This window comes from Mobula birostris, chromosome 3, assembly GCF_030028105.1.
Source record: "Mobula birostris isolate sMobBir1 chromosome 3, sMobBir1.hap1, whole genome shotgun sequence".
Taxonomy (NCBI): Eukaryota; Metazoa; Chordata; class Chondrichthyes; order Myliobatiformes; family Myliobatidae; genus Mobula; species Mobula birostris.
The window spans coordinates 115,556,939-115,699,752 of NC_092372.1; the positions used below are offsets into that span (position 1 = coordinate 115,556,939).

A 142,814-nucleotide genomic window follows, 5' to 3' on the forward strand; every position below is an offset into this window, starting at 1 on the left:
TCGCTCTGCTACAGAGGGGGGAAATTGCCTTTTTATCCCCACTGACATCGTTCTGCCACGGAGAGGGAAGACCTCCTTTTTATCCCTGGTTAAATCGCTCTGTTACGGAGAGAGAGTCTCCTTCTTTATCCCTAGAGAGATCGCTCTGCTACGGACACGGGAGACTGCCTTTTTATCCCTGGTGAGATCACTCGGCAACAGTGGGGGGAGACCTCCTTTTTATCCCCGGTGGGAAAGCTCTGCTATGGACAGGGGAGAGTGCCTTTCTATCCCAGGTGAGATTGCTCTGCTGCGGAGAAGAAGACTACCTTTTTGTGTCTGGACAAATGACTCTGCTATGGACAGGTGACAAAGCCATTTTATCCCTGGTGAGATCACTCTACTGTGGACAGCGGAGACTGCCTTTTTATCCCTGATGAGATCGCTCTCCGACAGAGAGGGAGACTGCCATTTTATCCCTGGTGAGATTGCTCTGCTATGGACAGGGGAAGCTGCCTTTTCATCCCTGATGAGATCACTCTGCTATGGATGGGGAAATTACCATTTTATCTCAGGTCAGATCACTCTGCTTCAGCGAGGGAGGCTGCCTTTTTACCCCTGGTGACATTGCTCTTCCACAGTGGGAGAGACTGCCTTTTTATTCCCTCTGACATTGCTCGGCTACTGAGAGAGAAGACCTCCTTTTTATCCCTGGTTAAATCGCTCTGCTACGGAAAGGGAGTCTCCTTCCTTATCCCAAAAGAGATTGCGCTGCTACGGACACGGGAAACTGCCTTTTTATCCCTGGTGGGATCGCTTTACAACAGAGAGGGGAGACTGCCTTTTTACCCCTGGTGAGCTCCCTCTGCTACAGAGAGGGGAAACTGCCCTTTTACCCCTGGTGAGATCGCTCTGCTACAGCGGGAATGACGGCCTTTTTATGTCTAGTGGGATCGCTCTGCTGTGGACAGCTGAGAATGGCTTTTTATCCCTGGTGTGATCGCTCTGCCAGAAAGAGAGACTGCCTTTCTATCCCAGGTGAGATCGCTGTGTTGCGGGGAGGGGAGACTGCCTTTTTACCCCAGGTGAGATCGCTCTGCCAGAGAGGGAGACTGCCTTATTACCCCTCGTGATATTGCGCTGCAATGGACAGGGGTGACTGTCTTTTTATCCATGGTGAGATCACTATACGCTGGATAGGGGAGATTGCCTTTTTATCCCTGATCAGATCGCTCTACTACAGAGAGGGAGACTGCCATTTTATCAAAGGTGAGATCACTCTGCTATGGATAGTGGAGATTGCCTTTTTATCCTGTTACCTACCCCGTAGCTGGGTTGCCAAACCAGCAGAAATGGATCACTCAGTTGGAGTCTGAATTACTAGAACTAAGAAAGTTTTATTAAAGAAACAAGCAACACAGTCATCGAAAGGATAATAAATGCAACAGTTCAGCAATGATAAACACACATGTGCACAGAATTAAGATAACAACATCAATCAAGCTCTATCGTTGTCCAGGGGTAAATGACCAGTTTCAAAGTGACACACGAAGTCCAGTTCAATTTAGTTCAGTTCGCAGTAATCGTTGCCATGGCGATGGACAACGTGGGGGGAGGGAGAGAGAGAACGGGAACGACTGATCATTCAGACACGGCTTCCACACACACACCTGCGATATTGCTCACAAGCAGCTTTCGGGCGGGTCCTTCGTGATGTCACCTGAGGTCACCGACTGTGACCCCTCCTCCAGATGTGGTCGATCCTCTGCAGTGAACCCGGCACCCAAGCGAGGGTGGACACACACCGGGTTCCCGCTGATCGTACCTGTCCACCCTGTGCGTTTGTGGCCCGGTACTGCCCACCGACTCGTGAGAGGCGCACCGCTTCCAGGGTCTCGTTACCTCGGGTGTCGTGTGTGTGTCTTGCCTTAGCGAACCTGTCCCTTTTTATCCCCCTGCTGGGGTATCGCCTGTCCATCACTTCAAACAGTTCAGGGTTCAAAGGGGGAGCCGCTCTAGACAATACCCAGACTGATGGCTCCTTCATTAACATCTCCAAATGCTGCTTCATTGTTCCTTATCTCTCCCTCCCCTGAGGACAGGTGACAGACCAACTGCTGATGCCACTGGTGCTAGCCCAGGCCAGCAAACATCTTAATTTATGTGTATTCTCGTCACAATCCCTGATCAGATCACTCTGCTGCAGAGAGGGAGACTGCCTTTTTACTCCTGGTGACATTGCTCTGCCACAGAGGGGGAGACTGCCTTTTTATCCCCACTGACATCGCTCTGCTACGGAGAGGGGAGACCTCCTTTTTATCCCTGGTTAAATCGCTCTGCTACGGAGAGAGAGTCTCCCTCTTTATCCCTAGAGAGATCGCTCTGCTACGGACACGGGAAACTGCCTTTTTATCCCTGGTGAGCTTGCTCTCCTATGGACAGCGGAGACTGCCTTTTCATCTCTGGAGCGATCACTCTGTTACCCACAGCAGACTGCATTTTTACCCCTGGTTAGATCGCTCTGCTATGTACAGGGGAGACTGCCTTTTTTCCCTGGTGAGCTCGCTCTGCTAGGGACAGGTGACACTGCCTTTGTATCCCTGCTTGGATCACTCTGCCTGGGACAGGGGAGAGTGCCTTTTTATCCCTGATGAGATCGCTCTGCTGCAGAGAGTGAGGGGCCAGGTGAGGGGGAAGGTGGGTGGTTGGGTGGGGGAGCGTGAGGGGGGATGAAGTGAGACAGTGGGAGGTGATAGGTGAGACCAGGTGAGGGGTAAGTTGGGTGGATGGAGGAGAGGGGGGGATGAAGTGAGACACTGGTAAGTGATAGGTGAGACCAGATGAGGAGGAAGGTGGATGGGTGGGGGACAGTGTATGGTGAGACACTGGGAGGTGATAGGTGAGACCAGGTGAGGGGGAAGGTGGGTGGGGGAGAGGGGGGATGAAGTGAGACACTGGGAAGTGATAGGTGAGACCAGGTGAGGGGGGAGGTGGGTGGGGGAGAGGGGGGATGAAGTGAGACACTGGTAAGTGATAGGTGAGACCAGGTGAGGGGGAAGGTGGGTGGGGGAGAGGGGGGAATGAAGTGAGACACTCGGAAGTGACAGGTGAGACCAGGTGAGGGAGAAGTTGGGTGGTTGGGGGATGAAGTGAGACACTGGGAGGTGATAGGTGAGACGAGGTGAAGGGGAAGGTGGGTGGGGGACGGTAGAGTTGAAGTCAGAAACTGGGAAGTGATAAGTGGAAAAATTAAATGTTTGCAGAAGAAAGAATCTGTTGGAGGAAGGGAACCAGAGAGAGGTGATGAGCAGGTGAGGAGAAGAGAAAGGGTAGGACAGGAGCCAAAATAGGGAAATAAAAAAGAAAAAAGGAGGGAGTAGGAAACATTACCAGAAGTCAGAGAAATTGATGTTCCTGCCATCAGGTTGGAGGCTACTCAGACAGAATATAAGGCGTTGCTCCTCCAACCTGAGTGAGGCTTCATTGTGACTGCAGAGGAGGCCATGGACTGACATGTCGGAATGCCAATGGGAAGTCATTTCAAAGGGAAATCCCGCTTTCTGTGGCAGACAGAGTAAAGGTGCTTCACAAAGCAATTGCCTAATCTATGTCAGGCCTTGCCAATTTAGAGGAAGCCTGTACTGTAAGTAACCCTGACAGACTGAGAGGTGAAGTATCGCTTCAGCGGGAAGGTGCCAGTTTGAACCAGTCTGTCAATTCTTCTCTGACCTCTGTCCTTAACAGAGAACCACTGCTCACTGAATTCTTACTGTTTTTCACTCCATTCTCTGTGAACTCTAGACACTGTTGTGCATGAAAATCCCAGAAGATTAACAGTTTCTGAGATACTTAATATCCCATCTGGCACCAACAATCAACATGGTCAAAATCACTTAGACATTGCTTCCTCATTCTGATGTTTGGTCTGAACAACACCTGAACCTCTTGACCATGTCTGCATGCTTTTATACATTGAGTTGCTGCCACATGATTGGCTGATTAGATATTTGCATTAACGAGCAGGTGCACAGGTGTACCTACTAAAGTGCGTACCAAGTATGTATTGGAACATAGACATTAAGGACAGGATAGTAACTGGGCAAGTGCAGGGCCACTAGGGACCAATGTGACAATCAGTGTAGAGCCACAGTATGTGGCTGAAGTCTTAAATGAATACTCCTCATCTGTGTTCCCTAAGGAGACGCACATTGTAGCTGGAGATTAAGGAGGGGGAGCTGGAATTCCAGAGCGTTCTTAGCCTTCAATAGAAGGAGGTATTGGATGTCTGAGCAGGCTTAAAGATGGAGAAATCCCAAGAGCCTGATGAAATATATCCCAGGTTGCTATGGGAGATACGGTGGGGAGGGGTGTTGGTGATTGCTGGGGAATCAACAGGTTTATAAAACTTTGTTGGCTAAAAGTGAGGTACTAGATAACTGTGGATTTTACCCAAGGAATGCAGGAGGGATAAACAGCATGTTTAACATCAGTCGGGGGGGGGGGGCGCGGTGTTGGGGAAAATCCCAAAGAACGGGATTAATCTATACTTAGAAAAGTCAGAGATTAATCTGAGTAGGAACAGAATCAGGTTTAATACTGACATATGTCAGGAAATTGTTGTTTTGCAGCAGCAGGGCGTAGCAATACATTGTTAAAAAGTTACGATAATTATGTTTTTAATAAATAAATAGTGCAAAAAGAGAGCAAAAGAGATTTTGGGGTAGTGTACATAGGTTCATTGTCCATTTAAAAATCTGATGAAGGAGAGGAAGCATTGAGCGTGTCTCTTCAGGCTCCATGTCATTGATGGTAGCAATGAGAAGCGGGCACGTCCTGGGTGGTGGGGGTCCTTAATCATGGGCATTTTTGAAGCATCACCTTTTGAAGATGTCCTGGATGCTGAGGAGACTTGTGCTCATGATGGAGCTGGCTGAGTTTGCAACCCTCTGCAGCTTTTTCGGATCCTGCTCAGTGGCTTCTCCATACCAGTCAGTGATGCAACAGTTAAAATGATCTCCATGGTACAAATGCAGAAAGTTGCATATGTCTTTGGTGATCATGAATAAGCAGCACAGCTTTGTCAGGGAAAAGTCCCATATTATCAATTTAATTAAAAATTTTGAACAAGATGTATTGATGAGGGCAGTGTGGTTGATGCAATGTGCATGGTCGGTAGTGTTGAACTGACAAGGTCCCATGCAGGAAACTGATCCAAAAGTTTAGAGCCCATGGAATCCAGGACAAGTTTGTGTAGCCCCTGGCCACCCTCAGGGTCACTCGGCTCGCTGTGGTCTAGGGGAACAGCCCTCGGCCCTGCCAAACTGGGTAATTAGTTTGTGTGGATGCTATGTGATGAACCCCACCCTGCCCAAATAACAGACAATACACCAGATACAAATAAATGATTTACAGTTTATAGATATTACTGGAACTATATAAGTAATAGAGAATAAAACATAAAAGGAAAATAAAAGGCGTCACACTTATCAAAGTTCAATCTCTTCGTGCACAGTTGGAGCTCGGGACCCTTCTTCTTCACCCTGCGACCCCTCGGACCACCTCAACTGGCCGCCTAGGACTAACAAAGGTGGTCGACCAGACACTCCACACAAGTTTGTCTCTGCCTCCTTGTCGAACGCCCTCCTCGGGGTCCCACCCCGATAGCGGACATCACAGCACCTGGTTCATCCTCTGTCCCTCTCTCCCGCCTTCTCCCCCAAAACCCCGCGCATACAGTATCTTCAAATACACCAAAAACATGACAACTATCCCAATTGGTTCATAACATCTTCTTATCAGTAACGTGATTCAACAAACTGCTAGCGGAAAGGATTTTCTCAGCATTTAACATAACAAAGAAGCATTCCCAAGTATAACATAACAAAGAAGCCATTTTAATTAGCCTACACTGTAACATAAGAGACAAAACCCCCTTACACTCTCCCCCCACCAAATAAAGTTATGCCCTCATGACTTCTAAATAACTCACAAACCAGTCCTACAGATACACAACACACACATACACATATACACACAGTGACAGTGCTCCCCAACCAATGGACCTTACGCCCCTCCCACGGGCACTACATAGGCCAACCTATCTGGGAGCTTCTTAACCCTCCAAGACCTCTGTACCCCTCACCTAAACCCAAAAGGCTCAGACACTACTGGGGATACCTCGGGCCTGCTTGCCAGCTCCTCTCTCACTCAGGCCACCACTACAGCTCTGAGCACCCTGTCCCGTGTCCGGGGCCCTGCCTCTCCTCCTTCCTGATCCTGCCTTAACTCAGACTGCCCACAGCTAGCCCTCCCCACTACACCTGACTCAGTGGGAGAAGGGCCAAAGGTCTCTTCCTCAATTACAGGAAAGTTAGCGAAAGGCAGCATGTACCACATGTCCAGCTCATCATCCTTCGAATCCGTATTCTTCCTCATTCCCTCGATCGGTAGATGCTGTTCGAGTTTCTCCAAACTGAAACATTTAGCCAGGGCTACCCCTTCAGCCTCCTGCAGTCGAGACGTCAGCTTCTTCTGGGACTCCTTCAACTCTCGCCACAGCTTCAGCAGTTCTGACTCAGGGTGCTTGGCCATCTCCATCTGGGACGCAGTTACCCCACCAGCTTCTTCCACCCTGACCTGAAAAGCAGCTGTTAAAGGATGTTCAGCCTCCAGTTTTTTCTTCCTGATGACGTCTTCCAGGTCAACTTTCAGTTTTTCCACTTCATTTAAACTCGCGATAGACCTTTCAAGCGTCCGCCTCCCTTTTCGGAGACTTGTCCTCCATTTCTTCACCTCCTCGGGAGTGTAGTCAAACTCTCCTCCCTGGGCTCTCGGTTTTCTGTTGGCCTTAGTCAGAACACTTCCTTGATCTTTCCCAACTTGTAAGTCTTACAATTTTTTCTGAATCGACGTCTTGAGTTTCTGCTGATCCCTTCGAAGGTGGGTCATTGTTTCTTCTCGCAGGATTAATTCCTCGGTACATAACCGCAGTGTCGGCTCAGAATTCCGTTGCTCCTTCTCCACGTTGACGAGCATGAATTCCAAGTCTGCAATGGTCGTCCCACAAGCGCGGCACTCAGTCTCCGGCCGGCATTTCTGAGCACTCAGTTCAGCAGTGCAAATCCCCTCTCTCCCCTGTGTCTCATTCAGATTGATGACCTGGGTTTCCATTCGCAGGTCCACCACCGTCTGTTCCAACACCAGGAAGGTCAACTGGTATGTCAGGTCATTTTTCTCACATTGCACCAAACTCCTCCGGGCAAAAACTCCTCCACATTTGACACTTCGCTTCTGTTGCCCGGGCTCAGCCACTCGCCTCGCCTCATAGTCCCCCCAGGCAAATCCAAGCTCTAGGCAGTCATCCACATACGTCAAAACTCCACACACCTTCACTTCCCCCATGGCCTTCCTCATGCCATGCAGGGGCTCCGGATATGCCCTTGGGCATTTTTCGGATTGGAAGAATCCCAGGGAACTAGTAACGGCCGCCTTCGGCTCGACAGCCGCACTCCTCGGGATCTGGCAACATCCACTCCTCAGATCCAGCACATTAAGCCATGTCGCATAATCAGCATATGCGCTGCCTCCATCTTCCACGGTGCCAGGGTCCAGTTGCCGCGACCTCTCTCTCACTGAGGTGTCTTCAGCGGTCAACTCCCCTCCCTCGTGGTAGTTCGGAGCATCTACTAAGAGGGTCTCACCCTCAGCTACCTTCCCCAGGCCGTACCACCGCTGGGTTTTGCTTAAATTCGGTACCGGCTCAAGGCTGCTACACACGTCCTCAGAAGCAACTCAACACACTGGGTGCCCAGACAATGCCCCCATGAACTCCAGGGTCATTAACCAATCATCGTCTTCTGGATAATTACTGGCACTGATAACCAAAGTCTCCGGTGCCCTTGCGGTTGTCAAGGGTAAGTGCTTCAGACACCAGTTGTAAAACGAACTGTACAACAACTTGATCTGTGTGCCGGGGTGGAGGATAGCATTAGCATCGCTTCCCTCTATCCATAGCGACACCCTGGGGCGTGGCCCCTCCAAGCCTTCAGGAAGAGGGTTTTTTCCTTTCGGAAGTTCATTGGTACATTACTGGGAATGTGCTTCCCCAGAGACCCCAAGCTGTTCCCCCACTGGGCCTCCACTAAGTTTCCCGACACCTCTCTGATCAGCTGAACAACTGATCCCCTGAAATGATCCCCCTGGCACTGCAAGCAATTTAGCCACCCTCCTAACCAGAGAAGACCCACTGAAAACTTTCCCCTCTCTTTCAAATAACTGACAGCTGTCACTACGGTGTAAGTGAACCTGACAGCTCTAATACCGTCACCAGCCCGCATACTTAAACTTTCAACCAATCCCTGTCGCTCTCCCTCAACCGAGCACTGCCACTCATCTAACAACTGAGAGATCCGCTCCGCCCACATCTCGCACGCCTCCACCCCCTTAGGGTGGACACTATCCCAAGCGCCAGGCAGAGCCTGCCAGAGCTAGAACATTTATTTGCAGACACTACCTCCAAATCAGACCACTCTTTCCTCTCTCTGCCAACAGCATGGACAGCCCCAAGTGCCACGTCCAACTCGTCAATGCCAGCCTGAACTCGAACAAAGACCGCACCCACTATGCATCCAGCAATAACCAGCAAATAACCCACAGAGACACACATTACAGATTTAAACAGGGCACCCACACAGCATACCAGTTGACCCAATCCCGGATGAGCCCCCAAAATGTAGCCCCCTGGCCACCCTCAGGGTCGCTCAGCTTGTCTAGGGATTAAATTAAAGGAACCCTTTGGAAGTAGTGATCATAATATGATTGAGTTCAGTTTCAAATTTGAAAAGGAGAAGCTGGTATCAGGTGTATCGATATTTCAGTGGAACAGGGGAATGGAGGGACGGCAGAGCAGAATTAGATGAAATTCCTACAAGAGATAAGGAAAATGCAGGAAAAATATATTCCAAGAAAAGAGAAAATCATGAATGGAAAAATGGCACAAATGTGGCGAACGGGAGAGGTTAAGGCAAAAATAAAAGCAAAAGAAACGGCGTACAAGGAAGCAAAAATTAGTGGGATAAATGAGGACTGGAAGACTTTTAAAAACTTACAGAAGGAAACTAAGAAAGTCATTAGGAAAGAAAAGATGAATTATGAAAGGAAGTTGGTAATTAGCATAAAAAAGGATACTAAGAGTTTTTTTAAATACATGAAGAGTAAAAGAGTGACAAGGGTAGATACGGGACCGATTGAAAATGATGCTGGAGAAATTATAAAGGATAACAAAGAGATGGCAGAGGAACTGAATGAGTATTTTGCATCAATTTTCACAGTGGAAGACATGAGCAATATAGCTGATAGCCAGAGGTATCAGGGAATAGAATTAGGTACAGTCAAGATTACTAGAGAGAAAGCGCGTGGGAAGCTAAGTGGACTAAGAATAGATAAGTCTCCCGGTCCGGATGAGGTGCACCAAAGGGTTCTGAAGGAACACACATCAAAGTTGCTGGTGAATGCAGCAGGCCAGGCAGCATCTCTAGGAAGAGGTACAGTCGACGTTTCAGGCCGAGACCTTACGTCAGGACTAACTGAAGGAAGAGTTAGTAAGAGATTTGAAAGTGGGAGGGGGAGGGGAGATCCAAAATGATAGGAGAAGACAGGAGGGGGAGGAATGGAGCCAAGAGCTGGACAGGTGATTGGCAAAGGGGATATGAGAGGATCATGGGACAGGAGGTCCGGGGAGAAAGACAAGGGCGGGGGGAAACCCAGAGGATGGGCAAGGGGTATAGTCAGAGGGACAGAGGGAGAAAAAGGAGAGAGAGAGAGAAAGAATGTATGTACATAAATAAATAACGGATGGGGTATGAGGGGGAGGTGGGGCATTAGCGGAAGTTAGAGAAGTCAATGTTCATGCCATCAGGTTGGAGGCTACCCAGACAGAATATAAGGTGTTGTTCCTCCAACCTGAGTGTGGCTTCATCTTTACAATAGAGGAGGCCGTGGATAGGCATGTCAGAATGGGAATGGGATGTGGAATTAAAATGTGTGTCCACTGGGAGATCCTGCTTTCTCTGGCGGACAGAGCGTAGGTGTTCAGCAAAGCAGTCTCCCAGTCTGCGTCGGGTCTCGCCAATATATAGAAGGCCACATCGGGAGCACTGGACACAGTATATCACCCCAGCCGACTCACAGGTAAAGTGTCGCCTCACCTGGAAGGACTGTCTGGGGCCCTGAATGGTGGTAAGGGAGGAAGTGTAAGGGCATGTGTAGCACTTGTTCCACTTACAAGGATAAGTGCCAGGAGGAAGATCAGTGGGGAGGGATGGGAGGGACGAATGGACAAGGGAGTCATGTAGATCCCTGTAGAAAGCAGAGAGAGAGGGGGGAGGGAAAGATGTGCTTAGTGGTGGGATCCTGTTGGAGGTGGCAGAAGTTACGGAGAATAATATGTTGGACTCGGAGGCTGGTGGGGTGATAGGTGAGGGTCAGGGGAACCCTATTCCTAGTGGGGTGGCGGGAGGATGGAGTGAGAGCAGATGTGCGTGAAATGGGGCAGATGCGTTTGAGAGCAGAGTTGATGGTGGAGGAAGGGAAGCCCCTTTCTTTAAAAAAGGAGGACATCTCCCTCGTCCTGGAATGAAAAGCCTCATCCTGAGAGCAGATGCGGCAGAGATGGAGGAATTGCGAGAAGGGGATGGCATTTTTGCGAGAGACAGGGTGAGAAGAGGAATAGTCTAGACAGCTGTGAGAGTCAGTAGGCTTATAGTAGACATCAGTGGATAAACTGTCTCCAGAGATGGAGACAGAAAGATCTAGAAAGTGGAGGGAGGTGTCGGAAATGGACCAGGTAAACTTGAGGGCAGGGTGAAAGTTGGAGGCAAAGTTAATAAAGTCAACGAGCTCTGCCTGCTTGCAGGAAGCAGCGCCAATGCAGTCGTCGATGGAGCAAAGGAAAAGTGGGGGACAGATACCAGAATAGGTACGGAACATAGACTGTTCCACAAAGCCAACAAAAAGGCAGGCATAGCTAGGACCCATACGGGTGCCCATAGCTACACCTTTAGTTTGGAGGAAGTGGGAGGAGCCAAAGGAGAAATTATTAAGAGTAAGGACTAATTCCGCTAGACGGAGCAGAGTGGTGGTAGAGGGGAACTGGTTAGGTCTGGAATCCAAAAAGAAGCGGAGAGCTTTGAGACCTTCCTGATGAGGGATGGAAGTATATAGGGACTGGATATCCATGGTGAAAATAAAGCGTTGGGGGCCAGGGAACTTAAAATCATCGAAAAGTTTAAGAGCGTGAGAAGTGTCACGAACATAGGTAGGAAGAGATTGAACAAGGGGGGATAAAACCGTGTTGAAGTATGCAGAAACGAATTCGGTGGGGCAGGAGCAAGCTGAGACAATAGGTCTGCCAGGACAGGCAGGTTTGTGGATCTTGGGTTTGTGGTTCTGAAGGAGGTGGCTTTGGAGATTGTGGAAGCATTGGAAATGATCTTCCAGGAATCAATAGACTCTGGCATGCTTCCAGAGGACTGGAAGGTCACAAATGTAGTTCTGTTATTTAAGAAAGGAAGGAGGCAGCAAAAAGAAAATTACAGACTGATTAGTCTGACATTGGTAGTTGGAAAGATATTGGAGTCAATCCTCAGGGATGAGGTTATGAAATACCTCGAGGTGCATGACAGGATAGGCTGAAGCCGGCATGGTTTCATGAAGGGAAGATCCTGTCTCACCAAACTATTGGAATTTTTTGAGGTAATCTCGAATAAGATTGAAAAGGGAGAGGCTGTGGATGTTGTGTATTTGGATTTTCAAAAGGCCCTCGATAAGGTGCCGCATATAAGGCTGCTTAATAAGATGAGAGCCCATGGAATTATAGGAAAGATATTGAAATGGGTGGAGCATTGGCTGATAGGCAGAAAACAAAGGGTGGGAATAAAGGGATCCTATTCTGATTGGTTGCCGGTTACTAGTGGTGTTCCGCAGGGGTCGGTGTTGGGGCCACTTCTTTTTATGATGTATATCGATGATTTGGATTATGGATTAAATGGTTTTGTGGCTAAGTTTGCGGATGACACCAAGATAGGTGGAGGAGCAGGAAGTGTTGAAGAAACGGAAAGATTGCAGAGAGACTTAGTCAGTTTAGGAGAATGGGCAAAGAAATGACAGATGAGATACAACATTGACAAATGTACGGTTGTACATTTCGGAAGAAGAAATAATCGGGCAGATTGTTATTTAGATGGGGAGAAAATTCAAAAATCAGAAGTGCAAAGGAATTTGGGGGTCCTCGTGCAGGATACCCTAAAGGCCAACCACCAAGTTGGATCGGCGGTAAGGAAAGCGAATGCTATGTTGGTATTCATTTCAAGAGGAATAGTGTATAAGAGTAAGGAGGTGTTGATGAGGCTCTATGGGGCATTAGTGAGAGCTCATTTGGAATACTATGTGCAGTTTTGGGCCCCCTATCTTAGAAAGGATGTACTGATGTTGGAGAGAGTTCAGAGAAAATTTATGAGGATGATTCCTGGAATGCAGGGGCTAACATATGAGGAGCGTTTGTCGGTTCTTGGATTGTATTCATTAGAGTATAGAAGAATGAGAGGGGATCTCATAGAAACATTTCGAATGTTGAAAGGGCTGGACAGAATAGATGTGGAAAGGATGTTTCCCTTGGTGGGTGAGTCCAGGACAAGAGGCCATAGTCTTAGAATTAGAGGGTACCCAGTTAAAACAGAGATGAGGAGAATTTTTTTTAGCCAGAGGGTCGTGGATTTGTGGAATTCGTTGCCACATACAGCTGTGGAGGCCCAATCATTGAGGGTGTTTAAGGAGGAGATTGACAGGTATCTAATTAGACAGGGTATCAAGGGATATGGGGAAAAAGCCAGAAATTGGAACTAGATGGGTGAATAGTTTAGCTCATGGGGGAGCTGCGGAGGAGACTCGATGGGCCAAATGGCCTACTTCTGCTCCTTTGTCTTGTGATCTTGTGAAATATAATTGCAAAGGAAGCATGACAAAACCTCAGGAGTCTGTGAAGATTTGATATGTCTTCAAAAGCCTTGGCAAACTTCTATAGGTGTGTGGTGGAAAGTGTGCTGACTGGCTGTATCACAGCCTGGTATGGGAACACCAATGTCTTTGAGTGGAAAATCCTACAAAAGGCAGCATCCATCATCAAAGGTCCTCACCACCCAGGCCATGCTCTTTTCTTGCTGCCATCGGGTAGAAGGTACAGGAGCCTCAGAACTTGCACAACTAGGTTCAAGAATAGTCACTATCCCTTAGCTATCAGGCTCTTGAACAAAAGGGGGTAACTAGACACATTTAAATACTCTTTTATCTTGTTATTTCATGCTTGATATTTATTGCTATTTATTTACTATCTGTATTTGCACAGTTTATTTACAGTTTACAGTTCCTAATGTTCACAGTTTACAATTACTCTTCTATAGATTTGCTAAGTATGCCCACAGAAAAAGAATCTCAGGGTTGTATGTGGTGGCATGTATGTACCCTGATAATAAATTTTACTTAGAACTTTAAATTTTGAACTTCAGTGAAATTGTTTCATTTCTGGCATCTTCAAGCTTGAATGTTTGAAACCATAGTGAGTGAAACAGCTTGGAATTATCGTACTGCTTATTTTTTGCCAACAATCGATGACAAAAATCACTGCTTTTTGAACACAAACATGTGAAATTGGCATGTGCCATAGTCGTCTGGCAGACGAACCTCTACCTCACTGAGGCCAAACGGCAGCTCTCTGACTCCTCCTCTTACTTACCCCTGGAACAGGACCCCACCAAAAAACATCAAACCATTGTCTCCTGTACCATCACCACCCTTATCAACTCCGGAGATGCTAAACTCATAATTCCCACACCCCATACCGTTCGGTTTTACCTCCTCCCCAAGATCCACAAGCCTGACTGTCCCGATAGACCCATAGTTTCTGCCTGCTCCTGTCCCACCGAACTTGTATCTGCCTACCTGGACTCCATTTTGTCACCCATAGTTCAGTCCCTCCCCACCTACATCCAGGATACATCCCATGCCCTCCACCTCTTCAATAACTGCCAGTTCCCCGGTCCCGACTGCTTCATTTTCACTATGGCTGTCCAATCCCTATACACCTCCATTCCCCATCAAGAAGGCCTCAAAGCCCTCCGCTATTTTCTGAACTATAGACCTCACCAGTTCACTACCACCACTACCCTCCTCCGGTTGGCAGAACTGGTACTCACACTGAATAACTTCTCTTTTGGCTCTTCCCACTTTCTTCAGACTAAGGGTGTAGCTATGGGAACTCGCATGGGCCCCAGCTATGCCTGGCTCTTCATTGGTTATGTGGAACAGTCTGTGCTCCAAACCTATTCTGGTACTGCTCCCTAACTTTTCCTTCAGTACATTGATGACTACATTGGTGCTGCTTCCTGCACCCATGCTGAGCTCATCAATTTCATCGACTTTACTTCAAACTTCTACCCAGCCTCCAAATTCACTTGGTCTATCTCGGACACTTCTCTCCCCTTTCTCGACCTCTCGGTCTCCATCTCTGGAGAGAGACTGTCCACTGACATCTTCTACAAGCCCACTGACTCTCATAACTACCTCAACTATACCTCTTCCCAACCAGCCACATGCAAAAATGCCATTCCCTATTCCCACTTCCTCCGTCTCCGCCGCATCTGCTCCCAGGATGAGGCTTTCCATTCCAGGACATCTCAGATGTCCTCTTTCTTTAAGGATCGTGGTTTCCCTTCTGCTGTCATCAATGATGCTCTCACCCACATCTCCTCCATTTCCCGCACTTCTGCCCTCACCCCATCCTCCTGCCACCACAACAGGGACAGAGTTCCCCTTGTCCTCACCTATCACCCCACCAGCCTCCGGATCCAGCCCATTATCCTCCGCAAATTCTGCCACCTTCAACAGGACCCCATCACGAAGCACATCTTTCTCTCTCCATCCCTCTCCGCCTTCCACAGCGATCGGTCCCTCCGCGACTCCCTTATCCACAAGTCCCTCCCCACAGATCTCCCACCTGGCACTTATCCCTGTAAGCGTAAGTGCTACACCTGTCCCTATACCTCCTCTCTTGCCACCAATCAGGGCCCCAAACAGTCCTTCCAAGTGAGGCAACACGTCACTTGTGAGTCTGTTGGGGTCATCTATTGCATCCGGTGCTCCTGGTGTGGCCTCCTCTACATTGGTGAAACCCGACGCAGATTGGGGGACAGCTTCGTCGAGCACCTCTGCTCCATTGGCCATAACAGACAGGATCTCCTGGTAGCCACCGAATTCAACTCTGCTTCACATTCCCATTCGGATATGTCCATACATGGCCTCCTCTACTGCCATGATGAGGCTAAACTCAGGTTGGAGCAACACCTCATATACCGTCTAGGTAGTCTCCAGCCCCTTGGTATGAACATAGAATTCTCCGACTTCTGGTAATTCCCTCCCCCTCCCTTCCTCTATCCCTATCTCACTCTGCCCCCTCCCCCAGCTGCCTATCACCTCCCTCATGTTTCCGCCTCCTTCTGCTACCCATTGTGTTTTCCCCTATTCCTTCTTCACCTTTCCTGCCTGTCACCTCTCTGCTTCCCCTCCCCCACCCCTTTATCTTTCCCCTTGCTGGTTTTTCACCTGGCACCTACCAGCCTTCTCTTTCCCACCCTCACCCCATCTTCTTTATAGGGCCTCTGCCCCTTCCCTCTACAGTCCTGACGAAGCGTTCTGGCCGGAAACGTCAACTGATCATTTCCACGGATGCTGCCCAACCCGCCGAGTTCCTCCAGTGTGTTGTGAGTGTTGCTTTGACCCCAGCATCTGCAGATTATTTTGTGTGGCGCTATTTTAAACTGTTCACTCGAAGCACATGCACGTGACTGAAGTTAATTAGAAGCTGTTTGGCAACAATCTCCTGTCCCAGTTGAGTGGAATAGTGTCCATTATAAACAAAAGGAATCCCTGCAATTTTATTGATTCATTTTTGTTCTTTAAGAGTTATCCCAACTAAATCGATGCCCTGTTTAACCAATGGCTCAATTAACTCGAATGCACTGTATAGCCTGATTAGAAATAGTCAACATGGCTTTGTATGGGACAGGTCTTGCCCAACAAACGTGATTGAATTCTTTGAGGAAGTTCAAAACATATTGATGAAGGAAGAGCAGAGGATGTAGTGTCCATGGATTCTAGAAAGTCAGGTGGCATGGAATCTATGAAAACTTGGCAGCTTAATAGGCTCTTGAACCAGAAGGGATAACTTCACTAAACTTCACTTGTCCCCTTCACTGAACTGCTCCTACAACCTATGGACTCACTTTCAAGGACTCTTCATCTCATGTTTTCAATATTTATTGCTTATTTATTTTTTTATCTTTCTATTGTATTCACAGTTTGTTGTCTTTTCCGCACTGGTTGTTTGCCTGTCCTTTTGCATGTGGTCTTGCATTGATTCTATTGTGCTTCTTGAATTTACCTACCTCACAGCAAGGAAATGAATCTCAGGGTTGTATATGATGCCATATGTGTACTTTGATAATAAATTTACTTTGAACTTTGAATTGGCTTGCCCACAGGAGGCAGAGAGTGGTAGTAGATGCAACGTATAGTGGAGGTCGGTGACCAGTGGCGCTTCGCAGAGTTCCAGTGGTGTTCTGGGACTCCTGCTATTTATGACTTTTGTGAGCAACTTTGATGAGGAAGTGGAAGGGTGCATTAGTAAATCTGCAGATGATATGAAGGTTGGATAGTGTAGAACATCGTCATAAGTTATGTACAATGGGATATTGATAAAGTGCAGAGGTGGGTGGAGAAATGACAGGTGGAGTTCAATCTGCAAATGTGTAAAGTGATTCACTTTGGAAGGTAGAATTTGAAGGCAGTATGCAGGGTTAATATCAGGAATCCTAGCAGTGTGGAGGAACAGAGGGATCTTGGGGTCTACATCCATAGATCTCTTAAAGTTTCCACATGTTGATAGGGTGATTAAGAAGGCATATGGAATCTTGCCCATCATTAGTCAGGGCTTTCAATTCAGGAGCCACTAGGAACTGTTACAGCTGTATAAAACTCTTGTTAGACAACACCTAACAAGAGATTCTGCAGATACTGGAAATCCAGAGCATCACACACAGAATGCCGGAGGAATTCGACAGGTCAGGCAGCAATTCTGCTGAGGCGCTTCACCAGGATGCACTTGAAGTGCTGCGTGGAGTTCTGGTTGCCTTGTTATAAGGTGAATGTGCAAGCTTCAGAGAGGGTGCAGAGGAGCTTGACAAGGTTGCTACCTGGATTAGAGAACATGTCTTATGAGGAAAGGCTGAGCAAGTTAGGGTTTTTTCTCTTTAGAGTGAAGGAGAATGAGAAGTGATGTGATAGAGAAGTACAAGTTTATGAAAGGCGTAGATTGCATGGATAGCCAGCTACTATGTTTCCCCCAAGTCAGCACTGGCCAATACTTGAGGGTATTGTCACGCAGGTGAGAAACTGCTAGAAAGTTCAGCAGTCTAATGAACAAGGAGGGAATTAAAAGAGAGAGCGAGTACGGCGTGAGCTGAGACATGAGCTAGGAAGTCACCATGGTAGCAGCTCAGAGCAGTTGAGCTAACGGACACTGGAATTTTGGATGGATTATAAAAGTTGATCCTTCAGCCTGGTAACGGCAGAGGAGAAACGACACGAGAGAACTGCGGAAGCTACCCAAGAAACCACTGGTGGAGTTTAAGGCCACCACGAGGGTGGAGGCGATGGACCCATTAATTTCAACCCATGATTACCAGTGCGGGTAAGATCTTGCTTGTGGGGGTCTGCTGTTGGTGAACCCGTGCCATGGGTTAGCAGACCGTTCCCTAGAAGGGGCTCTGTCCATCTGTGTCTGTATGGGAGTCACACCAAGCGACTCTGAAGACTTCGGAAGCAAGAACAACTAAAGCTGCCAACTTGAACATCAACTCAATTAACTCTCTCTCTCTCCATCAATTCAACTCGACACAACACAAAGTAAACTGAACCGCTTAAACTTACCTGACACCGTAAGACTGATATCTACCTCCTGGACTATTATTTTGTTGTATCCACACACACATTTATAATAGTTTATCATCTGTATTGTATTATTCGGTTTAATGATATTAATTTGTAGTAGTAATAAATATAATCTTAATTTATAGTAAACCAGACTCCAGGTGTGTTCCATTTCTGCTGGTCCTTTTCAACCCGTCACAGGGTTCTTAACAAAATTGGGGCCTACGTCCGGGATTTGAACAAATTTGGTTGGAGCCAATTTTTGAAATTGTGTGGGGGCTTGTCTTGATTGGGGAAATCCCTTGCAATTAATCTGTGTGTGGAAAACAGCAGAAATGGAGGCTAGTGAATTTATAGAGAACCCTACTCCTCTGTTTTTGAGGAGTGCCAGAAAGGACATTGCTAAGAAATGGAAACTTTCCGGAATACAGAAGAGTACAACGAAGGCAGGAATTCGGAGGAAAACAGCTGAATATTGTGTTGGGAAAGAGTTATTTGAGGAGGAGTCGCTACAGGACTTTCCGATAAGTGATGAGGAGACCCTGTTATGACTAAAACAATTAAGAATAGAGAGACTTAAGTTCGAGAGGGAGATGCGGCGTCAAGAGGGTCAAGTGTCAGGCCGTGGTGACGAGAAGGTTGTATCAATTAATGTCAGTCAGGAAATTAAGTTGGTACCTCCGTTTGCTGAAGAAGATGTTGTAGGTACTTCCCACATTTTGAGAAAGTGGCTCAGAACAGGAAGTGGCCGAGGGAGGACCGGGCAGTATTGCTGCAAAGTGTGTTAAAAGGGAAGGCTCAGCAAGTATATTCTGCCTTATCTGTGACTGAGTCGACTAATTATGATACTGTGAAGGAGGCTTTGCTTAAGGTCTATGAAATGGTGCCAGAAGTGTACCGACAGAAATTTTGGGGTTTGAGGAAGTCTGGGAACCAGACATATATAGAGTTTGCCTGTGAGAAGGAGAGGTACTTTGATCGGTGGTGTGCCTCGAAAGAGGTAGACGAGAACTACCACAAAGTACTGATCGAGGAATTTAAAGAGTATGGCCCTAGTGAGATACGGACATACGTGGAAGAGAAAGAGTTTGAGACTCTTTCCACGGCCGCTAGGTTAGCAGATGAGTTTGCCCTGACTCACAAGGTTAAGTTTTTCCTGAGCAAGAGTTATCAGAAGAGTTACCGGGATAATCCACCGAGTAAAACAGAAAACAAGGCACGGGCTAGTGACAGAGGTAAAGAGGAGGGGAAACTGACCAAAAATAAGTTTTCCAGTTTTACCTGTTACTACTGCAGGAAGCCTGGCCATGTGGCATCTAACTGTCTTAATCGGAAGAAAAAAGTGGAAAAGGGGAAAACCCCCGACGCATGAGCGCCGGCGGCTGAGACCACACGAAGGAAGGTAGGGTCTGGCTGAGTTCAGAAAGGGATTGAGTGGTTTATTATCAAGGGTTTTGTGTCTGTGAAGGAAGGGTCACCCCTAGTTCCAGTGAGAATCTGGCGCAATACTGGAGCCTTTTAGTCACTGATATTAAATGATGTCTCAGAATTTGGTGACAAGACAAAAACGGACCAAGTGAATATTCTGGAAGGTGTTGCCAAGGGAACAGAGGTCGTGACTTTCCAAAAAATAATTTTGAAATGTGACTTAGTGTCTAGATCAGCTGAGATAGTGATACGACCTAAATTAGTGATAGCTAACGTGGACGTCTTGTTGGGAAATAACCTGGCAGGAAAAGATGTATACCCAGGTTACAGCTAACAAGCCGGCCTGCTGTTAGTGAGACAAGTGCAGACAGTGAACTTTATCCGGCATGCGCGGTCACAAGAAGTATGACAAGGAAGGCTGCAGAAGTGAAGCGATCTGGACGGGAGGGATCAGGTACCCGCGATAGCAAAGATAGGGGTACGGATCCTACTGACTTACCTGAAGCGTTTCTACCATCTGTGTTCGACCAGGCCCCAGGTAGTGAGGCGGATAAGAGGGGTTTGTCATTGTCTAGGCAGAATCTGTCCCTCGCTCTCAGAGCATATCTGTACACTGACTGATGTCTCTCAGTCCCTTTCTCCCAGGGAGATATCTGTACACTGACCAGTGTCTCTCAGTCCCTCTCTCTCGGGGGGTATCTGTACACTGACCGGTGTCTCTCAGTCCTTCTCTCTCAGGTTGATATCTGTACACTGACTGGTGCCGCTCAGTCCCTCGCTCTCAGGGGGATATTTGTACACTGAACGGTGTCACTCACTACCTCTCTGTTGGCAGGAGAGCTGTACACAGATCATGTCTCTCAGTCCCTCTCTCTCCGGGGGATATCTGTACACTGAAAAGAGTCTCTCTGTCCCTCTCTCTCAGGGGGATATTTGTACACTGTCCAGTGTCTCAGTCCCTCTCTCTCAGGGGGATATTTGTACAATGACTGCTATCCCTCAGTCCCTCTCTCTCAGGGGACGTCTGTACGCTGACCAGTGTCGCTCGGTCCCTCTCTCTTAGGGGATATCTGTACACTGACCGGAGTCTCTCAGTCCCTCACTCTCAGGGGATACATGTACACTGACCGGTGTCTCTCAGTCCTTCTCTCTCAGGGGGATATTTATACACAGAACAGGGTCTCTCAGTCCATCTCTGTGGCAGGATATATATACCCTGAACGGTGTCTCCCAGTCCATCTCTCTCAGGGGTATATCGGCACACTGACCGGTGTTTCTCAGTCCCTCTCTCTGGGTGATATCTGTACACAGACCGATGTCTCTCAATCCCTCTCTCTCAGGGGGATTTTTGTACACTGACCAGTGTCTCAGTCCCTCTCTCTGGATGATATCCGTACACTGACCGGTGTCTCTCAGTTCCTCTCTCTCAGGGGGATATCTGAACACTGCCCAGTGTCACTCTTTCCTCTCTCCCAGGGGATATCTGTACACAGTCTGGTGTCTCTCAGTCCCACTCTCTCAGTGGTATATCGGTGCACTGCTGGTGTTTCTCAGTCGCTCTCTGTCAGGGCAATGTCTGTACAATCACCAGCGTTTCTCAGACCATCTCTCTGGGTGATATCTGTACACTGACCGGTGTCCCTCAGTCCGTTCCTCTCAGGGGGACATCAGTACACTGACCGATGTTTCTTATTCGCCTCTCTCTGGGTGATATCTATACACTGACCGGTGTTACTCAGTCCCTCTCTCTCCTGGAGATATCTGAACACAGACCAGTGTCACTCAGTCCCTCTCTCTCCTGGGGATATCTGAACACAGACCAGTGTCTCTCAGTCCCTCTCTCTCTGGGGGATATATATACACTGAACAGTGTCTCTCCGTCCCTCTCTGTGGCAGGATATATATACACTGACCGGTGTCTCTCAGTCCCTCTCTCTCAGGGGTAAATTTGTACACTGACTGGTTTCTCTCAGTTCCCATCTCTCAGGGGGACATCTGTACATGGACTGGTGCTTCTCTGTCCCTCTCTCTCAGGGCGATATCTGAACACTGACTAGTGTCGCTCTGTTCCTCTATCTATAGGGGTATCTGTACACTGACTGGTGCGTCTCAGTCCCTCTCTCTCAGGGGGACATCAGTTCACTGACGGTTGTTTCTCTTTCGCCCCTCTCTGTGTGATAACTATACACTGACCGGTGTATCTCAGTTCCTCTCTCTCAGGGGGATATTTGTACACTGACTCGTGTCTCTCAGTCCTTCTCTCTCAGGGGGATATTTGTACACTGACTGGTCTCCCTCAGTCCCACCCTCTCAGGGGATATCAGTACACTGACCAGTGTCGCTCGGTCCCTCTCTCTCAGGGGATATCTGTACACTGACCGGAGTCTCTCAGTCACTCACTGTCAGGAGGATATTTGTGCACTGAACATTGTCTATCAGTCCCTCTCTGTTGGCAGGATATCTGTACACTGACCTGTGTCTCTCAGTCCCTCTCTCTCAGGGATATCTGTACACTGCCCAGAGTCTCTCAGTCCTTCTCTCTCAGGGGATATCTGTACACTGACTGGTGTCTCTCAGTCCCTCTCTCTCGGGGGACATCAGTACAGTGACCAGTGTTTCTCATTCCCCTCTCTCTGGGTGATATCTGTACACTGGATGGTGTCTCTCAATCCCGCTCTGTCCGGGCGATATCTGTACACTGACCGGTGTCTCTCAGTCCTTCTCCCTCAGCGGGATATCTGTACACTGACTGGTGCCTCTCAGTCCTTCTCTCTCTGGGGACATCAGTACAGTGACCGGTGTCTCCCATTCCCCTCTCTCTGGGGGATATCTGTACACTGACCAGTGTTTCTCATTCCTCTCTCTCTGGAGGATATCCGTACACTGGATGGTGTCTCTCAATCCCGCTCTGTCCGGGCAATAACTGTACACTGACCGGAGTCTCTCAGTCCTTCTCTTTCAGGGGGTATCTGTACACTGACCGGTGTCTCTCAGTCCTTCTCTCTCAGCGGGATATCTGTACACTGACTGGTGCCTCTCAGTCCTTCTCCCTCAGCGGGATATCTGTACACTGACTGGTGCCTCTCAGTCCTTCTCTCTCTGGGGACATCAGTACAGTGACCGGTGTCTCCCATTCCTCTCTCTCTGGAGGATATCCGTACACTGGATGGTGTCTCTCAATCCCGCTCTGTCCGGGCAATAACTGTGCACTGACCGGAGTCTCTCAGTCCTTCTCTTTCAGGGGATATCTGTACACTGACCGGTGTCTCTCAGTCCTTCTCTCTCAGCGGGATATCTGTACACTGACTGGTGCCTCTCAGTCCTTCTCTCTCTGGGGACATCAGTACAGTGACCGGTGTCTCCCATTCCCCTCTCTCTGGGGGATATCTGTACACTGACCAGTGTTTCTCATTCCCCTCTCTGTTCGGGCGATATCTGTATACTTCCCAGAGTCTCTCAGTCCCTCTCTTTCAGGGGGATATCTGTACACTGACTGGTATCACTCAGTCCCTCTCTCTCAGGGGACATCAGTTCAGTGACCAGTGTTTCTCATTCCCCTCTCTCTGGGTGATATCTGTACACTCACCAGTGTCTCTCAGTCCGTCTCTGTCCGGGGGATATCTGTACACTGACCGGTGTCTCTCAGTCCCTTTCAGTCAGGGGGATAGCTGTACACTGACCGTTGTTTCTTAGTTGCCTCTCTCTAGGTGATATCTGTACACTGACTGATGTCTCAGTCCCTCTCTCTCAGGGAATATCTGTACACTGATCGGTGTTTCTGAGTCCCTCTCTCTCAGGGGGATATCTGTACACTGACTGGTGTCTCAGTCCCTCTCTCTCAGGGGACATCTGTACACTGACCAGTGTCGCTCGGTCCCTCTCTCTCAGGGGATATCTGTACACTGAGCGGAGTCACTCAGTCCGTTTATCTCAGCGTGATTTCTGTATATTAAACGATATCTCTCGGTCCTTCTCTCTCAGGGGGATATCTGTACACTGACCGTTGTCTGTCAATCCCTCTCTCTCAGGGGGATATTTGTACACTGACCGGAGTCTCTCAGTCACTCTCTGTCAGGGGGATATTTGTACACTGAACGTTGTCTCTCAGTCCCTCTCTGTTGGCAGGATATCTGCACACTGACCTGTGTCTCTCAGTCCCTCTCTCTCAGGGGATATCTGTACACTGACCGGTGTTTCTCATTCCCATCTCTCTGGGTGATATCTATAAACTGACCGGTGTCTCACAGTCCCTCTCTCTCCGGTTGATATCTGTACACTGAACCGTGTCTCTCCGTCCCTATCACTCAGGGAATATCTATACACTGGATGGTGTCTCTCAGCCCCTCTCTCTCTGGGGGATATCTGTACACAGACTGGCATCTCTCAATCCCTCTCTCTCAGTAGGTTATCTGTACACTAACCGGTGTTTCATAGTCCCTCTCTCTCAGGGTGATATTTATACGCTGACCAGTGTCTCTCAGTCCCTCTCTCTCAGGGGGACGTCTGTACACTGACCAGTGTCGCTCTGCCCCTCTCTCTCAGGGGATGTCTGTATTCAGCCAGTGTCTCTCAGTCCCTCTCTCTCAGGGGGATATCTGTTCACTGACCAGTGTCTCTCAGTCCCTCTATCTCAGGGGATATCTGTACACAGACCGGTTTCTCTCAGTCCCTCACTCTCTGGGGAATATTTGTACACTGACCAGTGCTTCTCAGTCCCTCACCCTCAGGGGGACGTCTGTACACTGACCAGTGTTTTTCAGTCCTTCTCTCTCAGGAGTATATTTGTACACTGACCGGTGTCTCTCAGACCTTCTCTCTCAGTGGGATATCTGTATTCAGCCAATGTCTCTCAGTTCGTCTCTCTCATAGGGATATTTCTACACAGACCCGTGTCTCTCGGTCCCTCTCTCTCTGGGGGATATCTGTACACTGACCGGCATCTCTCAATCCCTATCTCTCAGTGGGATATCTGTACACTGACCAGTGACTCTTAGTCCCTCTCTCTCAGGGGATATCTGTACACTGACAGGTGTCTCTCAGTCCCTCTCTATCAGGGGACATCTGTACACTGACCTGTGCATCTCAGTCCCTATATCTCAGGGGATATCTGTACACAGACCGGTTTCTCTCAGTCCCTCACTCTCAGGGGGATATTTGTACACTGACCAGTGTTTTTCAGTCCCTCTCTCTCAGGGGGATATCTGTACAGTAATCAATGTTTCTCAGTCCTCCACTCTCAGGGAGATATTTCTACACTGACCGGTTTCTCTCAGACCCTCTCTCTCAGCGGGATATCTGTATTCAACCAGTGTCTCTCAGTTCGTCTCTCTCAGGGGGATATTTCTACACTGACCAGTGTCTCTCAGACCATCTCTCTCAGGAGGATGTTTGTACACTGACCTTTGTTTCTCAGTCCCTCTCTCTCAGGGAGATTTTTGTACACAGAGCAGTATCTCAGTCTCCTTCTCTCTGGGTGATATCTGTACACTGACTGGTGTCTCTCAGTCCCTAACTCTCAGGGGATATCTGTAAACTGGCTGGTGTCTCTCAGTCCCTCTCTCTCAGGGGGATATCTGTACACTGACCGGTGTCTCTCAGTCCCTCTCTCTCAAGGGGGATATCTGTAAACTGACCAGTGTTTCTCTGTCACTCTCTCTCAGGGGGGTATCTATACACTGAGCAGTGTTTCTCTGTCCTTCTCTCTCAGGGGGACGTATGTACATTGACCAGTCTTTTTCAGTGCCTCTCTCTCAGGGGGATATCTGTACACTGACCGGTGTCTCTCAGTCCCTCTTTCTCAAGGGGATATTTGTACACTGACCGGTGTCTCTCATTCCCTCTCTCTCAGCAGGATATCTGTATTCAGCCAGTGTCTCTCAGTTCGTCTCTCTCAGCGGGATATTTCTACACTGACCAGTGTCTCTCAGACCCTCTCTCTCAGAGGTTATCTGTACACTGGGTGGTGTCTCTCAGTCCCTCTCTCTCTGGGGGATATCTGTAAACTGACCGGCATCTCTCAATCCCTCTCTCTCAGTGGGTTATCTGTACACTGAGTGGTGTCTCTTAGTCCCTCTCTCTCAGGGGGACGTCTGTACACTGACCAGTGTTTTTCAGTCCCTCCCTCTGGGTGATATCTGTCCACTGACCAGTGTCTCTCAGTCCCTGTCTCTCAGCGGGATAACTGTATTCAGCCAGTGTCTCTCAGTTCGTCTCTCTCAGGGGGATATTTCTACACTGACCTTTGTCTCTCAGTTCCTCTCTCTCATGGGGATATCTGTACACTGACCGATGTTTCTCAGTCCATCTCTCTGGGTGATATCTGGACACTGTCTGGTGTCTCTCAGTCCCTCTCTCTCAGGGAGATTTTTGTACACAGACCAGTGTCTCAGTCTCCTTCTCTCAGGGGGATATTTGTACACTGACCAGTGTCTCTCAATCCCTCTCTCTCAGGGGATATCAGTACACCGACTGGTGTCTCTCAGTTCCTCTCTCTCAGGGGATATCTCTATTCAGCCAGTGTCTCTCAGTTTGTCTCTCTCAGGGGGACGTCTGTACACTGATCGTTGTCTCTCAGTCCCTCTCTGTCGGCAGGATATCTGTACACAGATCGGAGTCATTCTCTCCCCTCTCTCAGGGGATATCTGTACACTGACTGGTGTCTCTCAGTCTCTCTGTCTCAGGGGATATCTGTACACTGACCAGTGTCTCTCAATCCCTCTCTCTCAGGGGATATCTAAACACTGACCAGTGTCGCTCTGTCCCTCTCTCTCAGGGGATATCTGTATTCAGACATTGTCTTTCAGTTCGTCTCTCTCAGGGGTATATCTGTCCACAGACCGGAGTTGGACAGTCCCCCTCTCTCAGGGGGACGTCTGTACACTGATCATTGTCTCTCAGTCCCTCTCTGTCGGCAGGATATCTGTACACAGCTCGGTGTCTCTCAGTCCGTCTCTCTCAGGGTGAGATCTGTTCACGGACTGGAGTCTCTCAGTCCCTCTCTCTCAGGGGATATCAGTACGCTGTCTGGTGTCTCTCAGTCCTTCTATCTCAGGGGATATCTGTATACAGACCGGTTTCTGTCAGTCCCTCTCTCTCAGGGTGATATCTGTAAACTGACCAGTGTTTCTCTGTCCCTCTCTCTCAGGGGGATATCTATACACTGAGCAGTGTTTCTCTGTCCCTCTCTCTCAGGGGGATATCTATACACTGAGCAGTGTTTCTCTGTCCCTCTCTCTCAGTGGGACGTATGTACACTGAGCAGTCTTTTTCAGTGCCTCTCTCTAAGGGGGATATCTGTACACTGACCGGTGTCTCTCATTCCCTCTCTCTCAGCAGGATATCTGTATTCAGCCAGTGCCTCTCAGTTCGTCTCTCTCAGCGGGATATTTCTACACTGACCAGTGTCTCTCAGACCCTCTCTCTCAGAGGTTATCTGTACACTGGGTGGTGTCTCTCAGTCCCTCTCTCTCTGGGGGACATCTGTACAGTGCTCAATGTTTCTCAGTCCTCCTCTCTCTGGGTGATATCTGTACAGTAATCAATGTTTCTCAGTCCCCCTCTCTCAGGGGGATATTTGTACACTGACCCTTTTCTCTCAGACCCTCGCTCTCAGCGGGATATCTGTATTCAGCCATTGTCTCTCAGTTCATCTCTCTCAGGGGTATATCTGTCCACAGACCGGTGTTGCTCAGTCCCTCTCTCTCAGGGGGACGTCTGTACACTGATCGTTGTCTCTCAGTCCCTCTCTGTCGGCAGGATATCTGTACACAGATCGGTGTCTCTCAGTCCATCTCTCTGATGGAGATATCTGTACACGGACCAGAGTCTCTCAATCCCTCTTTCTCAGGGGATATCAGTACGCTGCCCGGTGTCTCTCAGTCCCTCTATCTCAGGGGATATCTGTACACAGACCGGTTTCTCTCAGACCCTCACACTCGGGGGATATTTGTACACTGACCCGTGTTTCTCAGTTCCTCTCTCTCAGGGGATATCTGTAAACTGGCTGGTGTCTCTCAGTCCCTCTCTCTCAGGGGGATATTTGTAAACTGACCAGTGTTTCTCTGTCCCTCTCTCTCAGGGGGATATCTATACACTGAGCAGTATTTCTCTGTCCCTCTTTCTCAGGGGGACGTATGTACACTGACCAGTCTTTTTCAGTGCCTCTCTCTCAGGGGTTATCTGTACACTGGGTGGTGTCTCTCAGTCCCTCTCTCTCTGGGGGATATCTGTACACTGACCGGCATCTCTCAATCCCTCTCTCTCAGTGGGATATCTGTACACTGACTGGTGTCTCTTAGTCCCTCTCTGTCAGGGGGACATCTGTACAGTGATCAATGTTTCTCTGTCTTCCTCTCTCTGGGTGATATCTGTACACTGACCAGTGTCTCTCAGACCCTCTCTCTCAGGGGGATGTTTGTACACTGACCTTTGTCTCTCTGTCCCTCTCTCACATGGGGATATCTGTACACTGACCGGTGTTTCTCAATTCCTCTCTCTTAGAGGGACGTCTGTACACTGACCAGTGTTTCTCAGTCCCTCTCTCTCAGGGGGACATCTGTGCACTGACCGCTGTTTCTCAGTCCCTCTAGCTCAAGGGATATCTGTACACAGACTGGTTTCTCTCAGTCTCTCACTCTCAGGGGGATATCTGTACACTGACCGGTGTCTTTCAGTCCCTCTCTCTCAGGGAGATATCTGTACACTGACCAGTGTCTCTCAGTCCCTCTCTGTCGGCAGGATATCTGTACTAACTGGCATCTGTGTGTGTGTGTGTGCGTGTGTGTGTGTGCGCGCGTGTGTGTGTGTGTGTGTGTGTGTGTGTGTGTGTGTGTCTGTCTGTCTCTCTCTCTCTCTCTTTCTCTTTCTCTTACTTTGTCTCTCTGTCTATCTGTCTTTCTCTCCCCCCCCCCCCCCCACTTAGGTTTTCCTTCCTCTTTTCTTCAGTGACCTTCAAATGTCCTCTGCAACCCATCTAGTTTCTGGGCTCTCTGCCAGTTACTTGTGCTTGTGTGAACTCTCTTAAGCCTGTTGTTCACACACTCCAGAATGAAGGAGTCCTTTCAGAGCTGCACACATCATGTCCAAGTGTTCCTCCAGAGTCTGAAAAATAAATTTTGCAATTGTGAAGAGACAGAGAGGCAGTAGGTGTGGAGGTGGGGCTGGTAGAAGGGGTATTGGGGGAAGAGAAAGCAAGAGTATAGAATGTGAAGGGAGAGAGAGAGTGGGAGGGAAGAGAGAGAGGGTAAAAAAGTAAAAGAATGGAAGAAAGAGAAAGTTAAGTGAGTGAGAGAGTGCGAAGGGAAAAAAGGAGAAGAAAGATAAGAGAGAGGAACAGAAGGAGAGAAGGGTGGGAGAAGTTTGTGTAAAGAGTAGGGGAGGTAAAAGAGGGGGCAGAGAGGGTGTGGTTGGGAAAGGGGAGTGAGATGTGGGAGTGAGTGGGATGGAGCGGGGTGAAGGTGCAAAGAGAAGGAATAGGGAAATGGAGAAGCAGAGTGAGGAAGTGCAAGGAATGAAGAGGTTTGTGGAGATTGGGAGAAGTGATGGAGAGATAAAATGCAGGAGAGTGCAGAGAAGGAGACTGTGAGAGAAGAAAGGGAGCATGGAGAGTAAATGAAAGAGGGATCGGATTGGCAAACTGGTGTGAGAAAGGAAGGGACATAGACAAAGTGTGCAAGTAGCATAAAGGGAGACAAGAGAGAGAGTTGGAGGAAAGAGAAAGAAAGATTCAGAGAGCAGGAGAGGGAACAATGCAGAAGGACAGAGATAAGGAGACAAAAGGCTGGGCAGAGAGAGAGATAGAATGAAAGAAATAGCTTCAGGGAAAGAGATGAAGAGGGAGTGAGGGAGACTGAGGAAATAGAAAAAAAGATGTTTATTTAGATTGTAAGAGCATTATTTGCAAGTCAGTGAGAGAGAGAGAAAGAGGGGAGAGAGAAAGCATGAGAGGGAGAAAGAGAGAGAGTGAGAAAATTAGGAACAGCAAAATACTATCAAATTTTCCTCTGTCTTTTCCACTTTTGAGGATGTCATCATCCTCTTCAGATTAGAAGAAGAAGAAAGCACTTAATTCCCAGTGGAGTCATCGGGATTCCGTCATGACGGCGTTTTTTTTAGCAGGCTTTCTTATTTTTACAAGGCTGAGTTGCTAGCTTGACGCTCAACCCAGCATGGATGGAAAGCGTGCAAGGGAGCTGGCTGGATTCAAACTCGGGAGCCTTCGCTCCGAAGTCCAGCGCTGATGCCACTACACCACCAGCCTCCTGACATTTGGGACACGTTTATAATTCAGACCAGGTGAGAGAGAGGTTGTGTCACACAGGGGCAAGGTCCACACACTTTATCAAATATTTGCTCTCCTTATCTCTGTCTCCCTGAAATATTTGCAACAAACTTCACTCCAGTGATTTTTTTTCTCCGTACCTATTATCTCTCTGTCTCTCATTCCTTCTCCCTCAGGCCTCCTCCTCTCCTTTCCTCTCTTCCTTCACCGATTTTCTTCCTCCTCTTTCCCACTCTCATCTCTTTTGTCTCTGTCTCACATCTCTGCCTCCCTCTCCTTCCCTTCCCCATTTTGTTCATTATTTGTTAATGGATTTGTGGTGATAAGACCATCAGCCTATAAGATATAGGAGCAGATTCAGGCCATTTGGCCCATCGAGTTAGCCCATTTCATTATGGCTAATCCAATTTTCCTCTCAGTCTCAGTCTCTTCCCTTTTCTCTGTATCCCTTCATACCCTGACTAATCAAGAATCTATCAACCTCTACCTTAGATATAGATAAAGACTTGGCCTCCACAGCAGCCAAAGAATTCCACAGATTCACCACTCTCTGGATAAAGAAATTCCTCAACATTTTTGTTCTAAAAGGACACCCCTCTATTCTCAGGGTGTGTCCTGGTTTTACACTCTCCCATCATAGGAAACATCCTGTCCACATCTACTCCATCAAAGGTTTCAATTAGGTCACCCCTGATTCTTCTGAATTCTAGTAAGTACGGGCCCAGAGTCATCAAATGCTCTTCATACAAAAAGCCATTCAATCCTGGAACCATTCTCATGAACTTCCTTTGAACCCTCTCCAGTTTCAGCACATCCTTTCAAAGATAAGGGACCCAAAACTGCTTACAATACTCTAAGTGAGGCCTCAACAGTACTTTAGAAAGTTTCAACATTACATCCTGGCTTTTATATTCTAATCCTCTTGAATTGAATGCTAACATTGCATTTGCCTTCCTCACCATAGAGTCAACCTGCAAATTAACCTTTAGGGAATCCTGCACAAGGTCTCTGAAGTCCCTTTGCACCTCAGTATTTTGTAGTTTCTCCTATTTAGAAAATAGTCAACTCTCTCATTTCTTCTACCAAAGCACATGACCATACATTTCCTGACACTGTATTCCATCTGCTATTTCTTTGCCCATTCACCTAATCTGCCTAAGTCCTTCTGTAGCCCCTCTCTTTCCTCAAAAATACCTGCCCTCCACCTATCTTCATATCATCTACAAACTTTTCAACAAAGCCATCAATTCCATCATCATTGACATATAACGTAAAAAGAAATCGTCCCAACACAGACCCTTGTGGAACACCACTAGTCATCGGCAACAAAGCAGAAAAGGTTCCCTTTACTCCTACTCTTTGCCTCTTGCCATTCAGCCACTGCCTTATCCATGCTAGAATCTTTCCTGTAATACCATGAGCTCATAAGGGGTAGTTAAGAAAGCTTATGGGGTGTTAGCTTTCATCAGTCGAGGGATGGAGTTTAGGAGTCACGGGGTAATGATGCAGCTCTATAAAACTCTGTTTAGGCCACACTTGGAGTACTGTGTCCAGTTCTGGTTGCCTCACTATAGGAAGGATGTGGAAGCATTGGAAAGGGTACAGAGGAGATTTACCAGGATGCTGCCTGGTTTAGAGAGTACGCATTATGATCAGAGATTAAGGGAGCTAGGGCTTTACTCTTTGGAGAGAAGGAGGATGAGAGGAGACATGATAGAGGTATACAAGATATTGAGAGGAATAGATGGAGTGGACAGCCAGCACCTCTTCCCCAGGGCACCACTGCTCAATACAACTGGACGTGGCTTTAAGGTAAGGAGTGGAAAGTTCAAGGGGGATATTAGAGGAAGGTTTTTTACTCAGGGAGTGGTTGGTGCATGGAATGCACTGCCTGAGTCAGTGGTGGAGGCAGATACTCTAGTGAAATTTAAGAGACTGCGAGACAGGTATATGGAGGAATTTAAGGTGGGGGGTTATATGGGATGCAGGGTTTAAGGGTTGGCACAACATTGTGGGCCGAAGGGCCTGGACTGTGCTGTACTAGTCTATGTTCTATCTATGTTCTATACCTTGTTAAGCAGCCTCATGATGGCAACTTGTCAAAGGCCTTCTGAAAATCCAAGTACACAACATCAACTGATTCTCCTTTGTCTATCCTGCTTGCTGTTTCTTCAAAGAATTCCAACAGATTTGTCAGACAAGATTTAACCCTGAGGAAACCATGTTGACTACAACCTATTTTATCATGTGTCTCCAAGTACCCTGAAACATCATCCTTGATAATCAACTCCAGCATCTTTCCAACCACAGAGGTCAGACTAACTGGCCTATAGTTCCTTTCTTCTGCCTCTCTCCCTTCTTGAAGAGTAGAGTGACATTCTTCCGGAACCATTCCAGAATCTGGTGATTCTTGAAAGATTACTAATGCTGGCATGATCTCCTGTTTCAGAACTCTGGTGTACACCATCTGGTCCAAGTGACTTATTTACTTAATTGTTACTTTATATGCTGTGGGTATGAGTTATATGTCCCGTCTTGTGCACCTTGGTTCAGAGATATGTTTAGTTTAGCAGTACACATGGAAATGGTTGAATGAGAATAAACTTGAATTTGAACTCTTTTCTCCCCCACTCACTCTCTCTCCCTCTCTCTCTCTCTCCCTCTCCCTCTCTCTCTCTCTCTCTCTCTCTCTCTCTCTCTCTCTCTCTCTCTCTCTCTCTCTCTCTCTATCTCTCTCTGTCTCTCTCTCTGTCTCTCTCCATACACTGGAAGGAGGATCACTAACAAAGAAGGCTGGGGTTGTTGTAACCAGTTGCTCTCCAGACTGGCAAGGCAGGGCTCTGTAGTTCGGAATTTCAACATGACATCCCCAGAAAAATGAAACCTGAATTTGATTTGGAGAGCACCTGGAGAAGATTGACAAGAATGAAAGAATTAACACGTGAGGAGTGTTTGATGCCTCTGGCTCTGTACTCACGGGAGTTCAGAAGAATGAGGGGGGATCTATTTGAAACCTATCGAATATTGAAAGGCCTAGATATAGTGCATATGGAGAGGATGTTTCCTGTAGTGGGGGAGTCTAGGACCAGAGGACACAGATAGAGTGGATATGGAGAGGATGTTTCCTATAGTGAGGGAGTCTAGGACCAGAAGGCACAGCCTCAGAATAGAGAAATATCAACTTAAAACAGAGATGAGCAAGAATTTCTTTAGCCAGAAGGTCATGAATTTGTGGAATTTATTGCCACAGACAGCTGTGCAGGCCAAGATATTGGGTATATTTAAAGCAGATAGGTTCTTGATTAGTCAGGGCATCAAAGGTTATGTGGAGAAGGCAGGAGAATGGGGTTTGAGACGGAAAGTAAATCAGCCATGATGAAATGGTGGAGCAAACAATGGGCTGAATGGCCTAATTCTGCTCCTGTGTCGTGGGGTTTATGAATTTGAATTGCTGTGAAAGACGATGGGGAAGATAGAGAGAGAGAGAGAGAGAGAGAGAAAGAGAGGAAGGGGAGAGAGAGGGGGAAGGGGAGAGAGAGAAGGAAGATGGATTGACTAAAGGAGAGACAGAGACAGTCAGATGAAAAGAAATACAGAGAAAGAGTGATCAAGACACAGAGAGAGGGATAATGAACAAGATAGAGGCAGGTGGCATGAGTGTGACAGAGAAAGGGACAGACAGGATAAAGAGATAAAGGAGAGGGAGAGACAGAGAGGGGACTGAGGGAGCAAAGGTGCTGAAGTGTGGAGTACTCTCACCACACACACTCTCTCTCTCTCTCTCAATACACACACACACTCACACAGGCACTCTCTCTCTGTCTCACACCACACACACACACACTCTCTCTCTCTCTCAACACACACACACACACACACACACACACACACACACACACACACACCACCCCTGGTTCCTCCCAATGAGGACGGGCGGTAGGATTCCCGACTCTGTGACTGGCTGAGTGTATCCGCCCTATCCGCCCCGCATGTAGAGGTGATTGGTCAGGCCGAGGAAACCCGTTCCCTTAAATGAACAGAGAGGAGCGAGAGGGAGCGCAGTGTATAGGGAGGGGGCTGTAGTCTGACAGAGACAGAGACCAAGGGGTCCGATTCAGCACACTTTACCTTTACCCAGGTCATCGCCACACCTCCACCACCGCTTCGAATCGGGACACAATGGCGAAGGGGGTGAGTTTTTACAGTGAGGGGTGCGGGCATGGCGGTGGAGATGGGGAGTGCATGACACCCGGCTTTTGGTGGATGGATGTCTCAAATCCGGAGCATGCGACTACATGAGTTCTGATCCTGCGTTCAGAAAGTTTCTGGAGTTTGGCAACGCTGGGGGTGGTTGTGGGGCCGCTGAGAGAGGGGGGAGAGATGGCAAGAAACCCTTCGCTGACGACAACAGTGAGGGCGACACAATAAGAGAAGGGGTATCCAACAGCCGATATTTCGACTCTCCTCTCCCCCTGCCCCCGTCTGTCTCTATTTCTATCCTTCTCTCTGCTATTTATGTCTCTCAATGAAGGTTGGTGCGGAGACGGGGAGAAAGATAACTCGATAGAAATAAACGGTAGGGAAGGCAATTGGAGGAGATGTGGGAGAGAATAGAGGGGGATGGTGTGTGTGGAGGGGGGTAAAGATAGATGGGGAGGAGGAGAGCGAATGGGAAAGAAAGAGGAAAAGGAGAGAGAGGAGAAGAGTGCAACATAGAGCAACAGTGAACAGAGAGCGAGTGTGAAGGGGTAAAGAGAGAGAAGGAGAAAGAAAGAATGTGCTGGGGAGTGTTACTTCGAGACTAAGATCACTTCAGAACAGAGATGAGGAGGAATTTCTTTAGCGAGAGGCACTGATCCTTGTAAGTTGCGCGGGTGCGCGGCCGCGCAGTAACTAAAATGCTCAAATGCACATAGCCTTTGTTGCCGAGCAGTTATTCGTTCTAAATATTCATGGTATACATACTATGAAAGAAAATTTAAAGTGCCGCGCAAAATTCCTGCTCAGAACAATGGTTGTAAAATAAAATTAGAGAGAACGTTGAGGCTGATGAATCTGTGGAATGCATTGCCTCTGACGGCTGTGAAGGCTTAGTCATTGGATATATTTAACGTAGGGGTTGACATGTTCTTAATTAGTCAGGGCATCAAAGGTTACGAGAAGGTAGGGGGATGAGGTTGCGAGTGACAATAAATCAGCCATGATAGAATGGCAGAGTAGGCTCGATGGGCCGAATGGCCTAATTCTGCTCCAATGTCTTTTGATGTTATGGTCTAGATCTGCGACTCCCAGTAAGCGAGCTTTCAGTGAAAATGCAGGAATTAGTGACAATCGCCGGGCAATTTCAGACGGCAGCTCTCCGCGCATTAATCCGCAAGTGTGGGCCGAACTTTCCCTGAGCAAGCTCGGGCTATCTATAGGGGGGGGGGGAGGAATCGAGGGCGAAATGGGATCTGTGCAGAATTAGTGAGAGTCTGTGTGGGTGGCGGAGCTTGGGAGTGTGACAGAGAGACAGAGCGTGTGTGTATGTGACAGAGAGAGAAGCAGAGAGAGAATGTATGTGTATGTGACAGAGAGAGTGTGTGTGTGGCGGGAGCAGGAAAGGGTGAGAGAGACGCGCAAAATGCTGGAGGAACTCAGCAGCCCAGGTAGCATCTATGGAAAAGAATACAGTCGATGTTTCGGGCCAAGTGGCGGGGGGGGGGGGGCGGGGAATGCAGTGTGTGTGTGTGTGTGTGTATGTGAGAGAGAGAGAGAGAGAGAGAGGGCGAGAGCACCACATACAAAAGCACGGACGGACACACACACACACAGTCACATACAGACAGACAGATAAACGCATACACACACAAGCATAGTCACATAAAGACAACACACAGTGTGGATACGGGAATACACACACACAGCTCGGAAAGACAGGTACACGTACACGCGCACAAACGCACAAAAACGGACAGGCAGGACCGAGGCAGAGAGACTGACGCAACGCACATGTAACTGACGGGAGGATTGGAGGCGAGGAGGGAGTTACTCTCATCAACTCCATGTCCAGCGCTGGGAACCGCAATCAGTTCTGGTCCTTCTAGTCGTCTCTGTGTCCCTTTTTCAGAGGAAAAAGGAGGACAATTACATGAGGGGAGAGGTAATGGGAGAGGGAGAGAACAGGAGGTGGAGGAGACAGAGATGAAGAGAGATGTGTGAGGAGGCTCCCTCCTCTGTCCTTCTGGTGGGATTTGCTGCACTTCTCTCCCCCCTCCTGTCACCCACACTCCCCCCACCTGTCTCCTCGCCTGTCTCATTCCCCCACCTGTCAGCCCCCTTTTTCCCTTCCTCACCTGTCACCCTTTCTCCCTTCCTCATCTGTCACCCTTTCCCCTCCTCAACTGTCACCCTTTCCCCTCCTCACCTGTCACCCTTTCTCCCCTCCTCACCTGTCACCCTTTCTCCCCTCCTCACCTATCACCCTTTCTCCCCTCCTCACCTATCACCCTTTCTCCCCTCCTCACCTATCAGCCCTCCCACATGGCCTGTCATCCCCCCCTTCGCTTGTCACCCCTCCCCCTCTCCTCACCTGTCAACCGCCCCACTCCTCACCTGTTGCTCCCTCTCCTCTCCTGTCGACACCTCTCTTCACCTATCACCCACCCTCTCTCTCTCCGTCTCTCTGTTTCTCTCCTTACCTGTCAGCCCCCTTCTCTCTCTCTCTCTCTTTTTACCCTACCCCCCACCCTCAGCTGTTAGCTCCGCTCCCTCCCTCCACCATCTCTCCATCTGCGATCAGGCGGAGAGAAGATGTGTGCAGAAGGTCTTGCTCTATCCCAGGGACAAGGACACTGCCATTTCGGGAAGGAATTTACATCCCAAACGCCGGGCTCCTGTCGTTTACGTGCCCCACACCACAGCTGTCTCCTCACGGGCTTTCTGAGGACAGTTTGGGTGCTTGCCTGTAAACAGGGCTTGTTTGATGATTCTACGGCATTCAACCGTCCTCCTGTTTAAGAGTTAAACAAGGCTGACGCGGAACAGGGTAGGGCAGGGCCACTGGGACCGGCTCCAAAACTTTCCACAGCTGGGTTTAACTTTCGGACAGACAGGAGCAGCTGTGATCTCCCTGTCACCTGCCCCACAACCCCCACCCCCCCACCTCGCAGCCGCCCGTCTCCCCTCCCCCTCCCAACTCTGCTTCCCGTCCTGCTCACTTCAGCCTCTTCTCCCAGAGCCCCGGTCCTCCTTCCCCTCTTCCCTCCTTCCGTCACGCTCCCCCACTATCTCATCCTTGCTGTCAGCCACTTCTGTTCTCTGTCCCTCCGTGTCTTCCACTGCCTGCAAACGCAGAGAGAAACGCAGGTACACAGCACATGGTCTCACGTGGGAGCTGCATTCAAACGATACATGGTGCACAGTTTCTTGACAAGTGCACTCTCTACAGATGCCCGTCTCATGCATATTAATTCAGAACAAAGAATTATTCAACTTGGTCTGTCCCCCTGTTATACCCAGTGGTGGTGGGAGAAGGAGACATGGAGAATTTTGTACAACACAGGGCAGCACCTCAGGTTGGCTGAATGTGTGCCCCTTCTTGAAAACCAGGAACTCATGACCATCCTTTGCACAGAAAGATCCCACAACCAGCAATGCCATGCTGACAAAGTTCAAGAGCACTGTGATCCTTGTTGAAGGATAAACAGTGTTGCCCCCCTCAACACCCCCTCCCCCGTGACTAACCCCCCCACCGGAGTGTGGCACTGATATCTGCCGAAGACTACACAGTGCGTGGGGGTGGGTTCAGGGTTGGGGCGCCGACGGACGTGATTATTTTGAGGCAGTGCTTATTACCCCACCTGCCTTCACCTCAGGATGGACGGGAATACACCAGCACGGACTCCACAGACAGTCCAAAGAAGAAAAAGGCCAAGAAGGACATGGATGAGCTTAAAAAGGAAGTCTCTATGGTGAGTGACTTAAACTCTCTCCTTTCCTCAAAACTTTGATCTCTTCCAAATATCCTGCTAGAGAACAGCACCACCGCCCTCCCCCCCCCTTGCCTATGTCAACAGGGCAACAATGGGGATTTCCTATGTCAACAGGGCAACAACGGATATTTCCTATGTCAACAGGGCAACAACGGATATTTCCTATGTCAACAGGGCAACAACGGGGATTTCCTATGTCAATAGGGCAACAACAGAGATTTCCTATGTCAACAGGGCAACAATGGGGGATTTCCAACAACGGGGGATTTCCTATGTCAACAGGGCAACAATGGAGATTTCCTATGTCAACAGGGCAACAATTGGGGATTTTCTACATCAACAGGACAACAACTGGGATTTCCTATGTTAACAGATCAACAATGGGAGATTGCCAATTGGGATTTCCCATGTCAATAGGTCAACAATTGACATTTCCTGAGTCCTACAGCTGGTGGTGTAGTGGCATCAGCGCTGGACTGCGGGGTGGAGGTTCCGAAGTTCAAACCCAGCCGGCTCCTCTCAGCACGCTTTCCCTCTGTGCGGGGTTGAGAGCTGGTGATCTCTTTGAAACTAAACTCACCTGGCAGAAGGCAATGGCAAACCACTTCTGTAACTTACCTCGTACACGAATTCCAATTACGTCAGAAAGGCGTGGGAGGAAGTCATTTGCTGCCCGGAAAAATTCCGGATGCGTCCTACATTATAGGTCAACAGTTGAGATTTCCTATGTCAACAGGGCAACAATGAGGAATTTTTGAGTTAAATAATTTTATTGTTTCTAGCAATATCCATCTCAATTATTTTTTTAAACTATCAATTTTGGATAAGGCCTTTTTAATTAGGAAAACCAAGGGAAAAATAACTTTTTCAGATTTGTTTTCAGGGGATTGTTTAATGTCTTTTTCTCAGTTAGTGGATAAATATGATTTATCTAATGTACACTTTTTTAGATATTTACAAATTAGGGGAGGTTACTCTCATTCCAAAATTTGGAAATATCCTTCCAACCTTTCACCTTTGCCCCACAGGAGGATCATAGGCTGACCCTGGATGAGCTGAGCCGTAAGTACGGGACGGATCTGACCAGGGTAAGTGCTCCTGACACTGCTCTCTCCTCCTGATCTCTGTGCCATCCTTTGTCTGACTGGCTCCTCTCTACTCTGCTTTGCCTAAGTCCAAGCTTCCTCACATAAGGTACACACAGCTGCCAGTTGATCAGCTATCTCTGTACCTCATGAAGTGGCCATCAAGTATATATTCATGGTCTTCTGCTGCTGTGGCACATCCATTTCATTGTTCGACGTGCTGTGTGTTCAGAGATGCTCTTCCGCACATACACCACCATTTGAGCTCCTGTCAGCCTGAACCAGTCTGGCCATTGTCCTCTAATCTCTCATTAACAAGTCATTTTCACTCTCTGGATTTTTTGTTCACACCAAACTCCAGAAACTGTTGCGCATAAAAATCTCTTTCTTTTTCAATCTTTTTATTAATTTCAAAATATAGAAACAAAACATAGCAATAATACAGATAATATGAGATGTATTGTTACATTTAAAAAAAGAGTAATTGCAAAACCAAATAGTGGAAATTACCAAAACTCCCATACATGTAGAACTGATCACGGATAATATAAAGCAAAAAAAAAGGAAAAAGACAAAAAAAAGAAAAAAAAAACCCATCCCAAAAGAAAAAAAACTAAACTAAACTAAAAGACTTGGGCAAAACTAACAGCTTAAAAATGGAAAAGAAGAAAACCTCAGCGTCGACGCCTCCACTCCCCTCCAACAACAGTACAGAGAAATAAAACCAGTTTGGAAATGATCAAATTACATCAAATGAAAATGCTGAATAAATGGCCTCCAAATTTTTTCAAACTTAATAGAAGGGTCATAAACTGCACTTCTAATTTTCTCCAAATTCAGACACACCATAGTTTGTGAAAACCAATGAAATACTGTAGGAGGGTTGATCTCTTTCCAATTCAACAAGATGGACCTTCTAGCTATTAAAGTAAGAAATGCAATCATCCTTCGTGATGAAGAGGTTAAATTATTTGAGTCTATCATTGGTAATCCAAAAATAGCAGTAATTGGATGAGGTTGTAAGTCTAGATTTAGGACCGTTGAAATAATATCAAAAATATCTTTCCAATATTTCTCCAACAAGGGACATGAACAAAACATATGAGTTAAAGAAGCAATCTCAGACTGGCATCTGTCACATATTGGATTAATATAAGAGTAATAACGAGATAGTTTATCTTTGGACATATGAGCCCTGTGAACTACTTTAAACTGTATCAACCTATGCTTAGCACATACAGAGGATGAATTCACCAACTGAAGAATTTTTTCCCATTTTTCAGTCGGTATATTAATCTCAAGTTCTCTTTCCCAGTCAGCTTTAATTTTATTAGAAGCATCAGGACATAAATTCATAATTATATTACATACAATTGCTATTACACCTTTCTGAGAAAGATTTAAGTCTAAGATTTTTTCCAAAGTGTCCATTGGATATGGGCGTGGAAAATTAGGAGAGACAGTAATTAAAAAGTTTCTAATCTGTAAATATCTAAAAAAGTGAAATCTGGGTAAGTTATATTTATTAGAGGGTTGATCAAAAGACATAAAACAGTTATCCAAGAATAAATCGCGAAAAGATATTATACCTTTGGTTTTCCAATCAAAGTAAGCTTGATCCATCATGGAAGGTTGAAAAAGAAAATTTGATATAATGGGACTTGCTAGAATGAATTGATTAAACCCAAAAAATCTTCGAAATTGAAACCATATACGTAAAGTATGTTTAACTATTGGGTTATTCATTTGTTTATATGATTTAAAAGAAGTAAAAGGAAGTAAAGTTCCTAAGACCGAACCCAAGGAAAACCCTTGTAATGAATTAGATTCAAGATCTACCCAATGAGGGTTTAAAGATGCGTCCAAATCTTGTAGCCAAAATTTTAAATATCGAATATTAATTGCCCAATAATAGAATCTAAAATTTGGGAGGGCAAGTCCCCCCTCCTTCTTGGATTTCTGTAAATATCTTTTACCTAACCTAGGATTTTTATTCTGCCAAATATATGAGGAAATTTTTGAATCCACGTTATCAAAAAAAGATTTTGGGATAAAAATTGGAACCGATTGAAATATATACAAAAATTTAGGAAAAATGATCATCTTAACAGCATTAATCCGACCAATCAAAGACAAAGAGATTGGGGACCATTTGGTAAATAAAAGTTTAATCTGATCAATTAAAGGTAAAAAATTAGCTTTAAATAAATCTTTATACTTTTTCGTAATGATTATCCCTAAGTCTATAAATGAATCAGTAACCAATTTAAATGGTAAACGTCCATAAATAGGTACATGCTTATTTAAAGGGAATAATTCACTCTTACTAAGATTCAATTTGTAACCAGAAAAGTTACTAAATTGAGCTAACAGATCTAAGATAGCAGGAATTGACTTCTCCGGGTTAGAGATATATAACAACAAATCATCTGCATATAATGATAATTTATGTACTTCGTTTCCACGGGTAATACCAACAATATTTGGCAAGTCACGAATAGCAATTGCTAAAGGTTCAAGAGCAATATTAAATAGTAAAGGACTAAGAGGGCAACCTTGCCTAGTACCGCGAAAAAGACGAAAAAAAGGAGATCTATAATTATTTGTACAGACTGAGGCTACCGGGGAGTAATATAACAATTTAATCCAAGATATAAATGTCAAATTAAAATTAAATTTCTCAAGAACACTAAATAAATAAGGCCATTCAACTCTGTCAAAGGCTTTCTCAGCATCTAATGAGATAATACATTCCGGGGTAGTGAGTGAGGGGGTATAAACAATATTCATTAACCTCCTAATATTAAAAGATGAATAGCGATTTTTAATGAATCTGGTTTGATCCATGGAAATAATTTGAGGTAACACCTTCTCCAGTCTAGTAGCTAGAATTTTTGAAAAAATTTTTGAATCTACATTCAGAAGAGATATCGGTCCGTATGATGCACAATCCGTAGGATCTTTATTCTTTTTAAGAATTAAGGAAATAGAGGCTTCATAAAACGATTGTGGTAATTTACCTAAACTAATTGTTTCCTTAAATATTCTAGACAACTTAGAAGAAAGAATGGAGGAAAAAAATTTTAAAAATTCCACTGTAAACCCATCTGGACCGGGTGCTTTACCGGAATTCAATGATGAGATTGCAGTTATTATTTCTTCCTCTGAAATGGAAGTTTCTAATGATAGGCAATCTTCAGGTGATAGTTTCCGAAAACTCAATTTACTGAAAAAATCATGCATGAACTTAGAATCATGAGGAAAATCAGAGTGATATAAAGAGGTATAAAATTCTTGAAAGGTTTGGTTTATCCCAACATGATCAACTGTGAAAGTATCATCCTGTTTGCAGATCTTAGTAATTTGACGTTTAACCGAATCAAATTTCAATTGGTTAGCCAGTAATTTACCCGATTTATCGCTATGAATATAAAAATCACTTCTAGTTCTCATTAATTGATTTTCGATCAAGGATGTTAATAATAAGCTATGTTCCAATTGGAGTTCAACTCTGTGTTTGTACAGCTCCTTGCTAGGAGAAATAGCAATAGAAATAGCATATTTTTTTATCAACTTCTTTAATTTTATCAACCAGTAGAAGTATTTCATTGTTAATACGTCTTTTCAAACCGGCCGAATAGGAAATAATCTGACCACGGATATAAGCTTTAAAGGCGTCCCAAACAGTTCCGTTGGAAACTTCATCCGTAGTAGAGATCAGAAGTTTCTCAGAAGCTGAGATACTCAAACCACCCTACCTGTATCAACAATTGTTTCAGGATCACTGTCACCTGGATCACATTTTTTCCTTATTCTGATGTTTGGTCTGAAAAGCAAATGAAACTCTTAACCATGTCTGCATACTTTTAAGCACTGAGTTGCTGTCACATGATTGGCTGATTAGATATTTGCATTAACGAGCTGGTATACCTAATAAAGTGGCCACTGAGAGTACAGGAGCAGGGTTGGACTCCTCAACCCTTCGAATCATGGTCGATACTTCTTCCAACACCATTCTTCCTCCTTTTCCCCTTAATCCTGTGCCCAATCAGGAATCTATGAATCTCTGCCAGAGCTCTTTTACCAGGATTCTGCCTAGATTCAAGATCATTTCTTATGAGGAAAGGTTGAGTGAGCAGTCTTTTCTCTCTGGAGCAAATGAGGTTGAGAAGTAACTTAATCGAGGTGATTAGGAGTGAACAACCAGTAACATTTTACACAAGGAATGCTGAGTGTCTAGAATACACTGTTCACAGCTGGGACATCAGCGTCACTTCAATAGACACATGGATGAAAGACAAATGGAGACCTAACAGCCAGTCTGTAGGAGGGAGGGGTTACATTGATTGTGGAATGGGCCTCTCCTTTATCCCCTCCCCTCTCCCAGGCAACTCCTCCTCTCCCTGTGCCTTCCTCTTTCACACGCCCCCCTTGCACGCTCCCCCACCACCCCTCCAACCCAGGGCTTCAGTGTAAGATTTTGGTCTCTGCTGGGTAGCAGCTCCAGGCCTCTCTGCTTGGTGCAGTCATGCATCTCAGGGAAAGTCCCCTTTTGGCCAGTGGTCCCAAAGGAGGAACCCAGAAACTGGGATATAGGAGAAGCTTAGGATGAAGTGGTGTGGTGGGGTGAAAGGGGGAAGGGAGTGAATGCTGGATGGGGTTATCATAATTCATGTATTTTTACATTATTCTCTGTATCCTTATTCCCTCTTCCTCCCCCTTTGTTCTCTCTCCCCGCACTCTCTTTCATTTCCTTACCCCATTTTCTCTTTGTCTCCTTCCACTCCCCTCTCCATCTTTCCCTCCCTTCCGACTCCTCACTCTGCCTTCTTCTCCTGTCTCTCACTACACCTTCTCTCCACTTCCCCTCTCTCTTTATCCACCTTCCTGCCACACTCCCATCCCTTACCTCACCTCCCTCTCTACATCCATTCCCACTCACACCTCTCCCATCTCCCCCTCTCTCTATCTTCCTCTCCTTTTCTTTGCCCACCCTGTGTGTGTGTCTCTCTCTCTCTATCTCTCTCTCTAACTCTCCCTAACTCTCTCTATCTCTCTCTCTCTAACTCTCTCTATCTCTAACACTCTCTAACTCTATCTCTCTCTAACTCTCTCTATCTCTCTCTAACTCTCTCTATCTCTCTGTCTCTAACTCTATCTCTTTCTAACTCTCTCTCTCTCTAACTCTCATATGTGTATACTGCCCCCAGGGCCTGACCAATGCACGAGCAACTGAGATCCTGGCCCTGGAGGGCCCCAATGCTCTGACCCCACCCCCCACCACACCAGAGTGGGTAAAGTTCTGCCGTCAGCTATTTGGAGGGTTCTCCATCCTGCTCTGGATCGGGGCCGTGCTCTGCTTCCTGGCCTACAGCATCCAGGCCGCCATGGAGGATGAGCCGTCCAATGACAACGTGAGTATCCTCCCCACCGCTCCCAAACCCACCCTCTGACTCCAACTTCAATACTCACACCAACCCAATCCTCCTAGTCCAGATGCTTGAATCTAATATGACCTCATCCCAAACAGAAACCTCAACCCTCGATCCCCCACTTCCCTTACCCCTCTCCTCTGACACAACACTCAATCTCTGACCCTGAACCATCTTACATGCCCGCAGCCCAACCCAAACCCCTTTCCTCTTACCCTCACCCAGCACCCAATCCCAGTCCCTGAAAGATTCCCAACCCCTCTACTCTAACCCTGGCCTAATACCCAGTCATTAACCCAACTCTCTATCCCAATCCCTGACCTCTGACCCTGGCGTAATACCCTATCATGACCCTAACTCCCCGTCCCAATTCCTGATGTCTGACCCTGGCCTAACATCCAATTATTAACTCAACTCCCCATCCCAATCCCTGACCTCTGACCCTGGCATAATGCCCTATCATTAACCTGACTGCCCGTCCCAATTCCTGACCTCTGACCCTGGCCTAACATCCAATTATTAACTCAACTCCCCATCCCAATCCCTGCCCTATGAAGTCATTTCATTTCTCTTCCTTGACACTCCCTCCTCACACAACCTCATTACTGCACCCAGTACCGCCCACCCCCCCCCCACAGTTGTCTTCATCTCTCAGATCTCCAGCTGTTGCCGAGGCATTTAGGAAGGAGCTGAGCATTCCTATCCCTGTATATGCAGCCCCTCACTGGAGCCCTGAGACCCCTCCCAGGACCTTGGCCCTCTCGTCCTCCCGTTCCTCCCCTCCAGTGATGGTACCCTCTGACTTGTTCTGCCCACAGCTGTACCTGGGCATCGTGCTGGCGGCCGTGGTGATGATCACTGGCTGTTTCTCCTACTACCAGGAGGCCAAGAGTTCTCGAATCATGGACTCCTTCAAGAGCATGGTGCCCCAGGTGGGTGGAGGGTTCTGAGAGAAGGGTGGGGGTTTCTGCGGGAAGGGTGGGGGGTTCTGAGAGACGGATTGGGGTTTCTGGGAGACGGGTTGGGGGGTTCTGAGGAAAGGGTGGGGGGTTCTGAGGGAAGGGTTGGGGGTTCTGAGAGATGGACGAGAGTTCTGAGAGATGGATGGGGGGTTCTGAAGGAGAGGTGGGAGGTTCTGGAGATGAATGGGGGTTTCTGAGGGATGGGTGGGGGGGTTCTGAGAGACAGGTGGGGGTTCTAGGAGAAGGGTGGGGGGTTTCTGAGAGATGGGTGGGAGGTTTCTGAGAGACGGGTGCGGGGGGTTCTGGGAGATGGATGGGGGGTCTGAGAGACGAGTGGGGGTTTCTGAGAGACGGGTGGGGGGTTTCTGAGAGAAGGGTGGGGGGGTTCTGAGAGAAGGGTGGGGGGCTCTAGGAGAAGGGTGGGAGGGGTCTGAGAGAAGGGTGGGGGGTTTCTGAGAGATGGGTGGGGGGTCTGAGAGGTGGATAGGGGTTTCTGGGAGACGGATGGGGGTTTCTGAGAGACGGGTGGGGGTTTCTGGGAGAAGGGTGAGGGTTTCTGAAAGATGGGTGGGGAGTTCTGGGAGAAGGGTGGGGGGTTTATGAGAGCAGGGTGGAGGTTTCTGGGAGAACTGTGGGGGGTTTCTGAGAGAAGGGTGGGGGGTTTCTGAGAGAAGGGTGGGGGGTTTCTGAGAGATGGGTGGGGGGTCTGAGAGGTGGATAGGGGTTTCTGGGAGACGGATGGGGGTTTCTGAGAGACGGGTGGGGGTTTCTGGGAGACGGATGGGGGTTTCTGAGAGACGGGTGGGGGTTTCTGAGAGATGGGTAGGGGTTTCTGGGAGAAGGGTGAGGGTTTCTGAAAGATGGGTGGGGAGTTCCGGGAGAAGGGTGGGGGGTTTATGAGAGCAGGGTGGAGGTTTCTGGGAGAACTGTGGGGGGTTTCTGAGAGAAGGGTGGGGGGTTTCTGAGAGAAGGGTGGGGGGTTTCTGAGAGATGGGTGGGGGGTCTGAGAGGTGGATAGGGGTTTCTGGGAGACGGATGGGGGTTTCTGAGAGACGGGTGGGGGTTTCTGAGAGACGGGTGGGGGTTTCTGGGAGAAGGGTGAGGGTTTCTGAAAGATGGGTGGGGAGTTCCGGGAGAAGGGTGGGGGGTTTATGAGAGCAGGGTGGAGGTTTCTGGGAGAACTGTGGGGGGTTTCTGAGAGATGGGTGGGGGGTTTCTGGGAGAAGGGTGGGGGGTTTCTGAGAGATGGGTGGGGGGTGTAAGAGATGGGTGGGGGGTTTCTGAGAGAAGGGTGGGGGTTTCTGGGAGATGAGTTGGGGGGTTTCTGAGATAGAAACATAGAAACTCTACAGCACAACACAGGCCCTTCGGCCCACAAAGCTGTGCCGAACATGCCCTTATCTTGGCGGGGGGGGGTGTGTTCTGAGAGAAGGGTAGGGGCTTTTGGGAGATGGGTGGGGTTTCTGGGAGATGGGTGGGGGGGGTTCTGAGAGACGGATGGGGTTTTTCTGAGAGACGGGTGGGGGGGTTCTAGGAGATGGGTGGGGGATCTGAGAGAAGGGTAGGGGATTTCTGAGAGATGGGTGTAGGGGGTTCTGGGAGATGGGTGGGGGGTCTGAGAGACGGATGGGGGTTTCTGAGAGACGGGTGGGGGGTTTCTGAGAGAAGGGTGGGGGGGTTCTGAGAGAAGGGTGGGGGGTTCTAGGAGAAGGGTGGGAGGGGTCTGAGAGAAAGGTGGGGGGTTTCTGAGAGATGGGTGGGGGGTCTGAGAGGTGGATAGGGGTTTCTGGGAGACGGGTGGGGGTTTCTGAGAGACGGGTGGGGGTTTCTGGGAGAAGGGTGAGGGTTTCTGAAAGATGGGTGGGGAGTTCTGGGAGAAGGGTGGGGGGTTTATGAGAGCAGGGTGGAGGTTTCTGGGAGAACTGTGGGGGGTTTCTGAGAGAAGGGTGGGGGGTTTCTGAGAGATGGGTGGGGGGTCTGAGAGGTGGATAGGGGTTTCTGGGAGACGGATGGGGGTTTCTGAGAGACGGGTGGGGGGTTTCTGGGAGAAGGGTGGGGGGTTTCTGAGAGCAGGGTGGAGGTTTCTGGGAGAACTGTGGGGGGTTTCTGAGAGATGGGTGGGGGGTTTCTGGGAGAAGGGTGGGGGGTTTCTGAGAGACGGGTGGGGGGTGTAAGAGATGGGTGGGGGGTTTCTGAGATAGAAACATAGAAACTCTACAGCACCACACAAGCCCTTCGGCCCACAAAGCTGTGCCGAACATGCCCTTATCTTGACGGGGGGGGGTGTGTTCTGAGAGAAGGGTAGGGGCTTTTGGGAGATGGGTGGGGTTTCTGGGAGATGGGTGGGGGGTCTGAGAGACGGATGGGGTTTTTCTGAGAGATGGGTGGGGGGGTTCTAGCAGAAGGGTGGGGGATCTGAGAGAAGGGTAGGGGATTTCTGAGAGACGGGTGTAGGGGGTTCTGGGAGATGGGTGGGGGGTCTGAGAGACGGATGGGGGTTTCTGAGAGACGGGTGGGGGGTTTCTGAGAGAAGGGTGGGGGGGTTCTGAGAGAAGGGTGGGGGGGTTCTAGGAGAAGGGTGGGAGGGGTCTGAGAGAAGGGTGGGGGGTTTCTGAGAGATGGGTGGGGGGTCTGAGAGGTGGATAGGGGTTTCTGGGAGACGGGTGGGGGTTTCTGAGAGACGGGTGGGGGTTTCTGGGAGAAGGGTGAGGGTTTCTGAAAGATTGGTGGGGAGTTCTGGGAGAAGGGTGGGGGGTTTATGAGAGCAGGGTGGAGGTTTCTGGAAGAACTGTGGGGGGTTTCTGAGAGATGGGTGGGGGGTTTCTGGGAGAAGGGTGGGGGGTTTCTGAGAGAAGGGTGGGGGTTTCTGGGAGATGGGTGGGGGGGTTCTAAGAGAAGGGTGGTAGGTTCTGGGGGATGGGTGGGGGGGTTTCTGGAAGATAGTTGGGGATTTTATGAGAGAAGGGTTGGGATTTCTGAGAGAAGGGTGGGGGTTTTCTGGGAGATGGGTGGGGTTTCTGAGAAAAGGGTGGGGAGGTTTCTGGGAGAAAGGTGAGGGATTCTGAGAGTTGGGTGGCATGGTTCTGTGAGATAGGTGGGGGAGTTCTGCGACAAGGGTGGGGGTGTTCTGAGAGATGGGTGGGAGGTTTCTGAGAGAAGAGTGGGAGGGTTCTGAGAAAAGGATGGGGGTGCTGGCAGATGGGTGGGGGGTTTTGGGGAGATGAGTGGCTTGTGAGAGGGTTGTATGACGGTGTGTGAGGGGGCTGTATGACGGTGTGTGAGAGGGTTGTATGACGATGTGTGAGAGGGCTGTATGACGGCGTGTGAGAGGGTTGTATGACGGCGTGTGAGAGGGTTGTATGACGGTGTGCGAGACGGTTGTATGACGGTGTGCGAGAGGGTTGTATGACGGCGTGTGAGGGGGCTGTATGACGGCGTGTGAGGGGGCTGTATGACGGTGTGTGAGAGGGTTGTATGATGGTGTGTGAGAGGGTTGTATGACGGTGTGTGAGAGGGCTGTATGATGACATGTGAGAGGGCTGTCGACAGCGTGTGAGAGGGTCGGATGACGGCGTGTGAGAGGGTCGGATGACGGCGTGTGAGAGGGTTTTATACGGCATGTGAGAGGGCTGTATGATGAAGTGTGAGAGGGTTGTATGACGGTGTGTGAGAGGGTTGTATGACGGTGTGTGAGAGGGTTGTATGATGACATGTGAGAGGGCTGTCGACAGCGTGTGAGAGGGTTGTATGATGACATGTGAGAGGGCTGTCGACAGCGTGTGAGAGGGTCGGATGACGGCGTGTGAGAGGGTCGGATGACGGCGTGTGAGAGGGTTTTATACGGCATGTGAGAGGGCTGTATGATGAAGTGTGAGAGAGTTGTATGACGGTGTGACTTTTGGAAGTGGGGCTTCTGAGTTTGGGTCTTGTGCAATGGGCAGGTGGGGCGAACGTTTGTGAGAGGGGTGGGGGTTGTGAGAGGTCCCACAGTAGGTGAGTTCGGGATTACAGCTTCAGTCAGGGTGAGTTTGGGGTCACAGCTTAGCAGTCAGGGTGAGTTCAGGGTCACCAATTAACAGTCAGGGGAAGTTTGGGGTCACAGATTGACATTCAAGGTAACTTTGGGGTCACTGATTGACAGGTAGGGCGAGTTCAGGGTCTCAAATTGACAATCAGGGTGAGTTCAGGGTCACCAATTAACAGTCAGGGTGAGTTCAGGGTCACAGATTGACATATAGGGAGAGTTCGGGGTCACAGATTCACATTCAGGGTGAGTTCAGGGTCATCGATTGACAGTCAGGGTGAGTTCAGGGTCACAGATTGACATTCAGGGTGAGTTCGGAGTCACCAATTGACAGTCAGGGTGAGTTTCGGGTCACAGGTGGACATTCAGGATGAGTTCAGGGTCACAGATTGACTGTCAGGGTGACTTCAGGGTCACAGATTGACATTCAGGGTGATTTCGGGGTCACAGATTGACAGGTAGGGTGAGTTCAGGGTTACAAATTGACAATCAGGGTGAGTTCAGGGTCACCAATTAACAGTCAGGGTGAGTTCAGGGTCACAGATTGATATTCAGGGTGAGTTCGGGATCACAGATTGCCAGTGTGAGTTCGGGGTCACAGGTTGACAGACAGGGTGAGTTCAGGGTCACAGATTGACAGTCAGGGTGAGTTCGGGGTCACCAATTAACAGTCAGGGTGAGTTCGAGGTCACAGATTCACAATGAGGGTGAGTTCAGGGGCCAAGGTTGACAGTCAGGGTGAGTTTGGGGTCACATAATGACATTCAGGGTAAATTCACGGTCACAGATTGACAGGTTGGGTGAGTTCAGGGTCACAGATTGACAGTCAGTGTGAGTTCGGGGTCACCAGGTGACAGTCAGGATGAATTCTGGGTCACAGACTGACATTCAGGGTGAGTTCAGGGTCACAGGTTCCCAATCGGGGTGAGTTTGGGGTCACAGATTGAAAATCAGGCTGAGTTTGGGGTCACAGATTGCCAGGGTGAGTTCAGGGTCAAAGGTTGACAGACAAAGTGAGTTTGGGGTCAGGAATTGACAGTCAGGGTGTATTCGGGGGCACAGAATGACAGTCAGGGTGAGTTCGGGGTCACAGATTTACATTCAGGGTGAGCTCGGGGTCACAGATTGACAGTCAGGGTGAGTTCGCGGTCACCAATTAACACTCAGGGTGAATTCAGGGTCACAGATAGACACTCAGGGTGAGCTCCGGGTCACGGATTGCCAGTCAGGGTTAATTGAGGGCACAGATTGACTTTCAGGGTGAGTTCGGGGTCACAGATTGATATTCAGGGAGAGTTCGGGGTCACAGATTGCCAGGGTGAGTTCAGGGTCACAGGTTGACTCTCAGGGTCACTTTGGGGTCACAAATTGACAATCGGGTAAGTTCAGGATCACAGATTGACAGTCAGTTTGAGTTCGGGGTCACAGATTAGCATTCAGGATGAGTTCGGGGTCTCAGGATGACATTCAGGGTTCATTCGGGGTCTCAATTAGACATTCAGTGTGAATTCGGGGTCACAGATTGACAGACAGTGTCAGTTCGGGGTAACCAAGTGACAGTCTGGGTGAATTCTGGGTCACAGACTGACATTCAGGGTGAGTTTGGGGTCACAGTTTGCCAGGGTGAGTTCGGGGTCAAAGGTTGACAGGGTGAATTTGGGGTCACAGATTAACAGTCGGGGTGAGTTCGGGGTCTCCAATTTACTTGGTCACCAATTAACAGTCAGGGTCGGTTCGGGGTCACAGGTTGACAGTCAATGTGCGTTCAGGGTCACTAATTGACAGTCAGGGTCAGTTTGGGGTCACAGATTGACAGTCAGGGTGAGTTCGGGGTCACAGGTTGACCTTCAGGGTGAGATTGGGGTAACAGATTAACAGTCAGGGTTAGTTCGGTGTCACAGGTTGACATTTAGGGTGAGTTCGCGGTCACAGATTGACAGTCAATGTGAGTTCGGGGTCACAGATTGACTGTCAGGGTGAGTTCGAGGTCACAGATTGACAGTCAATGTGAGTTCGGGGTCACAGATTGACTGTCAGGGTGAGTTCGAGGTCACAGATTGACATTTAGTGTGAATTCAGGGTCACGGATTGACATTCTGTGTGAATTCAGCGTCACAGGTTGACAGTCAGGGTGAGTTCGGGCTCACAGAATGACAGTCAGGGTCAGTTCGGGTTCTAGATTGATATTCAGGGTGAGTTTGGCGTCACAGATTGACATTCAGCGTGAGTTTGGGGTCACAGATTGACATTCAGTGTGAGTTCGAGTTCACCGAATGACAGTCAGGGTGAATTCTGGGTCACAGGTTGACAGTCAGGGTGAGTTTGAGGTCACCAATTGATAGTCAGGGTGAGTTCGGGGTCACAGATTAACAGGCTGAGTTCGAGGTCACAGATTGACAATCAGGGTGAATTCTGGGTCACAGATTGACAGTCAGGGTGAGTTTGAGGTCACCGATTGATATTCAGGGTGAGTTCGGGGTCACAGATTGACAGGCTGAGTTCGAGGTCACAGATTGACATTCAGGGTGAATTTAGAGTTACAGATTTACAGTCACAGTGAATTCAAGGTCACAGATTGAAATTCAGGGTGAGTTCTGGGTCACAGATTGACATTCAGGGTGAGATTGGTGTCACAGATTAGCAGTCAGGGTTAGTTCGGTGTCACAGGTTGATATTTATGGTGAATTCTGGGTCATGGATTGACATTCAGGGTGACTTTGAGGTCACAGATTGACAGTCAGGGTGAATTCAGGGAATCAGATCGTCAGTCTGTGTGAGTTCAGGGTCACAGATTGACAGTCAGGGTGAGTTTGGAGTTCAGATTGACAGTCAGGGTAAGTTCGAGGTCACCGATTGACAGCCAGGGTGAGTTTGGGATCGCAGATTGACCGTTAGGGTGGATTCGGGGTCACAGGTTGACATTCAGGGTGAGTCTTGGTCACAGATTAACACTCAGGGTTCATTCGGGGTCTCAGATAGACATTCAGTGTGAATTCGGGGTCACAGATTGACAGTCACGGTGAGTTCGGGGTCACAGATAGAAAGTCAGAGTGAGTTCAGGTTCACAGATTGACAGTGATGGTGAATTCAGGGTCACAGGTTGACATTCAGGGTGAGTTCAGGGTCACAGATTGAGAGTCACGGTGAGTTCGGTGTCACAGATTGACAGTCAGGGTGAGTTCAGGTTCACAGATTGACAGTGATGGTGAATTCAGGGTCACAGGTTGACATTCAGGGTGAGTTCGGGGTCACAGATTGGGAGTCACGGTGAGTTCGGTGTCACAGATTGAAAGTCAGGGTGAGTTCGAGGTCACAGTTTGACAAGTGGGGTGAGTTCGAGGACAAAACTTGACAGTCAGTGTGAGTTCGGGGTCATAGAGTGACAATTAGGGTGAGTTCGGGGTCACAGATTGAGATTCAGCGTGAGGTTGGGATCACAGATTAACAATCAGGGTTAGTTCACGGTCACAGGTTGACATACAGAGTGATTTCAGGGTCACGGATTGAAATTCAGTGTGAATTTGGCATCACAGGTTGACAGTCAGAGTGAGTACGGGGTCACAGATTGACAGTCAGGGTGAATTCTGGGTCACAGGTTGACAGTCAGGGTGAGTTTGAGGTCACAGAATGACAGGCTGAGTTCAAGGTCACAGATTGACATTCAGGGTTAATTTGGGGTTACAGATTTACAGTCACGGTGAATTCGGGGTCACAGATTGACAGACAGAGTGAGTTCAGGGTCACAGATTGACATTCAGGGTGAGGTTGGCATCACAGATTAACAGACAGGGTTAGTTCGGTGTCACAGGTTGACATTTATGGTGAATTCTGGGTCATGGATTGACATTCTGTGTGAATTCTGCATCACAGATTGACATTCAGGGTGACTTTGAGGTCACAGATAGACAGTCAGGTGAATTCAGGGAATCAGATTGTCAGTCTGTGTGAGTTCGGGGTCACAGATTGACAGTCAGGGTGAGTTTGGAGTTCAGGTTGACATTCAGGGTGAATTTGAGGTCACAGATTGACAGTCTGGGTGAATTTGGTGTCTCAGATTGTCAGTTTGGGTGAGTTCGGGGTCACAGAATGACAGTCAGGGTGAGTTTGGGGTCACCGATTGACATTCAGTGTGAGTTCAGGGTCACAAATTGACAGTGAGGGTGAGTTCGGAGTCAACGTTGACATTCAGGGTGAGTTTGGCGTCACAGATTGACAGTCAGGGTGAATTCGGCGTCACAGGTTGACATTCAGGTTGAGTTTGGGGTCACAGGTTGACATTCAGGATGAACTTGGGGTTACAGATTGACAGTCAGGGTGAGTTCAGGGTAACAGATTGATAGATCAGGTTAGTGCAGTGTCACAGATTGACAGTCAGGGTGAATTCGGGGTCACAGATTGACAGTCAGTGTGAGTACGGGGTCACAGATTGACAGTCAGGGTGAGTTCAGGGTCACAGATTGACCATGTGGGTGATTTTGGGGTCACAGATTAACATTCAGGGTGAGATTGGGGTCACAGATTAACAGAGAGGGTTAGTTCGGGGTCACAGAATGACATTCAGGGTGAATTCAGCGTAACATTATGACAGTCAGGGTTAGTTCAGGGTCACAGATTGACATTCAGTGTGAGTTAGGGGTCACCGATTGATATTCAGTGTGAGTTCGAGGACACCGATTGACAGTCAGTGTGAATTCGGGGTCACAGTTTGACAGCCACTCTGAGTTTGGGGTCACAGATTGACATTCAGGCTGAGTTCGAAGTCTCAGATTGACAGTCAGGGTGAATTCGGGGTGACAGATTTACAGTCAGGGTTAGTTGGGGGTCACAGGTTGACATTTAGTGTGAATTCAGGGTCACGGATTGACATTCTGTGTAAATTCGGTGTCACACGTTGACAGTCACAGTGAGTCGGGGTCACTGAATGACAGTCAGGGTCAGTTCGCGGTCTAGATTGACATTCAGGGTGAGTTTGAGGTCACAGATTGATAATGATGCTGAGTTCAGGGTCTAGGTTGACATTCAGGGTGAGTTTGGGGTCACAGATTGACAGTGAGGGTGAGTTCGGAGTCAAGTTTGACAGTCAGGGTTAGTTTGGGGTCACAGATTGACATTCAGTGCGAATTCGCGGTCACAGATTGACAGTCAGGGTGAGTTCGGGGTCACAGGTTGATAGTGATGCTGAGTTCAGGGTCTAGACTGACATTCAGGGTGAGTCCGGGGTCACAGATTGACAGTCAGGGTGATTTCGGGGTCACAGAATGACAGGCTGAGTTCAGGGTCACAGATTGACAGGTAACGTGAGTTCGGGGTCACAGATATACATTCAGGTTGAGTTCGGGGTCACAGGTTGACAGCGTGAGTTCGGGGTCACAGATTGACATTCAGGTTGAGTTTAGGGTCACAGGTTGACAGCGTGAGTTCGGGGTCACAGATTGACATTCAGGTTGAGTTTGGGGTCACAGGTTGACATTCAGGGTGAATTTGGGGTTCCAAATTGACAGTCAGGGTGAGTTCAGGGTCACAGATTGACATTCAGGGTGAGTTTGAGGTCACAGATTGACAAGTAGGGTGAGATCGAGGTCACACCTTGACAGTCAGGGTGAGTTCGGGGTCACAGATTGACAGTGAGGGTGAGTTCGGAGTCAAGTTTGACAGTCAGGGTTAGTTTGGGGTCACAGATTGACATTCGGTGCGAATTCGCGGTCACAGATTGACAGTCAGGGTGAGTTCGGGGTCACAGGTTGATAGTGATGCTGAGTTCAGGGTCTAGACTGACATTCAGGGTGAGTCCGGGGTCACAGATTAACAGTAAGGATGAGTCCGGGGTCACAGATTGACAGTCAGGGTGAGTTCAGGGTCACAGATTGACAGTCAGGGTGAGTTCGAGGTCACCGGTTGACGGTCAGGGTGAGTTCGGGTCACAGATTGACAGTCAGGGTTAGTTTGCGGTCAAATGTTGACATTTAGGGTAAATTCAGGGTCACAGGTTGACAGTCAGGGTGATTTCGGGGTCACAGAATGACAGGCTGAGTTCAGGGTCACAGATTGACAGGTAACGTGAGTTCGGGGTCACAGGTTGACAGCGTGAGTTCGGGGTCACAGATTGACATTCAGGTTGACTTCAGGGTCACAGGTTGACAGCGTGAGTTCGGGGTCACAGATTGACATTCAGGTTGAGTTTGGGGTCACAGGTTGACATTCAGGGTGAATTTGGGGTTCCAAATTGACAGTCAGGGTGAGTTCAGGGTCACAGATTGACATTCAGGGTGAGTTTGAGGTCACAGATTGACAAGTAGGGTGAGATCGAGGTCACACCTTGACAGTCAGGGTGAGTTCGGGGTCACAGATTGACAGTGAGGGTGAGTTCGGAGTCAAGTTTGACAGTCAGGGTTAGTTTGGGGTCACAGGTTGATAGTGATGCTGAGTTCAGGGTCTAGACTGACATTCAGGGTGAGTCCGGGGTCACAGATTAACAGTCAGGGTGAGTCCGGGGTCACAGATTGACAGTCAGGGTGAGTTCGAGGTCACAGATTGACAGTCAGAGTGAGTTCAGGGTCACAGATTGACAGTCAGGGTGAGTTCGAGGTCACCGATTGACGGTCAGGGTGAGTTCGGGGTCACAGATTGACAGGCACTGTGAGTTTGGGGTCACAGATTGACAGTCAGGGTTAGTTTGCGGTCAAATGTTGACATTTAGGGTAAATTCAGGGTCACAGGTTGACAGTCAGGGTGATTTCGGGGTCACAGAATGACAGGCTGAGTTCAGGGTCACAGATTGACAGGTAACGTGAGTTCGGGGTCACAGATTGACATTCAGGTTGAGTTCGGGGTCACAGGTTGACAGCGTGAGTTCGGGGTCACAGATTGACATTCAGGTTGAGTTCGGGGTCACAGGTTGACAGCGTGAGTTTGGGGTCACAGATTGACATTCAGGTTGAGTTTGGGGTCACAGGTTGGCATTCAGGGTGAATTTGGGGTTCCAAATTGACAGTCAGGGTGAGTTCAGGGTCACAGATTGACATTCAGGGTGAGTTTGAGGTCACAGATTGACAAGTAGGGTGAGATCGAGGTCACACCTTGACAGTCAGGGTGAGTTCGGGGTCACAGATTCTCATTCAGGGTGAGGTTGGGGTCACAGATTAACAGTCAGTGTTAGTTTGGGGTCACAGGTTGACATTTTGGGTGAATTCTGGATCACGGATTGACATTCTGTGTAAATTCTGCGTCACAGGTTGACAGTCAGTGTGAGTTTAGGCTCACAGAATGACAGACAGGGTCAGTTTGGGGTCCAGTTTCACATTCAGGGTGAGTTTGAGATCAGAGATTGACAGTCAGGGTGAATTTGGGGTCGCAGTTTGTTGGTCAGACTGAGTTCGGGGTCACCGATTGACAGTCAGGGTGAGTTCGGGGTCACCGATTGACAGTGAGGGTGAGTTCGGAGTCACATTTGACATCCAGGGTGAGTTTGGGGTCACAGATTGACATTAAGGGTGAGTTTGGGGTCACAGATTGACAGTGAGGGTGAGTTCGGAGTCAAGGTTGACATTGTGGGTTAGTTCGGGGTCACAGAATGACATTCAGGGTGAATTCGGCGTCTCAGTATCGTAGTCAGGGTGAGTTTCCACGTCACAGATTGACAGTCAGGGTTAGTTTGCGGTCACAGATTGACAGTGAGCGTGAATTTGGGGTCAAAGGTTGACATTCAGGGTGAGATTGGGCTCAGAGATTAACATTCAGGTTGAGTTCGGTGTCACAGATTGACAGTCCTGTTGAATTCGGGGTCACAGATTGACAGTCAGGGTGAGTTCGGGGTCACAAATTGATAGTGTGAGTACGGGGTCACAGATTGACAGTCAGGGTGAGTTCAGGGTCACAGTTTGACCGTAAGGGTGATTTTAGGGTCACAGATTGACAGTCAGGGTTAGTTCGGGGTCACAGAATGACATTCAGTGTCAATTCGCAGTCACTCATTTACAGTTGGTTCAGTTCGGGGTCACAGATTGACATTCAATGTTAGTTCAGGGTCACAGATTGACATTCAGTGTGAGTTCGACAACACCAAATGACAGTCAGGGTGAGTTCGAAGTCACAGATTGACAGTCAGGGTGAATTCGGTGTGACAGATTTACAGTCACGGTGAATTCGGGGTCACAGATTGACATTCAGGGTGAGGTTGTGGTCACAGGTCAACAGTCAGGGTTTGTTCAGGGTCACAGGTTGACATTTAGTGTGAATACAGTGTCACGGATTGCCATTCAGCATGAGTTTGGGGTCACAGATTGACAGTCAAAGTGAGTTCGGGGTCATAGATAGACATTCAGGTTGAGTTTGGGGTCACAGGTTGACATTCAGGGTGAACTTGGGGTTACAGATTGACAGTCAGGGTGAGATCAGGGTAACAGATTGACAGTCTGGGTGAGTTCGAAGTCACAGCTTGACTGTCAGGGTGAATTCAGGGTTACAGATTGACAGTCAGGGTGAGTTCAGGGTCACAGATTGACCATGAGGGTGATTTCGGGGTCACAGATTAACAGAAAGGGTTAGTTCGGGGTGACAGAATGACATTCAGGGTGAATTCAGCGTAACATTATGACAGTCAGGGTTAGTTCAAGGTCACAGATTGACATTCAGTGTGAGTTTGGGGTCACCGATTGATATTCAGTGTGAGTTCGAGGACACTGATTGACAGTCAGTGTGAATTCGGGATCACAGATTGACAGTGTGGGTGAGTTTGGAGTCAAGTTTACCATTCAGGGGCAGTTTGGTGTCACAGATTGACAGTCAGGTTGAGTTCGGGGTCACAGATTGACAGTCAGGGTGAATTCCAGTCACAGATTGTCATTCAGGGTGAATTCGAGGTGACAGATTGACAGCCACGGTGAGTTCGGGGTCACAGATTGACATTCAATGTTAGTTCAGGGTCACAGATTGACATTCAGTGTGAGTTTGAGGACACCGAATGACAGTCAGGGCGAGTTCGAAGTCACAGATTGACAATCTGTGTGAATTCAGGATCACAGATTGACAGTCACGGTGAATTTGGGTCACAGAATGACATTCAGGGTGAGGTTGGGGTCACAGGTCAACAGTCAGGGTTTGTTCAGGGTCACGGACTGGCATCCTGTGTGAATTCCGCGTCACAGGTTGACAGTCAGGGTGAGTTTGGGTCACAGAATGACATTCAGGGTGAGTTCGGGGTCACAGATTAACAGTAAGGGTTAGTTCGGGGTCACCGATTGACATTCTGTGTGAGTTCGAGGTCACTGATTAACAGGCTGAGTTCGGGGTCACAGATTGACAGTCATGGTGAGTTCGGGGTCACCGATTGACATTCAGCATGAGTTCGGGGTCACAGATTGACATTCAGGTTGAGTTTGGGGTCACAGGTAGACATTCAGGGTGAACTTGGGGTTACAGATTGACAGTCAGGGTGAGATCAGGGTAACAGATTGACAGTCTGGGTGAGTTCGAAGTCACAGCTTGACAGTCAGGGTGATTTCGGGGTCACAGATTAACAGAAAGGGTTAGTTCAGGGTCACAGATTGACATTCAGTGTGAGTTTGGGGTCACCGATTGATATTCAGTGTGAGTTCGAGGACACTGATTGACAGTCAGTGTGAATTCGGGGTCACAGATTGACAGTCACTCTGAGTTTGGGGTCATAGATTGACATTCAGGCTGAGTTCGAAATCTGAGATTGATAGTCACGGTGAATTCGGGGTCACAGATTGACATTCAGGGTGAGGTTGTGGTCACAGGTCAACAGTCAGGGTTTGTTCAGGGTCACAGGTTGACATTTAGTGTGAATACAGTGTCACGGATTGCCATTCAGCATGAGTTTGGGGTCACAGATTGACAGTCAAAGTGAGTTCGGGGTCATAGATAGACATTCAGGTTGAGTTTGGGGTCACAGGTTGACATTCAGGGTGAACTTGGGGTTACAGATTGACAGTCTGGGTGAGTTCGAGGTCACAGATTGACAGTCTGGGTGAGTTCAAGGTCACAGCTTGACAGTCAGGGTGAATTCCGGGTCACAGAGTCACATTCAGAGTGAGGGTGGGGTCATAGATTAACAGTTAGTGTTAGTTTGGGGTCACAGGTTGAGATTTTGAGTGAATTCTGGATCACGGATTGACATTCTGTGTAAATTCTGCATCACAGGTTGACATCAGTGTGAGTTTAGGCTCACAGAATGACAGTCAGGGTCATTTTGGGGTCCAGATTCACATTCAGGGTGAGTTTGAGATCACAGATTGACAGTCAGTGTGAATTCAGGGTCACAGATTGACAGTTACTGTGAGTTTGGGGTCACAGATTGACATTCAGGCTGAGTTCGAAGTATCAGATTGACAGTCAGGGTGAATTCGGTGTGACAGATTTACAGTCACGGTGAATTCGAGGTCACAGATTGACATTCAGGGTGAGGTTGGGGTCACAGGTCAACAGTCAGGGTTTGTTCAGGGTCACAGGTTGACATTTAGTGTGAATACAGGGTCACGGATTGCCATACTGTGTGAATTCCGCGTCACAGGTTGACAGTCAGGGTGAGTTTGGGTCACAGAATGACATTCAGGGTGAGTTCAGTGTCACAGATTAACAGTAAGGGTTAGTTCGCGGTCACCGATTGACATTCTGTGTGAGTTCGAGGTCACTGATTGACAGGCTGAGTTCGGGGTCAGAGATTAACAGTCACAGTGAGTTCGGGGTCACCGATTGACATTCAGCATCAGTTCGGGGTCACAGATTGACAGTCAAAGTGAGTTCGGGGTCAGAGATTGACATTCAGGTTGAGTTTGGGGCACAGGTTGACATTCAGGGTGAACTTGGGGTTACAGATTGACAGTCAGGGTGAGTTCAGGGTAACAGATTGACAGTCTGGGTGAGTTCGAAGTCAGAACTTGACAGTCAGGGTGAATTCGGGGTTACAGATTTACAGTCAGGGTTAGTTGAGGGTCACAGGTTGACATTTAGTGTGAATTCAGGGTCACGGATTGACATTCTGTGTAAATTCGGCGTCACAGGTTGACAGTCACGGTGAGTCGGGGTCACTGAATGACAGTCAGGGTCAGTTCGCGGTCTAGATTGACATTCAGGGTGAGTTTGAGGTCACAGATTGATAGTGATGCTGAGTTCGGGATCTAGGTTGACATTCAGGGTGAGTTTGGGGTCACAGATTGACAGTGAGGGTGAGTTTGAGGTCACAGATTGACAGTCAGGGTGAGTTTGGAGTCAAGGTTGACATTGTGCGTGAGTTTGGGGTCACAGATTAATAGTAAGGGTTAGTTCAGGGTCACAGAATGACATTCAGAGTGAATTCGGCGTCTCAGTTTGGCAGTCAGGGTGAGTTCCACGTCACAGATTGACTGTCAGGGTTAGTTCCACGTCACAGATTGACAGTGAGCATGAATTTGGGGTCAAAGGTTGACATTCAGGGTGAGATTGGGGTCAGAGATTGACATTCAGATTGACAGTCCTGCTGATCTCGGGGTCACAGATTGACAGTCAGTGTTATTTCGGGGTCACAAATTGACAGTTGGGGTGAGTAAGGGGTCACAGATTCACAGTCAGGGTGAGTTCAGGGTCACAGATTGACCGTGAGGATGATTTCGGGGTCACAGATTGACAGTCAGGGTTAGTTTGGGGTCACAGAATGACATTCAGTGTGAGTTAGGGGTCACAGATTGACATTCAGGGTGAATTCGGGGTCACAGATTAACAGTAAGGGTTAGCTCGCGGTCACCGATTGACATTCTGTGTGATTTCGAGGTCACTGATTGACAGGCTGAGTTCGGGGTCTCAGATTGACAGTCACGGTGAGTTCGGGGTCACCGATTGACATTCAGCGTGAGTTCGGGGTCACAGATTGACAGTCAAAGTGAGTTCGGAGTCAGAGATTGACATTCAGGTTGAGTTTGGGGTCACAGGTTGACATTCAGGCTGAACTTGGGGTTACAGATTGACAGTCAGGGTGAGTTCAGGGTCACAGATTGACAGTCTGGGTGAGTTCGAGGTCACAGCTTGACAGTCAGGGTGAATTCGGGGTTGCAGACTGACAGTCAGGGTGAGTTCAGTGTCACAGATTACAGTCAGGGTGAGTTCGATGTCATAGATTGACAAGTGGGGTGAGTTCGAGGTCACAGCTTGACACCAGGGTGAGTTCGGGGTCACAGATTCTCATTCAGGGTGAGGTTGGGGTCACAGATTAACCGTCAGTGTTAGTCTGGGGTCACAGGTTGACATTTTGGGTGAATTCTGGGTCACGGATTGACATTCTGTGTAAATTCTGCGTCACAGGTTGACAGTCAGTGTGAGTCTGGGGTCACAGAATGACAGTCTGGGTCAGTTTGGGGTCCAGATTCACATTCAGGGTGAGTTCGAGGTCACAGATTGACAGTCAGCGTGAGTTCGAGGTCACAGATTGACAGTCAGGGTGAATTCGGGGTCACAGATTGACATTCAGTGTGAGTTCGGGGTCACAGATTGACAGTGAAAGTGAGTTCAGAGTCAAGTTTACCATTCAGGGTGAGTTTGGTGTCACAGATTGACAGTCAGGGTGAGTTTGAGGTCACCGATTGACAGTCACTGTGAGTTCGGGGTCACAGATTGACAGTCAGGGTGAGATCGAAGTCGCAGGTTGACAGTGAGGGTGAATTCCAGTCACAGATTGACATTCAGGGTGAATTCGAGGTGACAGATTGACAGCCACGGTGAGTTCGGGGTCAGAGATTGACATTCAGAATGAGTTCGAGGTCACCAATTGACAGTCAGGGTGAGTTCGGGGTCACAGATTGACAGTCACTGTGAGTTCGGGGTCACAATTTGACAGTCAGGGTGAGTTCCACATCACAGATTGACAGTCAGGGTTAGTTTGCGGTCAGATGTTGACATTTAGGGTAAATTCAGGGTCACAGGTCGACAGGGTGGTTTTGAGGTCACAGAATGACAGGCTGAGTTCAGGGTCACAGATTGACAGGTAGCATGAGTTCGGGGTCACAGATTGACAATCAGGTTGAGTTTGGGGTCACAGGTTGACATTCAGGGTGAACTAGGGGTTACAGATTGACAGTCAGGGTGAGTTCAGGGTAACAGATTGACAGTCTGGGTGAGTTCGAGGTCACAGCTTGACAGTCAGGGTGAATTCGGGGTTACAGATTGACATTCAGTGTGAGTTCGGGGTCACAGATTGACAGTGAGGGTGCGATCGGAGTCAAGTTTGCCATTCAGGGTGAGTTTGGTGTCACAGATTGACTGTCAGAGTGAGTTCGAGGTCACCGATTGACAGTCACTGTGAGTTCGGGGTCACAGGTTGACATTCAGGGTGAACTAGGGGTTACAGATTGACAGTCAGGGTGAGTTCAGGGTAACAGATTGACAGTCAGGGTGAACTAGGGGTTACAGATTGACAGTCTGGGTGAGTTCGAGGTCACAGCTTGACAGTCAGGGTGAATTCGGGTTACAGATTGACAGTCAGGGTGAGTTCAGGATCACAGATTGACCATGAGGGTGATTTCGGGGTCACAGATTAACATTCAGGGTGAGATTGGGGTCACAGATTAACAGAAAGGGTTAGTTCGGGGTGACAGAATGACATTCAGGGTGAATTCAGCGTAACATTATGACAGTCAGGGTTAGTTCAGGGTCACAGGTTTACATTCAGAATGAGTTCGGGGTCAGAGATTGACATTCAGGTTGAGTTTGGGGTCACAGGTTGACATTCAGGGTGAACTTGGGGTTACAGATTGACAGTCAGGGTTAGTTGGGGGTCACAGGTTGACATTTAGTGTGAATTCAGGGTCACGGATTGACATTCTGTGTAAATTCGGCGTCACAGGTTGACAGTCACGGTGAGTCGGGGTCACTGAATGACAGTCAGGGTCAGTTCGCGGTCTAGATTGACATTCCGGGTGAGTTTGAGGTCACAGATTGATAGTGATGCTGAGTTCAGGGTCTAGGTTGACATTCAGGGTGAGTTTGGGGTCTCAGATTGACAGGTGGGGTGAGTTCGGGGTCTCAGATTGTCAGTGAGAGTGAGTTTGGAGTCAAGTTTGACATCCAGGGTGAGTTTGGTATCACAGATTGACAGTCAGGGTGAGTTCGAGGTCACCGATTGACAGTCAGGGTGAGTGCGGGGTCACAGATTGACGGTCAGGGTGAGTTCCACGTCACAGATTGACAGTCAGGGTTAGTTTGCGGTCACAGATTGACAGTGAGCCTGAATTTGGGGTCAAAGGTTGACATTCAGGGTGAGATTGGGGTCAGAGATTGACATTCAGGTTGAGTTCGGTGTCACAGATTAACAGTCCTGCTGAATTTAGGGTCACAGATTGACAGTCAGTGTGAGTTCGGGGTCACAGATTGATAGTGTGAGTACGGGGTCACAGATTGACAGTCAGGGTGAGCTCAAGGTCACAGTTTGACCGTGAGGGTGATTTCGGGGTCACAGATTGACAGTCAGGGTTAGTTCGGGGTCACAGAATGACATTCAGTGTGAATTTGCGGTCACTCATTTACAGGTGGTTCAGTTTGGGGTCACAGATTGACATTCAATGTTAGTTCAGGGTCACAGATTGACATTCAGGGTGAGTTTGGGGTCACAGGTCAACACTCAGGGTTTGTTCAGGGTCACAGATTGCCATTCTGTGTGAATTCTGCGTCACAGGTTGACAGTCAGGGTGAGTTTGGGTCACAGAATGACATTCTGGGTGAGTTCGGGGTCACAGATTAACAGTAAGGGTTTGTTCGTGCTCACCGATTGACATTCTGTGTGAGTTCGAGGTCACTGATTGACAGGCTGAGTTCGGGGTCACAGACTGACAGTCACAGTGAGTTCGGGGTCACCGACTGACATTCAGCATGAGTTCGGGGTCACAGATTGACAGTCAAAGTGAGTTCAGGGTCAGAGATTGACATTCAAGTTGAGTTTGGGGTCACAGGTTGACATTCAGGGTGAACTTGGGGTTACAGATTGACAGTCAGGGTGAGTTCAGGGTCACAGATTGACAGTCAGGGTGAGTTCGGGGTCACAGATTCTCATTCAGGGTGAGGTTGGGGTCACAGATCAACAGTCAGTGTTAGTTTGGGGTCACAGGTTGACATTTTGGGTGAATTCTGGATCACGGATTGACATTCTGTGTAAATTCTGCGTCACAGGTTGACAGTCAGTGTGAGTTTAGGCTCACAGAATGACAGACAGGGTCAGTTTGGGGTCCAGTTTCACATTCAGGGTGAGTTTGAGATCAGAGATTGACAGTCAGGGTGAATTTGGGGTCGCAGTTTGTTGGTCAGACTGAGTTCGGGGTCACCGATTGACAGTCAGGGTGAGTTCGGGGTCACCGATTGACAGTGAGGGTGAGTTCGGAGTCACATTTGACATCCAGGGTGAGTTTGGGGTCACAGATTGACATTAAGGGTGAGTTTGGGGTCACAGATTGACAGTGAGGGTGAGTTCGGAGTCAGGGTTGACATTGTGGGTTAGTTCGGGGTCACAGAATGACATTCAGGGTGAATTCGGCGTCTCAGTATCGTAGTCAGGGTGAGTTTCCACGTCACAGATTGACAGTCAGGGTTAGTTTGCGGTCACAGATTGACAGTGAATGTGAATTTGGGGTCAAAGGTTGACATTCAGGGTGAGATTGGGCTCAGAGATTAACATTCAGGTTGAGTTCGGTGTCACAGATTGACAGTCCTGTTGAATTCGGGGTCACAGATTGACAGTCAGGGTGAGTTCAGGGTCACAGTTTGACCGTAAGGGTGATTTTGGGGTCACAGATTGACAGTCAGGGTTAGTTCGGGGTCACAGAATGACATTCAGTGTCAATTCGCAGTCACTCATTTACAGTTGGTTCAGTTCGGGGTCACAGATTGACATTCAATGTTAGTTCAGGGTCACAGATTGACATTCAGTGTGAGTTCGACAACACCGAATGACAGTCAGGGTGAGTTCGAAGTCACAGATTGACAGTCAGGGTGAATTCAGGATCACAGATTGACAGTCACGGTGAATTCGTGGTCACAGGTTGACATTCAGGGTGAGGTTGGGGTCACAGGTCAACAGTCAGGGTTTGTTCAGGGTCACAGGGTGAGATTTAGTGTGAATACAGGGTCACGGATTGCCATTCTGTGTGAATTCCACGTCACAGGTTGACAGTCAGGGTGAGTTTGGGTCACAGAATGACATTCACGGTGAGTTCGGGGTCACATATTAACAGTAAGGGTTAGTTCACGGTCACCGATTGACATTCTGTGTGAGTTCGAAGTCACTGATTAACAGGCTGAGTTCGGGGTCACAGATTGACAGTCACGGTGAGTTTCGGGTCATCGATTGACATTCAGCATGAGTTCGGGGTCACAGATTGACAGTCAAAGTGAGTTCGGGGTCAGAGATTGACGTTCTGGTTGAGTTTGGGGTCACAGGGTGACATTCAGGGTGAACTTGGGGTTACAGATTGACAGTCTGGGTGAGTTCGAGGTCACAGCTTGACAGTCAGGGTGAATTTGGAGTTACAGATTGACAGTCAGGGTGAGTTTGGGGTTACAGATTGACAGTCAGGGTGAGTTCAGGGTCACAGATTGATAGATCAGGTTAGTGCAGTGTCACAGATTGACAGTCAGGGTGAATTCGGGGTTACAGATTGACAGTCAGGGTGAGTTCAGGGTCACAGATTGACCATGAGGGTGATTTCGGGGTCACAGATTAACATTCAGGGTGAGATTGGGGTCACAGATTAACAGAGAGGGTTAGTTTGGGGTGACAGAATGACATTCAGGGTGAATTCAGCGTAACATTATGACAGTCAGGGTTAGTTCAGGGTCACAGATTGACATTCAGTGTGAGTTTGGGGTTACCGATTGATATTCAGTGTGAGTTCGAGGACACCAATTGACAGTCAGTGTGAATTCGGGGTCACAGTTTGACAGCCACTCTGAGTTTGGGGTCACAGATTGACATTCAGGCTGAGTTCGAAGTCTCAGATTGACAATCAGGGTGAATTCGGGGTGACAGATTTACAGTCAGGGTTAGTTGGGGGTCACAGGTTGACATTTAGTGTGAATTCAGGGTCACGAGTTGACATTCTGTGTAAATTCGGCGTCACAGGTTGACAGTCACAGTGAGTCGGGGTCACTGAATGACAGTCAGGGTCAGTTCGCGGTCTAGATTGACATTCTGGGTGAGTTTGAGGTCACAGATTGATAGTGATGCTGAATTTGGGGTCTAGGTTGACATTCAGGGTGAATTTGGGGTCACAGCTTGACAGTGAGGGTGAGTTCAGAGTCAAGTTTGACAGTCAGGGTTAGTTTGGGGTCACAGATTGACATTCAGTGCGAATTCGCAGTCACAGATTGACAGGTGGGGTGAGTTCGGGGTCTCAGATTGTCAGTGAGAGTGAGTTTGGAGTCAAGTTTGACATCCACGGTGAGTTTGGTATCACAGATTGACAGTCAGCGTGAGTTCGAGGTCACCAATTGACAGTCAGGGTGAGTTCGGTGTCACAGATTGACAGGCACTGTGAGTTCGGGGTCACAATTTACCAGTCAGGGTGAGTTCGAAGTCACAGATTGACAGTCAGGGTGAATTCCAGTCACAGATAGACATTCAGGGTGAGTTTGGGTCACAGATTGACATTCAGTGTGAGTTCGGGGTCACAGATTGACAGTGAGGATGAGTTGGGAGTCAAGTTTGACATTCAGGGTGAGTTTGGGGTCACAGATTGACAGTCACTATGAGTTCAGGGTCACAATTTGACAGTCAGGGTGAATTCCAGTCACAGATTGACATTCAGGGTGAGTTTGGGGTCACAGAATGACAGGCTGAGTTCAGGGTCAAAGATTGACAGGTAGCGTGAGTTTGGGGTCTCAGATTGACATTCAGGTTGAGTTTGGGGTCACAGGTTGACAGCGTGATTTTGGGGTCACAGGTTGACATTCAGGGTGATTTGGGGTTACAGATTGGCAGTCAGGATGAATTCAGGGTCACAGGTTGACATTCAGGGTGAGTTCGAAGTCACAGATTGACAGTCACGGTGAATTCGGGGTCACAGATTGACATTCAGGGTGAGGTGGGGGTCACAGGTCAACAGTCAGGGTTTGTTCAGGGTCACAGGTTGACATTTAGTGTGAATACAGGGTCACAGATTGCCATTCTGTGTGAATTCCGTGTCACAGTTTCACAGTCAGGGTGAGTTTGGGTCACAGAATGACATTCAGGGTGAGTTCGGGGTCACAGATTAACAGTAAGGGTTAGTTCGCGGTCACCGATTGACATTCTGTGCGATTTCAAGGTCACAGATTGACAGTCATGGTGAGTTCGGGGTCACCGATTGACATTCAGCGTGAGTTCGGGGTCACAGATTGACAGTCAAAGTGAGTTCGGGGTCAGAGATTGACATTCAGGTTGAGTTTGGGGTCACAGGTTGACATTCAGGGTGAACTTGGGGTTACAGATTGACAGTCAGGGTGAATTCGGGGTCACGGATTGACAGTCAGCGTGAGTTCGAGGTCACCGATTGACAGTCAGGGTGAGTTTGCAGTCACATGTTGACATTTAGGGTAAATTCAGGGTCACAGGTTGACAGTCAGGGTGATTTCGGGGTCACAGAATGACAGGTTGAGTTCAGGGTCACAGATTGACAGGTAGCGTGAGTTCGGGGTCGCAGATTGACATTCAGGTTGAGTTTGGGGTCACAGGTTGACAGCGTGAGTTTGGGGTCACAGGTTGACATTCAGGGTGATTTGGGGTTACAGATTGACAGTCAGGGTGAGTTCAGGGTCACAGATTGACATTCAGGGTGAGTCTGGCATCACAGATTGACAGTCAGGGTTATTTCAGGGTCACAGATTGACATTCAGGGTGAGTTTGGCGTCACAGATTGACAGTCAGGGTGAGTTTGGTGTCACAGATTGACAGTCCTGCTGAATTTGGGGTCACAGATTGACAGTCAGTGTGAGTTCGAAGTCACAGATTGACACTCAGGGTGAGTTCCACGTCACAGATTGACAGTCAGGGTTAGTGTGCGGTCACAGATTGACAGTGAGCCTGAATTCGGTGTCAGAGATTGACATTCAGGTTGAGTTCGGTGTCACAGATTGACAGTCCTGCTGAATTTGGGGTCACAGATTGACAGTCAGGGTGAGTTCGGGGTCACAGATTGATACTGTGAGCACGGGGTCACAGATTAACAGTCAGGGTGAGTTCAGGATCACAGATTGACCGTGAGGGTGATTTCGGGGTCACAGATTGACAGTCAGGGTTAGTTGGGGGTCATAGAATGACATTCAGTGTGAATTCGCGGTTACTCATTTACAGGTGGGTTCAGTTCGGGGTCACAGATGACATTCAGAGTGAGTTAGGGGTCACAGATTGACAGTCAGGGTGAGTTTGGGGTCACAGATTCTCATTCAGGGTGGGGTTCGGGTCACAGATTAACAGTCAGTGTTAGTCTGGGGTCACAGGTTGACATTTTGGGTGAATTCTGGGTCACGGATTGACATTCTGTGTAAATTCTGCTTCACAGGTTGACAGTCAGTGTGAGTCTGGGCTCACAGAATGACAGTCTGGGTCAGTTTGGGGTCCAGATTCACATTCAGGGTGAGTTCGAGGTCACAGATTGACAGTAAGCGTGAGTTCGAGGTCAGAGATTGACAGTCAGGGTGAATTTGGGGTCACAGATTGACATTCAGTGTGAGTTCGGGGTCACAGATTGACTGTCACTGTGAGTTCGGAGTCAAGTTTACCGTTCAGGGTGAGTTTGGTGTCACAGATTGACAGTCAGGTTGAGTTTGAGGTCACCAATTGACAGTCACTGTGAGTTCAGGGTCACAGATTGACAGTCAGGGTGAGATCGAAGTCACAGATTGACAGTCAGGGTGAATTCCAGTCACAGATTGACATTCAGGGTGAATTCGAGGTGACAGATTTACAGCCACGGTGAGTTCTGGGTCACAGATTGACATTCAGAGTGAGTTCGAGGTCACCATTTGACAGTCAGTGTGAGTTTGGGGTCACAGATTGACAGTCACTGTGAGTTCGAGGTCACAGATTGACAGTCAGGGTGAGTTTACAGTCAGATGTTGACATTTAGGGTAAATTCAGGGTCACAGGTCGGCAGTCAGGGTGATTTCCGGGTCACAGAATGACAGGCTGAGTTCAGGGTGACAGACTGACAGGTAGCATGAGTTTGGGGTCACAGATTGACATTCAGAATGAGTTCGGGATCACAGATTGACATTCAGATTGAGTTTGGGGTCACAGGTTGACATTCATGGTGAATTTGCGGTTGCAGATTGATAGTCAGGGTGAGTTCAGGGTCACAGATTGACAGTCAGGATGAGTTTGAGGTCACAGATTGACAAGTGGGGTGAGTTCAAGGTCACAGCTTAACAGTCAGGGTGAGTTCAGGGTCACAGATTCACATTCAAGGTGAGGTTGGGGTCACAGATTAACAGTCAGTGTTAGTTTGGGGTCACAGGTTGACATTTTGGGTGAATTCTGGGTCATGGATTGACATTCTCTGTAAATTCTGCATCACAGGTTGACATTCAGGATGAATTTGGGGTCACAGATTGTCAGTCAGGTTGAATTCGGGGTCTCAGATTGACAGTGAGGGTGAGTTCGGAGTCAAATTTGACATTCAGGGTGAGTTTGGTGTCACAGATTGACAGTCAGGGTGAGTTCGAGGTCACCGATTGACAGTCAGAGTGAGTTCGGGGTCACAGATTGACAGTTAGGGCGAGTTCGAAGTCACAGATTGACATTCAGGGTGAATTCGGGGTGACAGATTGACAGCCACGGTGAGTTCGGGGTCACAGATTGACATTCAGGGTGAGTTCGAGGTCACAGATTGACAGTGAGGGTGAGTTTGGGGTCACAGATTAACAGTAAGGGTTAGTTCGGTGTCACAGATTGACATTCAGAGTGAATTCGGCGTTTCAGTTTGACAGTCAGTGTGAGTTCGGCGTCACAGATTGACAGTCGGGGTGAGTCGCGGTCACTGATTGACAGTCAGGGTGAGTTCCACATTACAGATTGACAGTCAGGTTTAGTTTGCGGTCACAGATTGACAGTGAATGTGAATTTGGGGTCAAAGGTTGACATTCAGGGTGAGATTGGGGTCAGAGATTGACAATCAGGTTGAGTTCGGTGTCACAGATTGACAGTCCTGTTGAATTCGGGGTCACAGATTGACAGTCAGGGTGAGTTCGGGGTCACAGATTGACAGTCAGGTTGAGTTCATGGTCACAGATTGACATTCAGGGTGAATTTGGGGTTACAGATTGACAGTCAGGGTGAGTTCAGGGTCACAGATTGACAGTCAGGGTGAGTTCAGGTCAGATTGACAAGTGGGGTGAGTTTGAGGTCACAGCTTGACAGTCAGGGTGACTTCGGGGTCACAGATTCTCATTCAGGGTGAGGTTGGGGTCACAGATTAACAGTCAGTGTTAGTTTGGGGTCACAGGTTGACATTTTGGGTGAATTCTGGGTCACGGATTGACATTCTGTGTAAATTCTGCATCACAGGTTGACGGTCAGTGTGAGTCTGGGCTCACAGAATGACCGTCTGGGTCAGTTTGGGGTCCAGATTCACATTCAGGGTGAGTTCGAGGTCACAGATTGACAGTCAGGGTGAATTCAGGGTCACAGATTGACAGTGAGGGTGAGTTTGGGGTCACAGATTAACAGTAAGGGTTAGTTCGGTGTCACAGATTGACATTCAGAGTGAATTCGGCGTTTCAGTTTGACAGTCAGTGTGAGTTCGGCGTCACAGATTGACAGTCGGGGTGAGTCGGGGTCACTGATTGACAGTCAGGGTGAGTTCCACATTACAGATTGACAGTCAGGTTTAGTTTGCGGTCACAGATTGACAGTGAATGTGAATTTGGGGTCAAAAGTTGACATTCAGGGTGAGATTGGGGTCAGAGATTGACATTCAGGTTGAGTTCGGTGTAACAGATTGACAGTCCTGTTGAATTCGGGGTCACAGATTGACAGTCAGGGTGAGTTCGGGGTCACAGATTGACAGTCAGTGTGAGTTCAAGGTCACAGATTAACAAGTGGGGTGAGTTCGAGGTCACAGCTTGACAGTCAGGGGGACTTCGGGGTCACAGATTCTCATTCAGGGTGAGGTTGGGGTCACAGATTAACAGTCAGTGTTAGTTTGGGGTCACAGGTTGACATTTTGGGTGAATTCTGGGTCACGGATTGACATTCTGTGTAAATTCTGCTTCACAGGTTGACAGTCAGTGTGAGTCTGGGCTCACAGAATGACAGTCTGGGTCAGTTTGGGGTCCAGATTCACATTCAGGGTGAGTTCGAGGTCACAGATTGACAGTCAGGGTGAATTCGGGGTCACAGATTGATATTCAATGTGAGTTCGAGGTCACCAATTGACAGTCAGGGTGAGTTCGGGGTCACAGATTGACAGTCACTGAGTTCGAGGTCACAGATTGACAGTCAGGTTGAGTTTGAAGTCACGGATTGACAGTCAGGGTGAATTCCAGTCACAGATTGACATTCAGGGTGAGTTTGGGGTCACAGATTGACAGTCACTGTGAGTTCGGGGTCACAATTTGACAGTCAGGGTGAGTTCCATGTCACAGATTGACAGTCAGGGTTAGTTTACGGTCAGATGTTGACATTTAGGGTAAATTCAGGCTCGCAGGTCGGCAGTCAGGGTGATTTCGGGGTCACAGAATGACAGGCTGAGTTCAGGGTTACAGATTGACAGGTAGCATGAGTTCGGGGTCACAGATTGACATTCAGATTGAGTTTGGGGTCACAGGTTGACAGCGTGAGATCGAGGTCACAGGTTGACATTCATGGTGAATTTGCGGTTGCGGATTGACAGTCCGGGTGAGTTTGAGGTCACAGATTGACAAGTGGGGTGAGTTCAAGGTCACAGCTTAACAGTCAGGGTGAGGTTGGGGTCACAGATTAAAAGTCAGTGTTAGTTTGGGGACACAGGTTGACATTTTGGGTGAATTCTGGGTCATGGATTGACATTCTGTGTAAATTCTGCATTCAGGGTGAATTTGGGGTCACAGATTGTCAGTCAGGTTGAATTCGGGGTCTCAGATTGACAGTGAGGGTGAGTTCGGAGTCAAATTTGACATTCAGGGTGAGTTTGGTGTCACAGATTGACAGTCAGGGTGAATTCAGTGTCGCAGATTAACAGTAAGGGTTAGTTCGCGGTCACCGATTGACATTCTGTGCGATTTCAAGGTCACAGATTGACAGTCACGGTGAGTTCGGGGTCACCAATTTGCATTCAGCGTCAGTTCGGGGTCACAGATTGACAGTCAAAGTGATTTCGGGGTCAGAGATTGACATTCAGGTTGAGTCTGGGGTCACAGGTTGGCATTCAGGGTGAATTTGGGGTTACAGCTTGACAGTCAGGGTGAATTCGAGGTTACAGACTGACAGTCAGGGTGAGTTCAGTGTCACAGATTACAGTCAGGGTGAGTTCGATGTCACAGATTGACAAGTGGGGTGAGTTCGAGGTCACAGCTTGACAGTCAGGATGAGTTCGGGGTCACAGATTCTCATTCAGGGTGGGATTCGGGTCACAGATTAACAGTCAGTGTTAGTCTGGGGTCACATGTTGACATTTTGGGTGAATTCTGGGTCACGGATTGACATTCTGTGTAAATTCTGCATCACAGGTTGACTGTCACTATGAGTCTGGGCTCACAGAATGGCAGTCTGGGTCAGTTTGGGGTCCAGATTCACATTCAAGGTGAGTTCGAGGTCACAGATTGTCAGTCAGGTTGAATTCGGGGTCTCAGATTGACAGTGAGGGTGAGTTCGGAGTCAAGTTTACCATTCAGGGTGAGTTTGGTGTCACAGATTGACAGTCAGGTTGAGTTCGGGGTCACAGATTGACAGTCAGGGTGAGATCGAAGTCACAGATTGACATTCAGGGTGAATTCCAGTCACAGATTGACATTCAGGGTGAATCCGAGGTGACAGATTGACAGCCACGGTGAGTTCGGGGTCACAGATTGACATTCAGCGTGAGTTCGAGGTCACCAATTGACAGTCAGGATGAGTTCCGGGTCACAGATTGACAGTCACTGTGAGTTTGAGGACATCGAATGACAGTCAAGGTGAACTCAGGGTCACAGATTGACAGTCAGGGTGACTTCGGGGTCACAGATTGACAGTCACGGTGAATTCGGGGTCACAGATTGACATTCAGAGTGAGTTCGAGGTCACCAATTGACAGTCACGGTGAATTCGGGGTCACAGATTGACATTCAGGGTGAGGTTGTGTTCACAGGTCAACAGTCAGGGTTTGTTCAGGGTCACAGGTTGACACTTAGTGTGAATACAGGGTCACGGATTGACATTCTGTGTGAATTCCGCGTCACAGATTGACAGTCAGGCTGAGTTTGGGTCACCGATTGACATTCTGTGTGAGTTCGAGGTCACTGATTGACAGGCTGAGTTCGGGGTCACAGATTGACAGTCACGGTGAGTTCGAGGTCACCGATTGACATTCAGCGTGAGTTCGGGGTCACAGATTGACAGTCAGGGTGAGTTCGGGGTCACAGATTACAGTCATGGTGAATTCGATGTTATAGATTGACAAGTGGGGTGAGTTCGAGGTCACAGCTTGACAGTCAGGGTGAGTTTGGGGTCACAGATTCTCATTCAGGGTGAGGTTGGGGTCACAGATTAACAGTCAGGGTGAATTCCAGTCACAGATTGACATTCAGGGTGAATTCGAGGTGACAGATTGACAGCCACAGTGAGTTCGGGGTCACAGATTGACATTCCGAGTGAGTTCAAGGTCACCAATTGACAGTCAGGGTGAGTTCGGGGTCACAGATTGACAGTCACTGTGAGTTCGAGGTCACAGATTGACAGTCAAGGTGAGTTTGAAGTCACAGATTGACAGTCAGGGTGAATTCCAGTCACAGATTGACATTCAGGGTGAATTCGAGGTGACAGATTGACAGCCATGGTGAGTTCGGGGTCACAGTTTGACAGCCATGGTGAGTTCGGGGTCACAATTTGACAGTCAAGGTGAGTTCCACGTCACAGATTGACAGTCAGGGTTAGTTTGCGGTCAGATGTTGACATTTAGGGTAAATTCAGGCTCGCAGGTTGGCGGTCAGGGTGATTTCGGGGTCACAGAATGACAGGCTGAGTTCAGGGTCACCGATTGACAGGTAGCATGAGTTTGGGGTCACAGGTTGACATTCAGGGTGAATTTGCGGTTGCAGATTGACAGTCAGGATGAGTTTGAGGTCACAGATTGACAGTCAGGATGAGTTCAAGGTCACAGATTGACAAGTGGAGTGAGTTGAAGGTCACAGCTTGACAGTCAGGGTGAGTTCAGGGTCACAGATTGACAAGTAGAGTGAGTTGAAGGTCACAGCTTGACAGTCAGGGTGAGTTCAGGGTCACAGATTCTCATTCAGGGTGAGATTGTGGTCACAGATTAACAGTCAGTGTTAGTCTGGGGTCACAGGTTGACATTTTGGGTGAATTCTGGGTCACAGATTGACATTCTGTGTAAATTCTGCATCACAGGTTGACAGTCAGTATGAGTCTGGGCTCACAGAATGACCGGCTGGGTCAGTTTGGTGTCCAGATTCACATTCAGGGTGAGTTCGAGGTCACAGATTGACAGTCAGGGTGAATTCGAGGTGACAGATTGACAGCCACGGTGAGTTTGGGGTCACAGATTGACATTCAGCGTGAGTTCAAGGTCACCAATTGACAGTCAGGGTGAGTTCGGGGTCACAGATTGACAGTCAGGGTGAATTCCAGTCACAGATTGACATTCAGGGTGAATTTAAGGTGACTGATTGACAGCCATGGTGACTTCGGGGTCACAGATTGACATTCAGAGTGAGTTCGAGGTCACCAATTGACAGTCAGGGTGAGTTCGGGCTCACAGATTGGCAGTCACTGTGAGTTCGAGGTCATAGATTGACAGTCAGGGTGAGTTTGGGGTCACAGATTGACAGTCACTGTGAGTTCGGGGTCACAATTTGACAGTCAGGGTGAGTTCCACGTCACAGATTTACAGTCAGGGTGAATTCCAGTCACAGATTGACATTCAGGGTGAATTCGCGGTCACTCATTTACAGGTGGTTCAGTTCGGGGTCACAGATTGACATTCAGTGTTAGTTCAGGGTCACAGATTGACATTCAGTGTGAGTTCGAGGACACCAAATGACAGTCAGGGTGAGTTCGGGGTCACAGATTGTCAGTCACGGTGAATTCGGGGTCACAGATTGACATTCAGGGTGAGGTTGTGGTCACAGGTCAACAGTCAGGGTTTGTTCAGGGTCACAGGTTAACATTTAATGTGAAATCAGGGTCACGGATTGACATTCCGTGTGAATTCCATGTCACAGATTGACAGTCAGGGTGAGTTTGGGTCACAGAATGACATTCACGGTGAGTTCGGGGTCACAGATTAACAGTAAGGGTTAGTTCGCGCTCACCGATTGACATTCCGTGTGAGTTCGAGGTCACTGATTGACAGGCTGAGTTCGGGGTCACAGATTGACAGTCACGGTGAGTTCGGGGTCACAGATTGACAGTCAAAGTGAGTTCGGGGTCTGAGATTGACATTCAGGTTGAGTTTGGGGTCACAGGTTGACATTCAGGGTGAACTTGGAGTTACAGATTGACAGTCAGGGTGAATTCATGGTAACAGATTGACAGTCTGGGTGAGTTCGAGGTCACAGCTTGACAATCAGGGTGAATTCGGGGTTACAGATTGACAGTCAGGGTGAGTTCGGGGTCACAGCCTGACAATCAGGGTGAATTCGGGGTTACAGATTGACAGTCAGGGTGAGTTCAGTGTCACAGATTACAGTCAGGATGAGTTCGATGTCATAGATTGACAAGTGGGGTGAGTTCGAGGTCACAGCTTGACAGTCAGGGTGAGTTTGGGGTCACAGATTCTCATTCAGGGTGGGGTTCGGGTCACAGATTAACAGTCAGTGTTAGTCTGGGGTCACAGGTTGACATTTTGGGTGAATTCTGGGTCACAGATTGACATTCTGTGTAAATTCTGCATCACAGGTTGACAGTCAGTATGAGTCTGAGCTCACAGAATGACCGGCTGGGTCAGTTTGGTGTCCAGATTCACATTCAGGGTGAGTTCGAGGTCACAGATTGACAGTCAGGGTGAATTCGAGGTGACAGATTGACAGCCACGGTGAGTTTGGGGTCACAGATTGACATTCAGCGTGAGTTCAAGGTCACCAATTGACAGTCAGGGTGAATTTCAGTCACAGATTGACATTCAGGGTAAATTCGAAGTCACAGATTGACAGTCAGGGTGAATTTCAGTCACAGATTGACATTCAGGGTAAATTCGCGGTCACTCATTTACAGGTGGTTCAGTTCGGGGTCACAGATTGACATTCACTGTTAGTTCAGGGTCACAGATTGACAGTCAGGGTGAGTTCGAGGACACCGAATGACAGTCAGGATGAGTTCCGGGTCACAGATTGACAGTCATTGTGAGTTTGAGGACATCGAATGACAGTCAGGGTGAACTCAGGGTCACAGATTGACAGTCAGGGTGACTTCGGGGTCACAGATTGACAGGCTGAGTTCGGGGTCACAGATTGACAGTCACGGTGAGTTCGAGGTCACCGATTGACATTCAGCGTGAGTTCGGGGTCACAGATTGACAGTCAGGGTGAGTTCGGGGTCACAGATTACAGTCAGGGTGAATTCGATGTTATAGATTGACAAGTGGGGTGAGTTCGAGGTCACAGCTTGACAGTCAGGGTGAGTTTGGGGTCACAGATTCTCATTCAGGGTGAGGTTGGGGTCACAGATTAACAGTCAGGGTGAATTCCAGTCACAGATTGACACTCAGGGTGAATTCGAGGTGACAGATTGACAGCCACAGTGAGTTCGGGGTCACAGATTGACATTCCGAGTGAGTTCAAGGTCACCAATTGACAGTCAGGGTGAGTTCGGGGTCACAGATTGACAGTCACTGTGAGTTCGAGGTCACAGATTGACAGTCAAGGTGAGTTTGAAGTCACAGATTGACAGTCAGGGTGAATTCGAGGTGACAGATTGACAGCCATGGTGAGTTCGGGGTCACAGTTTGACAGCCATGGTGAGTTCGGGGTCACAATTTGACAGTCAAGGTGAGTTCCACGTCACAGATTGACAGTCAGGGTTAGTTTGCGGTCAGATGTTGACATTTAGGGTAAATTCAGGCTCGCAGGTTGGTGGTCAGGGTGATTTCGGGGTCACAGAATGACAGGCTGAGTTCAGGGTCACCGATTGACAGGTAGCATGAGTTTGGGGTCACAGGTTGACATTCAGGGTGAATTTGCGGTTGCAGATTGACAGTCAGGATGAGTTTGAGGTCACAGATTGACAGTCAGGATGAGTTCAAGGTCACAGATTGACAAGTGGAGTGAGTTGAAGGTCACAGCTTGACAGTCAGGGTGAGTTCAGGGTCACAGATTGACAAGTAGAGTGAGTTGAAGGTCACAGCTTGACAGTCAGGGTGAGTTCAGGGTCACAGATTCTCATTCAGGGTGAGATTGTGGTCACAGATTAACAGTCAGTGTTAGTCTGGGGTCACAGGTTGACATTTTGGGTGAATTCTGGGTCACAGATTGACATTCTGTGTAAATTCTGCATCACAGGTTGACAGTCAGTATGAGTCTGGGCTCACAGAATGACCGGCTGGGTCAGTTTGGTGTCCAGATTCACATTCAGGGTGAGTTCGAGGTCACAGATTGACAGTCAGGGTGAATTCGAGGTGACAGATTGACAGCCACGGTGAGTTTGGGGTCACAGATTGACATTCAGCGTGAGTTCAAGGTCACCAATTGACAGTCAGGGTGAGTTCGGGGTCACAGATTGACAGTCAGGGTGAATTCCAGTCACAGATTGACATTCAGGGTGAATTTAAGGTGACTGATTGACAGCCATGGTGACTTCGGGGTCACAGATTGACATTCAGAGTGAGTTCGAGGTCACCAATTGACAGTCAGGGTGAGTTCGGGCTCACAGATTGGCAGTCACTGTGAGTTCGAGGTCATAGATTGACAGTCAGGGTGAGTTTGGGGTCACAGATTGACAGTCACTGTGAGTTCGGGGTCACAATTTGACAGTCAGGGTGAGTTCCACGTCACAGATTTACAGTCAGGGTGAATTCCAGTCACAGATTGACATTCAGGGTGAATTCGCGGTCACTCATTTACAGGTGGTTCAGTTCGGGGTCACAGATTGACATTCAGTGTTAGTTCAGGGTCACAGATTGACATTCAGTGTGAGTTCGAGGACACCAAATGACAGTCAGGGTGAGTTCGGGGTCACAGATTGTCAGTCACGGTGAATTCGGGGTCACAGATTGACATTCAGGGTGAGGTTGTGGTCACAGGTCAACAGTCAGGGTTTGTTCAGGGTCACAGGTTAACATTTAATGTGAAATCAGGGTCACGGATTGACATTCCGTGTGAATTCCATGTCACAGATTGACAGTCAGGGTGAGTTTGGGTCACAGAATGACATTCACGGTGAGTTCGGGGTCACAGATTAACAGTAAGGGTTAGTTCGCGCTCACCGATTGACATTCCGTGTGAGTTCGAGGTCACTGATTGACAGGCTGAGTTCGGGGTCACAGATTGACAGTCACGGTGAGTTCGGGGTCACAGATTGACAGTCAAAGTGAGTTCGGGGTCTGAGATTGACATTCAGGTTGAGTTTGGGGTCACAGGTTGACATTCAGGGTGAACTTGGAGTTACAGATTGACAGTCAGGGTGAATTCATGGTAACAGATTGACAGTCTGGGTGAGTTCGAGGTCACAGCTTGACAGTCAGGGTGAATTCGGGGTTACAGATTGACAGTCAGGGTGAGTTCGGGGTCACAGCCTGACAATCAGGGTGAATTCGGGGTTACAGATTGACAGTCAGGGTGAGTTCAGTGTCACAGATTACAGTCAGGATGAGTTCGATGTCATAGATTGACAAGTGGGGTGAGTTCGAGGTCACAGCTTGACAGTCAGGGTGAGTTTGGGGTCACAGATTCTCATTCAGGGTGGGGTTCGGGTCACAGATTAACAGTCAGTGTTAGTCTGGGGTCACAGGTTGACATTTTGGGTGAATTCTGGGTCACAGATTGACATTCTGTGTAAATTCTGCATCACAGGTTGACAGTCAGTATGAGTCTGGGCTCACAGAATGACCGGCTGGGTCAGTTTGGTGTCCAGATTCACATTCAGGGTGAGTTCGAGGTCACAGATTGACAGTCAGGGTGAATTCGAGGTGACAGATTGACAGCCACGGTGAGTTTGGGGTCACAGATTGACATTCAGCGTGAGTTCAAGGTCACCAATTGACAGTCAGGGTGAGTTCGGGGTCACAGATTGACAGTCAGGGTGAATTTCAGTCACAGATTGACATTCAGGGTAAATTCGAAGTCACAGATTGACAGTCAGGGTGAATTTCAGTCACAGATTGACATTCAGGGTAAATTCGCGGTCACTCATTTACAGGTGGTTCAGTTCGGGGTCACAGATTGACATTCACTGTTAGTTCAGGGTCACAGATTGACAGTCAGGGTGAGTTCGAGGACACCGAATGACAGTCAGGATGAGTTCCGGGTCACAGATTGACAGTCACTGTGAGTTTGAGGACATCGAATGACAGTCAGGGTGAACTCAGGGTCACAGATTGACAGTCAGGGTGACTTCGGGGTCACAGATTGACAGGCTGAGTTCGGGGTCACAGATTGACAGTCACGGTGAGTTCGAGGTCACCGATTGACATTCAGCGTGAGTTCGGGGTCACAGATTGACAGTCAGGGTGAGTTCGGGGTCACAGATTACAGTCAGGGTGAATTCGATGTTATAGATTGACAAGTGGGGTGAGTTCGAGGTCACAGCTTGACAGTCAGGGTGAGTTTGGGGTCACAGATTCTCATTCAGGGTGAGGTTGGGGTCACAGATTAACAGTCAGGGTGAATTCCAGTCACAGATTGACACTCAGGGTGAATTCGAGGTGACAGATTGACAGCCACAGTGAGTTCGGGGTCACAGATTGACATTCCGAGTGAGTTCAAGGTCACCAATTGACAGTCAGGGTGAGTTCGGGGTCACAGATTGACAGTCACTGTGAGTTCGAGGTCACAGATTGACAGTCAAGGTGAGTTTGAAGTCACAGATTGACAGTCAGGGTGAATTCGAGGTGACAGATTGACAGCCATGGTGAGTTCGGGGTCACAGTTTGACAGCCATGGTGAGTTCGGGGTCACAATTTGACAGTCAAGGTGAGTTCCACGTCACAGATTGACAGTCAGGGTTAGTTTGCGGTCAGATGTTGACATTTAGGGTAAATTCAGGCTCGCAGGTTGGCGGTCAGGGTGATTTCGGGGTCACAGAATGACAGGCTGAGTTCAGGGTCACCGATTGACAGGTAGCATGAGTTTGGGGTCACAGGTTGACATTCAGGGTGAATTTGCGGTTGCAGATTGACAGTCAGGATGAGTTTGAGGTCACAGATTGACAGTCAGGATGAGTTCAAGGTCACAGATTGACAAGTGGAGTGAGTTGAAGGTCACAGCTTGACAGTCAGGGTGAGTTCAGGGTCACAGATTGACAAGTAGAGTGAGTTGAAGGTCACAGCTTGACAGTCAGGGTGAGTTCAGGGTCACAGATTCTCATTCAGGGTGAGATTGTGGTCACAGATTAACAGTCAGTGTTAGTCTGGGGTCACAGGTTGACATTTTGGGTGAATTCTGGGTCACAGATTGACATTCTGTGTAAATTCTGCATCACAGGTTGACAGTCAGTATGAGTCTGGGCTCACAGAATGACCGGCTGGGTCAGTTTGGTGTCCAGATTCACATTCAGGGTGAGTTCGAGGTCACAGATTGACAGTCAGGGTGAATTCGAGGTGACAGATTGACAGCCACGGTGAGTTTGGGGTCACAGATTGACATTCAGCGTGAGTTCAAGGTCACCAATTGACAGTCAGGGTGAGTTCGGGGTCACAGATTGACAGTCAGGGTGAATTCCAGTCACAGATTGACATTCAGGGTGAATTTAAGGTGACTGATTGACAGCCATGGTGACTTCGGGGTCACAGATTGACATTCAGAGTGAGTTCGAGGTCACCAATTGACAGTCAGGGTGAGTTCGGGCTCACAGATTGGCAGTCACTGTGAGTTCGAGGTCATAGATTGACAGTCAGGGTGAGTTTGGGGTCACAGATTGACAGTCACTGTGAGTTCGGGGTCACAATTTGACAGTCAGGGTGAGTTCCACGTCACAGATTTACAGTCAGGGTGAATTCCAGTCACAGATTGACATTCAGGGTGAATTCGCGGTCACTCATTTACAGGTGGTTCAGTTCGGGGTCACAGATTGACATTCAGTGTTAGTTCAGGGTCACAGATTGACATTCAGTGTGAGTTCGAGGACACCAAATGACAGTCAGGGTGAGTTCGGGGTCACAGATTGTCAGTCACGGTGAATTCGGGGTCACAGATTGACATTCAGGGTGAGGTTGTGGTCACAGGTCAACAGTCAGGGTTTGTTCAGGGTCACAGGTTAACATTTAATGTGAAATCAGGGTCACGGATTGACATTCCGTGTGAATTCCATGTCACAGATTGACAGTCAGGGTGAGTTTGGGTCACAGAATGACATTCACGGTGAGTTCGGGGTCACAGATTAACAGTAAGGGTTAGTTCGCGCTCACCGATTGACATTCCGTGTGAGTTCGAGGTCACTGATTGACAGGCTGAGTTCGGGGTCACAGATTGACAGTCACGGTGAGTTCGGGGTCACAGATTGACAGTCAAAGTGAGTTCGGGGTCTGAGATTGACATTCAGGTTGAGTTTGGGGTCACAGGTTGACATTCAGGGTGAACTTGGAGTTACAGATTGACAGTCAGGGTGAATTCATGGTAACAGATTGACAGTCTGGGTGAGTTCGAGGTCACAGCTTGACAGTCAGGGTGAATTCGGGGTTACAGATTGACAGTCAGGGTGAGTTCGGGGTCACAGCCTGACAATCAGGGTGAATTCGGGGTTACAGATTGACAGTCAGGGTGAGTTCAGTGTCACAGATTACAGTCAGGATGAGTTCGATGTCATAGATTGACAAGTGGGGTGAGTTCGAGGTCACAGCTTGACAGTCAGGGTGAGTTTGGGGTCACAGATTCTCATTCAGGGTGGGGTTCGGGTCACAGATTAACAGTCAGTGTTAGTCTGGGGTCACAGGTTGACATTTTGGGTGAATTCTGGGTCACAGATTGACATTCTGTGTAAATTCTGCATCACAGGTTGACAGTCAGTATGAGTCTGGGCTCACAGAATGACCGGCTGGGTCAGTTTGGTGTCCAGATTCACATTCAGGGTGAGTTCGAGGTCACAGATTGACAGTCAGGGTGAATTCGAGGTGACAGATTGACAGCCACGGTGAGTTTGGGGTCACAGATTGACTTTCAGCGTGAGTTCAAGGTCACCAATTGACAGTCAGGGTGAGTTCGGGGTCACAGATTGACAGTCAGGGTGAATTTCAGTCACAGATTGACATTCAGGGTAAATTCGAAGTCACAGATTGACAGTCAGGGTGAATTTCAGTCACAGATTGACATTCAGGGTAAATTCGCGGTCACTCATTTACAGGTGGTTCAGTTCGGGGTCACAGATTGACATTCACTGTTAGTTCAGGGTCACAGATTGACAGTCAGGGTGAGTTCGAGGACACCGAATGACAGTCAGGGTGAGTTCAGGGTCACAGATTGACAGTCACGGTGAATTCGGGGTCACAGATTGACATTCAGGGTGAGGTTGTGTTCACAGGTCAACAGTCAGGGTTTGTTCAGGGTCACAGGTTGACACTTAGTGTGAATACAGGGTCACGGATTGACATTCTGTGTGAATTCCGCGTCACAGATTGACAGTCAGGCTGAGTTTGGGTCACCGATTTACATTCTGTGTGAGTTCGAGGTCACTGATTGACAGGCTGAGTTCGGGGTCACAGATTGACAGTCACGGTGAGTTCGAGGTCACCGATTGACATTCAGCGTGAGTTCGGGGTCACAGATTGACAGTCAAAGTGAGTTCGGGGTCAGAGATTGACGTTCAGGTTGAGTTTGGGGTCACAGGTTGACATTCAGGGTGAACTTTGGTTTACAGATTGCCAGTCAGGGTGAATTCAGGGTAACAAATTGACAGTCTGGGTGAGTTCGAGGTCACAGCTTGACAGTCAGGGTGAATTCGGGGTTACAGATTGACATTCAGTGTGAGTTCGGGGTCACAGATTGACAGTGAGGGTGCGATCGGAGTCAAGTTTGCCATTCAGGGTGAGTTTGGTGTCACAGATTGACAGTCAGGTTGAGTTCGAGGTCACCGATTGACAGTCACTGTGAGTTCGGGGTCACAGATTGACAGTCAGGGTGAGATCAAAGTCACAGATTGACAGTCAGGGTGAATTCCAGTCACAGATTGACATTCAGGGTGAATTTAAGGTGACTGATTGACAGCCATGGTGACTTCGGGGTCACAGATTGACATTCAGAGTGAGTTCGAGGTCACCAATTGACAGTCAGGGTGAGTTCGGGCTCACAGATTGGCAGTCACTGTGAGTTCGAGGTCATAGATTGACAGTCAGGGTGAGTTTGGGGTCACAGATTGACAGTCACTGTGAGTTCGGGGTCACAATTTGACAGTCAGGGTGAGTTCCACGTCACAGATTTACAGTCAGGGTGAATTCCAGTCACAGATTGACATTCAGGGTGAATTCGCGGTCACTCATTTACAGGTGGTTCAGTTCGGGGTCACAGATTAACATTCAATGTTAGTTCAGGGTCACAGATTGACATTCAGTGTGAGTTCGAGGACACCGAATGACAGTCAGGGTGAGTTCGGGGTCACAGATTGTCAGTCACGGTGAATTCGGGGTCACAGATTGACATTCAGGGTGAGGTTGTGGTCACAGGTCAACAGTCAGGGTTTGTTCAGGGTCACAGGTTAACATTTAATGTGAAATCAGGGTCACGGATTGACATTCCGTGTGAATTCCACGTCACAGGTTGACAGTCAGGGTGAGTTTGGGTCACAGAATGACATTCACGGTGAGTTCGGGGTCACAGATTAACAGTAAGGGTTAGTTCGCGCTCACCGATTGACATTCTGTGTGAGTTCGAGATCACTGATTGACAGGCTGAGTTCGGGGTCACAGATTGACAGTCACGGTGAGTTCGGGGTCACAGATTGACAGTCAAAGTGAGTTCGGGGTCCGAGATTGACATTCAGGTTGAGTTTGGGGTCACAGGTTGACATTCAGGGTGAACTTGGAGTTACAGATTGACAGTCAGGGTGAATTCATGGTAACAGATTGACAGTCAGGGTGAGTTCGGGGTCACAGTCTGACAATCAGGGTGAATTCGGGGTTACAGATTGACAGTCAGGGTGAGTTCAGTGTCACAGATTACAGTCAGGATGAGTTCGATGTCATAGATTGACAGTCAGGTTGAGTTTGGGGTCACAGATTCTCATTCAGGGTGGGGTTCGGGTCACAGATTAACAGTCAGTGTTAGTCTGGGGTCACAGGTTGACATTTTGGGTGAATTCTGGGTCACGGATTGACATTCTGTGTAAATTCTGCTTCACAGGTTGACAGTCAGTGTGAGTCTGGGCTCACAGAATGACAGTCTGGGTCAGTTTGGGGTCCAGATTCACATTCAGGGTGAGTTCGAGGTCACAGATTGACAGTAAGCGTGAGTTCGAGGTCAGAGATTGACAGTCAGGGTGAGTTTGGAGTCAAATTTGACATTCAGGGTGAGTTTGGTGTCACAGATTGACAGTCAGGGTGAGTTCGAGGTCACCAATTGACAGACAGAGTGAGTTCGGGGTCACAGATTGACAGTTAGGGTGTGTTCGAAGTCACAGTTTGACATTCAGGGTGAATTTAGGGTGACAGATTGACAGCCACGGTGAGTTCGGGGTCACAGATTGACATTCAGGGTGAGTTCGAGGTCACAGATTGACAGTGAGGGTGAGTTTGGGGTCACAGGTTAACAGTAAGGGTTAGTTCGGTGTCACAGATTGACATTCAGAGTGAATTCGGCGTTTCAGTTTGACAGTCAGTGTGAGTTCGGCGTCACAGATTGACAGTCGGGGTGAGTCGGGGTCACTGATTGACAGTCAGGGTGAGTTCCACATTACAAATTGACAGTCAGGTTTAGTTTGCGGTCACAGATTGACAGTGAATGTGAATTTGGGGTCAAAGGTTGACATTCAGGGTGAGATTGGGGTCAGAGATTGACATTCAGGTTGAGTTCGGTGTCACAGATTGACAGTCCTGTTGAATTCGGGGTCACAGATTGACAGTCAGGGTGAGTTCGGGGTCACAGATTGACAGTCAGTGTGAGTTCATGGTCACAGATCGACATTCAGGGTGAATTTGGGGTTACAGATTCACAGTCAGGGTGAGTTCAGGGTCACAGATTGAGAGTCAGGGTGAGTTGAAGGTCAGAGATTGACAAGTGGGGTGAGTTTGAGTTCACAGCTTGACAGTCAGGGTGACTTCAGGGTCACAGATTAACAGTCAGTGTTAATTTGGGGTCACAGGTTGACATTTTGGGTGAATTCTGGGTCACGGATTGACATTCTGTGTAAATTCTGCTTCACAGGTTGACAGTCAGTGTGAGTCTGGGCTCACAGAATGACAGTCTGGGTCAGTTTGGGGTCCAGATTCACATTCAGGGTGAGTTCGAGGTCACAGATTGACAGTCAGGGTGAATTCGGGGTCACAGATTGATATTCAGTGTGAGTTCGAGGTCACCAATTGACAGTCAGGGTGAGTTTGGGGTCACAGATTGACAGTCACTGTGAGTTCGAGGTCACAGATTGACAGTCAGGTTGAGTTTGAAGTCATGGATTGACAGGGTGAATTCCAGTCACAGATTGACATTCAGGGTGAGTTTGGGATCACAGATTGACAGTCACTGTGAGTTCGGGGTCACAATTTGACAGTCAGGGTGAGTTCCATGTCACAGATTGACAGTCAGGGTTAGTTTACGGTCAGGTGTTGACATTTAGGGTAAATTCAGGCTCGCAGGTCGGCAGTCAGGGTGATTTCGGGGTCACAGAATGACAGGCTGAGTTCAGGGTTACAGATTGACAGGTAGCATGAGTTTGGGGTCACAGGTTGACAGTGTGAGATCGAGGTCACAGGTTGACATTCATGGTGAATTTGTGGTTGCAGATTGACAGTCAGGGTGAGTTTGAGGTCACAGATTGACAAGTGGGGTGAGTTCAAGGTCACAGCTTAACAGTCAGGGTGAGGTCGGGGTCACAGATTCACATTCAGGGTGAGATTGGGGTCACAGATTAAAAGTCAGTGTTAGTTTGGGGCCACAGATTGACAGTCAGGGTGAGTTCGAGGTCACCGATTGGGTCATGGATTGACATTCTGTGTAAATTCTGCATTCAGGGTGAATTTGGGGTCATAGATTGTCAGTCAGGTTGAATTCGGGGTCTCAGATTGACAGTGAGGGTGAGTTCGAGTCAAATTTGACATTCAGGGTGAGTTTGGTGTCACAGATTGACAGTCAGGGTGAGTTCGAGGTCACCGATTGACAGTCAGGGTGAGTTCGAGGTCACCGATTGACAGTCAGGGTGAGTTCGGGGTCACAGATTGACAGTTAGGGTGAGTTCGAAGTCACAGATTGTCATTCAGGGTGAATTCGGGGTGACAGATTGACAGCCACGGTGAGTTCGGGGTCACAGATTGACATTCAGGGTGAATTCAAGGTCACAGATTGACAGTGAGGGTGACTTTGGGGTCACAGATTAACAGTAAGGGTTAGTTCGGTGTCACAGATTGACATTCAGAGTGAATTCGGCGTTTCAGTTTGACAGTCAGTGTGAGTTCGGCGTCACGATTGACAGACGGGGTGAGTCGCGGTCACTGATTGACAGTCAGGGTGAGTTCCACGTTACAGATTGACAGTCAGGTTTAGTTTGCGGTCACAGATTGACAGTGAATGTGAATTTGGGGTCAAAGGTTGACATTCAGGTTGAGTTTGAAGTCACGGATTGACAGTCAGGGTGAATTCCAGTCACAGATTGACATTCAGGGTGAGGTTGGGGTCACAGATTAACAGTCAGTGTTAGTTTGGGGTCACAGGTTGACATTTTGGGTGAATTCTGGGTCATGGATTGACATTCTCTGTAAATTTTGCGTCACGGTTGACATTCAGGGTGAATTTGGGGTCACAGATTGTCAGTCAAGTTGAATTCGGGGTCTCAGATTGACAGTGAGGGTTCGTTCGGAGTCAAATTTGACATTCTGGGTGAGTTCGGGGTCACAGATTGACTGTCAGGGTGAGTTCGAAGTCACAGATTGACATTCAGGGTGAATTCGGGGTGACAGATTGACAGCCACGGTGAGTTCAGGGTCACAGATTGACATTCAGGGTGAGTTCGAGGTCACAGGTTGACATTGTGGGTGAGTTTGGGGTCACAGATTAATAGTAAGTGTTAATTCAGTGTCACCGAATGACATTCAGAGTGAATTCAGCGTCTCAGTTTGACAGTCAGGGTGAGTTTTCGTCACAGATTGACAGTCAGGGTGAGTTCCATGTTACAGATTGACAGTCAGGGTTAGTTTGCGGTCACAGATTGACAGTGAGCGTGAATTTGGGGTCAAAGGTTGACATTCAGGGTGAGATTGGGGTCAGATATTAACATTCAGGGTGAGTTCGAGGTCACAGATTGACAGTCAGGGTGAGTTCGGGGTCACAGATTGATACTGTGAGTACGGGGTCACAATTTGACAGTCAGGGTTAGTTTGCGGTCAGATGTTGACATTTAGGGTAAATTCAGGGTCACAGGTCGGCAGTCAGGGTGATTTCGGGGTGTCACAGTTTGACAGGTAGCATGAGTTCGGCGTCACAGATTGACATTCAGGTTGATTTTGGGGTCACAGGTTGACATTCAGGGTGAACTTGGGTTACAGATTGACAGTCTGGGTGAGTTCGAGGTCACAGCTTGACAGTCAGGGTGAGTTCGGGATCACAGATTCTCATTCAGGGTGCGGTTGGTGTCACAGATTAACAGTCAGGGTGAATTCCAGTCACAGATTGACATTCAGGGTGAATTCGAGGTGACAGATTGACAGCCACGGTGAGTTCGGGGTCACAGTTGACATTCAGAGTGAGTTCGAGGTCACCAATTGACAGTCAGGGTGAGTTCCGGGTCACAGATTGACAGTCACTGTGAGTTCGAGGTCACAGATTGACAGTCAAGGTGAGTTTGAAGTCACAGATTGACAGTCAGGGTGAATTCCAGTCACAATTTGACATTCAGTGTGAGTTTGGGGTCACAGATTGACAGTCACTGAGAGTTCGGGGTCACAATTTGACAGTCAAGGTGAGTTCCACGTCACAGATTGACAGTCAGGGTTAGTTTGCGGTCAGATGTTGACATTTAGGGTAAATTCAGCGTCACAGGTCGGCAGTCAGGGTGACTTCGGGGTCACAGAATGACAGGCTGAGTTCAGGGTCACTGATTGACAGGTAGCATGAGTTTGGGGTCACAGGTTGACATTCAGGGTGAATTTGCGGTTGCAGATTGACAGTCAGGATGAGTTTGAGGTCACAGATTGACAGTCAGGATGAGTTCAAGGTCACAGATTGACAAGTGGAGTGAGTTGAAGGTCACAGCTTGACAGTCAGGATGAGTTCAAGGTCACAGATTGACAAGTGGAGTGAGTTGAAGGTCACAGCTTGACAGTCAGGGGGAGTTCAGGGTCACAGATTCTCATTCAGGGTGAGATTGTGGTCACAGATTAACAGTCAGTGTTAGTCTGGGGTCACAGGTTGACATTTTGGGTGAATTCTGGGTCACAGATTGACATTCTGTGTAAATTCTGCGTCACAGGTTGACAGTCAGTGTGAGTCTGGGCTCACAGAATGACCGGCTGGGTTGGTTTGGGGTCCAGATTCACATTTAGGGTGAGTTTGAGGTCACAGATTGACAGTCAGGGTGAATTCGAGGTGACAGATTGACAGCCACGGTGAGTTCGGGGTCACAGGTTGACATTCAACGTGAGTTCAAGGTCACCAATTGACAGTCAGGGTGAGTTCGGGGTCACAGATTGACAGTCAGGGTGAATTTCAGTCACAGATTGACATTCAGGGTAAATTCGAAGTCACAAATTGACAGTCAGGGTGAATTTCAGTCACAGATTGACATTCAGGGTGAGGTTGTGTTCACAGGTCAACAGTCAGGGTTTGTTCAGGGTCACAGGTTGACATTTAGTGTGAATACAGGGTCACAGATTGACATTCTGTGTGAATTCCGCATCACAGATTGACAGTCAGGCTGAGTTTGGGTCACAGAATGACATTCTGGGTGAGTTCGGGGTCACAGATTAACAGTAAGGGTTAGTTCGGGGTCACCAATTGACATTCTGTGTGAGTTCGAGGTCACTGATAGACAGGCTGAGTTCGGGGTCACAGATTGACAGTCACGGTGAGTTCGAGGTCACCGATTGACATTCAGCGTGAGTTCGGGGTCACAGATTGACAGTCAAAGTGAGTTCGGGGTCAGAGATTGACATTCAGGTTGAGTTTGGGGTCACAGGTTGACATTCAGGGTGAACTTTGGTTTACAGATTGACAGTCAGGGTGAATTCAGGGTAACAAATTGACAGTCTGGGTGAGTTCGAGGTCACAGCTTGACAGTCAGGGTGAATTCGGGGTTACAGATTGACATTCAGTGTGAGTTCGGAATCACAGATTGACAGTGAGGGTGCGATCGGAGTCAAGTTTGCCATTCAGGGTGAGTTTGGTGTCACAGATTGACAGTCAGGTTGAGTTCGAGGTCACCGATTGACAGTCACTGTGAGTTTGGGGTCACAGATTGACATTCAGGGTGAATTCGAGGTGACAGATTGACAGCCACGGTGAGTTCGGGGTCACAGATTGACAGTCAGGGTGAGTTCGGGGTCACAGATTGACAGTCACTTGAGTTCGAGGTCACAGATTGACAGTCAGGGTGAGTTCGAGGTCACAGATTGACAGTCAGGGTGAATTTCAGTCACAGATTGACATTCAGGGTGAATTCGCGGTCACTCATTTACAGGTGGTTCAGTTCGGGGTCACAGATTGACATTCAATGTTAGTTCAGGGTCACAGATTGACATTCAGTATGAGTTAGGGTTCATTGATTGACTTTCAGTGTGAGTTCGAGGACACCGAATGACAGTCAGGGTGAATTCGGGGTCACAGATTGACATTCAGGGTGAGGTTGTGGTCACAGGTCAACAGTCAGGGTTTGTTCAGGGTCACAGGTTGACATTTAGTGTGAATACAGGGTCACGGATTGACATTCTGTGTGAATTCCGCGTCACAGGTTAACAGTCAGGGTGAATTTCAGTCACAGATTGACATTCAGGGTGAATTCGCGGTCACTCATTTACAGGTGGTTCAGTTCGGGGTCACAGATTGACATTCAATGTTAGTTCAGGGTCACAGATTGACATTCAGTGTGAGTTCGACAACACCGAATGACAGTCAGGGTGAATTCGAAGTCACAGATTGACAGTCAGGGTGAATTTGGGGTCACAGATTGACAGTCACGGTGAATTTGGGGTCACAGATTGACATTCAGGGTGAGGTTGTGGTCACAGGTCAACAGTCAGGGTTTGTTCAGGGTCACAGGTTGACATTTAGTGTGAAATCAGGGTCACGGATTGACATTCTGTGTGAATTCCACGTCACAGGTTGAAGTCAGGCTGAGTTTGGGTCACAGAATGACATTCAGGGTGAGTTCGGGGTCACAGATTAACAGTAAGGGTTAATTCGCGGTCACCGATTGACATTCTGTGTGAGTTCGAGGTCACTGATTGACAGGCTGAGTTCAGGGTCACAGATTGACAGTCACGGTGAGTTCGGGGTCACCGACTGACATTCAGCGTGAGTTCGGGGTCACAGATTGACAGTCAAAGTGAGTTCGGGGTCAGAGATTGACATTCAGGTTGAGTTTGGGGTCACAGGTTGACATTCAGGGTGAACTTGGGGTTACAGATTGCCAGTCAGGGTGAATTCAGGGTAACAGATTGACAGTCTGGGTGAGTTCGAGGTCACAGCTTGACAGTCAGGGTGAATTCGGGGTTACAGATTGACAGTCAGGGTGAGTTCAGTGTCACAGATTACAGTCAGAATGAGTTCGATGTCATAGATTGACAAGTGGGGTGAGTTCGAGGTCACAGCTTGACAGTCAGGATGAGTTCGGGGTCACAGATTCTCATTCAGGGTGAGGTTGGGGTCACAGATTAACAGTCAGTGTTAGTTTGGGGTCACAGGTTGACATTTTGGGTGAATTCTGGGCCACGGATTGGCATTCTGTGTAAATTCTGCGTCACAGGTTGACAGTCAGTGTGAGTCTGGGCTCACAGATTGACAGTCAGGGTGAGTTCGAGGTCACAGATTGACAATGAGGGTGAGTTTGGGGTCACAGATTAATAGTAAGGGTTAGTTCGGTGTCACAGAATGACATTCAGAGTGAATTCGGCGTCTCAGTTTGACAGTCAGGATGAGTTCGTGGTCACTGATTGACAGTAAGGGTGAGTTCCACGTCACAGATTGACAGTCATGTGAGTTTGGGTCACAGATTGACATTCATGGTGAGTTTGGGGTCACAGGTTGAAATTCAGGGTGAATTTGGGGTTACAGATTGACAATTAGGGTGAGTCAGGGTCACAGATTGACAGTCAGGGTGAGTTCGGGGTCACAGATTGACAGTCAGGGTGAGTTCAGTGTCACAGATTGACAAGTGGGGTGAGTTCGAGGTCACAGCTTGACAGTCAGGGTGAGTTCGGGGTCACAGATTCTCATTCAAGGTGGGGTTCGGGACACAGATTAACAGTCAGTGTTAGTCTGGGGTCACAGGTTGACATTTTGGGTGAATTCTGGGTCACCAATTGACATTCAGGGTGAATTCGAGGTGACAGATTGACAGTCACGGTGAGTTCGGGGTCACAGATTGACATTCAGAGTGAGTTCGAGGTCACCAATTGACAGTCAGGGTGAGTTCGGGGTCACAGATTGACATTCACTGTGATTTCAGGGTCATAGATTGACAGTCAGGGTGAGATCGAAGTCACAGATTGACAGTCAGGGTGAATTCCAGTCACAGATTGACAGTCAGGGTTAATTCGGGGTCAGAGATTGACAGTCACGGGGAATTCGGCGTCACAGATTGACATTCAGAGTGAGGTTGGGGTCACAGGTCAACAGTCAGGGTTTGTTCCGGGTCACAGGTTGACATTCTGTGTGAATTTTGCGTTATAGGTTGACAGTCAGGGTGAGTTTGGGTCACAGAATGACATTCAGGGTGAGTTCGGGGTCACAGATTAACAGTAAGGGTTAGTTCGCGGTCACCATTTGACATTCAGTGTGAGATAGGGGTCAGCGATTGACAATCTGTGTGAATTTGAGGTCACTGATTGACAGGTTGAATTCGGGGTCACAGATTGACAGTCAGGCTGAATTCGGGGTCACAGATTGACAGTCACTGTGAGTTCGGGGTCACAGATTGACATTCAGGGTGAATTCGAGGTGACAGATTGACAGCCACGGTGAGTTCGGGGTCACAGATTGACAGTCAGGGTGAATTCGCGGTCACTCATTTACAGGTGGTTCAGTTCGGGGTCACAGATTGACATTCAATGTTAGTTCAGGGTCACAGATTGACATTCAGTATGAGTTAGGGTTCATTGATTGACTTTCAGTGTGAGTTCGAGGACACCGAATGACAGTCAGGGTGAATTCGGGGTCACAGATTGACATTCAGGGTGAGGTTGTGGTCACAGGTCAACAGTCAGGGTTTGTTCAGGGTCACAGGTTGACATTTAGTGTGAATACAGGGTCACGGATTGACATTCTGTGTGAATTCCGCGTCATAGGTTAACAGTCAGGGTGAATTTCAGTCACAGATTGACATTCAGGGTGAATTCGCGGTCACTCATTTACAGGTGGTTCAGTTCGGGGTCACAGATTGACATTCAATGTTAGTTCAGGATCACAGATTGACATTCAGTGTGAGTTCGACAACACCAAATGACAGTCAGGGTGAATTCGAAGTCACAGATTGACAGTCAGGGTGAATTTGGGGTCACAGATTGACAGTCACGGTGAATTCGGGGTCACAGATTGACATTCAGGGTGAGGTTGTGGTCACAGGTCAACAGTCAGGGTTTGTTCAGGGTCACAGGTTGACACTTAGTGTGAAATCAGGGTCACGGATTGACATTCTGTGTGAATTCCACGTCACAGTTTGACAGTCAGGGTGAGTTTGGGTCACAGAATGACATTCAGGGTGAGTTCGGGGTCACAGATTAACAGTAAGGGTTAATTCGCGGTCACCGATTGACATTCTGTGTGAGTTCGAGGTCACTGATTGACAGGCTGAGTTCAGGGTCACAGATTGACAGTCACGGTGAGTTCGGGGTCACCGACTGACATTCAGCGTGAGTTCGGGGTCACAGATTGACAGTCAAAGTGAGTTCGGGGTCAGAGATTGACATTCAGGTTGAGTTTGGGGTCACAGGTTGACATTCAGGGTGAACTTGGGGTTACAGATTGACAGTCAGGGTGAATTCAGGGTAACAGATTGACAGTCTGGGTGAGTTCGAGGTCACAGCTTGACAGTCAGGGTGAATTCGGGGTTACAGATTGACAGTCAGGGTGAGTTTGGGTCACAGAATGACATTCAGGGTGAGTTCGGGGTCACAGATTAACAGTAAGGGTTAGTTCGCGGTCACCATTTGACATTCAGTGTGAGATAGGGGTCAGCGATTGACAATCTGTGTGAATTTGAGGTCACTGATTGACAGGTTGAATTCGGGGTCACAGATTGACAGTCAGGTTGAATTCGGGGTCACAGATTGACAGTCAGTGTGAGTTCAGTGCCACAGATTACAGTCAGGGTGAATTCGATGTCACAGATTGACAAGCGGGATGAGTTCAAGGTCACAGCTTGACAGTCAGGGTGAGTTCGGAGTCACAGATTCTCATTCAGGATGAGGTTGGGGTCACAGATTAACAGTCAGTGTTAGTATGGGGTCACAGGTTGACATTTTGGGTGAATTCTGGGTCATGGATTGACATTCTGTGTAAATTCTGCATCACAGGTTGACTGTCAGTGTGAGTCTGGGCTCACAGAATGACAGTCTGGGTCAGTTTGGGGTCCAGATTCACATTCAGGGTGAGTTTGAGATCACAGATTGACAGTCAGGGTGAATTTGGGGTCGCAGATGTCGGTCAGAGTGAGTTCGGGGTCACAGATTGACAGTGAGGGTGAGTTCGGAGTCAAGTTTGACATTCAGAGTGAGTTTGGTGTCACAGATTGACTGTCAGAGTGAGTTCGAGGTCACCGATTGACAGTCAGGGTGAGTTCAAGGTCACCGATTGACAGTCACTGTGAGTTCGGGGTCACAGATTGACAGTCAGGGTGAGATCGAAGTCACAGATTGACAGTCAGGGTGAATTCGGGGTCACAGATTGACAGTCATGGTGAATTCGGGGTCACAGATTGACATTCAGGGTGAGGTTGGGATCACAGGTCAACAGTCAGGGTTTGTTCCGGGTCACAATTTGACATTTAATGTGAATGCAGGGTCACGGATTGACATCCTGTGTGAATCCCGCATTATAGGTTGACATTCAGGGTGAGTTTGGTGTCACAGATTGACAGTCAGGGTGAGTTCGGGGTCACAGATTGACAGTCAAGGTGAGATTGAAGTCATAGATTGACAGTCAGGGTGAATTCCTGTCACAGATTGACAGCCACGGTGAGTTCGGGGTCACAGATGGACAGTCAGGGTGAGTTAGAGGTCTAGATTGACATTCAGGGTGAGTTTGAGGTCACAGATTGACAGTCAGGGTGAGTTCGAGGTCACAACTGCCGTTCCTCAACCCCACGTTCTCTCCATAGCAAGCCCTGGTTATCCGAGAGGGTGAGAAGATGCAAATCAATGCAGAGGACGTGGTGACTGGTGACCTGGTGGAGGTGAAAGGGGGCGACCGAATTCCGGCTGATCTCCGCATCATCTCCTCGCATGGCTGCAAGGTGAGGGGCAGGGGGGGCACGGGAGCAGGGGGCGGGGGGGTGTCAGGGGTGGGGGGTCAGCGGGCGGGGGGTCTGGGGGTGGGTGGTCAGGGGGTGTGGTGTCAGTGAGCGGGGGTGCAGGATGAAGGGGGCAGGGGTGCAGGGCAAAGATAGGAAATGAAGCGGAGAGGCAGTGAGGGTGAGTGAGTGAGAGAGAGAGAAAGATACAGACAGAACCACAGAGAAACACGGGGAAAGGTCATAGAGGTCATAGATTAAGTTGAAAGGTGAAATATTTAAGGGGAACTTCAGGAGAACCTTCTTCACTTCAAGGGTGGTGCAAGTGTGGAACAAACTGCCTGCAGATGTGGTGGATGCAAGTTTGACTGCGTTTTCTAAGAGAGCTTTAGATAAGGACATGGATTGGAGGGCTATGTTTGTTAAGGACGTGGACTGGAAGGCTATGGAGGTCTATATTTGGATAAGGACATGGAGGGCAGGAGTACAGGAGGTCTATATTTCAGGTGAGACAAGGCAAAATCATAGTTTAGGATGGATTGGGTGGGCTGAAGGGCCATTTTCTGTGCTGTAGTGATCTATAGCTCTGTCACTCTAATAAATATTGAGCAATGTGGACCAAACCCAAATCCTCCACTGTGACTTTGTGTAAATATTAACCCTCACCCAAGGACGCTCTGTGCACATGAGCCCATTCTACAGAACCCTCTGGGTTTCCTGTAGCTTCTCCATTCCCATTCTCGGTCTCCATTTCCCCTCCAGATCTCCATTTCCCCTCCAGATCTCCATTTCCCCTCCAGATCTCCATTTCCCCTCCAGGTCTCCAATCCCCCTCTGGCTCTCCAATCCCCCTCTCGGTCTCCAATCCACCTCTCGGTCTCCATTCCCCCTCTCGGTCTCCATTCCCCCTCTTGGTCTCCATTTCCCCTCCAGATCTCCATCCCCCCTCTCAGTCTCCATTTCCACTCCAGATCTCCATTCACACTCCAGCTCTCCATTTCTCCTCCAGGTCTCCATTCCCCCTCTGGGTCTCCATTCCCCCTATGGTCCTCCATTTCCACTCCAGATCTCCATTCCCCCTCCAGATCTGCATTCCTCCTCCAGATCTCCATTTCCCCACCAGATCTCCATTCCCCCTCCAGATCTCCATTTCCCCTCTCGATCTCCATTCCCCCTCCAGGTCTCCAATCCCCCTCTCGGTCTCCATTCCCCTCTCTGTCTCCATTCCCCCTCTCTGTCTCCATTTCCCCTCTGGGTCTCCATTCCCCTCTAGGTCTCCATTTCCCCTCCGGGTCTCCATTCCCCCTCCGGGTCTCCATTCCCCCTCTGGGTCTCCATTCCCCCTCTGGGGCTCCATTCCCCCTCTGAGGCTCCATTCCCCCTCTGGGGCTCCATTCCCCCTCCAGGTCTCCAATTCCCCTCTCGGTCTCCATTTCCCCTACACGTCTCCAATCACCCTCTCGGTCTCCATTTCCCATCCAGGTCTCCATTTCCCCTCCAGGTATCCATTCCCCCTGCCGGTCTCCATTCCCCCTCTCAGTCTCCAATCCCCCTCTCTGTCTCCACTTCCCCTGCAGGTCTCCAATCTCCCTCTCGGTCTCCATTTCCCCTCCAGGTCTTCATTTACCCTCCAGGTCTCCATGTCCCCTCCAGGTCTCCATTCCCCCTCCCGGTCTCCATTTCCCCTCCAGATCTCCATTTCCCCTCCAGATCTCCATTCCCCTTCCAGATCTCCATTTCCCCTCTCGGTCTCCATTCCCCCTCTCGGTCTCCATTTCCCCTCCAGGTCTCCAATCCCCCTCTGGGTCTCCATTATACCTCCAGATCTCCATTTCCCCTCCAGATCTCCATTTCCCCTCCAGATCTCCATTCCCCCTCCAGATCTCCATTTCCCCTCCAGGTCTCCAATCCCTCTCTCGGTTTCCATTTCCCCTCCAGGTCTCCGTTTCCCCTCTCGGTCTCCAATTCCCCCTCTCGGTCTCCATTTCCCCCCCAGATCTCCATTCCCCCTCCGGGTCTCCAATCCCCCTCTCGGTCTCCAATCCCCCCCTCTTGGTCTCCATTTCTCCTCCAGATCTCCATTCCCCCTCCAGCTCTCCATTCTCCCTCTTGATCTCCATTCCCCCTCTCAGTCTCCATTCCCCCTCTCGGACTCCATTTCCCCTCCGGGTCTCCATTCCCCGTCTGGGTCTCCAATCCCCCTATTGATCTCCAATCCCCCCTCTCGGTTTCCATTTCTCCTCCAGATATCCATTCCCCCTCCAGCTCTCCATTCTCCCTCTTGATCTCCATTCCCCCTCTCGGTCTCCATTCCCCCTTTTGGTCTCCATTTCCCCTCCAGGTATCCATTTTCCCTACCGGTCTGCATTTCCCCTCCAGGTCTCCAATCCCCCTCTGGGTCTCCTTTACCCCTCCAGATCTCCATTTCCCCTCCAGATCTCCATTCCCCCTCCAGATCTCCATTTCCCCTCCAGGTCGCCAATCCCTCACTCTCTTTCCATTCTCCCTCCATGTCTCCATTATTCCTCTCGGTCCCCATTCCCGCTCTCGGACTCCATTTCCCCTCCAGGTCTCCATTCCCCCTCTAGGTCTCCAATCCCCCTCCAGGTCTCCAATCCCCGTCTCGGTCTCCATTTCCCCTCTCGGTCTCCATTGCCCCTCTGGGTCTCCATTCCCCCTCCAGATCTCCATTTCTCCTCCAGGTCGCCAATCCCTCACTCTCTTTCCATTCTCCCTCCATGTCTCCATTATTCCTCTCGGTCCCCATTCCTGCTCTCGGACTCCATTTCCCCTCCAGGTCTCAATTCCCCCTCCAGGTCTCCAATCCCCCTCCAGGTCTCCAATCCCCGTTTCGGTCTCCATTTCCCCTCTCGGTCTCCATTGCCCCTCTGGGTCTCCATTGCCCCTCCAGGTCTCCATTTCCCCTCCAGGTCTCCATTCCCCCTCTGGGTCTCCATTCCCCCTCCGGGTCTCCATTTCCCCACCATTCCCCCTCCAGGCCTCCAATCCCCCTCCTGGTCTCCATGTCCCCTCCAGGTCTCCATTTCCCCACCAGGTCTCCATTCCCCCTCTCGGACTCCATTTCTGCTCCAGGTCTCCTATCCCCCTCTCGGTCTCCATTCCCCCTCTTGCTCTCCAATCCACCTCTCAGTCTCCAATCCCCCTCCAGGTCTCCAATCCCCGTCTCGGTCTCCATTTCCCCTCTCGGTCTCCATTGCCCCTCTGGGTCTCCATTCCCCCTCCAGATCTCCATTTCTCCTCCAGGTCGCCAATCCCTCACTCTCTTTCCATTCTCCCTCCATGTCTCCATTATTCCTCTCGGTCCCCATTCCTGCTCTCGGACTCCATTTCCCCTCCAGGTCTCCATTCCCCCTCCAGGTCTCCAATCCCCCTCCAGGTCTCCAATCCCCGTCTCGGTCTCCATTTCCCCTCTCGGTCTCCATTGCCCCTCTGGGTCTCCATTGCCCCTCCAGGTCTCCATTTCCCCTCCAGGTCTCCATTCCCCCTCTGGGTCTCCATTCCCCCTCCAGGTCTCCATTTCCCCACCATTCCCCCTCCAGGCCTCCAATCCCCCTCCTGGTCTCCATGTCCCCTCCAGGTCTCCATTTCCCCACCAGGTCTCCATTCCTCCTCTCGGACTCCATTTCTGCTCCAGGTCTCCTATCCCCCTCTCGGTCTCCATTCCCCCTCTTGTTCTCCAATCCACCTCTCGGTCTCCATTTCCCCTCCAGGTCTCCTATCCCCCTCTTGGGCTCCATTTCCCCTCTGGGTCTCCATTCCCCCTCTGAGTCTCCATTCCCCCTCTGGGTCTCCATTTCCCCTCCGGGTCTCCATTTCCCCTCCAGATCTCCATTCCCCCTCCAGATCTCCATTTCCCCTCCAGGTCGCCAATCCCTCACTCTCTTTCCATTCTCCCTCCATGTCTCCATTATTCCTCTCGGTCCCCATTCCCGCTCTCGGACTCCATTTCCCCTCCAGGTCTCCATTCCCCCTCCAGGTCTCCAATCCCCCTCCAGGTCTCCAATCCCCGTCTCGGTCTCCATTTCCCCTCTCGGTCTCCATTGCCCCTCTGGGTCTCCATTCCCCCTCCAGGTCTCCATTTCCCCTCCAGGTCTCCATTCCCCCTCTGGGTCTCCATTCCCCCTCCGGGTCTCCATTTCCCCACCATTCCCCCTCCAGACCTCCAATCCCCCTCCTGGTCTCCATGTCCCCTCCAGGTCTCCATTTCTCCACCAGGTCTCCATTCCCCCTCTCGATCTCCAATCCCCCTCTCGGACTCCATTTCTGCTCCAGGTCTCCTATCCCCCTCTCGGTCTCCATTCCCCCTCTTGCTCTCCAATCCACCTCTCGGTCTCCATTTCCCCTCCAGGTCTCCTATCCCCCTCTTGGACTCCATTTCCCCTCTGGGTCTCCATTCCCCCTCTGAGTCTCCATTCCCCCACTGGGTCTCCATTTCCCCTCCGGGTCTCCATTACCCCTCCAGATCTCCAATTCCCCTCCAGATCTCCAATTCCCTTCCAGATCTCCATTTCCCCTCCAGATCACCATTCCCCCTCCAGATCTCCATTTTCCCTCCAGGTCTCCATTTCCCCTCTCGGTCTCCAATTCCCCCTCTCGGTCTGCATTTACCCCCCAGATCTCCATTTCCCCTCCGGGTCTCCATTCCCCCTCTGGGACTCCATTCCCCCTCTGGGTCTCCATTACCCCTCCAGATCTCCAATTCCCGTCCAGATCACCATTCCCCCTCCAGATCTCCATTTTCCCTCCATGTTTCCAATCTCTCTCTCGGTTTCATTCCCCCTCCAGGTCTCCATTTCCCCTCTCGGTCTCCATTTCCCCCCCAGATCTCCATTCCCCCTCCAGCTCTCCATTCTCCCTCTTGACCTCCATTCCCCCTCTCAGTCTCCATTCCCCCTCTCGGACTCCATTTCCCCTCTGGGTCTCCATTCCCCATCTGGGTCTCCAATCCCCCTATCGATCTCCAATCCCCCCTCTCGGTCTCCATTTCCCCTCCAGATATCCATTCCCCCTCCAGGTCTCCATTCTCCCTCTTGATCTCCATTCCCCCTCTCGGTCTCCATTCCCCCTCTCGGTCTCCATTTCCCCTCCAGGTATCCATTTTCCCTACCGGTCTCCATTTCCCCTCCAGGTCTCCAATCCCCCTCTGGGTCTCCTTTACCCCTCCAGATCTCCAATTGCCCTCCAGATCTCCATTTCCCCTCCAGATCTCCATTCCCCCTCCAGATCTCCATTTCCCCTCCAGGTCGCCAATCCCTCACTCTCTTTCCATTCCCCCTCCATGTCTCCATTATTCCTCTCGGTCCCCATTCCCGCTCTCGGACTCCATTTCCCCTCCAGGTCTCCATTCCCCCTCCAGGTCTCCAATCCCCCTCCAGGTCTCCAATCCCCGCCTCGGTCTCCATTTCCCCTCTCGGTCTCCATTGCCCCTCTGGGTCTCCATTCCCCCTCCAGGTCTCCATTTCCCCTCCAGGTCTCCATTCCCCCTCTGGGTCTCCATTCCCCCTCCAGGTCTCCAATCCCTCTCCAGGTCTCCAATCCCCCTCTCGGTCTCCATTTCCCCTCCAGGTCTCCATTCCCCCTCCAGGCCTCCAATCCCCCTCCTGGTCCCCATGTCCCCTCCAGGTCTCCATTTCCTCACCAGGTCTCCATTCCCCCTCTCGATCTCCAATCCCCCTCTCGGACTCCATTTCTGCTCCAGGTCTCCTATCCCCCTCTCGGTCTCCATTCCCCCTCTTGGTCTCCAATCCACCTCTCGGTCTCCATTTCCCCTCCAGGTCTCCTATCCCCCTCTTGGACTCCATTTCCCCTCTGGGTCTCCATTCCCCCTCTGAGTCTCCATTCCCCCTCTGGGTCTCCATTCCCCCTCCGGGTCTCCATTACGCCTCCAGATCTCCATTTTCCCTCCATGTTTCCAATCCCTCTCTCGGTTTCATTCCCCCTCCAGGTCTCCATTTCCCCTCTCGATCTCCATTTCCCCTCTCGATCTCCATTTCCCCTCCAGATCTCCATTCCCCATCCAGGTCTCCATTCCCCCTCTCGATATCCATTCCCCCTCTTGGTCTCCATTTCCCCTGCGGGTCTCCGTTCCCCGTCTGGGTTTCCAATCCCCCTCCCAGTCTGCATTTCCCCTCCAGGTCTCCATTTCTCCTCCAGGTCTCCTATCCCTCTTTCGGTCTCCATTTTCCCTCTAGGACTCCATTTCCCATCCAGGTCTTCATTTCACCTCCAGGTCTCCATTTCCCCTCCAGATCTCCATTTCCCCTCCAGGTCTCCATTTCCCCTCCAGGTCGCCTATCCCCCTCCCGGTCTGCATTCCCCCTCTGGGTCTCCATTCCGCATCTCAGTCTCCATTTTCCCTCCAGGTCTCCATTCCCTGTCTGGGTCTCCAATCCCCTTCTCGGTCTCCAATCCCCCTCTCGGTCTCCAATCCCCCTCCAGGTCTCCATTTCCCCACCACGTCTCCATTTCCCTTCCAGGTCTCCTGTCCCCCTCCCGTTCTCCATTCCCCCTCTGGGTCTCCATTTCCCCCTCTTGGTCTCCATTTCCCCTCTCGATCTCTATTTCCCCTCCAGATCTCCATTCCCACTCCATGTCTCCAGTTCCCCTCCAGGTCTCCATTCCCCCTCTCGATATCCATTCCCCCTCTTGGTCTCCATTTCCCCTGCGGGTCTCCGTTCCCCGTCTGGGTTTCCAATCCCCCTCCCAGTCTACATTTCCCCTCCAGGTCTCCATTTCTCCTCCAGGTCTCCTATCCCTCTTTCGGTCTCCATTTTCCCTCTAGGACTCCATTTCCCATCCAGGTCTGCATTTCACCTCCAGGTCTCCATTTCGCCTCCAGGTCTCCATTGCCCCTCCCGGTCTCCATTTACCCTCCAGGTCTCCAATCTCCCTCTCGGTCTCCAATCCCCCTCCAGGTCTCCATTTCCCCTCCAGATCTCCATTTCCCCTCCAGGTCTCCATTTCCCCTCCAGGTCGCCTATCCCCCTCCTGGTCTGCATTCCCCCTCTGGGTCTCCATTCCACATCTCAGTCTCCATTTTCCCTCCAGGTCTCCATTCCCTGTCTGGGTCTCCAATCCCCTTCTCGGTCTCCAATCCCCCTCTCGGTCTCCAATCCCCCTCCAGGTCTCCATTTCCCCACCACGTCTCCATTTCCCCTCCAGGTCTCCATTTCCCCTCTCGGTCTCCATTTCCCCTCCAGTCCTCCATTTCTCCACTCGATCTCCATTTCCACTCCGGGTCTCCTTTTCCCCTCCAGCTCTCCATTCCCCCTCTCGGTTTCCATTCCTCATCCTGGTCTCCAATCCCCCTCTCGGTCTCCAATCCCCCTCTCAGTCTCCAATCCCCCTCCAGGTCTCCATTTCCCCTCCAGATCTCCATTTCCCCTCTAGGTCTCAATTCCCCCTCTCAATATCCATTTCCCCTCCAGGTCACCATTTCCCCTCCAGGTCACCTATCCCCTTGCCGGTCTGCATTCCCCTTCTGGGTCTCCAATCCCCCTCCAGGTCTCCATTTCCCCTCCAGGTCTCCATTTCCCCTCCAGGTCTCCTATCCCCCTCCCGTTCTCCATTCCCCGTCTGGGTCTCCAATCCCCCTCTCGGTCTCCGATCCCCCTCTCGGTCTCCAATCCCCCTCCAGGTCTCCATTTCCCCTCCAGATCTCCATTCCCCATCCAGGTCTCCATTCCCCCTCTCGATATCCATTCCCCCTCTTGGTCTCCCTTTCCCCTGCGGGTCTCCGTTCCCCGTCTGGGTTTCCAATCCCCCTCCCAGTCTACATTTCCCCTCCAGGTCTCCACTTCTCCTCCAGGTCTCCTATCCCTCTTTCGGTCTCCATTTTCCCTCTAGGACTCCATTTCCCATCCAGGTCTGCATTTCACCTCCAGATCTCCATTCCCCCTCCATGTCTCCAGTTCCCCTCCAGGTCTCCATTCCCCCTCTCGGTCTCCATCCCCCTCCCGGTCTCCATTTCCCCTCCAGTCTCCTATCCCCCTCCAGGTCTGCTATCCCCCTCCCGGTCTCCATTTCCCCTCCAGGTGTCCATTTCTCCTCCAGGCCTCCTATCCCACTTTAGGTCTCCATTTTCCCTCTAGGACTCCATTTCCCAACCAGGTCTCCATTTCCCCTCCAGGTCTCTACTTCCCCTCCAGGTCTCCATTGCCCCGCCCGGTCTCTATTTCCCCTCCAGGTCTCCATTTCCCCTCCAGGTCGCCTATCCCCCTCCCTGTCTGCATTCCCCCTCTGGGTCTCCATTCCGCATCTCAGTCTCCATTTTCCCTCCAGGTCTCCATTCCCTGTCTGGGTCTCCAATCCCCTTCTCGGTCTCCAATCCCCCTCTCGGTCTCCAATCCCCCTCCAGGTCTCCATTTCCCCACCACGTCTCCATTTCCCCTCAAGGTCTCCATTTCCCCTCTCGGTCTCCATTGCCCCTCTGGGTCTCCATTCCCCCTCCGGGTCTCCATTTCCCCACCATTCCCCCTCCAGGCCTCCAATCCCCCTCCTGGTCTCCATGTCCCCTCCAGGTCTCCATTTCCCCACCAGGTCTCCATTCCCCCTCTCGGACTCCATTTCCCCTCCAGGTCTCCTATCCCCCTCTTGGGCTCCATTTCCCCTCTGGGTCTCCATTCACCCTCTGAGTCTCCATTCCCCCTCTGGGTCTCCATTTCCCCTCCGGGTCTCCATTTCCCCTCCAGGTCGCCAATCCCTCACTCTCTTTCCATTCTCCCTCCATGTCTCCATTATTCCTCTCGGTCCCCATTCCCACTCTCGGACTCCATTTCCCCTGCAGGTCTCCATTCCCCCTCCAGGTCTCCAATCCCCCTCCAGGTCTCCAATCCCCGTCTCGGTCTCCATTTCCCCTCTCGGTCTCCATTGCCCCTCTGGGTCTCCATTCCCCCTCCAGGTCTCCATTTCCCCTCCAGGTCTCCATTCCCCCTCTGGGTCTCCATTCCCCCTCCGGGTCTCCATTTCCCCACCATTCCCCCTCCAGGCCTCCAATCCCCCTCCTGGTCTCCATGTCCCCTCCAGGTCTCCATTTCCCCACCAGGTCTCCATTCCCCCTCTCGATCTCCAATCCCCCTCTCGGACTCCATTTCTGCTCCAGGTCTCCTATCCCCCTCTCGGTCTCCATTCCCCCTCTTGCTCTCCAATCCACCTCTCGGTCTCCATTTCCCCTCCAGGTCTCCTATCCCCCTCTTGGACTCCATTTCCCCTCTGGGTCTCCATTCCCCCTCTGAGTCTCCATTCCCCCTCCGGGTCTCCATTTCCCCTCCGGGTCTCCATTACCCCTCCAGATCTCCAATTCCCCTCCAGATCTCCAATTCCCTTCCAGATCTCCATTTCCCCTCCAGATCACCATTCCCCCTCCAGATCTCCATTTTCCCTTCATGTTTCCAATCCCTCTCTCGGTTTCATTCCCCCTCCAGGTCTCCATTTCCACTCTCGGTCTCCATTCCCCCCCCAGATCTCCATTCCCCCTCCGGGTCTCCATTCCCCCTCTCGGACTCCATTTCCCCTCTGGGTCTCCATTCCCCGTCTGGGTCTCCAATCCCCCTATCAATCTCCAATCCCCCCTCTCGGTCTCCATTTCCCCTGCAGATATCCATTCCCCCTCCAGATCTCCATTCTCCCTCTTGATCGTCATTCCCCCTCTCGGTCTCCATTTCCCCTCCAGGTCTCCAATCCCCCTCTGGGTCTCCTTTACCCCTCCAGATCTCCAATTGCCCTCCAGATCTCCATTTCCCCTCCAGATCTCCATTCCCCCTCCAGATCTCCATTTCCCCTCCAGGTCTCCAATCCCTCTCTCGGTTTCCATTCCCCCTCCAGGTCTCCATTTCCCCTCTCGGTCTCCAATTCCCCCACTCGGTCTGCATTTACCCCCCAGATCTCCATTTCCCCTCCGGGTCTCCATTCCCCCTCTGGGACTCCATTCCCCCTCTGGGTCTCCATTACCCCTCCAGATCTCCAATTCCCGTCCAGATCACCATTCCCCCTCCAGATCTCCATTTTCTCTCCATGTTTCCAATCTCTCTCTCGGTTTCATTCCCCCTCCAGGTCTCCATTTCCCCTCCAGATATCCATTCCCCCTCCAGGTCTCCATTCTCCCTCTTGATCTCCATTCCCCCTCTCGGTCTCCATTCCCCCTCTCGGTCTCCATTTCCCCTCCAGGTATCCATTTTCCCTACCGGTCTCCATTTCCCCTCCAGGTCTCCAATCCCCCTCTGGGTCTCCTTTACCCCTCCAGATCTCCAATTGCCCTCCAGATCTCCATTTCCCCTCCAGATCTCCAATTCCCCCTCCAGATCTCCATTTCCCCTCCAGGTCTCCAATCCCTCTCTCGGTTTCCATTCCCCCTCCAGGTCTCCATTTCCCCTCTCGGTCTCCAATTACCCCTCTCGGTCTGCATTTACCCCCCAGATCTCCATTTCCCCTCCGGGTCTCCATTCCCCCTCTGGGACTCCATTCCCCCTCTGGGTCTCCATTACCCCTCCAGATCTCCAATTCCCGTCCAGATAACCATTCCCCCTCCAGATCTCCATTTTCCCTCCATGTTTCCAATCTCTCTCTCGGTTTCATTCCCCCTCCAGGCCTCCAATTCCCCTCCTGGTCTCCATGTCCCCTCCAGGTCTCCATTTCCCCACCAGGTCTCCATTCCCCCTCTCGGGCACCAATCCCCCTCTCGGTCTCCAATCCCCCTCTCAGTCTCCATTTCCCCTCCAGGTCTCCATTTCTCCTCCAGGTGTCCATTTCCATTCCAGGTCTCCTATCCCCCTCCAGGTCTGCTATCCCCCTCCCAGTCTCCATTTCCCCTCCAGGCCTCCATGACTCCATTTCCCAACCAGGTCTGCATTTCCCAACCAGGTCTCCATTTTGCCTCTAGGTCTCCATTGCCCCTCCCGGTCTCCATTTCCCCTCCAGGTCACCATTTCCCCTCCAGGTCGCCTATCCCCCTCCCGGTCTGCATTCCCCTTCTGGGTCTCCATTCCGCCTCTCAGTCTTCATTTCCCCTCCGGGTCTCCATTCCCTGTCTGGGTCTCCAATCCCCCTCTCGGTCTCCAATCCCCCTCCAGGTCTCCATTTCCCCTCACGGTCTCCATTTCCCCTCCAGTTCTCCATTTCCCCTCTCGATCTCCATTTCCCCTCCAGGTCTCCATTCCCACTCTTGCTCTCCATTCCCCCTCTTGCACTCATTCCCCCTCTCGATAACCATTCCCCGTATGGGTCTCCAATCCCCCCTCAGTCTCCAATCCCTCACTCGGTCTTCAATCCCCCTCCAGGTCTCCATTTCCCCTCCAGATCACCATTTCCCCTCCAGGTCTCCATTTCTCCTCCAGGTCTCCATTTCCATTCCAGGTCTCCTATCCCCCTGCCGGTCTGCATTCCCCCTCTGGGTCTCCATTCCGCCTCTCAGTCTTCATTTCCCCTCCAGGTCTCCATTCCCCCTCTCGGGCACCAATCCCCCTCTCGGTCTCCAATCCCCCTCTCAGTCTCCATTTCCCCTCCAGGTCTCCATTTCTCCTCCAGGTCTCCATTTCCATTCCAGGTCTCCTATCCCCCTCCAGGTCTGCTATCCCCCTCCCAGTCTCCATTTCCCCTCCAGGCCTCCATTTCTCCTCCAGGTCACCTATCCCTCTTTCGGTCTCCATTTTCCCTCTCGGACTCCATTTACCAAGCAGGTCTCCATTTCCCCTTCAGGACCCTACTTCCCCTCCAGGTCTCCATTGCCCCTCCCGGTCTCTATTTCCCCTCCAGGTCTCCATTTCCCCTCCAGGTCGCCTATCCCCCTCCCGATCTGCATTCCCCCTCTGGGTCTCCATTCCACATCCCAGTCTCCATTTTCCCTCCATGTCTCCGTTCCCTGTCTGGGTCTCCAATCCCCACCTCGGTCTCCAATCCCCCTCTCGGTCTCCAATCCCCCTCCAGGTCTCCATTTCCCCACCACGTCTCCATTTCTCCGCCAGGTCTCCATTTCCTCTCTCGGTCTCCATTTCCCCTGCAGTCCTCCATTTCTCCTCTCGATCTCCATTTTCACTCCAGGTCACCTTTTCCCCTCCAGCTCTCCATTACCCCACTCGCTATCCATTCCACCTCTCGGTCTCCATTTCCCCCTCTCGGTCTCCATTTCCCCTCCGGGTCTCCATTCCCCGTCTGGGTCTCCAATCCCCCTCCAGGTCTCCATTTCCCCTCCAGGTCTCCACATCCCCTCCAGGTCTCCGCTTCCCCTCCAGGTCTCCAATTCCCCTCTCGGTTTCCATTCCCCCTCTCGGTCTCCATTTCCCTTCCGGGTCACCATTCCCCGTCTGGGTCTCCAATCCCCCTCTCGGTCTCCATTTCCCCTACAGGTATCCATTTCTCCTCCAGGTCTCCTGTCCCCCTCCAGGTCTACTATCCCCCTCCCGGTCTCCATTTCCCTTCCAGGTCTCCATTTCCCCTCCAGGTCTCCTATCCCCCTCTCGGTCTCCATTTCCCCTTCCGTTCTCCATTTCCCCTCCAGGTCTCCTATCTCCCTCTCTGTCTCCAATCCCCCTCTCGGACACCACTTCCCTTCTAGGACTCCATTTCACCTCTAGGTTTCCATTTCCGCTCTCGGTCTCCATTCCCCTCTCCGACACCGTTTCCCCTCTCGGTCTCTATTTCCCCTCCAGGTCTCCATTGCCCCTCCAGGTCTCCATTTCCCCTCCCGGTCTCCATTGCCCTTCTAGGTCTCCATTTCCCCTGCGGATCTCCATTCCCCGTCTGGGTCTCCAATACCCCTCCCGGTCTCCGTTTCCCCTGGAGGTTTCCATTTCTCTTCCAGGTCTCCTAAACCCCTTTCGGTCTCCATATTCCTTCTAGGACTCCATTTCCCAACCAGGTCTCCACTTCACCTCAAGGTCTCCATTTCCCCTCCAGATCTCCATTCACCCCGCCATGTCTCCATTTCCCCTCAGGGTCTCCATTCACCCTCTCGGTCTCCAATCCCCTTCTCAGTTTCCAATCCCCATTTCGGTCTCCAATCCCCCTCTTAGTCTCCATTTCCCCTCCAGCTCTCGATTTCCCCTGCAGGTCTCCAATCTCCCTCTCTGTCTCCATTTCTCCTCCAGGTCTCCATACCCCCTCTCGATCCCCATTCCCCCTCTCGGTCTCCATTTTCCCTGCGGGTCTCCATTCCCTGACTGGGTCTCCAATCCCCCTCTCGGTCTCCAATCCCCCTCCAGGTCACCATTTCCCCACCACGTCTCCATTTCCCCTCCAGGTCTCCGTTTCCCCTCCAGTTCTCCATTCCCCCTCTCGGTCTCCATTTCCCCTCCAGGTCTCCATTCCCCGTCTGGGTCTCCAATGGCCCTCTCAGTCTCCAATCCCCCTCGAGGTCCCCATTTCCCCTCCAGGTCTCCGCATCCCCTCCAGGTCTCCATTCCCCCTCTCGGTTTCCTTTCCCCCTCTCGGTCTCCATTTCCCTTCCGGGTCACCATTCCCCGTCTGGGTCTCCAATCCCCCTCTCGGTCTCCATTCCTCCTCCCGGTCTCCATTTCCCCTCCAGGTCTCCATTTCCCCTCCAGGTGTCCCATCCCCCTCCCGTTCTCCATTCCGCCTCTCGGTCTCTATTTTCCCTCTCGATCTCTATTTCCCCTCCAGATCTCCAATCCCCCTTCATGTCTCCATTTCCCCTCCAGGTCTCCAATCCCCCTCTCGGTCTCCAATCCCCCTCCAGGTCCCCATTTCCCCTCCAGGTCTCCATTCCCGCTCTCGGTTTCCATTCCCCCTCTCGGTCTCCATTTCTCTTCCGGGTCACCATTCCCTGTCTGGGTCTCCAATCCCCCTCTCGGTCTCCATTCCCCCTCCCGGTCTCCATTTCCCCTCCAGGTCTCCTATCCCCCTCCCGTTCTCCATTCCCCCTCCGGGTCTCCATTTCCCCCTCTCGGTCTCCATTCCCCCTCTCGGTCTCCATTTCCCTTCCGGGTCACCATTCCCTGTCTGGGTCTCCAATCCCCCTCTCGGTCTCCATTCCCCCTCCCGGTCTCCATTTCCCCTCCAGGTCTCCTATCCCCCTCCCATTCTCCATTCCCCCTCCGGGTCTCCATTTCCCCCTCTCGGTCTCCATTCCCCCTCCCGGTCTCCGTTTCCCCTCCAGTTCTCCATTTCCCCTCTCGATCTCCATTTCTCCTCTGGGTCTCCATTACCCCTCTCACTCTCCATTCCCCCTCTCGGTCTCCATTTCCCCTCCGGGTCTCCATTCCCCGTCTGGGTCTCCAATACCCCTCTCAGTCTCCAATCCCCCTCCAGATCCCCATTTCCCCTCCAGGTCTCCGCATCCCCTCCAGGTCTCCATTCCCGCTCTCGGTTTCCATTCCCCCTCTCGGTCTCCATTTCCCTTCCGGGTCACCATTCCCCGTCTGGGTCTCCAATCCCCCTCTCGGTCTCCATTCCTCCTCCCGGTCTCCATTTCCCCTCCAGGTCTCCATTTCCCCTCCAGGTCTCCTATCCCCCTCCCGTTCTCCATTCCCCCTCTCGGTCTCCATTTCCCCTCTCGATCTCTATTTCCCCTCCAGATCTCCATTCCCCCTTCATGTCTCCATTTCCCCTCCAGGTCTCCATTCCCGCTCTCGGTTTCCATTCCCCCTCTCGGTCTCCATTTCCCTTCCGGGTCACCATTCCCTGTCTGGGTCTCCAATCCCCCTCTCGGTCTCCATTCCCCCTCCCGGTCTCCATTTCCCCTCCAGGTCTCCATTTCTCTTCCAGGTCTCCTATCCCTCTTTCGGTCTCTATTTTCCCTCTAGGACTCCATTTCCCAACCAGGTCTACATTTCCCCTCCAGGTCTCCATTTCCCCCCCAGGTCTCCTATCCCCGTCTCGGTCTCCATTTCCCCTTCCGTTCTCCATTTCCCCTCCAGGTCTCCTATCTCCCTCTCGGTCTCCAATCCCCCTCTCGGACTCCATTCACCCTCCCGGTCTCCATTCCCCTCTCCGACACCGTTTCCCTTCTCGGTCTCCATTTCCCCTCCAGGTCTCCATTGCCCCTCCAGGTCTCCATTTCTCCTCCCGGTCTCCATTCCCCTTCTAGGTCTCCATTTCCCCTGCGTATCTCCATTCCCCGTCTGGGTCTCCAATCCCCCTCCCGGTCTCCATTTCCCCTGGAGGTTTCCATTTCTCCTCCAGGTCTCCTAAACCCCTTTCGGTCTCCATATTCCTTCTAGGACTCCATTTCCCAACCAGGTCTCCATTTCACCTCAAGGTCTCTATTTCCCCTCCAGATCTCCATTCACCCCGCCATGTCTCAATTTCCCCTCAGGGTCTCCATTCTCCCTCTCGGTCTCCAATCCCCCTCTCAGTCTCCAATCCCCATTTCGGTCTCCAATCCCGCTCTTAGTCTCCATTACCCCTCCAGCTCTCGATTTCCCCTCCAGGTGTCCAATCTCCCTCTCTGTCTCCATTTCTCCTCCAGGTCTCCATTCCCCCTCTCGATCCCCATTCCCCGTCTCGGTCTCCATTTTCCCTGCTGGTCTCCATTCCCTGTCTGGGTCTCCAATCCCCCTCTCGGTCTCCAATCCCCCTCCAGGTCTCCATTTCCCCACCACGTCTCCATTTCGCCTCCAGGACTCCGTTTCCCCTCCAGTTCTCCATTTCCCCTCTCGATCTCCATTTCTCCTCCGGGTCTCCATTACCCCTCTTGCTCTCCATTCCCCCTCTCAGTCTCCAATCCCCCTCCAGGTCCCCATTTCCCCTCCAGGTCTCCGCATCCCCTCCAGCTCTCCATTCCCGCTCTCGGTTTCCATTCCCCCTCTCGGTCTCCATTTCCCTTCCGGGTCACCATTCCCCGTCTGGGTCTCCAATCCCCCTCTCGGTCTCCATTCCTCCACCCAGTCTCCATTTCCATTCCAGGTCTCCATTTCCCCTCCAGGTCTCCGATCCCGCTCCCGATTTTCATTCCCCCTCTCGGTCTCCATTTCCCCTCTCGATCTCTATTTCCCCTCCAGATCTCCATTCCCCCTTCATGTCTCCATTTCGCCTCCAGGTCTCCAATCCCCCTCTCGGTCTCCAATCCCCCTCCAGGTCCCCATTTCCCCTCCAGGTCTCCTATCCCCCTCCCGTTCTCCATTCCCCCTCCCGGTCTCCATTTCCCCTCCAGGTCTCCATTTCCCCTCCAGGTCTCCTATCCCATTCTCGGTCTCCATTTCCCCGTCCGTTCTCCATTTCCCCACCAGGTCTCCATTTCCCCTCTCGGTCTCCATTTCCCCTGCAGTCCTCCATTTCTTCTCTCGATCTCCATTTCCACTCCAGGTTTCCTTTTCCCCTCCAGCTCTCCATTACCCCACTCACTCTCCATTCCACCTCTCGGTCTCCATTTCCCCCTCTCGGTCTCCATTTCCCCTCCGGGTCTCCATTCCCTGTCTGGGTCTCCAATCCCCCTCTCGGTCTCCAATCCCCCTCCAGGTCCCCATTTCCCCTCCAGGTCTCCGCATCCCCTCCAGGTCTCCATTCCCGCTCTCGGTTTCCATTCCCCCTCTCGGTCTCCATTTCCCTTCCGGGTCACCATTCCCCGTCTGGGTCTCCAATCCGCCTCTCGGTCTCCATTTCCCCTACAGGTCTCCATTTCTCCTCCAGGTCTCCTGTCCCCCTCCGGGTCTACTATCCCCCTCCCGGTCTCCATTTCGCTTCCAGGTCTCCATTTCCCCTCCAGGTCTCCTATCCCCCTCTCGGTCTCCATTTCCCCTTCCGTTCTCCATTTCCCCTCCAGGTCTCCTATCTCCCTCTCGGTCTCCATTCCCCTCTCCGACACCGTTTCCCCTCTCAGTCTCCATTTCCCCTCCAGGTCTCCATTGCCCCTCCAGGTCTCCATTTCCCCTCCTGGTCTCCATTCCCCTTCTAGGTCTCCATTTCCCCTGCAGATCTCCATTCCCCGTCTGGGTCTCCAATCCCCCTCCCGGTCTCCATTTCTCCTGGAGGTTTCCATTTCTCCTCCAGGTCTCCTATCCCCCTTTCAGTCTCCATGTTCTGTCTAGGACTCCATTTCCAAACCAGGTCTCCATTTCCCCTCCAGATCTCCATTTCCCCTCCAGTTCTCCATTTCCCCTCTCAATCTCCATTTCCACTCCAGTTCTCCATTCCCCCTCTTGCTCTCCATTCCCCCTCTCGGTCTCCATTTCCCCTCCGGGTCTCCATTCCCTGTCTGGGTCTCCAATCCCCCTCTCGGTCTCCAATCCCCCTCCAGGTCCCCATTTCCCCTCCAGGTCTCCGCATCCCCTCCAGGTCTCCATTCCCGCTCTCGGTTTCCATTCCCCCTTTCGGTCTCCATTTCCCTTCCAGGTCACCATTCCCCGTCTTGGTCTCCAATCCCCCTCTCGGTCTCCATTCCTCCTCCGGGTCTCCATTTCCGCTCCAGGTCTCCATTTCCCCTCCAGGTCTCCTATCCCCCTCCCGTTCTCCATTCCCCGTCTCGGTCTCCATTTCCCCTGTCGATCTCTATTTCCCCTTCAGACCTCCATTCCCCCTCCATGTCTCCATTTCCCCTCCAGGTATCCAATCCCCCTCTCGGTCTCCAATCCCCCTCCAGGTCCCCATTTCCCCTCCAGGTCTCCGCATCCCCTCCAGGTCTCCATTCCCGCTCTCGGTTTCCATTCCCCGTCTCGGTCTACATTTCCCTTCCGGGTCACCATTCCCTGTCTGGGTCTCCAATCCCCCTCTCGGTCTCCATTCCCCCTCCCGGTCTCCATTTCCCCTCCAGGTCTCCATTTCCCCTCTAGGTCTCCTATCCCCCTCCCGTTCTCCATTCCCGCTCTGGGTCTCCATTTCCCCCTCTCGGTCTCCATTCCCCCTCCCGGTCTCCATTTTTCCTCCAGGTCTCCATTTCCCCTCCAGGTCTCCATTGCCCCTCCCGGTCTCCATTTCCCCTCCAGGTCTCCATTTCCCCTCCAGGTCTCCTATCCCCCTCCCGTTCTCCATTCCCCCTCTCGGTCTCCATTTCCCCTCTCGATCTCTATTTCCCCTCCAGATCTCCATTCCCCCTTCATGTCTCCATTTCCCCTCCAGGTCTCCATTCCCGCTCTCGGTTTCCATTCCCCCTCTCGGTCTCCATTTCCCTTCCGGGTCACCATTCCCTGTCTGGGTCTCCAATCCCCCTCTCGGTCTCCATTCCCCCTCCCGGTCTCCATTTCCCCTCCAGGTCTCCATTTCTCTTCCAGGTCTCCTATCCCTCTTTCGGTCTCTATTTTCCCTCTAGGACTCCATTTCCCAACCAGGTCTACATTTCCCCTCCAGGTCTCCATTTCCCCCCCAGGTCTCCTATCCCCGTCTCGGTCTCCATTACCCCTTCCGTTCTCCATTTCCCCTCCAGGTCTCCTATCTCCCTCTCGGTCTCCAATCCCCCTCTCGGACTCCATTCACCCTCCCGGTCTCCATTCCCCTCTCCGACACCGTTTCCCTTCTCGGTCTCCATTTCCCCTCCAGGTCTCCATTGCCCCTCCAGGTCTCCATTTCTCCTCCCGGTCTCCATTCCCCTTCTAGGTCTCCATTTCCCCTGCGTATCTCCATTCCCCGTCTGGGTCTCCAATCCCCCTCCCGGTCTCCATTTCCCCTGGAGGTTTCCATTTCTCCTCCAGGTCTCCTAAACCCCTTTCGGTCTCCATATTCCTTCTAGGACTCCATTTCCCAACCAGGTCTCCATTACATCTCAAGGTCTCTATTTCCCCTCCAGATCTCCATTCACCCCGCCATGTCTCAATTTCCCCTCAGGGTCTCCATTCTCCCTCTCGGTCTCCAATCCCCCTCTCAGTCTCCAATCCCCATTTCGGTCTCCAATCCCGCTCTCGGTTTCCATTCCCCCTCTCGGTCTCCATTTCCCTTCCGGGTCACCATTCCCCGTCTGGGTCTCCAATCCCCCTCTCGGTCTCCATTCCTCCACCCAGTCTCCATTTCCATTCCAGGTCTCCATTTCCCCTCCAGGTCTCCGATCCCGCTCCCGTTTTTCATTCCCCCTCTCGGTCTCCATTTCCCCTCTCGATCTCTATTTCCCCTCCAGATCTCCATTCCCCCTTCATGTCTCCATTTCGCCTCCAGGTCTCCAATCCCCCTCTCGGTCTCCAATCCCCCTCCAGGTCCCCATTTCCCCTCCAGGTCTCCTATCCCCCTCCCGTTCTCCATTCCCCCTCCCGGTCTCCATTTCCCCTCCAGGTCTCCATTTCCCCTCCAGGTCTCCTATCCCCCTCTCGGTCTCCATTTCCCCGTCCGTTCTCCATTTCCCCACCAGGTCTCCATTTCCCCTCTCGGTCTCCATTTCCCCTGCAGTCCTCCATTTCTTCTCTCGATCTCCATTTCCACTCCAGGTTTCCTTTTCCCCTCCAGCTCTCCATTACCCCACTCACTCTCCATTCCACCTCTCGGTCTCCATTTCCCCCTCTCGGTCTCCATTTCCCCTCCGGGTCTCCATTCCCTGTCTGGGTCTCCAATCCCCCTCTCGGTCTCCAATCCCCCTCCAGGTCCCCATTTCTCCTCCAGGTCTCCTGTCCCCCTCCAGGTCTACTATCCCCCTCCCGGTCTCCATTTCGCTTCCAGGTCTCCATTTCCCCTCCAGGTCTCCTATCCCCCTCTCGGTCTCCATTTCCCCTTCCGTTCTCCATTTCCCCTCCAGGTCTCCTATCTCCCTCTCGGTCTCCATTCCCCTCTCCGACACCGTTTCCCCTCTCAGTCTCCATTTCCCCTCCAGGTCTCCATTGCCCCTCCAGGTCTCCATTTCCCCTCCTGGTCTCCATTCCCCTTCTAGGTCTCCATTTCCCCTGCAGATCTCCATTCCCCGTCTGGGTCTCCAATCCCCCTCCCGGTCTCCATTTCTCCTGGAGGTTTCCATTTCTCCTCCAGGTCTCCTATCCCCCTTTCAGTCTCCATGTTCTGTCTAGGACTCCATTTCCAAACCAGGTCTCCATTTCCCCTCCAGATCTCCATTTCCCCTCCAGTTCTCCATTTCCCCTCTCAATCTCCATTTCCACTCCAGTTCTCCATTCCCCCTCTTGCTCTCCATTCCCCCTCTCGGTCTCCATTTCCCCTCCGGGTCTCCATTCCCTGTCTGGGTCTCCAATCCCCCTCTCGGTCTCCAATCCCCCTCCAGGTCCCCATTTCCCCTCCAGGTCTCCGCATCCCCTCCAGGTCTCCATTCCCGCTCTCGGTTTCCATTCCCCCTCTCGGTCTCCATTTCCCTTCCGGGTCACCATTCCCCGTCTTGGTCTCCAATCCCCCTCTCGGTCTCCATTCCTCCTCCGGGTCTCCATTTCCGCTCCAGGTCTCCATTTCCCCTCCAGGTCTCCTATCCCCCTCCCGTTCTCCATTCCCCGTCTCGGTCTCCATTTCCCCTGTCGATCTCTATTTCCCCTTCAGACCTCCATTCCCCCTCCATGTCTCCATTTCCCCTCCAGGTATCCAATCCCCCTCTCGGTCTCCAATCCCCCTCCAGGTCCCCATTTCCCCTCCAGGTCTCCGCATCCCCTCCAGGTCTCCATTCCCGCTCTCGGTTTCCATTCCCCGTCTCGGTCTACATTTCCCTTCCGGGTCACCATTCCCTGTCTGGGTCTCCAATCCCCCTCTCGGTCTCCATTCCCCCTCCCGGTCTCCATTTCCCCTCCAGGTCTCCATTTCCCCTCCAGGTCTCCTATCCCCCTCCCGTTCTCCATTCCCGCTCTGGGTCTCCATTTCCCCCTCTCGGTCTCCATTCCCCCTCCCGGTCTCCATTTTTCCTCCAGGTCTCCATTTCCCCTCCAGGTCTCCATTGCCCCTCCCGGTCTCCATTTCGCCTCCAGGTCTCCATTTCCCCTCCCGGTCTCCATTTCTCCTCCAGGTCTCCTATCTCCCTCTCTGTCTCCAATCCCCCTCTCGGACTCCACTTCCCCTCTAGGACTCCATTTCACCTCTAGGTTTCCATTTCCGCTCTCGGTGTCCATTCCCCTCTCCGACACCGTTTCCCCTCTCGGTCTCTATTTCCCCTCTCGGTCTCTATTTCCCCTCCAGGTCTCCATTTCCCCTCCAGGTCTCCATTTCCCCTCCCGGTCTCCATTGCCCTTCTAGGTCTCCATTTCCCCTGCAGATCTCCATTCCCTGTCTGGGTCTCCAATACCCCTCCCGGTCTCCGTTTCCCCTGGAGGTTTCCATTTCTCTTCCAGGTCTCCTAAACCCCTTTCGGTCTCCATATTCCTTCTAGGACTCCATTTCCCAACCAGGTCTCCATTTCACCTCAAGGTCTCCATTTCCCCTCCAGATCTCCATTCACCCCGCCATGTCTCCATTTCCCCTCAGGGTCTCCATTCACCCTCTCGGTCTCCAATCCCCTTCTCAGTTTCCAATCCCCATTTCGGTCTCCAATCCCCCTCTTAGTCTCCATTTCCCCTCCAGCTCTCGATTTCCCCTGCAGGTCTCCAATCTCCCTCTCTGTCTCCATTTCTCCTCCAGGTCTCCATTCCCCCTCTCGATCCCCATTCCCCCTCTCGGTCTCCATTTTCCCTGCGGGTCTCCATTCCCTGTCTGGGTCTCCAATCCCCCTCTCGGTCTCCAATCCCCCTCCAGGTCACCATTTCCCCACCACGTCTCCATTTCCCCTCCAGGTCTCCGTTTCCCCTCCAGTTCTCCATTCCCCCTCTCGGTCTCCATTTCCCCTCCAGGTCTCCATTCCCCGTCTGGGTCTCCAATCCCCCTCTCAGTCTCCAATCCCCCTCGAGGTCCCCATTTCCCCTCCAGGTCTCCGCATCCCCTCCAGGTCTCCATTTCCCCTCTCGGTTTCCATTCCCCCTCTCGGTCTCCATTTCCCTTCCGGGTCACCATTCCCCGTCTGGGTCTCCAATCCCCCTCTCGGTCTCCATTCCTCCTCCCGGTCTCCATTTCCCCTCCAGGTCTCCATTTCCCCTCCAGGTGTCCCATCCCCCTCCCGTTCTCCATTCCGCCTCTCGGTCTCTATTTTCCCTCTCGATCTCTATTTCCCCTCCAGATCTCCATTCCCCCTTCATGTCTCCATTTCCCCTCCAGGTCTCCAATCCCCCTCTCGGTCTCCAATCCCCCTCCAGGTCCCCATTTCCCCTCCAGGTCTCCATTCCCGCTCTCGGTTTCCATTCCCCCTCTCGGTCTCCATTTCTCTTCCGGGTCACCATTCCCTGTCTGGGTCTCCAATCCCCCTCCCGGTCTCCATTTTCCCTCCAGGTCTCAATTTCCCCTCCATGTCTCCATTCCCCCTCTCAATCTCCATTCCCCCGCTCGGTCTCCATTTTCCCTGCGGGTCTCCATTCCCTGTCTGGGTCTCCAATCCCCCTCTCGGTCTCCAATCCCCCTCCAGGTCTCCATTTCCCCACCACGTCTCCATTTCCCCTCCAGGTCTCCGTTTCCCCTCCAGTTCTCCATTTCCCCTCTCGATCTCCATTTCTCCTCCGGGTCTCCATTACCCCTCTCACTCTCCATTCCCCCTCTCGGTCTCCATTTCCCCTCCGGGTCTCCATTCCCCGTCTGGGTCTCCAATACCCCTCTCAGTCTCCAATCCCCCTCCAGATCCCCATTTCCCCTCCAGGTCTCCGCATCCCCTCCAGGTCTCCATTCCCGCTCTCGGTTTCCATTCCCCCTCTCGGTCTCCATTTCCCTTCCGGGTCACCATTCCCCGTCTGGGTCTCCAATCCCCCTCTCGGTCTCCATTCCTCCTCCCGGTCTCCCTTTCCCCTCCAGGTCTCCATTTCCCCTCCAGGTCTCCTCTCCCCCTCCCGTTCTCCATTCCCCCTCTCGGTCTCCATTTCCCCTCTCGATCTCTATTTCCCCTCCAGATCTCCATTCCCCCTTCATGTCTCCATTTCCCCTCCAGGTCTCCATTCCCGCTCTCGGTTTCCATTCCCCCTCTCGGTCTCCATTTCCCTTCCGGGTCACCATTCCCTGTCTGGGTCTCCAATCCCCCTCTCGGTCTCCATTCCCCCTCCCGGTCTCCATTTCCCCTCCAGGTCTCCATTTCTCTTCCAGGTCTCCTATCCCTCTTTCGGTCTCTATTTTCCCTCTAGGACTCCATTTCCCAACCAGGTCTACATTTCCCCTCCAGGTCTCCATTTCCCCCCCAGGTCTCCTATCCCCGTCTCGGTCTCCATTTCCCCTTCCGTTCTCCATTTCCCCTCCAGGTCTCCTATCTCCCTCTCGGTCTCCAATCCCCCTCTCGGACTCCATTCACCCTCCCGGTCTCCATTCCCCTCTCCGACACCGTTTCCCTTCTCGGTCTCCATTTCCCCTCCAGGTCTCCATTGCCCCTCCAGGTCTCCATTTCTCCTCCCGGTCTCCATTCCCCTTCTAGGTCTCCATTTCCCCTGCGTATCTCCATTCCCCGTCTGGGTCTCCAATCCCCCTCCCGGTCTCCATTTCCCCTGGAGGTTTCCATTTCTCCTCCAGGTCTCCTAAACCCCTTTCGGTCTCCATATTCCTTCTAGGACTCCATTTCCCAACCAGGTCTCCATTTCACCTCAAGGTCTCTATTTCCCCTCCAGATCTCCATTCACCCCGCCATGTCTCAATTTCCCCTCAGGGTCTCCATTCTCCCTCTCGGTCTCCAATCCCGCTCTTAGTCTCCATTACCCCTCCAGCTCTCGATTTCCCCTCCAGGTGTCCAATCTCCCTCTCTGTCTCCATTTCTCCTCCAGGTCTCCATTTCCCCTCCAAGTCTCCATTTCCCCTCCAGGTCTCCATTCCCCCTCTCGATCCCCATTCCCCGTCTCGGTCTCCATTTTCCCTGCTGGTCTCCATTCCCTGTCTGGGTCTCCAATCCCCCTCTCGGTCTCCAATCCCCCTCCAGGTCTCCATTTCCCCACCACGTCTCCATTTCGCCTCCAGGACTCCGTTTCCCCTCCAGTTCTCCATTTCCCCTCTCGATCTCCATTTCTCCTCCGGGTCTCCATTTCCCCTCCAGGTCTCCGCATCCCCTCCAGGTCTCCATTCCCGCTCTCGGTTTCCATTCCCCCTCTCGGTCTCCATTTCCCTTCCGGGTCACCATTTCCCTTCCGGGTCACCATTCCCCGTCTGGGTCTCCAATCCCCCTCTCGGTCTCCATTCCTCCACCCGGTCTCCATTTCCATTCCAGGTCTCCATTTCCCCTCCAGGTCTCCGATCCCGCTCCCGTTTTTCATTCCCCCTCTCGGTCTCCATTTTCCCTCTCGATCTCTATTTCCCCTCCAGATCTCCATTCCCCCTTCATGTCTCCATTTCGCCTCCAGGTCTCCAATCCCCCTCTCGGTCTCCAATCCCCCTCCAGGTCCCCATTTCCCCTCCAGGTCTCCTATCCCCCTCCCGTTCTCCATTCCCCCTCCCGGTCTCCATTTCCCCTCCAGGTCTCCATTTCCCCTCCAGGTCTCCTATCCCCCTCTCGGTCTCCATTTCCCCGTCCGTTCTCCATTTCCCCACCAGGTCTCCATTTCCCCTCTCGGTCTCCATTTCCCCTGCAGTCCTCCATTTCTTCTCTCGATCTCCATTTCCACTCCAGGTTTCCTTTTCCCCTCCAGCTCTCCATTACCCCACTCACTCTCCATTCCACCTCTCGGTCTCCATTTCCCCCTCTCGGTCTCCATTTCCCCTCCGGGTCTCCATTCCCTGTCTGGGTCTCCAATCCCCCTCTCGGTCTCCAATCCCCCTCCAGGTCCCAATTTCCCCTCCAGGTCTCCGCATCCCCTCCAGGTCTCCATTCCCGCTCTCGGTTTCCATTCCCCCTCTCGGTCTCCATTTCCCTTCCGGGTCACCATTCCCCGTCTGGGTCTCCAATCCGCCTCTCGGTCTCCATTTCCCCTACAGGTCTCCATTTCTCCTCCAGGTCTCCTGTCCCCCTCCAGGTCTACTATCCCCCTCCCGGTCTCCATTTCGCTTCCAGGTCTCCATTTCCCCTCCAGGTCTCCTATCCCCCTCTCGGTCTCCATTTCCCCTTCCATTCTCCATTTCCCCTCCAGGTCTCCTATCTCCCTCTCGGTCTCCATTCCCCGCTCCGACACCGTTTCCCCTCTCAGTCTCCATTTCCCCTCCAGGTCTCCATTGCCCCTCCAGGTCTCCATTTCCCCTCCTGGTCTCCATTCCCCTTCTAGGTCTCCATTTTCCCTGCAGATCTCCATTCCCCGTCTGGGTCTCCAATCCCCCTCCCGGTCTCCATTTCTCCTGGAGGTTTCCATTTCTCCTCCAGGTCTCCTATCCCCCTTTCAGTCTCCATGTTCCGTCTAGGTCTCCATTTCCAAACCAGGTCTCCATTTCCCCTCCAGATCTCCATTTCCCCTCCAGTTCTCCATTTCCCCTCTCAATCTCCATTTCCACTCCAGTTCTCCATTCCCCCTCTTGCTCTCCATTCCCCCTCTCGGTCTCCATTTCCCCTCCGGGTCTCCATTCCCTGTCTGGGTCTCCAATCCCCCTCTCGGTCTCCAATCCCCCTCCAGGTCCCCATTTCCCCTCCAGGTCTCCGCATCCCCTCCAGGTCTCCATTCCCGCTCTCGGTTTCCATTCCCCCTCTCGGTCTCCATTTCCCTTCCGGGTCACCATTCCCCGTCTTGGTCTCCAATCCCCCTCTCGGTCTCCATTCCTCCTCCGGGTCTCCATTTCCGCTCCAGGTCTCCATTTCCCCTCCAGGTCTCCTATCCCCCTCCCGTTCTCCATTCCCCGTCTCGGTCTCCATTGCCCCTCTCGATCTCTATTTCCCCTTCAGACCTCCATTCCCCCTCCATGTCTCCATTTCCCCTCCAGGTATCCAATCCCCCTCTCGGTCTCCAATCCCCCTCCAGGTCCCCATTTCCCCTCCAGGTCTCCGCATCCCCTCCAGGTCTCCATTCCCGCTCTCGGTTTCCATTCCCCGTCTCGGTCTACATTTCCCTTCCGGGTCACCATTCCCTGTCTGGATCTCCAATCCCCCTCTCAGTCTCCATTCCCCCTCCCGGTCTCCATTTCCCCTCCAGGTCTCCATTTCCCCTCCAGGTCTCCTATCCCCCTCCCGTTCTCCATTCCCGCTCTGGGTCTCCATTTCCCCCTCTCGGTCTCCATTCCCCCTCCCGGTCTCCATTTTTCCTCCAGGTCTCCATTTCCCCTCCAGGTCTCCATTCCCCCTCTCAATCTCCATTCCCCCTCTTGGTCTCCATTTCCCTTGTGGGTCTCCATTCCCCGTCTAGGTCTCCAATCACCCTCCCGGTCTGCATTTCCCCTCCAGGTCTCCATTTCTCCTCCAGGTCTCCTATCCCTCTTTCGGTCTCCATTTTCCCTCTAGGACTCCATTTCCCAACCAGGTCTGCATTTCCCAACCAGGTCTGCATTTCCCAACCAGGTCTCCATTTCGCCTCCAGTTCTCCATTGCCCCTCCCGGTCTCCATTTCCCCTCCAGGTCCCCATTTCCCCTCCAGGTCTCCGCATCCCCTCCAGGTCTCCATTCCCACTCTCGGTTTCCATTCCCCCTCTCGGTCTCCATTTCCCTTCCGGGTCACCATTCCCTGTCTGGGTCTCCAATTACCCTCTCGGTCTCCAGTCACCCTCCCGTTCTCCATTCCCCCTCTGGGTCTCCATTTCCCCCTCTCAGTCTCCATTCCCCCACCCGGTCTCCATTTTTCCTCCAGGTCTCCATTTCCCCTCCAGGTCTACCTTCCCCCTCTCAATCTCCATTCCCCCTCTTGGTCTCCATTTCCCTTGTGGGTCTCCATTCCCCGTCTAGGTCTCCAATCACCCTCCCGGTCTGCATTTCCCCTCCAGGTCTCCATTTCTCCTCCAAGTCTCCTATCCCTCTTTCGGTCTCCATTTTCCCTCTAGTACTCCATTTCCCAACCAGGTCTGCATTTCCCAACCAGGTCTCCATTTCGCCTCCAGGTCTCCATTGCCCCTCCCGGTCTCCATTTCCCCTCCAGGTCCCCATTTCCCCTCCAGGTCTCCGCATCCCCTCCAGGTCTCCATTCCCACTCTCGGTTTCCATTCCCCCTCTCGGTCTCCATTTCCCTTCCAGGTCACCATTCCCTGTCTGGGTCTCCAATTCCCCTCTCGGTCTCCAGTCACCCTCCCGGTCTCCATTTCCCCTCCAGGTCTCCATTTCCCCTCCAGGTCTCCTATCCCCCTCCCGTTCTCCATTCCCCCTCTGGGTCTCCATTTCCCCCTCTCGGTCTCCATTCCCCCACCCGGTCCCTATTTTCCCTCCAGGTCTCCATTTCCCTTCCAGGTCTCCATTCCCCCTCTCAATCTCCATTCCCCCTCTCAATCTCCATTCCCCCTCTTGGTCTCCATTTCCCTTGTGGGTCTCCATTCCCCGTCTGGGTCTCCAATCCCCCTCCCGGTCTACATTTCCCCTCCAGGTCTCCATTTCTCCATTTCTCCTCCAGGTCTCTTCTCCCTTTTTCGGTCTCCATTTTCCCTCTAGGACTCCATTTCCCAACCAGGTCTGCATTTCCCAACCAGGTCTCCATTTCGCCTCCAGGTCTCCATTGCCCCTCCCGGTCTCCATTTCCCCTCCAGGTCACCATTTCCCCTCCAGGTCGCCTATCCCCCTCCCGGTCTGCATTCCCCCTCTGGGTCGCCATTCCGCCTCTCAGTCTTCATTTCCCCTCCGGGTCTCCATTCCCTGTCTGGGTCTCCAATCCCCCTCTCGGTCTCCAATCCCCCTCCAGGTCTTCATTTCCCCTCACGGTCTCCATTTCCCCTCCAGTTCTCCATTTCCCCTCTCGATCTCCATTTCCCCTCCAGGTCTCCATTCCCACTCTTGCTCTCCATTCCCCCTCTTGCACTCATTCCCCCTCTCGATAACCATTCCCCGTATGGGTCTCCAATCCCCCCTCAGTCTCCAATCCCCCTCTCGGTCTTCAATCCCCCTCCAGGTGTCCATTTCCCCTCCAGATCTCCATTTCCCCTCCAGATCTCCATTTCCCCTCCAGGTCTCCATTTCTCCTCCAGGTCTCCTATCCCTCTTTCGGTCTCCATTTTCCCTCTAGGACTCCATTTACCAAGCAGGTCTCCATTTCCCCTCCAGGACCCTACTTCCCCTCCAGGTCTCCATTGCCCCTCCCGGTCTCTATTTCCCCTCCAGGTCTCCATTTCCCCTCCAGGTCTCCTATCCCCCTGCCGGTCTGCATTCCCCCTCTGGGTCTCCATTCCGCCTCTCAGTCTTCATTTCCCCTCCAGGTCTCCATTCCCCCTCTCGGGCACCAATCCCCCTCTCAGTCTCCAATCCCCCTCTCAGTCTCCATTTCCCCTCCAGGTTTCCATTTCTCCTCCAGGTCTCCATTTCCATTCCAGGTCTCCTATCCCCCTCCAGGTCTGCTATCCCCCTCCCAGTCTCCATTTCCCCTCCGGGCCTCCATTTCTCCTCCAGGTCTCCTATCCCTCTTTCGGTCTCCATTTTCCCTCTAGGAATCCATTTACCAAGCAGGTCTCCATTTCCCCTCCAGGACCCTACTTCCCCTCCAGGTCGCCTATCCCCCTCCCGGTCTGCATTCCCCCTCTGGGTCTCCATTCCACATCCCAGTCTCCATTTTTCCTCCATGTCTCCGTTCCCTGTCTGGGTCTCCAATCCCCACCTCGGTCTACAATCCCCCTCTCGGTCTCCAATCCCCCTCCAGGTCTCCATTTCCCCACCACGTCTCCATTTCCCCGCCAGGTCTCCATTTCCCCTCTCGGTATCCATTTCCCCTGCAGTCCTCCATTTCTCCTCTCGATCTCCATTTTCACTCCAGGTCTCCTTTTCCCCTCCAGCTCTCCATTACCCCACTCGCTCTCCATTCCACCTCTCGGTCTCCATTTCCCCCTCTCGGTCTCCATTTCCCCTCCGGGTCTCCATTCCCCGTCTGGGTCTCCAATCCCCCTCCAGGTCTCCATTTCCCCTTCAGGTCTCCATTTCCCCTCCAGGTCTCCACATCCCCTCCAGGTCTCCGCTTCCCCTCCAGGTCTCCAATTCCCCTCTCGGTTTCCATTCCCCCTCTCGGTCTCCATTTCCCTTCCGGGTCACCATTCCCCGTCTGGGTCTCCAATCCCCCTCTCGGTCTCCATTTCCCCTACAGGTCTCCATTTCTCCTCCCGGTCTCCTGTCGCCCTCCAGGTCTACTATCCCCCTCCCGGTCTCCATTTCCCTTCCAGGTCTCCATTTCCCCTCCAGGTCTCCTATCCCCCTCTCGGTCTCCATTTCCCCTTCCGTTCTCTATTTCCCCTCCAGGTCTCCTATCTCCCTCTCGGTCTCCAATCCCCCTCTCGGACTCCACTTCCCCTCTAGGACTCCATTTCCCCTCTAGGTTTCCATTTCCGCTCTCGGTCTCAATTCCCCTCTCCGACACCGTTTCCCCTCTCGGTCTCTATTTCCCCTCCAGGTCTCCATTGCCCCTCCAGGTCTCCATTTCCCCTCCCGGTCTCCATTGCCCTTCTAGGTCTCCATTCCCCCTGCGGATCTCCATTCCCCGTCGGGGTCTCCAATCCCCCTCCCGGTCTCCATTTCCCCTGGAGGTTTCCATTTCTCCTCCAGGTCTCCTAAACCCCTTTCGGTCTCCATATTCCTTCTAGGACTCCATTTCCCCTCCAGATCTCCATTCACCCCGCCCTGTCTCCATTTCCCCTCAGGGTCTCCATTCACCCTCTCGGTCTCCAATCCCCCTCTCAGTCTCCAATCCCCATTTCGGTCTCCAATCCCCCTCTTAGTCTCCATTTCCCCTCCAGCTCTCGATTTCCCATCCAGGTCTCCAATCTCCCTCTCTGTCTCCATTTCTCCTCCAGGTCTCCATTTCCCCTCCAGGTCTCCATTCACCCTCTCGGTCTCCAATCCCCCTCTCAGTCTCCAATCCCCCTCCAGGTCCCCATTTCCCCTCCAGGTCTCCGCATCCCCTCCAGGTCTCCATTCCCCCTCTCGGTTTCCATTCCCCCTCTCGGTCTCCATTTCCCTTCTGGGTCACCATTCCCCGTCTGGGTCTCCAATCCCCCTCTTGGTCTCCATTCCTCCTCCCGGTCTCCATTTCCCCTCCAGGTCTCCATTTCCCCTCCAGGTGTCCTATCCCCCTCCCGTTCTGCATTCCACCTCTCGGTCTCTATTTCCCCTCTCGATCTCTATTTCCCCTCCAGATCTCCATTCCCCCTTCATGTCTCCATTTCCCCTCCAGCTCTCCAATCCCCCTCTCGGTCTCCAATCGCCCTCCAGGTTCCCATTTCCCCTCCAGGTCTCCTATCCCCCTCCCGTTCTCCATTCCCCCTCCGGGTCTCCATTTCCCCCTCTCGGTCTCCATTCCCCCTCTCTGTCTCCCTTTCCCTTCCGGGTCACCATTCCCTGTCTGGGTCTCCAATCCCCCTCTCGGTCTCCTATCCCCCTCCCGTTCTCCATTCCCCCTCCGGGTCTCCATTTCCCCCTCTCGGTCTCCATTCCCCCTCCCGGTCTCCATTTTCCCTCCAGGTCTCAATTTCCCCTCCATGTCTCCATTCCCCCTCTCAATCTCCATTCCCCCTCTCGGTCTCCATTTTCCCTGCGGGTCTCCATTCCCTGTCTGGGTCTCCAATCCCCCTCTCGGTCTCCAATCCCCCTCCAGGTCTCCATTTCCCCACCACGTCTCCATTTCCCCTCCAGGTCTCCGTTTCCCCTCCAGTTCTCCATTTCCCCTCTCGATCTCCATTTCTCCTCCGGGTCTCCATTCCCCGTCTGGGTCTCCAATACCCCTCTCAGTCTCCAATCCCCCTCCAGATCCCCATTTCCCCTCCAGGTCTCCGCATCCCCTCCAGGTCTCCATTCCCGCTCTCGGTTTCCATTCCCCCTCTCGGTCTCCATTTCCCTTCCGGGTCACCATTCCCCGTCTGGGTCTCCAATCCCCCTCTCGGTCTCCATTCCTCCTCCCGGTCTCCATTTCCCCTCCAGGTCTCCATTTCCCCTCCAGGTCTCCTATCCCCCTCCCATTCTCCATTCCCCCTCTCGGTCTCCATTTCCCCTATCGATCTCTATTTCCCCTCCAGATCTCCATTCCCCCTCCATGTCTCCATTTCCCCTCCAGGTCTCCATTCCCGCTCTTGGTTTCCATTCCCCCTCTCGGTCTCCATTTCCCTTCCGGGTCACCATTCCCTGTCTGGGTCTCCAATCCCCCTCTCGGTCTCCATTCCCCCTCCCGGTCTCCATTTCCCCTCCAGGTCTCCTATCCCCCTCCCGTTCTCCATTCCCCCTCTGGGTCTCCATTTCCCCCTCTCTGTCTCCATTTCCCAACCAGGTCTCCATTTCGCCTGCAGGTCTCCATTGCCCCTCCCGGTCTCCATTTCCCCTCCAGGTCACCATTTCCCCTCCAGGTCGCCTATCCCCCTCCCGGTCTGCATTCCCCCTCTGGGTCTCTATTCCGCCTCTCAGTCTTCATTTCCCCTCCGGGTCTCCATTCCCTGTCTGGGTCTCCAATCCCCCTCTCGGTCTCCAATCCCCCCCCAGGTCTCCATTTCCCCTCCAGGTCTCCATTTCTCCTCCAGGTCTCCTATCCCTCTTTCGATCTCCATTTTCCCTCCAGGTCACCTATCCCCCTGCCGGTCTCCAATCCCCCTCCAGGTCCCCATTTCGCCTCCGGGTCACCATTCCCCATCTGGGTGTCTAATCCCCCTCTCGGTCTCCATTCCTCCTCCTGGTCTCCATTTCCCCTCCAGGTCTCCATTCCCCCTCCATGTCTCCAATTCCCCTCCAGTTCTCCAATGCCCCTCTCGGTCTCCAATCCCCCTCCAGGTCCCCATTTCCCCTCCAGGTCTCCGCATCCCCTCCAGGTCTCCATTCCCGCTCTCGGTTTCCATTCCCCCTCTCGGTCTCCATTTCCCTTCCGGGTCATCCATTCCCTGTCTGGGTCTCCAATCCCCCTCTCGGTCTCCATTCCCCCACCCGGTCTCTATTTTCCCTCCAGGTCTCCATTTCCCCTCCAGGTCTCCAATCCCCCTCCCGTTCTCCATTCTCCCTCACGGTCTCCATTTCCACTCCAGTTCTTCATTTCCCCTCTCGATCTCCATTTCCCCTCCAGGTCTCCATTCCCCCTCTTGCTCTCCATTTCTCCGCTCGGTCTCCATTCCCCTCTCGGTCTCCAATCCCCCCCCAGGTCTCCATTTCCCCTCACGGTCTCCATTTCCACTCCAGTTCTTCATTTCCCCTCTTGCTCTCCATTCCCCCTCTTGCTCTCCATTTCTCCTCTCGGTCTCCATTCCCCGTATGGGTCTCCAATCCCCCTCTCGGTCTCGAATCCCCCACTCGGTCTCCAATCCCCCTCTCGGTCTTCAATTCCCCTCCAGATCTCCATTTCCCCTCCAGATCTCTATTTCCCCTCCAGGTCTCCATTCCCCCTCTCGATATCCATTTCCCCTCTTGGTCTCCATGTCCTTGTGGGTCTCCATTCCCCGTCTGGGTCTCCAATCCCCCTCCCGGTCTACATATCCCCTCCAGGTCTCCATTTCTCCTCCAGGTCTCCTATCCCTCTTTCAGTCTCCATTTTCCCTCTAGGACTCCATTTCCCATCCAGATCTGCATTTCCCCTCCAGGTCTCCATTTCGCCTCCAGGTCTCCTATCCCTCTTTCGGTCTCCATTTTCCCTCTAGGACTCCATTTCCCATCCAGATCTGCATTTCCCCTCCAGGTCTCCATTTCGCCTCCAGGTCTCCATTGCCCCTCCCAGTCTCCATTTCCCCTCCAGGTCACCTATCCCCCTGCCGGTCTCCAATCCCCCTCCAGGTCCCCATTTTCCCTCCAGGTCTCCGCATCTCCTCCAGGTCTCCATTCCCGCTCTCGGTTTCCATTCCCCCTCTCGGTCTCCATTTCCCTTCTGGGTCACCATTCCCCATCTGGGTCTCTAATCCCCCTCTTGGTCTCCATTCCTCCTCCCGGTCTCCATTTCCCCTCCAGGTCTCCATTTCCCCTCCAGGTCTCCTAACCCCCTCCCGTTCTCCATTCCCCCTCCAGGTCTCCATTCCCCCTCTTGCTCTCCATTCCCCCTCTTGCTCTCCATTTCTCCTCTCGGTCTCCATTCCCCCTATGGGTCTCCAATCCCCCTCTCGGTTTCCAATCCCCCACTCGGTCTCCAATCCCCCTCTCGGTCTTCAATTCCCCTCCGGATCTCCATTTCCCCTCCAGATCTCCATTTCCCCTCCAGGTCTCCATTCCCCCTCTCGGTCTCCATTCCCCCTCCCGGTCTCCATTTCCCCTCCAGGTCTCCTATCCCCCTCCCGTTCTCCATTCCCCCTCTGGGTCTCCATTTCCCCCTCTCTGTCTCCATTCCCCCTCCAGGTCTCCATTTCCCCTCCATGTCTCCATTCCCCCTCTCAATCTCCATTCCCCCTCTTGGTCTCCATTTCCCTTGTGGGTCTCCATTCCCCATCTGGGTCTCCAATCCCCCTCCCGGTCTACATTTTGCCTCCAGGTCTCCATTTCTCCTCCAGGTCTCCTCTCCCTCTTTCGGTCTCCATTTTCCCTCTAGGACTCCATTTCCCAACCAGGTCTCCATTTCGCCTCCAGGTCTCCGTTGCCCCTCCCGGTCTCCATTTCCCCTCCAAGTCACCATTTCCCCTCCAGGTCGCCTATCCCCCTCCCGGTCTGCATTCCCCCTCTGGGTCTCTATTCCGCCTCTCAGTCTTCATTTCCCCTCCGGGTCTCCATTCCCTGTCTGGGTCTCCAATCCCCCTCTCGGTCTCCAATCCCCCCCCGGTCTCCATTTCCCCTCCAGGTCTCCATTTCTCCTCCAGGTCTCCTATCCCTCTTTCGGTCTCCATTTTCCCTCCAGGTCACCTATCCCCCTCCCGATCTACATTTCCCCTCCAGGTCCCCATTTCGCCTCCAGGTCTCCATTGCCCCTCCCAGTCTCCATTTCCCCTCCAGGTTACCTATCCCCCTGCCGGTCTCCAATCCCCCTCCAGGCCCCCATTTCCCCTCCAGGTCTCCATTCCCCCTCTTGCTCTCCATTCCCCCTCTTGCTCTCCATTTCTCCACTCGGTCTCCATTCCCCTCTCGGTCTCCAATCCCCCCTCAGGTCTCCATTTTCCCTCACGGTCTCCATTTCCACTCCAGTTCTTCATTTCCCCTCTTGCTCTCCATTCCCCCTCTTGCTCTCCATTTCTCCTCTCGGTCTCCATTCCCCGTATGGGTCTCCAATCCCCCTCTCGGTCTCCAATCCCCCACTCGGTCTCCAATCCCCCTCTCGGTCTTCAATTCCCCTCCAGATCTCCATTTCCCCTCCAGATCTCCATTTCCCCTCCTGGTCTCCATTCCCCCTCTCGATATCCATTCCCCCTCTTGGTCTCCATTTCCCCTGCGGGTCTCCGTTCCCCGTCTGGGTCTCCAATCCCCCTCCCGGTCTACATTTCCCCTCCAGGTCTCCATTTCTCCTCTAGGTCTCCTATCCCTCTTTCGGTCTCCATTTTCCCTCTAGGACTCCATTTCCCATCCAGATCTGCATTTCCCCTCCAGGTCTCCATTTCGCCTCCAGGTCTCCATTGCCCCTCCCAGTCTCCATTTCCCCTCCAGGTCACCTATCCCCCTGCCGGTCTCCAATCCCCCTCCAGGTCCCCATTTTCCCTCCAGGTCTCCGCATCCCCTCCATGTCTCCATTCCCGCTCTCGGTTTCCATTCCCCCTCTCGGTCTCCATTTCCCTTCCGGGTCACCATTCCCCATCTGGGTCTCTAATCCCCCTTTTGGTCTCCATGCCTCCTCCCGGTCTCCATTCCCCCTCCAGGTCTCCATTCCCCCTCTTGCTCTCCATTCCCCCTTTTGCTCTCCATTTCTCCTCTCGGTCTCCATTCCCCGTATGGGTCTCCAATCCCCCTCTCGGTTTCCAATCCCCCACTCGGTCTCCAATCCCCCTCTCGGTCTTCAATTCCCCTCCGGATCTCCATTTCCCCTCCAGATCTCCATTTCCCCTCCAGGTCTCCATTCCCCCTCTCGGTCTCCATTCCCCCTCCCGGTCTCCATTTCCCCTCCAGGTCTCCTATCCCCCTCCCGTTCTCCATTCCCCCTCTGGGTCTCCATTTCCCCCTCACTGTCTCCATTCCCCCTCCAGGTCTCCATTTGCCCTCCATGTCTCCATTCCCCCTCTCAATCTCCATTCCCCCTCTTGGTCTCCATTTCCCTTGTGGGTCTCCAATCCCCCTCACGGTCTACATTTTACCTCCAGGTCTCCATTTCTCCTCCAGGTCTCCTCTCCCTCTTTCGGTCTCCATTTTCCCTCTAGGACTCCATTTCCCAACCAGGTCTCCATTTCGCCTCCAGGTCTCCATTGCCCCTCCCGGTCTCCATTTCCCCTCCAAGTCACCATTTCCCCTCCAGGTCGCCTATCCCCCTCCCGGTCTGCATTCCCCCTCTGGGTCTCTATTCCGCCTCTCAGTTTTCATTTCCCCTCCGGGTCTCCATTCCCTGTCTGGGTCTCCAATCCCCCTCTCGGTCTCCAATCCCCCCCCGGTCTCCATTTCCCCTCCAGGTCTCCATTTCTCCTCCAGGTCTCCTATCCCTCTTTCGGTCTCCATTTTCCCTCCAGGTCACCTATCCCCCTGCCGGTCTCCAATCCCCCTCCAGGTCCCCATTGCCCCTCCCAGTCTCCATTCCCCCTCCATGTCTCCAATTCCCCTCCAGGTCTCCAATCCCCCTCTCGGTCTCCATTCACCCTCCCGGTCTCCATTTCCCCTCCAGGTCTCCATTTCCGCTCCAGGTCTCCTATCCCCCTCCCGTTCTCCATTCCTCCTCTGGGTCTCCATTTCCCCCTTTCGGTCTCCATTCCCCCTCCGGTCTCTATTTTCCCTCCAGGTCTCCATTTCCCCTCCAGGTCTCCTATCCCCCTCCCGTTCTCCATTCCCCCTCACGGTCTCCATTTCCACTCCAGTTCTTCATTTCCCCTCTCGATCTCCATTTCCCCTCCAGGTCTCCATTCCCCCTCTTGCTCTCCATTCCCCCTCTTGCTCTCCATTTCTCCGCTCGGTCTCCATTCCCCTCTCGGTCTCCAATCCCCCCTCAGGTCTCCATTTCCCCTCACGGTCTCCATTTCCACTCCAGTTCTTCATTTCCCCTCTTGCTCTCCATTCCCCCTCTTGCTCTCCATTTCTCCTCTCGGTCTCCGTTCCCCGTCTGGGTCTCCAATCCCCCTCCCGGTCTACATTTCCCCTCCAGGTCTCCATTTCTCCTCTAGGTCTCCTATCCCTCTTTCGGTCTCCATTTTCCCTCTAGGAGTCCATTTCCCATCCAGATCTGCATTTCCCCTCCAGGTCTCCATTTCGCCTCCAGGTCTCCATTGCCCCTCCCAGTCTCCATTTCCCCTCCAGGTCACCTATCCCCCTGCCGGTCTCCAATCCCCCTCCAGGTCCCCATTTTCCCTCCAGGTCTCCGCATTCCCTCCAGGTCTCCATTCCCGCTCTCGGTTTCCATTCCCCCTCTCGGTCTCCATTTCCCTTCCGGGTCACCATTCCCCATCTGGGTCTCTAATCCCCCTCTTGGTCTCCATGCCTCCTCCTGGTCTCCATTCCCCCTCCAGGTCTCCATTCCCCCTCTTGCTCTCCATTCCCCCTCTTGCTCTCCATTTCTCCTCTCGGTCTCCATTCCCCGTATGGGTCTCCAATCCCCCTCTCGGTCTCCAATCCCCCACTCGGTCTCCAATCCCCCTCTCGGTCTTCAATTCCCCTCCGGATCTCCATTTCCCCTCCAGATCTCCATTTCCCCTCCAGGTCTCCATTGGCCCTCTCGATATCCATTCCCCCTCTTGGTCTCCATTTCCCCTGCGGGTCTCCGTTCCCCGTCTGGGTCTCCAATCCCCCTCCCGGTCTACATTTCCCCTCCAGGTCTCCTTTCCCCTCCAGGTCTCCTATCCCCCTCCCGTTTTCCATTACACCTCTCGGTCTCCATTTCCCCTCTCGATCTCTATTTCCCCTCCAGATCTCCATTCCCCCTCCATGTCTCCAATTCCCCTCCAGGTCTCCAATCCCCCTCTCGGTCTCCAATCCCCCTCCAGATCCCCATTTCCCCTCCAGGTCTCCGCATCCCCTCCAGGTCTCCATTCCCGCTCTCGGTTTCCATTCCCCCTCACGGTCTCCATTTCCCTTCCGGGTCATCCATTCCCTGTCTGGGTCTGCAATCCCCCTCTCGGTCTCCATTCACCCTCCCGGTCTCCATTTCCCCTCCAGGTCTCCATTTCCCCTCCAGGTCTCCTATCCCCCTCCCATTCTCCATTCCCCCTCTGGGTCTCCATTTCCCCCTCTCGGTCTCCATTCCCCCACCCGGTCTCTATTTTCCCTCCAGGTCTCCATTTCCCCTCCAGGTCTTCTATCCCCCTCCCGTTCTCCATTTCCCCTCTCGATCTCCATTTCCCCTCCAGGTCTCCATTCCAGCTCCCGGTCCCCATTTCCCCTCCAGGTCTCCATTTCCCCTGCAGGTCTCCTATCCCTCTCCCGGTCTCCATTCACCCTCTGGGTCTCCATTCCCCCTCTCGGTCTCCATTTCCCCTCCAGGTCTCCATTCCCCGTCTGGGTCTCCAATCCCCCTCTCGGTGTCCAATCCTCCATCCAGGTCTCCATTTCCCCTCCAGGTCTCCATTCCTCCTCTCAGTTTCCATTCCCCCTCTCGATCTCCATTTCCCTTCCGATTCTCCATTCCCCGTGTGGGTCTCCAATCCTCCTCTCGGTCTCCATTCCCCTCCAGGTCTCCATTTCCCCTCCAGGTCTCCTATCCCCCTACCGGTCCCCAATCCCCCTCTGGGTCTCCATTCCCCCCTCCAGGTCTCCATTTCCCCTCCAGGTTGCCATTTCCCCTCTCGATCTCCATTTCCCCTCCAGGTCTCCATTCCACCTCCCGGTGTCCATTTCCCCTCCAGGTCTCCATTTCGTCTCTCGATCTCCATTTCCCCTCCAGGTCTCCATTCTATCTCCCGGTCTCCATTTCTCCTCCTGGTCTCCATTTCCCCTTCAGGTCTCCTATCCCCCTCCAGGTCTCCAATCCCCCTCTGGGTCTCCATTCCCCCCTCCAGGTCTCCATTTCCCCTCCAGGTCGCCATTTCCCCTCTCGATCTCCATTTCCCCTCCCGTTCTCCATTCCTCCTCTGGGTCTCCATTTCCCCCTCTCGGTCTCCATTCCCCCACCCGGTCTCTATTTTCCCTCCAGGTCTCCATTTCCCCTCCAGGTCTCCTATCCCCCTCCCGTTCTCCATTCCCCCTCACGGTCTCCATTTCCACTCCAGTTCTTCATTTCCCCTCTCGATCTCCATTTCCCCTCCAGGTCTCCATTCCCCCTCTTGCTCTCCATTCCCCCTCTTGCTCTCCATTTCTCCGCTCGGTCTCCATTCCCCTCTCGGTCTCCAATCCCCCCTCAGGTCTCCATTTCCCCTCACGGTCTCCATTTCCACTCCAGTTCATCATTTCCCCTCTTGCTCTCCATTCCCCCAATTGCTCTCCATTTCTCCTCTCGGTCTCCATTCCCTGTATGGGTCTCCAATCCCCCTCTCGGTCTCCAATCCCCCACTCGGTCTCCAATCCCCCTCTCGGTCTTCAATTCCCCTCCAGGTCTCCTATCCCCCTCCCGTTCTCCATTCCCCCTCACGGTCTCCATTTCCACTCCAGTTCTTCATTTCCCCTCTCGATCTCCATTTCCCCTCCAGGTCTCCATTCCCCCTCTTGCTCTCCATTCCCCCTCTTGCTCTCCATTTCTCCGCTCGGTCTCCATTCCCCTCTCGGTCTCCAATCCCCCCTCAGGTCTCCATTTCCCCTCACGGTCTCCATTTCCACTCCAGTTCTTCATTTCCCCTCTTGCTCTCCATTCCCCCTCTTGCTCTCCATTTCTCCTCTCGGTCTCCGTTCCCCGTCTGGGTCTCCAATCCCCCTCCCGGTCTACATTTCCCCTCCAGGTCTCCATTTCTCCTCTAGGTCTCCTATCCCTCTTTCGGTCTCCATTTTCCCTCTAGGAGTCCATTTCCCATCCAGATCTGCATTTCCCCTCCAGGTCTCCATTTCGCCTCCAGGTCTCCATTGCCCCTCCCAGTCTCCATTTCCCCTCCAGGTCACCTATCCCCCTGCCGGTCTCCAATCCCCCTCCAGGTCCCCATTTTCCCTCCAGGTCTCCGCATTCCCTCCAGGTCTCCATTCCCGCTCTCGGTTTCCATTCCCCTCTCGGTCTCCATTTCCCTTCCGGGTCACCATTCCCCATCTGGGTCTCTAATCCCCCTCTTGGTCTCCATGCCTCCTCCTGGTCTCCATTCCCCCTCCAGGTCTCCATTCCCCTCTTGCTCTCCATTCCCCCTCTTGCTCTCCATTTCTCCTCTTGGTCTCCATTCCCCGTATGGGTCTCCAATCCCCCTCTCGGTCTCCAATCCCCCACTCGGTCTCCAATCCCCCTCTCGGTCTTCAATTCCCCTCCGGATCTCCATTTCCCCTCCAGATCTCCATTTCCCCTCCAGGTCTCCATTGGCCCTCTCGATATCCATTCCCCCTCTTGGTCTCCATTTCCCCTGCGGGTCTCCGTTCCCCGTCTGGGTCTCCAATCCCCCTCCGGTCTACATTTCCCCTCCAGGTCTCCATTTCCCCTCCAGGTCTCCTATCCCCCTCCCGTTTTCCATTACACCTCTCGGTCTCCATTTCCCCTCTCGATCTCTATTTCCCCTCCAGATCTCCATTCCCCCTCCATGTCTCCAATTCCCCTCCAGGTCTCCAATCCCCCTCTCGGTCTCCAATCCCCCTCCAGATCCCCATTTCCCCTCCAGGTCTCCGCATCCCCCTCCAGGTCTCCATTCCCGCTCTCGGTTTCCATTCCCCCTCACGGTCTCCATTTCCCTTCCGGGTCATCCATTCCCTGTCTGGGTCTGCAATCCCCCTCTCGGTCTCCATTCACCCTCCCGGTCTCCATTTCCCCTCCAGGTCTCCTATCCCCCTCCCATTCTCCATTCCCCCTCTGGGTCTCCATTTCCCCCTCTCGGTCTCCATTCCCCCACCCGGTCTCTATTTTCCCTCCAGGTCTCCATTTCCCCTCCAGGTCTTCTATCCCCCTCCCGTTCTCCATTTCCCCTCTCGATCTCCATTTCCCCTCCAGGTCTCCATTCCAGCTCCCGGTCCCCATTTCCCCTCCAGGTCTCCATTTCCCCTGCAGGTCTCCTATCCCTCTCCCGGTCTCCATTCACCCTCTGGGTCTCCATTCCCCCTCTCGGTCTCCATTTCCCCTCCAGGTCTCCATTCCCCGTCTGGGTCTCCAATCCCCCTCTCGGTGTCCAATCCTCCATCCAGGTCTCCATTTCCCCTCCAGGTCTCCATTCCTCCTCTCAGTTTCCATTCCCCCTCTCGATCTCCATTTCCCTTCCGATTCTCCATTCCCGTGTGGGTCTCCAATCCTCCTCTCGGTCTCCATTCCCCTCCAGGTCTCCATTTCCCCTCCAGGTCTCCTATCCCCCTACCGGTCCCCAATCCCCCTCTGGGTCTCCATTCCCCCCTCCAGGTCTCCATTTCCCCTCCAGGTTGCCATTTCCCCTCTCGATCTCCATTTCCCCTCCAGGTCTCCATTCCACCTCCCGGTGTCCATTTCCCCTCCAGGTCTCCATTTCGTCTCTCGATCTCCATTTCCCCTCCAGGTCTCCATTCTATCTCCCGGTCTCCATTTCTCCTCCTGGTCTCCATTTCCCCTCCAGGTCTCCATTTCCCCTCCGGGTCTCCAATCTCACTCTCGATCTCCATATCTCCTCCAGGTCTCCATTTCCCCTTCAGGTCTCCTATCCCCCTCCAGGTCTCCAATCCCCCTCTGGGTCTCCATTCCCCCCTCCAGGTCTCCATTTCCCCTCCAGGTCGCCATTTCCCCTCTCGATCTCCATTTCCCCTCCCGTTCTCCATTCCTCCTCTGGGTCTCCATTTCCCCCTCTCGGTCTCCATTCCCCCACCCGGTCTCTATTTTCCCTCCAGGTCTCCATTTCCCCTCCAGGTCTCCTATCCCCCTCCCGTTCTCCATTCCCCCTCACGGTCTCCATTTCCACTCCAGTTCTTCATTTCCCCTCTCGATCTCCATTTCCCCTCCAGGTCTCCATTCCCCCTCTTGCTCGCCATTCCCCCTCTTGCTCTCCATTTCTCCGCTCGGTCTCCATTCCCCTCTCGGTCTCCAATCCCCCCTCAGGTCTCCATTTCCCCTCACGGTCTCCATTTCCACTCCAGTTCATCATTTCCCCTCTTGCTCTCCATTCCCCCTCTTGCTCTCCATTTCTCCTCTCGGTCTCCATTCCCCGTATGGGTCTCCAATCCCCCTCTCGGTCTCCAATCCCCCACTCGGTCTCCAATCCCCCTCTCGGTCTTCAATTCCCCTCCAGATCTCCATTTCCCCTCCAGATCTCCATTTCCCCTCCAGGTCTCCATTCCCCCTCTCGATATCCATTCCCCCTCTTGGTCTCCATTTCCCCTGCGGGTCTCCGTTCCCCGTCTGGGTCTCCAATCCCCCTCCCGGTCTACATTTCCCCTCCAGGTCTCCATTTCTCCTCTAGGTCTCCTATCCCTCTTTCGGTCTCCATTTTCCCTCTAGGACTCCATTTCCCATCCAGATCTGCATTTCCCCTCCAAGTCTCCATTTCGCCTCCAGGTCTCCATTGCCCCTCCCAGTCTCCATTTCCCCTCCAGGTCACCTATCCCCCTGCCGGTCTCCAATCCCCCTCCAGGTCCCCATTTTCCCTCCAGGTCTCCGCATTCCCTCCAGGTCTCCATTCCCGCTCTCGGTTTCCATTCCCCCTCTCGGTCTCCATTTCCCTTCCAGGTCTCCATTCCCCCTCCAGGTCTCCATTCCCCCTCTTGCTCTCCATTCCCCCTCTTGCTCTCCATTTCTCCTCTCGGTCTCCATTCCCCGTATGGGTCTCCAATCCCCCTCTCGGTCTCCAATCCCCCACTCGGTCTCCAATCCCCCTCTCGGTCTTCAATTCCCCTCCGGATCTCCATTTCCTCTCCAGGTCTCCTATCCCTCTCCCGGTCTCCATTCCCCCTCTGGGTCTCCATTCCCCCTCTCGGTCTCCAATCCCCCTCCAGGTCTCCATTTCCCCTCCACGTCTCCATTCCACCTCCCGGTCTCCACTTCCCCTCCGGGTCTCCATTCCCTGTCTGGGTCTCCAATCCCCCTCTAGGTCTCCAATCCCCCTCCAGGTCTCCATTTCCCCTCCACGTCTCCATTCCACCTCCCGGTCTCCACTTCCCCTCCAGGTCTCCATTTCCCCTCTCGATCTCCATTTCCCCTCCAGGTCTCCATTCCACCTCCCGGTCGCCATTTCCCCTCCAGGTCTCCATTTCCCCTGCAGGTCTCCATTTCCCCTCTAGGTCTCCTATCCCTCTCCCGGTCTCCATTCCCCCTCTGGGTCTCCATTCCCCCTCTCGGTCTCCATTTCCCCTCCAGGTCTCCATTCCACCTCCCGGTAGCCATTTCCCCTCCAGGTCTCCATTTCCCCTCCAGGTCTCCTATCCCTCTCCCGGTCTCCATTCCCCCTCTGGGTCTCCATTCCCCCTCTCGGTCTCCATTTCCCCTCCGGGTCTCCATTCCCTGTCTGGGTCTCCAATCCCGCTCTAGGTCTCCACTTCCCCTCCAGGTCTCCATTTCCCCTCTCGATCTCCATTTCCCCTCCAGGTCTCCATTCCACCTCCCGGTCGCCATTTCCCCTCCAGGTCTCCATTTTCCCTGCAGGTCTCCATTTCCCCTCCAGGTCTCCTTTTTCCCTCCAGGTCTCCATTCCCCCTCTCGGTCTCCATTCCCCCTCTCGTTCTCCATTTCCACTCCGGGTCTCCATTTCCCCTCCGGGTCTCCATTTCCCGTCTGGGTCTCCAATGCCCCTCTCGGTCTCCAATCCCCCTCTCGGTCTCCATTTCCCCTCCAGGTCTCCTTTCCAGCTCTCCGTTTCCATTCCCCCGCTCGGTTTCCATTCCCCGTCTGGGTCTCCAATCCCCCTTTCAGTCTCCAATCCCCCTCCTGGTCTCCATTTCCCCTCCAGGTCTCCATTTCCCTTCCGGGTCTCCAATCTCACTCTCGATCTCCATATCTCCTCCAGGTCTCCATTTCCCCTTCAGGTCTCCTATCCCCCTCCAGGTCTCCAATCCCTCTCTCGGTCTCCATTTCCCCTCTCGGTCTCCATTTCCCCTCCAGGTCTCCATTTCCCCTCCAGGTCTCCATTACCCCTTTCGATCTCCATTTCCCCTCCAGGTCTCCTATCCCTCTCCCGGTCTCCATTCCCCCTCTCGGTCTCCATTTCCCCTCCGGGTCTCCATTCCCCGTCTGGGTCTCCAATCCCCCTCTCGGTCTCCAATCCCCCTTTCGATCTCCATTTCCCCTCCAGGTCTCCATTCCACCTCCCGGTCTCCATTTCCCCTCCAGGTCTCCATTTCCCCTCCAGGTCTCCTATCCCTCTCCCGGTCTCCATTCCCCCTCTGGGTCTCCATTCCCCCTCTGGGTCTCCATTCCCCCTCTCGGTCTCCATTTCCCCTCCGGGTCTCCATTCCCCGTCTGGTTCTCCAATCCCCCTCTAGGTCTCCAATCCCCCTCCAGGTCTCCATTTCCCCTCCAGGTCTCCATTCCACCTCCCGGTCTCCATTTCCCCTCCGGGTCTCCATTTCTCCTCTCGATCTCCATTTCCCCTCCTGGTCTCCATTTCCCCTCTAGGTCTCCATTTCCCCTCCAAGTCTCCTATCCCTCTCTCAGTCTCCATTTCCCCTCCAGGTCTCCATTTCCCCTCCGGGCCTCCATTCCCCGTCTGGGTCTCCAATCCCCCTCTTGGTCTCCAATCCCCCTCCAGGTCTCCATTTCCCCTCCAGGTCTCCATTCCACCTCCCGGTCTCCATTTCCCCTCCAGGTCTCCATTTCCCCTCCAAGTCTCCTATCCCTCTCCCGGTCTCCATTTCCACTCCGGGTCTCCATTTCCCCTCCAGGTCTCCTATCCCCCTCCAGGTCTCCAATCCCCCTCTCGGTCTCCATTTCCCCTCCAGGTCTCCATTTCCCCTCCAGGTCTCCAATCCCCCTGCAGGTCTCCATTTCCCCTCCAGGTCTCCATTTCCCCTCCAGGTCTCCATTACCCCTTTTGATCTCCATTTCCCCTCCAGGTCTCCATCCCATCTCCCGGTCTCCATTTCCCCTCCAGGTCTCCATTTCCCCTCCAGGTCTCCTATCCCTCTCCCGGTCTCCATTCCCCCTCCAGGTCTCCATTCCCCCTCCGGGTCTCCATTCCCCCTCTGGGTCTCCATTCCCCGTCTGGGTCTCCAATCCCCCTCTCGGTCTCCAATCCCCCTCCAGGTCTCCATTTCCCCTCCAGGTCTCCATTCCACCACACGGTCTCCATTTCCACTCCAGGTCTCCTATCCCTCTCCCGGTCTCCATTTCCCCTCCGGGTCTCCATTCCCCGTCTGGGTCTCCAATCTCCCTCTAGGTCTCCAATCCCCCTCCAGGTCTCCATTTCCCCTCCAGGTCTCCATTCCACATCCCGGTCTCCATTTCCCCTCCGGGTCTCCATTTCCCCTCCAGGTCTCCATTCTACCTCCCGGTCGCCATTTCCCCTCCAGGTCTCCATTTCCCCTGCAGGTCTCCATTTCCCCTCTCGATCTCCATTTCCCCTCCTGGTCTCCATTTCCCCTCTAGGTCTCCATTTCCCCTCCAAGTCTCCTATCCCTCTCTCAGTCTCCATTTCCCCTCCAGGTCTCCATTTCCCCTCCGGGCCTCCATTCCCCATCTGGGTCTCCAATCCCCCTCTTGGTCTCCAATCCCCCTCCAGGTCTCCATTTCCCCTCCAGGTCTCCATTCCACCTCCCGGTCTCCATTTCCCCTCCAGGTCTCCATTTCCCCTCCAAGTCTCCTATCCCTCTCCCGGTCTCCATTTCCACTCCCGGTCTCCATTTCCCCTCCAGGTCTCCATTTCCCCTCCAGGTCTCCTATCCCTCTCCCGGTCTCCATTCCCCCTCCAGGTCTCCATTCCCCCTCCGGGTCTCCATTCCCCCTCTGGGTCTCCATTCCCCGTCTGGGTCTCCAATCCCCCTCTCGGTCTCCAATCCCCCTCTCGGTCTCCAATCCCCCTCCAGGTCTCCATTTCCCCTCCAGGTCTCCATTCCACCACACGGTCTCCATTTCCACTCCAGGTCTCCTATCCCTCTCCCGGTCTCCATTTCCCCTCCGGGTCTCCATTCCCCGTCTGGGTCTCCAATCTCCCTCTAGGTCTCCAATCCCCCTCCAGGTCTCCATTTCCCCTCCAGGTCTCCATTCCACATCCCGGTCTCCATTTCCCCTCCGGGTCTCCATTTCCCCTCCAGGTCTCCATTCTACCTCCCGGTCGCCATTTCCCCTCCAGGTCTCCATTTCCCCTGCAGGTCTCCATTTCCCCTCTCGTTCTCCATTTCCACTCCGGGTTTCCATTCCCCGTCTGGGTCTCCAATGCCCCTCTCGGTCTCCAATCCCCCTCTCGGTCTCCATTTCCCCTCCAGGTCTCCATTTCCCCTCCAGGTTCCAATCCGCCTCTCGGTCTCCATTTCCCCTCCAGGTCTCCATTTCCCCTCTCGATCTCCATTTCCCCTCCAGGTCTCCATTCCAGCTCCCGGTCCCCATTTCCCCTCCAGGTCTCCATTTCCCCTGCAGGTCTCCTATCCCTCTCCCGGTCTCCATTCACCCTCTGTGTCTCCATTCCCCCTCTCGGTCTCCATTTCCCCTCCTGGTCTCCATTCCTCCTCTCGGTTTCCATTCCCCCTCTCGGTCTCCATTTCCCTTCCGATTCTCCATTCCCCGTGTGGGTCTCCGATCCTCCTCTCGGTCTCCCTTCCCCCTCCAGGTCTCCATTTCCCCTCCAGGTCTCCTATCCCCCTCCCGGTCTCCATTCCCCCTCTGGGTCTCCATTCCACCCTCCAGTTCTCCATTTCCCCTCCAGGTCTCCATTTCCCCTCTCGATCTCCATTTCCCCTCCAGGTCTCCATTCCACCTCCCGGTGTCCATTTCCCCTCCAGTTCTCCATTTCCCCTCTCGATCTCCATTTCCCCACCAGGTCTCCATTTCCCCTCTCGATCTCCATTTCCCCTCCAGGTCTCCATTCCACCTCCCGATCGCCATTTCCCCTCCAGGTCTCCATTTCCCCTGCAGGTCTCCATTTCCCCTCCAGGTCTCCATTTCCCTCCAGGTCTCCATTCCCCCTCTCGTTCTCCATTTGCACTCCGGGTCTCCATTTCCCGTCTGGGTCTCCAATGCCCCTCTCGGTCTCCAATCCCCCTCTCGGTCTCCATTTCCCCTCCAGGTCTCCATTTCCCCTCCAGGTTCCAATCCCCCTCTCGGTCTCCAATTCCCCTCCAGGTCTCCATTTCCCCTCTCGATCTCCATTTCCCCTCCAGGTCTCCTTTCCCGCTCTCGGTTTCCATTCCCCCGCTCGGTCTCCATTTCCCTTCCGGGTCACCATTCCCCGTCTGGGTCTCCAATCCCCCTCCCGGTCTACATTTCCCCTCCAGGTCTCCATTTCTCCTCTAGGTCTCCTATCCCTCTTTCGGTCTCCATTTTCCCTCTAGGAGTCCATTTCCCATCCAGATCTGCATTTCCCCTCCAGGTCTCCATTTCGCCTCCAGGTCTCCATTGCCCCTCCCAGTCTCCATTTCCCCTCCAGGTCACCTATCCCCCTGCCGGTCTCCAATCCCCCTCCAGGTCCCCATTTTCCCTCCAGGTCTCCGCATTCCCTCCAGGTCTCCATTCCCGCTCTCGGTTTCCATTCCCCCTCTCGGTCTCCATTTCCCTTCCGGGTCACCATTCCCCATCTGGGTCTCTAATCCCCCTCTTGGTCTCCATGCCTCCTCCTGGTCTCCATTCCCCCTCCAGGTCTCCATTCCCCCTCTTGCTCTCCATTCCCCCTCTTGCTCTCCATTTCTCCTCTTGGTCTCCATTCCCCGTATGGGTCTCCAATCCCCCTCTCGGTCTCCAATCCCCCACTCGGTCTCCAATCCCCCTCTCGGTCTTCAATTCCCCTCCGGATCTCCATTTCCCCTCCAGATCTCCATTTCCCCTCCAGGTCTCCATTGGCCCTCTCGATATCCATTCCCCCTCTTGGTCTCCATTTCCCCTGCGGGTCTCCGTTCCCCGTCTGGGTCTCCAATCCCCCTCCCGGTCTACATTTCCCCTCCAGGTCTCCATTTCCCCTCCAGGTCTCCTATCCCCCTCCCGTTTTCCATTACACCTCTCGGTCTCCATTTCCCCTCTCGATCTCTATTTCCCCTCCAGATCTCCATTCCCCCTCCATGTCTCCAATTCCCCTCCAGGTCTCCAATCCCCCTCTCGGTCTCCAATCCCCCTCCAGATCCCCATTTCCCCTCCAGGTCTCCGCATCCCCTCCAGGTCTCCATTCCCGCTCTCGGTTTCCATTCCCCCTCACGGTCTCCATTTCCCTTCCGGGTCATCCATTCCCTGTCTGGGTCTGCAATCCCCCTCTCGGTCTCCATTCACCCTCCCGGTCTCCATTTCCCCTCCAGGTCTCCATTTCCCCTCCAGGTCTCCTATCCCCCTCCCATTCTCCATTCCCCCTCTGGGTCTCCATTTCCCCCTCTCGGTCTCCATTCCCCCACCCGGTCTCTATTTTCCCTCCAGGTCTCCATTTCCCCTCCAGGTCTTCTATCCCCCTCCCGTTCTCCATTTCCCCTCTCGATCTCCATTTCCCCTCCAGGTC

General features: G+C 51.6%; 1 protein-coding gene across 1 annotated transcript; it reads left to right on the top strand.

Moving 5' to 3' along the window:
* Window positions 1-33,740: 33,740 nt before the first annotated feature.
* LOC140195691 (sodium/potassium-transporting ATPase subunit alpha-2-like) lies at window positions 33,741-108,108 on the top strand. The gene is made up of 7 exons (XM_072254403.1): window positions 33,741-33,913; window positions 37,579-37,674; window positions 38,724-38,783; window positions 43,991-44,194; window positions 45,031-45,144; window positions 95,154-95,288; window positions 108,100-108,108. The coding sequence occupies exons 1-7, from the start codon at window positions 33,902-33,904 to the stop codon at window positions 108,106-108,108; spliced, it is 630 nt and encodes a 209-aa protein (XP_072110504.1). The 5' UTR covers window positions 33,741-33,901.
* Window positions 108,109-142,814: the final 34,706 nt, after the last annotated feature.

Coding starts and splice junctions, on each gene's coding strand:
- LOC140195691 (XM_072254403.1), top strand. Junction 37,675..38,723: donor TTAAAAAGGAAGTCTCTATG/GTGAGTGACTTA, acceptor TTTGCCCCACAG/GAGGATCATAGGCTGACCCT. Junction 38,784..43,990: donor ACGGGACGGATCTGACCAGG/GTAAGTGCTCCT, acceptor TACTGCCCCCAG/GGCCTGACCAATGCACGAGC.